The sequence below is a fragment of the Pinus tabuliformis genome, chromosome 8, assembly GCF_031772625.1.
Source record: "Pinus tabuliformis cultivar Carrire ecotype Pingquan chromosome 8, CPIR1, whole genome shotgun sequence".
In the NCBI taxonomy this organism is placed as follows: Eukaryota; Viridiplantae; Streptophyta; class Pinopsida; order Pinales; family Pinaceae; genus Pinus; species Pinus tabuliformis.
In genome coordinates this window covers 424619262-424763440 of record NC_142294.1, presented here as the reverse complement: position 1 = coordinate 424763440, position 144179 = coordinate 424619262, and the positions used below count along the sequence as shown (strand labels likewise).

The 144179-nt window shown below is 35.5% G+C and overlaps 1 pseudogene; it reads left to right on the top strand.

Moving 5' to 3' along the window:
* Positions 1–47012: 47012 nt before the first annotated feature.
* On the top strand, positions 47013–133253 carry LOC149235862 (uncharacterized; annotated as a pseudogene).
* The last annotated feature ends 10926 nt before the right edge of the window (positions 133254–144179 follow it).

Sequence of the window (144179 nt, the reverse complement as noted above, 5' to 3'; positions counted from 1 at the left end):
AGGTGCTGTCCAGAACCGTCCGTCTGAGAAGCGTTGCATTCGTGAGGCTGTTGGGTAAAAAAAATCGAGTTTTGCAGACTTAATAAATTGGTGAGTGAAGTTGCTTGTTTTTGCGGTCGAGGTTTTTTTAAACTGAAGAAAGGCTGCGTGGAGTCCCTGTCCAGAACGTTGCCTGGTGCTGTCGAAGACTGTCGAGTCCCTGTCCAGAATGTTGCCTGGTGCTGTCGAAGACTATCGAGAATTGTTTGCTGGTGTTTTTTTTTGCAAGCTTACCGTGGTCATTTTTCTTTTTCAGTCGGCCCGGTTTTCTTTGTTTTGTTGCAAAAATCGTGTAAGTGGGTCTTGTTCAAGAGAGTGCTGGTAGTGAGCACCGTTTGTGACAGCTGGTCTAATTGAAGGAGCCCGGAGGGCCAAGGAGAGCAGAGAGAGGCAGTAGAAAAGGCGTTTTGTTTGAAGTGTGATAACGCTGTTTGAAGTGGGATAAAGCTAACTGATATGTCTATTATTTTAGATTTTTTTGACAATGATCTTTTTAATGATCATTTTCTCATGAACCCATTTGGAATTAGCAGTGTTTTTGAGTCCGTTGACAAAGAGTTTCATGTTGTTGAAGATCATGTCCCTGAAGAAATCACTCATGCTGTTGAGGATCACGCTGTTGAAGAAATCACTGAGATTAAAACTTGCCCGGTTGTTAGAAGTTTTATTGGATCTACTTTCAAGATGATTGCTACTTTGGAGGATACTACCATGGATGTTCTTCGAAGGCCGCTCATGTTCAAAGATGACTGCATTTTGGTGAATCCTTCGTTGGTTCCTCATGGAAAGTGGGGAGAACATGAATTAACTTACCTCGTTCGAGATCTTGCATTGCCTCTCAATCCAAAAGAGGTTGTTGACGTTAAGTATGTAAGCAAGGAGCAAAGGAATTTCATAAGGAAACCCAAAAAGGTGAAGATGAAACTGCACCAGCAATGGAAAAGGAACAAGCATGGACCTTTTAATAAGAAGGCAAAAATGAAATGTTTTGTTGTAAGCTTAGCTGAGACTTAGACCAGCAGGCAAGTTACAGTTTACGTCGTCATGATTAAGAATATAGTTTCTTGTATATCGTGCTATAGTATATATTTGTTATGTGGTTGGAATTAAGGGGGAGTGGTAGAAAGGTATTAATTCCAACTACCCTCTGTTAATGCAGTAGTTAGATCAATCTAGAGAATACAGCAGATGTTCAAAGTACAAGTTCAAAGTACAAGTTCTAGAAGTCAGTTAGGTATGGTAGAAAATCCATTTCTCCATTAAGGGAGGATGTGAGAATAATGCAGAAATAGAATTAGTTGTGAATTGGTTGAACAGAATTAGTTATGAATTAGTTAGGAATTGGTTGCCAGAATTAGTTGTGAGTTTCCTATATAAGGGTGATGTAATTGAGCAAATTAATCAATGAAAATTGTGCAAGTTTTCTGTTTTAATTAGATGGTGTGGTGTATAGAAGTATCCGATGTTGTGTGAGTATGGATATGTATGTAGAAGGTGTAGTTTAAATAAGTTATGGAAGGTTAATTTTTTTTTAATTTAGTAAAAAAAATTAAAGAATCTAATTGAATGTGGAAGTGTTTAATTTTTTTTTTTTTTATCACAGGAATAAATTCAGTATTATCAAAAACTTCTAAAACATCCAAAATATTGAAACTGTAAAACTATTATCTAAGTTTCACTTTTGAACATGTAAATAAATAAACTTACAACATTCAATATTGTATTCAATATTGTATAGCACTGTAGGAACAATGTGCAGAAAGTTAATGACAGATATTTGTCCATAGAGTATTCAATTCTCAAGATGTACGTTTGTCCAAAATGTTGGAAAATTGCACTTTTTCCAAGATTATGTCATTAAATCAAATTAACTTAAAAGGAAGTCATGGTTGTTAGATAGTGTGGTGTATAAAAATATGGAATGTTATGTATGTGTTGATATCCACAGTAAAATTAATAATATTCTGGAAATAGATATGCATAACTAAATTAATAACATTCTGATGATGCAGTAAAAGTCAAACATATACTGTATAGCAGTGTACCAACAATGCAGATAACATTTTGTAATGCATATCAGTGTTACATAGCATTCAACACTGCATAACAGTATTAACACTGCAAATAACCTTAACAATGCAAATAACATTCTGTACTGCATAGCAGTATTACACAGCATTCATTACTGCATAACAGTATGAACGCTGCAAATAATGTTAACAATGGTAAATATATTTCTATATGTGTTATGTAAGCTTCCACTGTAGGGATACTTTCAATGACACTTTAAAATAATATAAACCACATACAATTTCCATAGATTCTTAACGTTGGCCCTGATTACAGGCAGCCTTCGGCTTTGCAATCGTCACCCAGCTTGGAGATTACTCTCATTCTGCCTTCCGAATTTTCCCACCGATGCACTGAACCTTCCATCCCTTTAATTGAATCAAAATCATAATGGAAATGGAGGAATTTGACATGACATTTTGCATGCTTCAATTGTGTATCATAAAATACTGTAGTTTAATTTAATTAGCCTCTAAATTTGTCTAGAAAATCATGTAAATTTCATTAGCCTCTAAATTTGTTTAGAAAATCATGTAAATTTCAGTAAAATTTTGATAAATTAGCTAGGGATTTTTATGAGTCCAAATTACATTTGTCAAATTTCAAAATTTTGGGTGTTCAAAATTTTTTTTGTTAGTTTGGGTGTTTAAATTTTTTTTGATGGTGCTGAGTTTATCTCTACTATCAAAAATATAATTCAAATATTGCTATTATGAGATTTATTAAAATCAAATAGGTAGCCTAACTAGACTGCAAATTTGTCCAGAAAGCCATCGAAATTTAGTTAAGATTTTGATAAAATTAGATAAGGATTTTTGTAAATCCAAGTTACAGCTGTCAAACTTCATATCAAAAACATGATTCAAGCATTGCTACTATGAGATTTATTAAAATCAAATCAGTAGTCTAACTGGACTGCCCAGAAAGTCATGGAAATTTAGGTAAGATTTTGATAAAATTAGGTAGGGATTTTTGTAAATCCAAGTTACCCCTGTCAAACTTCAAGATTTGGGGTGCTGAAAATTTTTTGAGGGTGCTGAATCCATTTCCATCATCAAAAACATGATTCAAACACTGCTACTGTAAGATTTATTAAAATCAAATCCTTAGTCTAACTAGACTGCAAATTTGACCAGAAAGTCATGGAAATGTAGGTAAGATTTTGATAAAATTCTGTAGGGATTTTTGTAAATCCAAGTGACTGCTGTCAAACTTCAAGATTTGGGGTGCCTAAATTTTTTTGATGGTGCTGAATCCATTTCCACCATCAAAAACATGATTCAAACACTGCATAAATCAATTCCATAGTAAATTTAAGTAAGATTTTGATCAAATTATTTATGGATTTTTGTAAATCCAAGTTACCAGTCAAACTTCAAAATTTAGATTTGTACAAATTTTTGATCGGGTTGAATCTATTTCTGCTATCAAAAACATAATTCAAACACTGCTATTTTGAAATTTATTAAAATCTTTTTAACAAGATTCCAACAACTTCTGACCTTCACCACCTCTATAAACAAAAACTCAAAAAATATTCTAAAATATCTAGTAATAGCAACTTTACCCAGACACCCGCTGAAAGTTGATGGACCAATTAAGATATGAAGATCAATACCATATCGAAAGTACCTAGAATGATTTTCTTGCCAAATGTAATTTACATCATTACGATTTAAATGTTTATATGAAATGGGCGCTCTACATCTGACAATCAAATGGTTTCATATTGGTTGCAGCGTCGCAGAGTTGTTTACTAATAGTTTAGCTATTTTTATGTCAAGGGCAGATTATAGAATATTAACATCAAATCAACTCAATTATTTGATTTTATAGATTTCGGAATATTTAAAAAAAATACAAACATGAACTAACTCAATTATTTGATTACCTGAACTAACTCAATTATTTAATTTTTTCAATATTTTAAAATCTGCACTTGATTTTCTCAATATGAAGTCTGTGGCTCAGCTGGTCAGTTCAGGAGATTGATTCATAGGTGAGGAGAATTGCACAAAACCCATTGTCTATAGTTTCAATTAAAATAAAAAAGAGTACTTCAACAGCTGCGACTCAGATGCAGTAAGTAAGTAGAGTGCATGTTAATGGTGATACAAGTACAGTAATTTTTAATGCAAGAGACTCCACCCTCTCAATTCACAAAAGGGATTCCCATGCAGTCCAGACTCTTAATTATTAGTAGGGACGGAATAACAGTCCCTCTGAGTACGGCGCTTCTGGAAGGAAGCTTCTCCGCTTAGAATTGAAGCGATGATGGGGAACTGGCCCCTTCTTTGAATGGATAGTCGAATTTATTCATTATTAGGATTTGGTAACAATCATACCTCACGCTAACGCTCCTCCTATTCAGTTTTATACAGTGGTTTTATCTTCTACAGTTGCAGTTCTGGGGGTTAGCTGGATATTATTTTTCCATTATGTCATTCTGCGAGTGGATAATCAGAAATATGAGAATGAATAATAGACAAAGGGATTTTGAATTTTGGAAAACAATTTGAAATATAAGGATGAATAATACATAAAGGTATTTTGAATTTTGAAAAATGTTTTTTTATTTTAAAGAAAGAAATTTTGAAGGAATAAGTAATAAAATATAATAATTTGGTTAAACTTTTATAAATCAAAAAAGTTAATACAAGTGTAATAACCTTTTTTTCTATAAATACAAAATAACGCTTTAATTATTGTTAAAACATCTAAATTAAATTAGGATATATAAATAATTAATTATAGAAAATAGTATTTCAATGAAAGTAAAATAAGAAAATAATAATAGAAAATTATTAAATTTAGTTTTAACTTTATTGTTGTATTTTAAAAATGTTAAGGTAAGGGTTTAAAATTTACTATAATTGAGTAGATTACTAACTAGGTACATCACTATTGTAAGAAATATTTTGAAATTATGATTTAATGTGGATGTAATAAAAAAATTATATTTTTATTTAAAATTTTATTGTAATTTCTTTTAACTTAACATTTTAAAAGTGTTTAATTTTTAGTTTTATTAATGTGGATTTTCTATTTTTATGTTAGTCAAAACATTATCTTTTTTATCTATTTCATTTTTTTGGAATTAAGATTTATATTTTAATTTTAAGATATCTATTTTAAAAAATTATTGTGAGTTTTTTTTATTAAGCTTTACTTTAGTTGTCCCTAGAATGAATCTATCTCAAGTACCAAATAAGATTCTTCTTATTCTAGCTAGCACCTTACACTCCCTCCTTGCACAAATTTAAATGCAAATTTACAGTCTTCTATACAATATAAAAAAAAGCTATGCCCAATAGCCAAAAATTGCTACCAAATCTCTCTGAGTATTGGAGTTTTTTTTATCAATAGACTTGTTTTTACTGCTTTTCAAGTGAAACCATCGTTGTTGCCTATAAAAACATTTATATGGTTAATGTAATATAAGCTAAATGCAAATTTAATTTCTTTTACACCAGATCTAAAAAACTATGCCCAATAGCCAACATCACAATTCTGCAACGGCTACCATACCTCTTTTATTGTTGGAATTATTTTCTTAATAACCTCATTTTTCCACCTAAAAGTGATGAAAAACGCCACTCCATATATTCATTATTCATTCATTTATCATTATTAGGATTTGGTAACAATCCTAACTCACGCTAACCCTCCTCCTATTCAGTTGTATACAGTGGTTTTATCTTGTACAATTGCAGTTCTGGGGTTGTATGTAAGCCTTTCTACAGTAACTCATATGATGAGAAATCACATCGTTATGATATTCGTATAATATTTGCTTTGGTATAATATTCGTTGTCGTTATGCTGGAGATTATTTTGCAGATTATTTCACTGTTGGAGTGGATAATCAGAAATATAAGAATGAATAATAAGTTGAGAATAATTAATATTCTTTTGATATTAATGGAGAAAATAGTTACGTTGTTGTAACTTTCTCCCTAGTTTAGGATTAGTTCCTATAGTCATGGGGTTTGGGTGCAACTTCCTATTTCCTAGTATTGTATTTATTGATGTAATCTTTGATTGATCGTAAATAGAGTGGACGAGAGTGATCTCTCAAGTTTTGTGAGTGTAGTCTCCAGGTGCAGGCCACACCTGAGAGCTACAACTCTTTCTTTTCAATTCTATTCACATTTTATCTTGGTATTGGAGCTTAGATTGAGTGAGCCTGATCTTTTGTCACCTGTGAGGCTGAAGTGCCTGTAGTAGCTAGCTTGCCTGTGTGGCTGGAATAGCCTGTGTGGCTTGAAGCGCCTTTGTGGCTGTGTGTACACGAGAGCTCTGTGCTCGGAAATTGAGCAGGTGGACTGTAGAACACCTGGCTCGGACTCGAAAGTTTTGGCGCGGATTTTGCGCTGACAGTCGCGCCAAAAGAGGAATTAGCGCGGTTATTGAGGAATAAACTGCGCCAGAGCGCCAAAAAGCCCGATTGGCGCGGGATTTTACCAGGAAAGTCGCGCCAATTAAAATACTCTAAGCGATTTTGAATTAGCGCGGATTTTTCGCTCGGGGTAGCGCCAAGGGGATCTGTGAATAGCGTGAACTTCGTTTGGCGGTCTGCAAACGGTGCAGATCGGCGGAATTATAGATCCGTCCGGGAGAGACAGATCGGGAAAGCGCCAGAGGAGATCTGCGGGAAACCTCAACTTCGTTTGGCAATCTGCAGGGAGAGCAGGATCGGCGAAGTGGCAGATCAATCCGGGAGAGGTGGATCGGATCAATTGTGATCAGATCATTGTTTCGGCTGTGTTGGAAACGCCGAAGTTGCTCATTGGAGCGAGAGTGCCAGACACTGTAGATTGGTGGCAGAGGTGACAGATCGATCTGACAAGTATTGTTTTTTTTGTTGTTGTTGTTAAGAAGATTCACAATGAGTAATATGATGGAATCTTACCTTAACGAGTCTGGTAAACTCAACGGATCTAACTTCACGAATTGGAAGTTTAAGATCCAGACCCTGCTCGAAGGTGCGAACGCTTGGACTATAGTGACAGGCGATGAGCAGAAGCCGACTGCGAGCACGCAGAAGGAAGACTGGGAAAAACGAGAAAACAAGGCCAAGGTCCTGTTAAAGATGTCTGTGAAAGACAATGTCATTGCACACATCAGAGACTGTAAAATGTCCGCAGAGATTTGGAAGAAAATCAAGAATCTGTATGAGACCCAGAATACAAACAGAGTTTTGGCTCTGAAAAGCAAGCTATTTTCAATGAGGATGGACGAAAGGGAGTCTGCTACTGCATTTGTCGCGTGAATTAAGGATGTTAAAGACAGATTGGTGGCCATTGGAGTGGCGGTGGCTGATGAAGATCTTGTTGCAATTACAATGAATGGGATGCGTGATGATTTCCAAACCTTCATCACTGGAGTCTCGGCAAGGGAGAAAACACCCACATTTGATGATCTCACTGCGATCTTGCAGCAAGAGGAAGAGCGATGACAGAATCTGAATCTGAACCCCCAAAGTGACGATCTTGCACTGGTGGCAAAACGACGACTATCTAAAGGGAAGCAGTCACAGCAGCAATCAGTCTAGAAAGGAGGAACAACACATAAACATCATTGTCATAAAGGTATGCTTGCAAATCATTCTAAAAAGAAATGTTTTTATTGTGGAAAGAAGGGTCATATACAGAGAGATTGTTATTATAAGAAGCAGGCTGATGAGGCAAGGAGGAGATGGGTAAATCCAAAACACAGAGGATATTTTGTTGAAGAAGAAGACTTCAGTCATGAATTTCAACTGTTCACAGTCGACTGTGCCCTTTCTACATCAAATGAAAATGACATCTGGTATGTCAATTCCGGAGCATCCTCTCACATGACAGGTAATAAAGAATTTTTCGACAGTCTTGAAGAAATTATAAATGGATCAAAAATATATCTAGGGGATGATAATGGATATCAGATTAAAGGTCATGGGGTGATTTCAGTTAAGTTACCAAATGGAAAAATTAGTCACCTTTCAAATGTTTTATATGTACCTGGAATAAAGAAAAACCTGATATCTGTATCCATGATGGCTGACCAAGATATGAATGTCGAATTCTTCAAGACTCACTGTGTGATAAAGGATTGCAGGAATGAAATTGTTGCAATAGGCATGCGAGTTGGAAGCCTATATAGATTGGATGCAAAAAGTATATCAAAGCAAGCCATGGTTGCAGGAGAGTCGACAGCTGAACAACTCTGGCATCAGAGGTTTGGTCATCTGAATCTGCAGGATCTCATGTTGTTACAGAAGAAAGGTATGGTCGAAGGTCTCCCCATCTTTCGTAACATTCAGTTAAACTGTGAAGGTTGTGCCTTAGGAAAGATGCACAGAGAACAGTTCCCTGTGCATGATAGGAGGAGGCAAACAGAAATCTTAGAGCTAGTGCACACTGATGTATGTGGTCCCATGCAGACAAGGTCGCTAGGGGGAGCATACTATTTTTTGTTGTTTACTGATGACTGCACTAGGTATTCATGGATTTATTTTTTAAACAAGAAAAGTCAGACTTTCCAGTGTTTTATAGATTTCAAAACCCTGGTGGAAAGACAGTTTGGAAAAAGTATTAAAATTCTCCGATCTGATCAAGGAGGAGAATACAAATCAAAGGAATTCATGAAATACTGCAAATCTCACGGGATTGTTCAGCAGTATACAGTGCCGCACACACCACAGCAAAACGGTGTTGCAGAGCGTAAAAACAGAACCCTAGTAGAGTGCGCAAGGAGCATGCTGCAAGGTAAGGGTCTATCTAATACTTTTTGGGCAGAAGCGATAAATACTGCTGTATATTTGAAAAATAGAAGTCCTACTAGGTTTCTTGGCTTCAAAACCCCTTTTGAAGCCTTGTATGGATTTAAACCAGCAGTAAATCACTTAAGAGTCTTTGGGTCAAAGGCGTTTGCACATGTACCCAAAGCTGATAGAAAGAAACTAGACCCTAAGGTAGTCAAATGCATCTTTGTTGGTTATGGCACAGAGTTTAAAGCATACAAACTCTTCAATCCTGAGTCTCGTAAGACATTTGCAAGTAGAGATGTAGTCTTTCATGAACAGGTACAGGAAGGGAAAGCTGATGTTGGAGATGATTGGCACATTCCATTGCTATTGGAGGAAAGCAGCGAGGATGAAAGGGAGCAGGAACAGGAGCAGAAAGAAGAGAATGAAGAAGAACAACAAGAAGGTGAAAGAGCAGGCCCAGTTATTGCAGAAGAAAACAAATTTGAGGTAAGTCCCCTACCAAGAAGGTCAGGTAGGAAGACTCAATTACCATTGAAGTTGAGAAACTATGCTTTGATGTCAAAAGTTTTGAACATTGTAGAACCCTCTAATTACAAAGAAGCTAGTCAATTTGAGGAATGGAGAGCTGCAATGAATGAGGAGATGGAATCAATTCTTAGAAATAATACTTGGAAATTAGTAGAGCTGCCTAAAAATAAAACACCTATAGGAAGCAAGTGGCTGTTTAAACCAAAAATGAATGCAGACGGAAGTATAGATAAGTTAAAAGCTAGGCTGGTTGCAAAAGGATACTCACAGCAGGAAGGTATAGATTCTGATGATACTTTTGCACCTGTAGCAAAGCTAAATACAATCAGAATGCTTATTTCTTTAGCTACTAAATGTAATTGGGAATTACACCAGCTTGATGTTAAATCTGCATTTTTAAATGGTGATTTAAAAGAGGAAATTTACTTAGTACAGCCAGAAGGATATGTGAAGCAGGGGCAGGAACATCTTGTTTGCAGATTGAAAAAGGCTTTATATGGTTTAAAGAAAGCACCCAGGTCTTGGTACGAAAAGGTTGATTCTTTATTTATAGAGTATGGTTTCCATAGAAGTTTAAATGACCCAAATTTGTATACCAAGTACAATGATCATGGGCAGATTATTTTGATTTATCTATATGTGGATGATATGATTCTAACAGGAAATGCAGATGACTTAATCAGAGGAATCAAAAGGCTCATGGCACAAGTTTTTGAGATGAAAAATCTCGGAAACCTTAACTATTGTCTGGGATTAGAAGTATTCAGAGATACTGGACAAACTTTTCTTACCCAAGGGAAGTATGCTAGAAATCTGTTGGAAAAGTTTGGGATGGATCGGTGTAGATCAGCAGCGACACCTTTGCAGCAAAATTTGAAATTGAACAGTGACGATGGCACTAAGGAGGTAGATGCCACAATGTACAGACAGCTGGTTGGTAGCCTTATATATCTTACAACAACCAGACCCGACTTGGCATACTTAGTTAGTGTATTAAGCCAATTCATGTCAAAACCGTGTGAAAGTCACTGGATAGCAGCAAAAAGCGTGTTGAGGTATCTTTGTGGTACTGTTCATTTTGGTATTTTATACACTGATGTATCTGATGTTACTCTAGCAGGTTTTTCAGACTCAGACTGGGCAGGTAACCTGGATGATCGGAGGTCCATCACAGGTTATGCATTTAACATAGGTTCTGGGGTAATTGCATGGAGCAGCAAGAAACAAAGTACTGTAGCTTTGTCGTCATGTGAAGCTGAATATCAAGCATTGTGTGCAGCAACATGTGAAGCAATCTGTGTTGGCATTATGATTCAGGTGTTGTCCTTGATGGCAACCCATTCAGGTGGTAGATCACTATTCTTGATGATCAGCTCTCTATTTTTAAGAAGGACGCAGGCAATCTGTTCAGAAAGTGCGTCCCCGCAGGTATACCATGCAGAACCCGCGTCCAGGAACGCAGGCCAGCCGTTCAGGGGGTGCGTCCACCCAGTGCACACATTTCAAGACAGAGAAAAGCACGAGGGGGTTTCTTGTGTGGTATCTAGCCGACGGTTTTGTGTTTCTACGGTGTCGGCTCGTGGTATTGTTCCATGTTTTGGGGAGGAGCTTGCCTATATAAAGCAAAGGAGTTCATTTGGATTAATCATCATCTTTGGTTGAATATCTTTTGGTGTGATCTAGTCCAGATCTATGAGGGCGAATCTTCTAATGGACTATGATCTCTATGGCGCATGATCAGATCTGCAGATCTGACTGTTTGGGCTAGTTCTGAAGTCTTCATATCTTTTATATCTGAAGGGACGCAGGTTCAGTGAAGTGAAAGTGCGCCGAGACGCAGTACAGTAAGGGCTCAGGTGCGTCTCTGAAGCGAAAGACGCGGCGCGATAGTATTATTGGGTGCGTCTCTGAAGCAAAAGACGCGGCGCGATAGTATTGTTGAGTGCGCCGGTACGCAGAGCAGTTTAAAGGAACAGTGCGTCGGTACGCAGAGCAGCAGAAGGTAAAACTGCGTCCAGTCGCAGGCCACAGAAAGAAAAATTGTGTCCCTGTCTTAAGATGATCTGTTGACTGTATTTTTCTGTTCATAAGGTGTTCTGGGTTAGTTTTGTGATTACTGATCTGATAACTGTAGTGGACTGTAACTGTTGTATACTTGTTGATCATTTGATTCTTCATGAAAAGAAGTAGGGGGTTGTAGCTCCCTTCCAGGAGAGACTGGAGAACGAGAGAGAGTTGTAGCTCTCTGCAGGTTGCAGCCTGCGTACTGGTAAAGGACTGCACCAGTACAAAATCATTGTAAAAGAATTTCTAAATTGAAAGAAGATAGAGACATATTGCAGCAGGTGGTTTTCTCCCACATTGGGTTTCCACCTTACATCTTGTGTTCTTTGGTGTGACTATCTATTTTCTTTGTTCATGCTCATTATTTTATGGTACTGATATGCAAGAATAATTCAAAAGATCAAATAAGGAAGATTTGTTAAATTGCTAGATAATACTGATTCACCCCCCCTCTCAGTATTATTTCCAACAATTGGTATCAGAGCAGGTCCTTCAGAAAAGCTTGATCGCTTGAAGGTAGATCGTTCATCATGAGCAACTACGAGAGAGAAGCATCAATCAGGCCACCGGTTTTTGATGGGACAAACTTCAATTATTGGAAGGTAAGAGTTACTGCATATCTTCAATCTCTTGGTACAGAAGTTTGGGACATTGTAGAAACAGGCTATGCTTTTCCTTCAGCTACTCCTACAGATCCAGCTGAGAAAAAGAAGTATGAAACAAATGCAAAAGCAGTCAGTACTCTATTAGGAAGTATATCCCAAACAGAATTCATGAAGGTAATGCACTTCAAATCAGCAAAAGAAATATGGGACAAAATGATCACGAGCTATGAAGGAGATGAACAGGTAAAACAAGCTAAACTTCAAACTCTCAGGATTCAATATGAGACTCTCAAGATGTATAATGATGAAAGTGTGGCTAATTATTTTCTTCGGGTAGATGAGATTGTTAATTGTATGAAAAATTTGGGTGAAGAAGTAAAAGAGTCTATAGTAGTTCAAAAGATTCTAAGATCATTATCCCCCAAGTTTGAATCTAAAGTATCTGCAATAGAAGAAAAAGAAAATCTCCGTGTTCTCACTATGTCTCAGCTACATGGAATTCTAACTGCTTATGAAATGAGAAAGGGAGGTCCATCAGACAGAAGGGAGGCTGCTTTTAAGGCATCAGGCAAAGAAGATCACTATGAAGCAAGCCATGTTCCAGAAGAAGAGGAAGAAGAATCAAATTTTGTCAGAAATCTTCAAAGGGGTTCTGGAAGGTTCAGAGGTAAGCTACCTTTCAAATGCTTTGCTTGTGGAAGAGTAGGTCATTATGCTGCAAAATGTCCTTATAAGGATAAAGGAAAGGAACCAGCTAGATGGAACAAGAAACAAAGTGCAAATAAGAAAAGCTACTACACCCATGAAGATAGTGATGGCTTATCAAACAGTGATGAAGATGAACAAGGTAATAAATATAGGTTGTTAATGGCATTTGAAGATGATGATTATGAGGATGCTGTAGATGTGGATAACCTTTATGATGAAATTACTAGACTCAAGAGATGTATAGAAGAAAAGAACATGATCATTGATACTCTACAATTTCAAATTGATGAAAAGGAAAAACATCTTGAAAAATTAGAAGGTGAAATTGTTGGTCTTAGAAAAGAAATTGAGAAAACAAAAGCTATTAATCTCAAGTTTGTCAAAGGATCTGAAACTTTGGATGAGATTATCAGTGTGCAGCGGTCTCCACTAAATAAGACAGGTCTGGGCTATAATGGAGAAACTTCTCAAGCATCCACTTCAAAAAGTTATCTTGATGCAGCAAGAAGAAATGAGCAAAAGCACAATGAAGATCATCAGGTAAAGCAGGGACAAACTTCAAACAGAAACTATCAGGGGCAATCCAGCTTAAGGGTGAACAAAAGCCACAACCAGCCACAGGTAAAATCTTCCCAGTTTGGTTCAAGAATAGATGAAAATAGAAATTACAATCAGTTGGCTGGTAGATTCAATAACCGCAGAAGCTTCTTCAATGGACAATGCTTTTCTTGCCATAACTTTGGTCACAAAGCAGCTCAATGTGTTGCGTATAAAACAATCATGACTAGGGAAGCTCAAAAACAAAGAAGTATGACAGGGATTACAAAAAAGACCTATAACAACTTTTCGGCTCTTGAAAATGAAGTTGAATGTTCTATTTGCAATAATTTTGGTCATGAAGACTTTGAATGCAGAAGCAGGTTTCAGGAAAGAAAGGAACAAGAGCGGAAAAAGGAACAAGCCTCAGGAACCAAAACATGGAGAATAAAGGAACCTCAAACAGAAAGATGTGGGATAGCATTTTATGCAGAAGGACAGGAAAATCTATGGTACATTGACAGTGGATGTTCGAAGCATATGACAGGTGATAAAGAAAAACTTGAGTCTTATTCTATTTTAGAAAAGGGAAAGAAAGTCTCTTTTGGAAATGATACTCCTGCAACTATAAAAGGAAAAGGTATTGCTCCTTTAAAAGAAGATGTTAAGGCTGGAAATGTTTTGTTTGTTGATGGATTGAAGCATAATCTACTAAGTGTCAGCCAGATGTGTGATCAAAGAACCGAGGTTATATTCAGATCAAATGGATGTCTTGTTCGTGATCTTGATACAGGTAAAACAGTTCTCAAAGGGAAAAGAACTCCAAATAATCTATACATATTTGAAGAAGGACAACAACAATGCTATCTAAGCAAGGATGAAGAGCACTGGTTATGGCATCGAAGGTTGGGACATCTAAGCTTCTCACAAATAAGGAAAGCATGCAAATATCAGGCAGTTCGCGATCTTCCAGATATCAAAATTCCTGACAACACCATATGCAGATCATGTCAGTTTGGAAAACAAACCAGGACTAACTTTCCAGAGAAAGAAGGATCAGCTAGCATGCCTCTTGAGCTAGTACATACAGATGTATGTGGACCATTCAGGAAAAGAACACCTAGAGGAGAGGAATACTTGATATTATTTATTGACGATTTCTCCAGGTTTGTTTGGTTAGGACTTATGAAGCACAAAGATGAAGCATTCGAAAAATTCAAATCCTTCAAAGCCTTGGTTGAAAATGAATCAGGTCACAAAATTAAGTGCCTCAGATCCGACAGAGGTGGGGAATTTACTTCAAATGAATTTTTCGATTTCTGTGATGAACATGGGATAAGGAGAGAATTCTCTACAGCTAGAACTCCTCAGCAAAATGGAGTTGTTGAAAGAATGAACAGAACAATCCAACAAATGGCTCGTGCTATGCTTGATGAATCAGGAACTCCCGCAACTTTCTGGGGTGAAGCTGCACATGCTGCGGTTATTATTCTCAACAAGACAAATGTCCGGGTGAACAGCACTCAAACTCCTCATGAGCTCTGGAGTGGTAAAACTCCTTCGGTAAAGCACTTCAAAATCTTTGGGAGCAAATGCTATATCAAGAATACTGAAGAGCAGCTTGGCAAACTTGATCCTAGAGCAGATGAAGGCATTCTTCTTGGCTATTCTCCACATAGCAAAGCATACAAATGCTACAATAAAAGACTTGGCAGAATTGTTGACAGCATTGATGTAGTGGTTGATGAGAAGGGATACATTCCTAGGCAAATACATCGTGAAGACATCGAAGAAGATGAAAGCTACCCTCAAAGACAGAATGATGAAGAAGAAGAACCTCAAGAAGAATCTCAAGAAGAACCTCATGAAGACGCAGAAGAACGAACAAGAATAGAAGAAAAGACTCCATCCAGATATGTTCAGAAGAACCATCCAGAATCTCAGATCATGGGACAGAAAGAAGCAGGTATACAAACTAGAAGAACAGTTGCAGAAGCTTCAAGCTATTTGGCATTACTCTCCTCTACTGAACCACAAAATGTGAAAGAGGCATGCAAAGATGAATGTTGGGTGAAAGCAATGGATGAAGAACTTGAGCAAATCGAAAAGAACAACACTTGGGAGCTGGTTCCTAGACCAAAGGATAAGAATGTTATCGGAACAAAATGGGTCTTCAAAAATAAATTGAATGAAAATGGAGAAGTAATTAGAAACAAAGCCAGACTTGTTTGTAAAGGGTATGCGCAGCAAGAAGGAATAGACTTTGAAGAAACTTTTGCTCCTGTTGCAAGACTTGAGGCCATCCGAATGTTCCTTGCTCTCTCAAGTTTTCAGAACTTCAAAGTATTTCAAATGGACGTGAAATCAGCCTTTCTGAATGGAGACTTGGAAGAAGAAGTGTACATTGAACAGCCAGATGGGTTCATTCTTGGAAATGATCCAAATCTTGTATGCCGATTGAAAAAGGCTCTCTATGGTCTCAAACAAGCTCCAAGGGCTTGGTACTACCGGTTGGACAAATATCTTCATCAACAAGGTTTTTCAAAAGGTTCAGCAGATAGCAATCTGTATATAAAAGTTGAAAATGACAAATTGCTAATACTTGTTGTGTATGTAGATGACATTATTTTTGGCAGCAATGAAGAAGCTATGAGTCAAAGCTTTGCCTCGGTCATGCAGAAAGAATTTGAAATGTCCTTGCTAGGAGAACTGACATACTTCCTTGGTTTGCAAATCCAACAAAAGGAAGGAGGAATCCTTTTATCTCAAACCAAGTATCTCAAGCAGATTTTGAAGAAATATGGCATGGAAGATGCAAAACCAGTATGTACACCCATGGTCACAGGATGTAGTCTCAGTGCAAATGATGAATCTGCAGCAGTACATCAACCAACCTACAGATCTATGATTGGAAGTTTACTATATTTGACAGGTACCCGACCAGACATCATGCATGCAGTTGGAATAGTTGGAAGATTTCAGGCAAATCCGAAGGAGACTCATCTTCAGGCAGTGAAGAGAATTTTCAAATATCTTCAAGGGACTCAAAATTATGGCTTATGGTATCCTAGAGATACAGATCTCACTCTTCATGCTTATACAGATGCAGATTGGGCCGGAAGCGTGGATGACAGGAAAAGCACAAGTGGTGGTGCGTTCTTTATGGGTTCCAGACTGGTATCTTGGTTCAGCAAGAAACAGAGTTCAATTGCCTTGTCTACAGCTGAAGCGGAATATGTTGCTGCTGCATCTTGTTGCACCCAACTCCTTTGGATGATGCAGACTTTGCAGGATTATCAAATCACTTGTACACCTCCAATCCCTATCTTATGTGACAACACAAGTGCAATCAGCATCTCAAAGAATCCGGTTATGCATTCAAAAACCAAGCACATACCAATCAAGTACCATTTTCTCCGGGAACAAGTACTTGAACAGAAGGTCAAGTTGGAGTATGTTCCTTCTAAGGAACAAGTTGCTGATATTTTCACCAAACCGTTGCCCAGGGACACTTTTGAATACCTCAGGCAAAAGCTGGGGGTTGTTGATGCATCATCTTGTTGAAACTCTTCTTATTGGTGGTACAGGCTCAGGGGGAGCACATAATGCATTGTTGGCATTATGAAGAAGGAGATCTTGGAAATAGCTGCAATATGTCTCTATCTCTTTCATGGTGGATTTTGGTTATTTACAGATCTGGAGGAGCATGAGCGTAGGGGGAGCATACCCTTTGCCCTTGATGTCAAAGGGGGAGAATGAAGCTGAAGATCATGAGGTTGCCATCAAGTCCAAAGGGGGAGATTGTTGGCATTATGATTCAGGTGTTGTCCTTGATGGCAACCCATTCAGGTGGTAGATCACTATTCTTGATGATCAGCTCTCTATTTTTAAGAAGGACGCAGGCAATCTGTTCAGAAAGTGCGTCCCCGCAGGTATACCATGTAGAACCCGCGTCCAGGGACGCAGGCCAGCCGTTCAGGGGGTGCGTCCACCCAGTGCACACATTTCAAGACAGAGAAAAGCACGTGGGGGTTTCTTGTGTGGTATCTAGCCGACGGTTTTGTGTTTCTATGGTGTCGGCTCGTGGTATTGTTCCATGTTTTGGGGAGGAGCTTGCCTATATAAAGCAAAGGAGTTCATTTGGATTAATCATCATCTTTGGTTGAATATCTTTTGGTGTGATCTAGTCCAGATCTATGAGGGCGAATCTTCTAATGGACTATGATCTCTATGGCGCATGATCAGATCTGCAGATCTGACTGTTTGGGCTAGTTCTGAAGTCTTCATATCTTTTATATCTGAAGGGACGCAGGTTCAGTGAAGTGAAAGTGCGCCGAGATGCAGTACAGTAAGGGCTCAGGTGCGTCTCTGAAGCGAAAGACGCGGCGCGATAGTATTATTGGGTGCGTCTCTGAAGCAAAAGACGCGGCGCGATAGTATTGTTGAGTGCGCCGGTACGCAGAGCAGTTTAAAGGAACAGTGCGTCGGTACGCAGAGCAGCAGAAGGTAAAACTGCGTCCAGTCGCAGGCCACAGAAAGAAAAATTGCGTCCCTGTCTTAAGATGATCTGTTGACTGTATTTTTCTGTTCATAAGGTGTTCTGGGTTAGTTCTGTGATTACTGATCTGATAACTGTAGTGGACTGTAACTGTTGTATACTTGTTGATCATTTGATTCTTCATGAAAAGAAGTAGGGGGTTGTAGCTCCCTTCCAGGAGAGACTGGAGAACAAGAGAGAGTTGTAGCTCTCTGCAGGTTGCAGCCTGCGTACTGGTAAAGGACTGCACCAGTACAAAATCATTGTAAAAGAATTTCTAAATTGAAAGAAGATAGAGACATATTGCAGCAGGTGGTTTTCTCCCACATTGGGTTTCCACCTTACATCTTGTGTTCTTTGGTGTGACTATCTATTTTCTTTGTTCATGCTCATTATTTTATGGTACTGATATGCAAGAATAATTCAAAAGATCAAATAAGGAAGATTTGTTAAATTGCTAGATAATACTGATTCACCCCCCCTCTCAGTATTATTTCCAACAATCTGGTTGAGGAGACTTCTTAACGATGCAGGAAAAGAACAGAAGCAACCCACTTCTATCAAAAGCGACAACCAGAGCACTATCAAATTAGCATACAATCCAGTGTTTCATAAAAACACCAAACACATAGACACCCAGTTTCACTTTGTTAGAGAAAAAATACAGTCAAAAGAAATTGCTGTCGAATATTATAAAACTTGTGACAATGTGGCTGATATTTTTACAAAGCCTCTTGCACGAGTGAAATTTGAATTGTTTAGAAAAATGCTAGGAGTCCAGGAGAACCCTTTCTCCATTAAGGGGGGGAGTTGAGAATAATTAATATTCTTTTGATATTAATGGAGAAAATAGTTACGTTGTTGTAACTTTCTCCCTAGTTTAGGATTAGTTCCTATAGTCATGGGGTTTGGGTGCAACTTCCTATTTCCTAGTATTGTATTTATTGATGTAATCTTTGATTGATCGTAAATAGAGTGGACGAGAGTGATCTCTCAAGTTTTGTGAGTGTAGTCTCCAGGTGCAGGCCACACCTGAGAGCTACAACTCTTTCTTTTCAATTCTGTTCACATTTTATCTTAATAGATACAGGTATTTTGAATTTTGCAAAATGATTTGAAATGTAAGAATGAATAATAGATAAAGGTCTTTTGAATTTTGGAAAATAATTTTTTATTTAAAATAGAAAGGAAATTTTGAATAAATAATTAATAAAATATTGAAATTTGGTTAAATTTTTATAGATAAAAAAGTTATTAAAAGTGTAATAATTTTTTTTTAATATAGAATTATAGTTTAATTATTATTAAAATATTTAAATTAAATTAAGATGTATAAATAATTAATTAGAGAAAATAGCATTTCAATTAAAGTAAATTTAGAAAATAATAATAGAATATTATTAAATTTAGTTTTAATTTTTTATTTCAATTTTGTTTTTGTATTTTAAAACTGTTACTATATAACTAAGTAGATCACTATTGTAAGAAATATTTTAAAATTATGATTTAATATGGATGTAATAAAAAAATATTTTTTTTTATCTAAAATTTTATTGTAATTTCTTTTAATTTAACATTTTAAAAGTGTCTAGTTTTTAGTTTTATTATGATTTTTATTTTAGTAATGTGGATTTTCATTTTTACGTTAGTCAAAACATTACCTTTTTATCTATTCCATTTTTTTCCAATTAGGATTCATCACTTTTTTATAATATTTTGTTTCTTCATTATTTTTATTTTTTTAATTATAATACAATTTCCCTCACTATTCTAAACGTAACATATTTTTCTATTTCCTAATATTTTCTACCAGATATAGTACCTTTTTACCACCTTTGTTCAAGCTCCCTATGATTTTGATTGGAGTTGAAAGTAATCTTAAAAAGTATTTATTTGTTTATTTTGTGATTCTACATTACTTATTACATCATAACCATGTTCTCCATGGGAAAATACTAATTTTTAAGTTTTGAGACATAGCCATTAATGGGAAATGCCTCATTTTTATGAGGAAAATATGATAAAGTGCATTGTTTTAATTTTGAAATTATAGATTATTATGGACTTTCAAATTTGTTTTAGCTTTTTCAATATTGGAGAGTGTTTGGAGTTTTGAGTGGTAATTTTTATTTATTATCAGCCTTTCAAGTTAAGTATCATAGACAAATATCACCATATCTACAAAAGAATTTAAGTTTTTATTCAATAGGTCAACCTATGTGGATAAACAATAATTAACCTAGAATTATTAAAGATTTTATATCGGCTTTCAATGAATAATAGAAGATCATTTAATTTAAAAACTAATAATGAAGTAAACTAATAAGAAAAAAAATTTAATCTAAAAAATGATTAATAATGTATTAAATTAATAAAATTAATAGTAAGGTTAATTTAATAATAAATAACAGTAAAGATAATTGATTTAAGATTAAAAATAAAGTTAAATATAATACTATAAAAATTTAATTTATCTAGATAATTTTTATTAATTAATAAAGTACATAATTAATAGAAGTAAATAATAAAGTTAATTAACAAAAAAGTGATAAGGTAAACCAGTTAATCATTAATAATATAAATAGGTAATGTATTAATAATTTCTCTAGTTATTTTTGAAAAAGTGAGCCTAACAACAAAGTATGTTATACCATAGAAATTAAGATGTAAGTGGTCCATACAGTATAGTAGTTTTTGAGAAATATTGTATTATTATACATTTATTCATTTATTTAATTTTTTCTGAATTAAGACTAATTCTATTAAGAAAAGACATATGGTACAAACAGAGCTTTCAGAGAAGCGAAGCTAAGGAGCAAGGGAGCCGGAAATGATATGAAATCAACCTCGGTCCCAAAGAGCAAGCACGGCATGAGCAAAAGAGAACAGAGAGGACAGAAAAAACGAGCTGGTCTAGGGAGTCTACCCAGCATGGGCAGAATCTTCCAATCTACATTTTTTTCCTTTCTTGTTACTGACTTTGACCCAACCAATTTGATCTGGCTGGATCGGAACTACTTGCAGACTGATCTGAGCTGAAGGAGGAGACTCCTTGTCTGAATCAGAAGGCGAAGACTCATGAGTACGTTTCTGCGAGAATAAAGGCGCAGAAGGATCCTTGGCGCAGGCTGAGGGAGAGTCCTTCGGTTGCTCCAAATTCTCCTCTTCCACTTCAATGTCCTCCTCATCAGAGCTAGAGGACTCTATGTCATCCGTAGGGGGTCTATCACAAGGTTTCCAACTCTTGGATTTGGATTTGCGAGTGATATTCTTCTTTTTGTCGAGGAACGCTGCACATGAGTTCTGGAGATGCCCCGTTTGATGGCAGTGGCGACACCTGAAGGTTGTATTCTCATAGTCCAAAGTTTGCATCCAATGGAAGTCCCCGACTTTGAGGATGATCTGATCTGGCAGCCCTTTACTAATGTCTATTTCTGCACAAATTCTGCCGTAGGTATATATTCCTTTCTCCCCCCTTGAAGTATCTGTTGCCAGGAAGCTGCCTAGGGTGTTCCCGATTCCTTGAAAGACAGCAAAATGCCATAGATGCGCAGGGAGATTTGGAAGCCTGACCCAGATAGGGAGCTTGGAGATGACCGCAGTGGAGGGGTCAAAGTCTGGGAACCAGGGGGAGAGGAAAAGTCCAGCTGAACCCCAGAACCAGGGGCCCCCCGTTAAGGCTTTCTGGTAATCTTCATTGAAGGAAAAGGCTACAATAAAGAAGCCTTTCGAGCAGAAGAAGACTTTGGAGTTGTTGGTCCAATTAGAATGGATCCACTGGTATAGATCAGCAGTGCGGGGCCATAGGCCATTAAATTTGCAAATGAGGGTTGTTTCTGCAAATGTCTGGTATTGATCATCCAGAGATGGATGATTGATTTCAATGGCAGGGGTTTCCTCCATTTTGTCCACCAAGAAAGGTTTGGGAGCCTCGGCAGATTGGGCAGATTTCTTGGCAGGCTGTGCATGTACTGCATCTTTGTAGGAGAAACCCTTGGAGGCAGAGGATTGCCCAACTGCACCTCCCCTTAGTCGAAGTGATAGGATCACTGTGGCATTTCTTTCAATATTATAAAAGGAAAGAGGCAGATTGTTATCAAGCTGCTTACCTACAAAGAGGAGCCGCAGAAGGGAGGAAGGGATCCCCAACCTCTGTTCAAGAATCTTTGAGAGATGGCGCACTGTGAGAGATGGCTGGACCCCAAGGAGCAGGGTTTTGCCTGTCAGAAGAATTATTTGAATCTGAAAACTCGCTTGCTGGAGATTAGCGCCTTCACTCATAAAAGCAGAAATAGCCGAACCCTGTTTTGAGAGAGAGGGCTCTACTTTGAGCTCCGCCCTTTCGAGATTGCCCATGGGTATATTTGGCACATTCAGCAGCTTGGAAACCAAACTGGCATCGACGCGCTTCTCCATGCCGGAGCTCCCAATAAAATCCCACTGAACGCCCCTGCCGGTCGTGTGACTGTCGGCTTCTGGCTCCATGACCGGTGACGCACGATCATTCTCCCAGTTAGTATTTCCGTCATCTATCAGAGCCACGGCAGTAGCCCCAAACCTTCGCAGAGGCGCCATTGCAATACCAGGAGCAGCCCCATGCCATAGCAGAGGCGTCGCTTCAATGCCTGGGATCAACCTCTCACGTCTAGGGTTTTGCAGAGCGAGTTCCATTTTCCCTTATACTAACCACTTCTAAGCTCCCATTTATTCATTTATTATTGATTAAGTTCTATAAAATTATAAAATAGAAATAAATTGTATAAATATATCTTAAAGTAAAATTAAAATAATATTTTTAAAAATAAAATAAATATTAAAATTTATTCAATTTTATTGTTATTTAAATTTATTATTTTTAAAATGAATTATATATTTTAAAATTTAAAATTTAATATAATTAAATTCATTGAAAATTTATTTATTTTAATTTAATAAATTAAAATTTATTTTATATTATTTATAAAAGGATTTGAAATTAATATTTATAAAAATCAATAAAAATATATCGAGGATGGAATAGAGAAAAGGATTAAAAAATATTACACTTCTAATCAACATATTTTCTATTTATATTATTTATTAATTAAATTTATTCTGTTTACTAATTAAATTTATTTTAATTTATTGTTAGATGTACTTATTTTGCAATAGGGTTTTCATAATTTTAATTTTATTATTAATAGGATTATGTTTTAGAATATTTTTACTAGCAATGAAAGGTCGACATTTATCCTAGAATAGTTATTCTCTTTCTATGTTTTAATTAAATTGATTAATTAGAAAAATTAGTATGCCATATAAACATGAGTTATAGTTTCTTGGGCATATGGCACTACTCGACAATTTTTGGGTAAATTGTCTTAACTTATGACAAAAAAAAACTCGTTTATTGTCTTAAATATTGTCTTTAAGGGTGTCTCAAAAATTAATATCTTAAAGATCATTGTCTTAAAAAATATTGTCTTAAAGATTATTGTCTCTATAAAGACAATATATAACACAAGCATTATTGTCTTTTAGGAGACAATTTCATTTTTGTCTCTCCAGAGACAACACTCAATTAGAGACAATATGTTCTTAATACTACCTATTATCTCTCTAGAGACGATAAACAAATTATTTAAATATCACTTTTGTCTCTTTAGAGGCAATATAAAAAAATTAATCCAGAAATATCACACCATTGAAATAAATCGATATAAAAAAAATTTAATTAAAAGTAAACTACAAAATTTTTGATTAATTCATGTTAGTGCACAGTGGAATTGAACCACCAATCTCCTGCTTGTAAGGAAGATGCTGTTATGAAACCAGCTCACAAAAAGATAGAAAAGAGAGATCCACGCCTTAGAATTCAGCCTCTTCGAGGGGGCAACCTCCTTTACATTACATAAATGAAAAATTCTTGGATGATTCAAATGACAAAACCTCCTTTCTATATATAGGAGTCTAAGGAGTCACAATATAATCCAGCCGACCTAACAATAATAATATAAAGCCACAAAAATAACAATAGAGGGATTCTATGGGCACAGAAATAACAATATGGGGGTAATAGGGGCACAACAATATAAATAAGGGGTATAACTACAATAGTAATGGGGTAATCACTAGTATTATAGGGACCCAACATGCCCCTCTCCTTCAAAAAAGTGTTGTCCTCAACGCTTGAGTAGTTCTGGATACTTCTGCATAAAATTCTCATCCTCCCATGTGGAATCTTCAGCGGATAAGTTCTTCCACTTGATAAGATACTCTGAAATTGATCGATTTCGTAGCTGTCGAGTTCTTGTTTCTGTGACTGCTTCCGGTTCCAATATAATTTTTCCTTCCTCGTCAAGTTCTGGCAATATTGTTTGAACTGGGAGCTTGTCGCCTATAACCTTCTTTAAACATGAAACATGGAAAACTGGGTGCAATCGAGAAGCTGCAGGAAGCTCCAATTTGTATGCCATAGTACCAATCTTTTGCAACACCTTGTACGGACCATAATACTTTGGTGATAATTTATTATCCTTCTTAGCTTGCTTGAGGGACATTTGCTTATATGGTTGTAGCCGTAGGAATACCCAATCACCTACATCAAAACTTCTTTCACTGCGATGTTGATCTGCCTGTTGTTTCATTCTATTTTGTGCCAACACGAGGTTATCCTTTAAGAGTTGGAGGACTTGTTGTTGATGTTCGATGTGATGTTCCACTGCCTGAACCTTAGAATTTTCTCTTAAATATGATGTGATGGATGGTGGTTGATACCCATAAAGTGCCATAAATGGGGTCATTTTTGTTGCTGTATGGAAGGAAGTGTTATACCACCATTCAGCCAGAGGCAACCATTTGACCCATTGTGTCTGTTTATCAGATACAAAGCAACGAAGATATCCTTCCAAACATTTGTTTACTATCTCAGTTTGCCCATCAGATTGAGGATGATAAGATGAGCTATGAGCTAACTGAGTACCAAGACAAGAAAATAATTCTGTCCAAAAATTTCCAGTGAAAATGGGATCTCTGTCACTTACAATAATCTTTGGGTTTCCATGTAGCTTTTGAATTGTTTCCATAAATGCAGTAGAAACTGTACTGGCTTTAAATGGATGTGATAATGCACAAAAGTGTGCATACTTGGTAAGTCTGTCAACTACCACCATGATGACACTCTTTCCCTCAGACTTGGGTAAACCTGTGATAAAATCCATTGAAACCTCCTCCCAACGTTGGCTTGGAATGGATAAAGGTTGTAATAGACCCGGTGTCTTAATTGTTTCAACTTTATTTTGTTGGCAAACCAAACATTCCGCCACAAACTTTTGAATATCTGATTTAAGGCCATCCCAAAAAAATTCCTTCTTAACCCTGTGGTAAGTTTTTAAAAATCCTGAGTGCCCTCCTAAGGGAGAAGTGTGCAATTCCATAAGAATCTTTTGTTTTAGCTGGGAATTCTTACAGAGGTATAAGCGATCTTTGTACCATAACGAATCATTTTTCCAGCTAAATGTATCAGACGTACTGGAATCTTGTTGTAGCTTTCGAATAAGTGCCCACACTTCTTCGTCATTCTTCCATTCCTCCCTTGCTTCGTTTATCCAATCTGGTTGGATAATAGAAATGGCACACAACAATGCTTCCACATCCTCATCCTTTCTTGAGAGTGCATCTGCCACCACATTTTGCTTCCCTTTTTTGTAGATGATTTCAAAGTCATAACCCAACATCTTTGTGACCCACTTTTGTTGCTCTTCAGAGGATAATCTTTGTTCTAAAAAGTATTTAAGGCTATCATGATCCGTTTTTACCTTGAAGTGTCTTCCCATTAGGTAGGGTCGCCATTTCTTAAGTGCATGGAGTATTGCCAACATTTCCTTCTCATAAATAGCTTTGCTTAAAAACTTTCCCTTGATTGGACGACTTTCAAAAGCAATGGGTCTTTCATCTTGCATTAGAACAACACCAATTCCATTTCCTGAAGCATCACATTCCACAATAAAGGTTTTTGTGAAGTCCGGTGTAGCTAAGACCGGTGCTTGGCACATTGCCTCTTTAAGATGTTCAAAGGCCTTTGTTGCTTCCGGAGTCCATGAAAATGCATCTTTCTTCAATAATGTTGTTAGAGGTGCTGCTATTCTCCCATAATTCTTAACAAACTTGCGATAATACCCTGTCAACCCAAGAAATCCTCGCAGATGCTTTATGGATGTGGGGATTTTCCATTCCTTAATGGCTTTAATTTTGCTAGGGTCTACCTTAACTCCTTCATGAGATACAATATGACCCAAATATTCCACCTCCTGGACTCCAAAGAAACATTTGGATCTTTTTGCATATAATTGTTTCTCCTCCAATAGTTGTAGCACCCTGTCAACATGTTCAACATGATCCTTCCAAGACTTGCTGTAGATTAGTATATCATCAAAAAATACTAACACAAATTTTCTAAGGAATGGTTTGAAAATTGAATTCATCAAACCTTGAAATGTTGAAGGTGCATTGGTAAGGCCAAAAGGCATGACCAAAAATTCATAATGACCCTCATGAGTTCTAAATGCCGTTTTCGGAATGTCTTCAATCTTCATTCTGATTTGATGATATCCTGAACGAAGATCCAACTTGGTGAAGTAAATTGATCCATGCAATTCATCCAGTAATTCATCAATGACAGGAATGGGGAACTTATCTTTAATAGTGAGCTTGTTGAGCTCCCTATAATCCGGACACATGCGCCATGATCCATCCTTCTTGTGCACCAATACTACTGGAGCAGAGAAAGAACTTTGACTCGGTTGAATTATACCAGCCTCTAGCATTTCTGCAACCATACGTTCAATTTCACTTTTTTGGACATAGGGATATCTGTACGGCCTGATGTTTGGAGGAACACTTCCTGGAATCAGATGAATAGCATGATCATGATCACGCATAGGTGGGAGACCTTTGGGAGTCTCAAATACCTTGGAATGATTGTCCAGGACTTTTTGGAGATCTGGAGAAATAGATGATTCCAATGTGGAAACATCTAGCGAACATAATTGTGCAATTACACCTCTTTGCTCCTTTTTTAGAAGCTTTGTCATACCATTAGAGCTGATTATCTTTCCTGGTTTCCCTGCAATACCCCTTAATTCAACTTCCTTTCCTTCCACAGAAAATTTGATGAAAAGTTCTTGAAAATTAAAAGCTATTGTACCCAAGGATTGTAGCCATTGGACTCCTAGTACAACATCAGCACCTCCCATTGGAATGGAAAGCATTGGGCTAGTCAATACATATTCTCCCATGGATAGCTTGATATTATGGCACTTTCCAGAGCAATTTATTGTTCCTCCATTTGCAATCATCACTTGACACTCTGGTGCTGGATATAGGAAGCAATTCAATTCTTTTGCTACCCTACAATGAATAAAATTGTGGGTGCTTCCTGAATCAATCAACACTATTACCTTTTTCTTCTTGATTTGTCCTTCTATCTTGATGGTTTGAGGAGTGGTAATTCCCGCCAATGCATTACAAGATATGGTCGGATTTATTTGTTCTTCATCTAGGCTTTGTTCCTGGAGTATATCCTCTTCTTTTGACCTTTCTTGCTCCTTTTCTTCTTCCTCTTCACAATCTATGTAGAATAATTTCTTCTCAGCACACTTATGACCTTTAGTGTATTTGCTATCACAACTGTAACAAAGCCCTTTTGCTCTTTTTTCTTCCAATTGTTGTGGTGTCAACCTTATAGGTTGTGGAAGACTAGGGGCAACAACACTTCCGTCTTTATAGTTGTGAGTGGTATGCTTCCTGGTTGCCATAATTTTGCTTTCCATTTTTCTTGCTAACCTGAATGCCTTCTCTAATGAATCAGGTTCCCAAAGGCGAACATCATGTTGGATATTATCCTTTAAAGACCCTATGAACACATCAATCCTATGCTCCTCTGGAATATCTTTTACCCTTATGTTCAATTTTTGGAACTCCTCAATGTGCTCCATTATTGAACCCTTTTGTTTGAGACTTATCAATTGGCTAAAAAAAGTGTTGCTTTTTGTATCCTCATAATGTGCTATCAATTCTTCCGTAAAAATTGCCCAAGTGATAAATTGTTTACGAGAGCAAAGCCATTGATACCATACAAACTGATTTGGTTCCAAATATAAAGTTGCCATACGTACCTTTTGTGTGTTTTGCACATTATTGAGATCGAAGAACTGCTCCATCTGTAATATCCATGTGGCGGGATCCTTGCCATCAAACTTCCTCATATCGATTTTTGGAATATGGTGTGTCTTCGATCCAACATTAGAGTCTATGGAATCATGATTAACATTTCTTTTTTTCGCATCATGAGTTTCCTTTACAACCTTTTCACCATTAGTAAGTATTTCTTGTAGAAAATTTGTCAAATCTGTCTTCAAATCTGCCATGTCTGTCTTCAAATCTGTCTTCAAATTTGCCATGTCTTTCTTCAAATCTATCTTCAAATCATCCATCTTAGCTTCCATGCCCTTTATCTTAGATTCCACGCCATTTATCTTAGCATCTGTTAGCTTTTGTGAGCGTGACATTTGTTGCACTTGTTCTTGTAATTTTGATATATCATGTAGCATTTCTTCCTCTTCTTCATGAGTCATGCTAGAGCTTTCAGGTTCCTTACTAGGTGTTTGCATTTTCTTTCCTCGGGGCATCAGTTACCGATAATAATGCTTTACTAGGCCCTTTGAATTCCTTCAAACCAAGCTTATGCAAAAATAAAAAAAAAAACTACACACCTTTTTTTACTTTGTAGAAGCCTGATATTGAATCTGATGTATCTCTGTAATTTTGAATCATCCAGTTCTGAAATTGTGACCTGTAGTAGCCTTCTGTGTCCTCTTTCCAATGCCACAAGTCTGAACCAAATTGGATTCTCCAAGAAAGAGTTATGCAAATCTCCCACAGTGACTGATTATAGACTAGTTCAGTAGAGCGAACTTGTATGAAGTGCCACGAGTCACTGTTTCAACCTTTGACTCTAAAAATATATAAAGAAACTACAGTCCGTCCTCTTTCTGTACCTTCTTACGAAATTTCAATCCGATGCTCAGAAAGAAAGTTATGACGATTTTCCCCAGGTCACCTGTTTTGAATGTAATTCAGGAGTCTGCAAAAAGACCAACTTCCTCAGATCATATCTCCGCAAATATAGTGCGAAAAGCTCTGAAATTCGGACCCAAGGTTCAGCGCGATTTCTTCTCAAATGGGTTTTTTTTGCGACTTCTGAAACGTCACAGAAAAAAAGTTATAGCGAAAATGCCACGATGACCTGTTTGGAGCAGCGAAACCCTAGAATCCAAAGCTCTGATACCAAATGTTATGAAACCAGCTCACAAAAAGATAGAAAAGAGAGATCACGCCTTAGAATTCAGCCTCTTCGAGGGGGAAACCTCCTTTACATTACATAAATGAACAATTCTTGGATGATTCAAATGACAAAACCTCCTTTCTATATATAGGAGTCTAAGGAGTCACAATATAATCCAGCCGACCTAACAATAATAATATAAAGCCACAAAAATAACAATAGAGGGATTCTATGGGCACATTAATAACAATATGGGGGTGATGGGGGCACAACAATATAAATAAGGGGTATAACTACAATAGTAATGGGGTAATCACTAGTAATATAGGGACCCAACAGATGCTCTTCCATTGAGCTAGCACACTTTAAAGAATGATTAAATATTAAATATCTAGTGGTTAAGCTCATATAGATTCCATGAAAGCATATAATGATGAATGTAGTGAATCAGTGATCATAAATGTCCATCCTACTTATGGTTTGTTGATGTCATGTAGCTATGGTACTCCTTTGGTGGGGAATATTAAGTTTGAATTGTAATATGCCACAGATTATAGAGGGAACCCTACCAATTACACAAATTCTCTCATGTATACAACTAATGAGATGGGTGAATATGTAATGAGTTTTAATGCAGAGCCTGTGGAAATTTCTAAGGATTTGATGAATGAGGATGAGAGACCTGAGCCTGCTATTCTATGGAATATTAGTTTTGATTTGGCTTCTTCTAAAGATTGTTTTGGGGTAGGTGTTTTTTTGGTTTCTCCTGCGGGTACTCATCATCTTTTCTCCTTCAGATTGGAGTTTTAATATACCAACAATGTGGCTAAGTATGAAGCCATGGTGTTGGATCTTAAGAATACTATGAAGATATGAATGAAAATATTGAAGATTGTGCATGATTCCGAGCTATATATTAATCAAGTGAAAAAACAGTGTCAAGCTAAGCATCCAAAACTGAGGTAGTACAAAAATAATGTACACGATCTATTCTATTTATGCATTAGTATAAATATCTATGTCATCAGTCATGAGTACACAATATTAGTGTGTGACTTCTCACCCACATCCCCCAAACTAGCTACATAAAAAATATGATGGTTGAGTGAAAAAATCGCATGGAATACATCATAGGTGTGTCGTGGATACATCATGTATACACAATACATCAGAAGAGGAGTATAACTTTGACTTTGGCCCTCTCCCTCAAGAGGATCATTTTTCAGTATCTACTGCAAGCCCTATCCACATCTATATCCCATGCCTCATAGGGTCATCTGTGAGGCAATGGTACTCACTCTCATAACACTAGCACTACTCACTGTCCGTGATGTCCCTGACCTCTTCATACCTTACCTACTAGCCTCCTTATATCCCCTTAGCTCAGTCTGTAGGGTCTCCTTCTCTCTCCTTATCTAGATAATCTTTGTGTCCCTAGCTACTAGCATTGTACCCAACAAAGCTATATCTATGCCATAGTGTTTCATGGCCTAAACTGGTTGTATCTCTACTACACCTATGCCGCAGTCACTAGATCTATGGCCACCTGTGTGGGTGTGTATCCATGTGATCTCAATCACCATATAAATCATTTATCTTTGTTGCATCCTATCTTACCAACTTGGCCAAAATATTTTCAACTAGGTCCTCTAATTCAACCTGTCAGAAGCAAGGTGCAACATTGAAATGCATTAACTAGACTGGTAATAACAATTGACCTTGACTCATCAACATCTGGCACACAAGTCTTTTTTTTAAACTGTTTAAAGCTTGATTCATTACTCTACTGTGGCTACTCCATAGACTAGGTAGATCATCAAAAGAGAAATATGTTGTCTATGACCTATGAGAAATTTTCCTCCCAGGTATAAGATAGTAAGACATTTAGGCAAGGAAAGCTAATATGGAATATAAAAAGTTTAGATCCCACATTTACATTTTACGTCCTTAGCTATTGTCACACCATCATTAACAATCTTCGAAGAACCATACCTGCTTTCCATAACAACATTTCTGCCCTTTGGTCCAAGGGTGATTCTGATAAGATCAACAAGCTTGTTGACACCTATGAAATGCTAGAATATATGTCATACCAAACCTACATACAAACAACACATTAACATCAAATGCATATGGACAAAGAAATATCTACCACAGTAAATTTTTATGTGAAAAGAACCTTCCTTTAGATGGACCTTTTCTCTCTGCCCTGCAATGTATTTTTGCTGACCCATCTTGGTTGAAGTACAACTCCTTTTCCATAGCTCTTTGATTGACTACCCACTCTCTGCTATTTAATCTTGTGGTTTGTCTTCTGCTTAATAAATTGAAGGATATGGGTGAAAAAGCAACAAGAGAAGACAATTTCCTGGCATTTTTGTCAAGTATTTCACCCAACTTCCTCTCCTTTCCTATGTTACCCAAGGAGACATAAGTGGAAATTGTTGTCATACTACCCATCAAGGATAATTTTAAGGGCGAATGTTCGCCCTTTGGCGAAATTAAGGGGTTTTAAATTTTTAGTGGGCGAATATTTTGTATCATAGTACATTTTTACAAATCACCTCAAATAGCCCACCTTATTTTAAGGGAGAGGGTAAAAAAGGTAAATTTAGCCCTTGAAATTAGGACTTACAACCTTCCATTCGCCCATTTTCAAGAATAGGTTTTCAAGAATAGGTTTTATTTAAGTGAATTCATTCACCCATTTTCAAGAATAAGTTTTATTTAAGTGAATCCTATGGGCCAAATACCATATTTATAAAAGAGGTATGGTAAATTAATAAAAATATAAATAAATGAGAGGTATGGTAAATAAATAAAACATTTTTTATATTTACTCCATAAGTCACCTTATATACATGTAAGGGTGTAAACAAATAAAAATATAAGTAAAGTGGAGGTATGGTAAATAAATAAAACATTTTTTTATATTTACTCCATAAGTCACCTTATATTTACGAACACTCAAAAAATGGGTAATATTTAGGTGAAACCTATGGCCAAAATACTATGGGACAAATACCATGGACTAGATTGTTATTAATACCATGTAAAAAAACCATTATTAACCCTAATATTAGAATTAATAAAAACAAAAATGGCACATGGTATTGACCCATGGTATTCACCAAAATGGCACATGGTATTGACCCATGGAATGTAGCCTATTTAAATGGGGGAATTAAACCAGCATGTAGCCTATGCTAAGATTCACTAGGACTTTACAAAGTTTTATTATTTAGTGAAAGACTCGCCAAGATCTTACAAGATTTTATAATTGAGTAAAATATTCGCCATGCCTGGTGAGAGATTCGCCAAAAAATTATATATACATATTATATTATTGATAAAATCGCCTTCCATTTTTCCTATATACCATGGAGAATCGCCCATTTATTATATTTATAAATTTAGGGGGGTTCTTAAAATTTTCCCTGCTACCCATAACATAGGCCATCTTCCGTTATTCTGAATAGAGAATTACAATATCTTCATATTAGCTATTATTTCACAAATGTGAACGCCAAAGTAAAAAAAACACTTGTAACTAACACACTAAATAGTTATTAAGGCTTCTGGAAAAATTTGTAGCGTCACAACAGTCATAGCCTAAGAGAAACCCAACCACCATCCTCATCTTAAACACTACAGGTTTCTATACTTACACTCTTATTTCACAAAAACAAACAAAAGTTGGCTAAATTAATACTATAACATAACAATATGAACACAGTTCTAATATTTACCCCAAGGTTTCCAAGTGAGCCCGATATGCACCTTCAAGCTTTCCAAGCTAAAGTGTCATCACCAAACTTGAGGTTGCATATTTTTTAATTTCAATATTTTATCTCTAGTCAATACCACCTACAACTCTATTGGCATACTCTAGAGAACAAATTCAAGGTTTGATTACATTTGCAAGCAAACCTCCTCCTTGGGGAGCATTCCATACAAAGCCTAATCAAGATGCTACTAAAGGGATGTGTCCTACCTAGCCTCTTATTGCTGGTGACATGTTTGTGATAGTAAATTTATGGCAAATCCAGTCAATGTTGTTCATTCTATGACAGTATATGATCAAGCCCAAGGGATCTGCTCTTGGTAGCATCCTCCTACTAAGAATTTTCATGATCCATTTAGACAAACTCTGCACTCACAGACTTGCTTGAGGCATCAACATCATCCAGCTGGAGGGATTCAACCAGGGCAACCTTCTTCTAGGCCATCTTTCCCAAACTCTACTGGAGGTGTTCACCAAGTCCAACCCCTTGTTCTTGGTGTAGCTATTCTTACTAGGAGCTAGATGAATTCCAACCTCATGAGTTCCTCTTACAGGCCAATTCATTTTTCTTTTATATGAGAACCAATACAATATAATAACATTCACCCTAGCTTACCCAACAGAATATAGTATAATTTGTGAATTCACACCCATAGATTTAAATATGAACGACTATTCATGAGCACCCATGCTCATGCCTTGGCCTTTGATGCAAAAAGTACACAATGGTGTGTTGGTTATTAACTTTGGAAAAAAAGCACAAGATTTTCCCACAACATCAAATCCCACAAGAATATATATGAATTGTAGGGATAATATTCCAGTGAATTTATAGGTATGAGATTGTTGAAATGATGACTGTACTAGTCAACGAACCAGCTAAGAGCTTTTAGTGTTGTAGTATGATTTAGTACTATTACTTAGAGGAATATACACTAACCATAATACCACGAATGGATGAAACACTGGGAGTGTGATGGCATTAAACAAAGAAATAAAACAATGAGTTAAAGCCCAACGTGGATGACTGTTACTAATGGAAATGGTCTGATGTTTCCACCTAAATACATCAACTAGTTAAGGGCTATTTGACTCGCAACACTTAACTAATTAGTAATTATAATGCCCATTCTAATAACGAGGATGGTTTTGCATTCACTTTTTTTTTCCAAGGAAAAAAGTGAACTTTTTTATAAGTAATAAAAAAGTTACAAGCATATGAGTTAACATTCCAAAAACAACTGTGATATTGAGACCTACATCAGTCCCAAAGAGAGAGAAACATCTTCTCTGTGTATCACCAGCCGACATATAAAACAAAAAGCATTTTTCACCTACATCCAGCGCAGGAGTTTTGCATTCACTTAACCTTAGTGATATTATGAATTGAAGATAACATTGTGATTTAGAATTGCATCAAATTAACTAACAAGAGAATGCTGGAAAGGGAATCCAATGTTGCGGGTGTTAGGATAATATATGGTTGTAGGTAATTGAATGCAAAAGTAATGTCAGATGTAGTTTTATATACCAAAATTTACAACAAATTGAAGCTATTACACAACCAAATTCATTCAGATAGCTATTAACGTAGAGACAATAGATTTTAACTACAAGAAACCAAATTGAAAAAAAAAAAATTGTTGGAAACTTTATTTTTCTTTGGAAATGCTTACAAAGAATAAGATATAGATTGAGATTTCATGTATTCTAACTCACTGACAGCAATTGCAAATACTCATGCATGGACAGGCTCAATTGTTACTTCCTCCTCCAATCTTCAAGAAGGACTTTCTTCTTAAGTTCTTTTCTTATTATTGCCCATTTTCTTCATTTCCTCTCCATCTCTGTCTTCATTTTTTTCATAAAGCAACATTCTCTATTAATGAGCTACCTTGGAAATCCAACCGTGAAGAGGATTCATTTTCTTGAGGCCTTTTGGCCTTTGAACTTCAAGTTCGTTGATATTCAATCCCCAAATCAACCGCAACAACATGCCACACAGCGGCAGATGGAAAAACAAAAATAATTTGATAGAAAGTTTTGACCCTTAATCTAGAAATCAACCTCAATAATATGGAAGCTGGAAATGGAAAACAACTTCAAAACAATTTTATTTTGACCTTTACATGAAACATATGAGACTATTATTATAGCAATTTCTAGAATTTTGTTTGGAATTAGTTTCCCTGCGCATGCTATGAAAAGTGAAACAAAAATAGGAAATGCTTTTAGATCTAAAAAACAATGGACATCTCCCGTCATTCTCTACATTGTAATACAATCACATTAGGGGATTAAACCCCAAGCAACTACTTTGATACACAAATCTATTACACACTCAGAATGGTACAAAGAAGCAATTTGTTAGTGAACGTGTTGAAGTTACAAGCCCCTCAAGGTATTGTCCATAATCATGCTTTCTAAAGTATGGACACCCATTAACCTTTCTTTTGGGTGTCTTGTATCACTCATTATATGGACTTTTAAGAAACACTTTACGATAATTAAAATTTAATAAAAAATGATGAATTCTATGAACTCAAAGTACCAAATCCACACTCTCCAAACTATGCATATCTGAAGTTAAAACTATGCAATTAGTATTTCTTATGAATGTTTCAAATGGTGATTATATGGAGTTTTAATTTCAGTTACCACCCAACTTGAATGAGAAATATCTATTCTAGGGAAAATCCAATTGATAGTTACCGATATATATGAACTTTATGAGTTGCACATGTTGACTGTAATTTTGAAGGGGAATCTCCAAGTGTATTATGGAATCTGATGATAGATTTTTAGATGCACACCAACATGGCTCACAAGGTGCATTCTAATGCTAACCTTATTGATCTTGGGGATGAAATAAAGTCATATAAAGTGAAGTTAGACACTAAAGGAAAGGGAACCAAGAGCTCTATTTGATTCTGCGGTTTCATACAATTAGAAGTAGTTTAAGTTTGATTTTCATTATGTTTTTATATGTGACTTTCCAAACTATGCATATCTGAAGGTACTTGTCACCAAAGTTTGGTTCAGGTTCATTAGATCTCAATGGCACAATATTTTTTTTCCTTGTACAAATTTTCACCCTTTTAAAGAAACAAGAAGAGAAGTAGCCAATGTACACAACCATGCTAAGAAAAAAATGCTACAATATGAAAGGCACTATAAATTTAAATTTTGAAGACTGATAATCTTTGCAATGCCCAGAAGTCCTGATTGATACAATGGCTAGAAAAGGAAATGTGTCACTATCCATTGTGGTGTTGTCTATCAATAAAATCTGTAAGAGAATGTAATCTGGGAAAAAACTAAATGCATCACAAGAGTACTATATCTTTCTACAGTTGTATATTAACTTGGAAAAGGTTTGCAATGACATTAGATATTCAGTGAATATGCACAAATGTAAAATGAATCACACAAAGAGAAGGCAAAATCCAATTGGTAGTTACCGATATATATAAACTTGATGAGATGCACATGTTGGCTACAATTCTGAAGGGGTCTCCAGGTGTATTATGGAATCCAATGATATACTTTAAGATGCACACTAACATGGATCACAAGGTGCATTCTGATGCTGACCTTAATGATATTGGGGATGAAATCAAGTCATATAAAGTGAAGTTAGACACTAAAGGAAAGGGAACCAAGAGCTCTATTTGATTCTATGCTTTTATACAATTAGAAGTAGTTTAAGTTTGATTTTCAATATGTTTTTATATGTGACTCTCCAAACTATGCATATCTGAAGGTACATGTCACCAAATTTTGGTTCTAGTTCATTAGATTTTAATAGCACAATATTTTTCTACCTTGTACAAAATTTCACCCTTTTAAAGAAACAAGAAGAGAAGTAGCCAATGTACACAACCATGCTAAGAAAAAAATGCTACACTATGAAAGGCACTATAAATTTAAATTCTGAAGACTGATAATCTTTGCAACGCCCAGAAGTCCTGATTGATACAATGGCCAGAAAAGACAATGTGTCCCTATCCATTGTGGTGGTGTCTATCAATAAAATCTGCAACACAATGTAATCTAGGCAAAAACTGAATGCATCACAAGAGTACTATATGATGGGGTGAGATTTTGGGGGTTAATCCAAAATCCCAATTCCCAATTAAATCGATCCTGAGGCCTGTGGGTTATGGCCCACAAAGCCTTATCGGAAGCGTCCTTAGGCATGAAGCCTTTAAAATCATGGACTTACATTAGAATCGGAGCCACCTTTTTATTGGTGGTTTTACACCCATCGGAAGCCACCACTCATATGTTAACTGCATAGACATGTATTGACTATAGGGTCGAACTTTAAAAGCCTGCAAGCATTACAATATATTAACACACAGGAGACCCATGTAGTCCCTCTCCAATGAACATTAACGGAACTCAAATCTTATATGCCCGTCTTTATAAATATCGGTGGGTCCAGTTTTCAGCCGTCGCAACGATAACCAATGGACTTCCCTCCGATGCGACGGACCCGACACTGCTTGCACTCTGATTTATATGTATTTTGGATCCGTCATATCGGCGGATTCGTATCGACGGTTTTGTAACACAAAGGGTCTGCGGACCCGATGCCACTTCAAGCTGGCATTCATAATATTTCGGATCCGGTTATAGGATCGTAAAGTCCTAACCTCTTGTGGACCCGATACATATTAAACTCCACCCTATTGTATTTCGGCTCCAGATTTCGGAGCTTACACTTTGGCAGACTCAATACCTCTCCTCCGATGCGATAATAGGGTCAGACCCGATATCGCATGGATTAATCTCTATAAAATTTTGGTTCCACCGCTGAGGTGATAAGGGATCTGGACCGTGGGTATTTCAAATCCAACGGTGCATGTATGTTCTCGCCATTTTGATGGGGATTGGAACTTTAAAGCCAATTCTTCTACCCACACCTGTGTTCACGCTCTGTTAACACATATTACAGTTATAATATATATTTCTGTATCACCATCGAACCTACAGTGGTCGATAGTCGAGCAGCATGCAATTACAATTGGAATTTAAACCACCAGCATGTATAGACATAAGAGAATTGAAAGAGAACAAATACACCGATACACAAGAAAGCCAAAAACACATGAAAGCACAGTTTCAACACTTAAACACATGTAGGTATTATTATATACATAACAATTAGAGACTAAGGCATTTCAGCCTTAGTGACAAGCTCGCACTCGACTACATTGTGAACACACGGTTCTCACATTCTTCCCTCTATTCTCTACCTTCCTCTTTTCTCTACCTTGAACACGCAGGTTCGACACACACATATATATAAGAAGTATTGGATTGGATCACTTCAACGATCCGATCAGATTTCCCATGCTTTCCTCTTACAAAAGCACTAAAGCTCTCGGTACATGCATGTTCATGACACATGACAGATTACATTATAAGTCTTCGAGACTTATCCATCTTTTCCCACTTTAAATATGTTTCTCTGCTTTAAGGCAGACTTTCCTCTATTTTACTCCCTTCTTTCAGCTCCGCTGGTCCATGCGCTCCTCTTTGCTCCGCTTGGATTCCTCCCTTTTCTAAGGGTGCTGGATGCTCCTGCATCAGACTCCCGAGGCACAAAAGTTTATGACCTCCTGGTCATATGCTTCTCCTTGTCCTTAGCAATTCTACCCACTGTTTCAATCCTTCAGTGGAATTGCCTTCATGGTCTTCAGTGAGCTGCAACCAAACCTCTACAGTAACAGTCTCCTCCTGCTACATGATACCTCACCAAGCCCTCCGCACTCGGTCTTTTGGCATCCTTCTGGTTCTCTCCTCTAGAACCTATTGAGCAAACCTTGCTCTAGGTTGCTGCAAATCTTCTCACCTTCCGCTGCCGCCATCTGCACAACAGTAAGACCATAAACTCTCCAGCTTTAACCAACTGTGCCTCCTGTTTCTTCTTCTTTCTCTCTAGATTCCTTCTCCTCGCAGGAAACTTTCCCTACTCTGATACCAAACTGATGGGGTGAGATTTTGGGGGTTAATCCAAAATCCCAATTCCCAATTAAATCGATCCTGAGGCCTATGGGTCATGGCCCACAAAGCCTTATTGGAAGCGTCCTTAGGCATGAAGCCTTTAAAATCATGGACTTACATTAGAATCGGAGCCACCTTTTTATCGGCGGTTTTAAACCCATCGGAAGCCACCACTCATATATTAACTGCATAGACATGTATTAACTATAGGGTCGAACTTTAAAAGCCCGCAAGTATTACAATATATTAACACACGGGAAAACCATGTAGTCCCTCTCCAATGAAAATTCACGGAACTCAAATCTTATACGCTCGCCTTTATAAATATCAGCGGGTCCGGTTTTTGGCCGTCGTAACAATAACCAATGGACATCCCTCTGACGTGACGGACCTGACGCTGCTTACACTCTGATTTATACGTATTTCAGATCCATCATATTGGCGGATTCGTATCGAGGGTTTTGTAACACAAAGGGTCTGCGGACCCGACGCCACTTCAAGCTGCCATTCATAATATTTCGGATCCAGTTATAGGATCATATAGTCCTAACCTCTTGTGGACCCGATACATATTAAACTCCACCCTATTGTATTTCGGCTCCAGATTTCGGAGCTTACACTTCGGCAGACTCAAGACCTCTCCTCCGATGCGATAATAGGGTCGGACCCGATATCGCATGGATTAATCTCTATAAAATTTCGGTTCCGCCGCTGAAGTGATAAGGGATCTGGACCGTGGGTATTTCAAATCCAACGGTGCCTGTATGTTCTCGCCATTCCGATGGGGATTGGAACTTTAAAGCCAATTCTTCTTCCCACACCTGTGTTCACGCTCTATTAACACATATTGCAATTATAATATATATTTCTGTATCACCATCGAACCTACAGTGGTCGATAGTCGAGCAGCATGCAATTACAATTGGAATTTAAACCACCAGCACGTATACATATAAGAGAATTGAAAGAGAACAAATACACCGATACACAGGAAAGCCAAAAACACATGAAAGCACAGTTTCAACACTTAAACACATGTAGGTATTATTATATACAGAACAATTAGAGACTAAGGCATTTCAGCCTTAGCGACAAGCTCCCACTCGACTACATTGTGAACACACGGTTCTCACATTCTTCCCTCTATTCTCTACTTTCCTCTTTTCTCTACCCTGAACACGCAAGTTCGACACACACATATATATAAGAAGTATTGGATCAGATCACTTCAACGATCCGATTAGATTTCCAATGCTTTCGTCTTACAAAAGCACTAAAGCTCTCGATACATGCATGTTCATGACACATGGCTGATTACATTATAAGTCTTCGAGACTTATCCATCTTTTCCCACTTTAAATCTATTTTTCTACTTTAAAGAAGACTTTCCTCTATTTTACTCCCTTCTTTTAGCTCTGCTGGTCCATGCGCTCCTCTTTGCTCCACTTGGATTCCTCCCTTTTCTAAGGGTGTTGGATGCTCCTGCATCACTATATCTTTCTATGATTGTATATTAATTTGGAATAGGTTTGTAATGACATTAGATATTCATTGAATATGCACAAATGTAAAATGAATCACACAGACAGAAGGCAAACAACATGTTCATTCATTCAGGTGCTCAATATTGGAAATAGAGGGACATGGATCGATTCAAAATGATTGAAGCATATGCTGGAAAGTAAAAGGAGTTCTGAAAATTTTATTAGTGGTTTGAAATGGAAAAACCATTGAAACACTTTTCATTTCAAGGAGCAACACATGATGGCATCAGAGTCGTGCCAAACTTTTTTCAATAGCGATTCATTGACCTCAGAATTATGTCTAAGAAGTTATACCCCCAAATGACAGGTAAAGTAAAAGCATGACATGTAAGATGACTTTTTCTTAAGGGTCAGTGCTTCTGGGGTTCCAGGAGGTAGCCTCGGCCCAAGATGGGAACCCAGTCAAGAAGGGGCTAGGGCCATGGTAATCCTCTACATGGATGCCACAACACCACGCAAATATTGACGAGCCATGGATACGACATTCTCCTGTAAATGGTTCTCAAAAGTGAACTGAAAAGCAATTGTCAATACTGATCTGAGGTTTCCAACGTTACTACCATAATCAATAGGTGTCCGATCTCTTGTTGATCCAATTTCAAGGGAAGATGCAAGGTCCAATGTAAGGTTTGGACTGGAGACATACTGTATGATGCATAACACAATTTGTAAAGTGACGCAGGCCACCATCCCAATCACTCAAAGGAGAAAGTGAACGGTCAAAGCTCATTAGTGTCCCTGCATACCTTGAAGAAAATGCAGGCCCTACCCATCCAGGCATCCAGAATTCACAAGAAAAGCAGCTTAATGCCACATAGGCCCAGATTTCAAATAATTTGTATCTCCAACTCAAACAAAAACATCTAAGTGTGATTATTTGCCAATATTTTTCCATACTGTTCCTAAATATGAGACCTTTTAATGTTTAAACCCCTAAATATCTTAGCAAAATCCAATACTTTCCAAAGATTTAAGGTGAAATACTTAAGAAAACATATTTGAGAAAGCCCTCGTTTCCATTTTTCAGAATATTTTCCCCCATAAAAACATGACATGAGCTATATTAACGTAAATATCATATCAATTAAATTTTTCAGAGGCAACACCTATTTCCAAATCTATATATCCATTAATGCACCCGTAAGAGTACGAAAGACAGTACCCTGACACTGGGTTTTGGCTGTCTCGATATGGAGACTCCCATCTCCCCGGTTTCTCGGCAACAAATAACACGATTCTTTCCCGTGACTGCTACATGACCATACAATACTTCATGGACATAGCATACATGACAGTACGTAATCTAGTCTGTCGATATTAATACTCATATAGCCCTTTGATTTGAATTCAAATTTGAATTTCGAAACACGTTATTTCCAAAGTGAAGCGAGGAGGCTAGTCTTGTGTCAGAGCGGATCATTAGCTGTCTTGAGTTAGCCTTAACGGGTTATAGAAGAATACTGAAGATGGTTAGATCCCCTTGCTGTTCAAAAGAAGGTCTTAGCCGTGGGGCTTTGTCACGCCCCTACACCTGCGGTAGTCTTCCAACCACTTATAGCGAGGTGCGGCACCACCGAACGCTTTCTTTTCACCAATACTAACCTTCGTGGACTACGACTAATTCACTTGTCCTTACTTAGTTTGTGTTTCGCAACCAAGTAAAATGAAATTATCCTTTATACTTAATGAAGCCCATAGTCATTCATTATCCATAGCAATTATAACAAGAACATCAACAATTGCAACAAGTATAAAGGGGAGGGGCAACTCCCAAGCAAGTCTGCCCGATAATATATTATAATCAGTCTTTCTTCAATAATACAATACAAGTAATGCTTGGCAAGCTCCAAGCCAATACTTAGAATAATTTACAACATAGGCAACCAGCCTTTACAAAGTGTATGTGCACGTCTTGCATGAGAGTGGGTGCTCACACGAGTCACCGAGACACTCTACCCAAAACCCGACACAATCTGCACTTATACCGAACCCCGGGCACACTTGCCCACACTTCAACTAGCATAAGACAGCTCCAAAACCGCACCTTAGATAGTGCACATGAGCTATGCACAGCTCCTATCCAAATCTGTGCAGTTTTCACTTTACCCCTTCCTCTTATGCGTAGAGAAGTGATGAGATTCGTTGTTGAAATGAACCTCAAGGCTTCCACATATATACACAACTTAGCGTGGGTTTACATGGGGTGTGCATCCCCTGGCCGACCCCCAAAGCCACCAATATGCGCCCATAAGACTTTTACACAAGTCGGCTTTCAAGTCTTAATCCATCGCATATATATCTATATATCTATATATATATATATATATATATATATATATATATATATATATATATATATATATATATATATATATATATATATATATATATATATATATATATATTATGTCCAACACTTAGTCGCATAAGTGTCTCGCCTTTTGTCGCACCAATCGTCGCATTATGTCCATAGCTCCGTCGCATTGTCATTTCATGCATGCCCGCGCGCCCGCCCGCGCCCTCGTGCATGAAGACTCGCCAACTCCCGTCGCACCCGCAACACGAAGGCTTTACATCCTCCTCCACCTGAAATCATTGTCATCCTTGACAACATACCATCCCGGTAGCCATCCACCTAGATCATCATCATCCACGATGTCGACCTTTCCATACAAGGCAAACATCCCTGCAACATATGTAAAGTCTCATCTCCATCATATCTCGACTTAGTGACCAACTACCAACAAGCTCACCATACCAAGGTATGCACCTCAACGGTATGCTCTCCATCAGATATCATCTTGATCCATGACCATCGACTCTTCTGCCACAATCTCCACTGCAACAACTCGTGTCGACCTCATCATGTGTCCCCATGTGAACCTCTGTCATGATACTCCAACAAAATGCTAACACATCTCTGCACACTTCGCGACCCCATGTCTGAACTAGTTGGGTAGCTAATCCAACCATCATGCTCAATCCATGAGAGTGAACATCCTCATGCCATCATTAGTTGTTCCTCAAACATCTGTCACATCCTTGACTCATCAAGGATCTATCCCCATAATCCATGCTCAGGTCCATGGAAACTCCATCCACCTGCAACATGTCATGATGCTTGATGCCAAGCCATCCCTACATCATCAATCATACTTGCTCTAACATGTCTTAAGGACTCACTGCCAAGAACAGCTAACAATGAGCCCCATCTTCTTCATCCATCTAAGAAGATGTAGAGGGAGGAGAGCCTGAAGGCTCTCCCTCACTAATCAACTCAATCCATCTATCAGGATCCTCAATCTCCATCCTTTGTAGATAAGTAACCTGGTCTTCCTTCTGGACATCTGGCCTCACATATGCCTCCTCATCATCATCATCATCCTCAACCAACTCTAGCCTTCTTGACAAATCCAAGATGCTATCTGAAAGTGATCTAATGACCAATGACTGCACGGTAAGCTTTGCCTCAACAGTAGACAATCGCTTACTTATGTCTCCCATTCTTTTCTCATCCTCCATTTGCATCACTCCTAGTTTACAATTAGGCCTTGTCACACCAATGGTTGGAACACCAATGGGTACATCTTCCCTTCCATCATAAATGTAGAGTTTCTTCAAATGTGGAACGATCATAGCATCAAATTGTTTCATGAATTCCATCCAAAATATAGCTTCATAGTCATCAATCCGTACTATAGTGAAGTCCACCTTCCCGGTCCATTCACCAAGTGTAGTGTCCACCCTCTCAGCTATACCAAGAATCTCAATAGGAGGAGAATTCACTGTCTTCATTTGTGCCTTTGCTGATACAAATTGCAGCCCAATCCTTCTCGTAGTATCTTCACCCATGAAGTTGTGAGAAGCCCCACTATCCACCATAGTGAGTACATCAACACCTCCAACCTTGATTTGAACATACTCCAACTTGTTCCTTTCAGGATCCCTTCTAGAGACCTCCTCCGTAGTAGTGGAAGGACCAAGTATCTGCATCATCCCTACAGAAGCACCTTCATTCTTCACATCAGATTGTGTAATAGCAGCCACTTTTGGTTTAGAAGGACAATTCTTCACCGTGTGTGGTCCAGCACATATCCAACACTTCAAGGCTTTCTTCGTCTTTGAACTATCATCTGATTTCGAACCATCTTCCTTCTTCTTATCTTTCAGTTTATCGGACTTCTTCTTCCTATCATCAGAAGTCTCATCATAATGCTCCACCAACCTGTCAACAACAGCGAAAGCTTCCTCAAGTGTCATAATCTTCTGCCTCTTCATTTCATTGCGTGCCTAAGGCGTCAACCCAATAATGAAGTTGAACACCTTGTCCCTCTCTGCCATGTCAGGAAGTTCCAGAGCTGCACTTGCAAACTCCCACTGATATTCTTGTAGGCTCCCAGTCTGCTTTATGTATTTAATCTTCATCCTTGCTTCCCATGTTTCATCCTGAGGACTAAAATGAGTCTGCAAAGCCTTCTTCATGTCATCCCACGAAGTGATGTCATCAACACTACCATTGGCAATCTGATCCAACCTCCTTCGCCACCACATCTTAGCATCCTTTGTTAAGAACTGAGCAGCTACCTTGACCTTTGTCTCATCATCAGATAGACCCAACCGTTCCAAATATTGCTCCATGTCCCATACAAAGTTACCAAGAGTCTTTGCATTCCTTGTGCCATCATAAGATTCTGGTTCTTTGACTTTCACATGAGGCACTCCTCCACCTGAGTTATGCCTCACAACCTTCTTCAACACTACTATCTCATCCTTGGCTTCATCAAGAGTTTTCTTCAAGTTCACGATCTCTGCAACACCCTGATCCCTTGCTTCCTCAACCTCCTTGACCCTTACTTCAAGTTGTGTACACATAAGATTAGTGTACTCATACTGTGTCTGGAGTTCATCATGTTGTGTTCGGAGTTCTTCGAGCTCTTCCTTTGTCTTCAAGTTGGCCTCTTGTTCTTTAGCAAACAAGTCCATCTTCTTATCCCAAGAAGTCTCCATATCCTCCATCTTTTCCAACACCTTTTCAATTAACCCAATAGTAGTATCCTTCATAACGTGACTAGACCCAGCCTGAGATTCGACTGCCATTTCTAATAGCTTCTTTCTCCTTTGCAATCTAGTTTCGACCATCCAACAGCTTAACCACGTCACCTGCAATTAGAGCCGACCCTTGCTCCACTTGTGTGAAACAGTTTCCTTCACCTGCAAGTACCTGTCACGAGCAATCCTTGCTCACCAGCTCTAGACCGAGCTCTGATACCACATGTCACGAAGTGCATGTGTGTATCAGCTTCAATGCTTCAACACCAGCTTCCTGCAAGACATCTCCAAGTCTTCAGACCTGCTCTGATACCACATGTCACGCCCCTACACCTGCGGTAGTCTTCCAACCGCTTATAGCGAGGTGCGGCACCACCGAACGCTTTCTTTTCACCAATACTAACCTTCGTGGACTACGCCTAATTCACTTGTCCTTACTTAGTTTGTGTTTTGCAACCAAGTAAAATGCAATTATCCTTTATACTTAATGAAGCCCATACTCATTCATTATCCATAGCAATTATAACAAGAACATCAACAATTGCAACAAGTATAAAGGGGAGGGGCAACTCTCGAACAAGTCTGCCTGACAATATATTATAATTAGTCTTTATTCAATAATACAATACAAGTAATGCTTGGCAAGCTCCAAGCCAATACTTAGAATAATTTACAACATAGGCAACCAGCCTTTACAAAGTGTATGTGCACGTCTTGCATGAGAGTGGGTGCTCACACGAGTCACCGAGACACTCTACCCAAAACCCGACACAATCTGCACTTATACCGAACCCCGGGCATACTTGCCCGCACTTCAACCGGCACAAGACAGCTCCAAAACCGCACCTTAGATAGTGCGCATGAGCTATGCGCAGCTCCTATCCAAATCTGTGCAGTTTTCACTTTACCCCTTCCTCTTATGCGTAGAGAAGTGATGAGATTCGTTATTGAAATGAGCCTCAAGGCTTCCACATATATACACAACTTAGCGTGGGTTTACATGGGGTGTGCAGCCCCTGGCCGACCCCCAAAGCCACCAATATGCACCCATAAGACTTTTACACAAGTCGGCTTTCAAGTCTTAATCCATCGCATATATAAATATATATATATATATATATATATAGATATATATATATTATGTCCAACACTTAGTCGCATAAGTGTCTTGCCTTTTGTCGCACCAATCATCGCATTATGTCCGCAGCTCCGTCGCATTGTCGTTTTGTGCGTGCCTGCACACCCGCCCGCGCCCTCGTGCACGAAGACTCGCCGGTGCCCGTGGCACCCGCAACTCGAAGGCCTTATAGGCTTGGTCCGCCAAGGAGGATATGATTATCTCCGAATACATTCGAATTCATGGCAGCGATGGATGGAAAAATATCCCTAAAAAAGCAGGTGAGTTTCAGTAAAATTCTAATTGCAATTTTTTTTGCAAACGAAATGCGCATTGAGAGGCTAAATGAGCAGGTAAGTTTTGTTTGGCAGCTCTTAAATGATGTGGAAAGAGTTGCAGGTTGCATTGGCTGAACTATCTTCCGCGCGACATTAAACGTGGTAACATTTCTCCCGATGAGGAGGAGCTCATTATTCGGTTGCATCGTCTTCTTGGCAATCGGTATGTAGAAAATTAGTGCACATGACACTTTCGGTTTTCTTAGCTTTTGAAATATTTTCAAAATCTCCTGTTCCTGTTCAAAATCCTGTGTTCAAAGCCACTGCCGTTAAAATAAAAACAACGGTGCGAAATTGTGGAATTGTAAGAGCAAATGGCTATAATGATGAGGGCTCCAGTAATCATATAATAGATGAAGCCTTCAAATTATGGAACGTTCAAGAAACCAGGAAATCCTCATGGCGAGACCTATTTGTCAACAATTCCATCGGAGACGAAGAATCTGAGTGTATTGGTTTGCCATTGGCTGATAATGTCGTCGAAACAGCAGCTACAGATTCTCTCTGTTCTATGTCGAGTTTAGGTTACCAGCAATCTCCTCATTACGATTATTCTGGGGAGATGCAGTTAGTTTAGCCGAGAGTTCATTGTTTTCGAACAAGCAGTCGTCTCAATACTGTAATCTGCTCCCTTCTCTGTTCGTCTGTTCAACAGATTTTACATCAGAAGACTTGTACAGAGCAATGGAAAAAGACTACAATAACGAACAAGACAAAGAATGGATTCAGGAATTCGATTATTTACAGAAATGAAGCCCGTTGCAATCACTTACGCATGGGTGGAGAGAGCTTTAGACAAAGTTGGGCTGCAACATCGTGCGGAAGGAATGAGCTGTAGGCAAACTTTCTTCTGGAACACCGTGAATATATCCCGTGACATGGAATGGAGCCAATAAAATTTTAGGGATAATAATCTGAAACTTCCCACCAAGTAGAGTGGCAATCAATGCATTCCACAACTATAGTAAATGTTGTTAAGAGAGGTGTGATGCATTTTTTTTTGAAGTAAGAGTATTATTTTCATTAACTATTACTTTGTGTTTGATAATAAAAAGAAAATTGCAGATTCTCTGTAATATTTAAAATTATTTATCTATAATATGATTGATTCAAGTTTTATTTTGTAATATTTCTATTGCAGTTTTTGTTTAACATAATGTTATATCCGTAATTGATTTATATTTGTGTGATAATTTTTAGATACAGTTGTAATATTTATGTCATGATTTTAGGATTAAAATTTTTCATATTTAAATTTCATAAAAAATCACCATATTAAAATCCTTGCAAATAGCTCATATTCATATTCATTTAAATACTATCAATTACCATTTATCATAATTTAATCAAATATTTGCATAAAAATAGATAAGATCAATATGTAAATGTAAATGTACAGAGTTTTTAGTGATTACTACCCACCAAAATTTATGCAAGTCTTAGCTAGGCAATTAATTTCTCAATTTCATATAATAACAAAATAAAATCTTATCAACCATTAATTAACTAAAACATTACTTAACTATTTTATAATAAATATTATTAATTAAGAAGTTGAATATTAATAAATATTGGTACCTGCAGGTTTTATTAGTTGAAATAAATAACTATATTCATAAACTCATCAATAATTAAATGAAGATTGATTCAAATAATATATTTTTATTTAATATATATTACAAGTAGGTGGACACTTAAAAAATTCATTTTAACAAATAATTTTACTTATAGTAAAAGGAGTTGTGATTTTAATTAATATTAATAACAAATAAGTATAAAATTATTGATAATAAATTAAAACAATTTTCAATTCAAATAAGAAATAACTTATTAAATAAATCAACTTTAATTTTAATATATATATTTTTAAGGAATATATTCAATCTATGTTTCATAGATATATTTCCTGAGAACAATATTTATTTTTACTTTGGCAAGAACAACTACCCTTTAAAATATATCTATCTAACTTTTTTGCAGAAAATGTAAAACCTTCTAGACAACCTTCACAACAAATGTATTACTAGTACAATAAGCCATTATTATTGTTGGGTAGGATTGGATTCTCCACCACCATAATGCAACTATTAACAAAATACTCAATTTACCAATCAATAAAACCTAAATTAACTAGATACTAAACCTTAACACTAACTTAAATTTAATACTTTTACTTTTAGTTTAATTTAATTATATTAAAGCTAAACAATATATAATAGCTACTATATAACACTTGTTTATTAATAATTTCTTTATTATTATTTCAATTATATTAATAAATATAGTTGATAAAACTAAATCACTATGATTTTTTTAATTGATTATTTTAATTTACATTTATATTATGTTATTTAATAATTTAAATAATAATTTTATAATTATATAAAATAAATGTGATTTAAAATTATATCTAATTTATATATATATATATAATGAAAAAATTTACTCTACCGACATCTATCAACCTAAATACTCTTAGTACCATTTCTTAATTATTGCATTAATTTGAATCGTTAGTGTTATTCTTATTATTTTTATACTTGGTCCTTACTGACGAATTCATGACGACCATGTGATTAGTCAAATATTTTGGAAACATCATATACTTAGCAAGCCTTATTTCCACCCCTATGGGATATGTATTACAGCTTAAGAGTACGAGAGACAGTACCCTGACAGTGGGTTTTGGGTGCCTCGATATGGGGACTCCCATCTCCCTGGTTTCTCGGCAACAAATAACACAATTATTTCCTGCGACTGATCCATAACCATACAATACCAACGAGAATGCACTTCATGGACATAGCATACATGATAGTACGTAATCTAGTGCGTCGACATTAATACTCATCTACCCATTTGATTTGAATTCAAATTTGAATTTTGAAGCGCACTATTTCGTTCTGGTATGGAAGGCAAGCTGAAGATGACAACTAGATAGCATACTTTGGAGACTGCATAAGGCTTGCCCATAGAACTTGAATCCGTGCCATTTCTGTTTTGGAATTTGAAATTAAATCGATGATCCTCGACTAAACATGGTTGTGAACCAACGCGTAGTGACTCATTTACTAATGATGAAACTAGAAGCCTATATTCCATAGCTAATCTCCCTTGGGCCTTACCACCATTGGAAGATGGAGAAAGATACTGACTCTCCTTGTGCGGAGCTTTCACAGGTGAAGAGGTAAAAGATAAAGTTCGCGACCACATTCTCGCATAACTTGTGCCAAGTTCGTTTCGCTCTCACAATTTTGGTGAGTATTCTCGAAACTTCACTCTAATGATGCTTCGTAGATTTATCCTTCCTTTTACAATCATTAATCCTTGCATCCTCCTCTTCTATATCAATGCACAGCTTAGACTCTATAACAAAGGTTTTTGTGTGGCTTATTGCATGCGTGCCATGCACTATATTATTAAATTGGAGAATCAGATCTTGCCGTGTGTGCTGAAGGGAGTTTTTGACTACATGACAGAGACAAGAAACACTCAAAGCTTTCCATTCAATCATCTGTTGTTAGATATGTGCCAGGAGGTTTCTCCTTTCCCATGTGACATTTTGTGCCTTGTTATAGTTGAGCATGAGCTTAATATATTGATTTATGAAATGGCAAATGAGTCGCGTCCTCTAGGGTGCATCCATACATCCCTTTCTAGAGCCCTGCTGATGCAATCTGGTGATGAAAGCCAGCAAAGGTGAATGGGAATACCATTGAATGAGTTTAACAACATCCTCGACAAGTTTGTCATATGGATCTCACATTGTCTCTCCATTGTTCAAGGATTGGGGATGTTACTGCAAATATGTAGCGACGTCCTTCAACAATAGCTTTTTATTTACAAGAGATCCCCGAATGGTGATTCAGTAACAATGACTCTATCTTTCTTTTACTCTCGAATTTTGTCTCTGTTAATGATTATAAATATGGAATTTTTTCCTTTTCTTCCCTAAGTTAAGGCCTTGGTTGTCCTCCCCAAAAACAGTTTGGTAGTTTTTTAAATGTGACAATTAACAATCTTTAGTTCAATGAAACATTTTTTGTATTTTAACAATAAATTCGATGGTCTACATTATATATCTATCAAACTTTATCATAATGAAATTTCCACTGAAATTTCAATGGTCTACGTTATATATCTATTTGACGAATCTTTTTCAATTTATTTTTATTTATATTTTGAAAATATTCTAATTAGCATTTTAACTTACATAGTCCCAAGTTCTTGAGAAGAAAATCACTCTTTTTTTAATATCAAAATTATATATTTTGGAAGGAATATTGCATATAAAATATTTCAAAAATTTAAAGTGTCAGTAAAAATGTTTTCAAAACTTTGAAAAACCAAACATTTCTAATAAACATTAGAAATTTAATGGAATTTTTATAAATAGCTTACATGTTTTAATTTAACAGTTTATTCGTGGTTTTTTTTCATGTTAATAACTTAATCATTAATGAATACCTTTTAAAAAATTATTAAAATCTTCTGTTTTAAAAGAAAATATTTCAAAAATTCAATGTGTGGTTAAAAATGTTTTCAAAATTCAAAATTTGGCTTAAAATATTTTTAAAAAATTTCATAAAAAATAAACATTTTTGATAATATATTCAACATTTAGTGCTATTTTTATGTATAATATATATTTGTTAATTTATGATGTTAGCTTTTCTTTCAATGAACATTTTTATTAGTGTTAATGAATATATAGAATTTTAAATATTTTTAAATAGTTTTAAGTTAATATAATTAAATTAGTTTTTAAATTTGTGATATATAATTTTAAAATAAAAACTAACTATTTTATAACTATTATTCTTATTTGATATCTTTAAATTATAGATATATTAAATAATTAATTTAAATTCTCTGACAAATAAGGAAAGAAAAGAAAAGATTGTTCAAAGTAGCTTTGTATGGAATTCTATTTTTCATGGTCTCAAAGGACTTGTTATTGGACAATCAAATATCATTAGTTAATTAAGTTTGAATTTTTTTTAAATAGTTTATTATTTTATTCAAAGACAAGTAGCAAATATATAATTATAAATTATTTATGACAATGTATATAGTATTTATACAATAAATTGGAGATATATTTATATAATTTAATGTATATGTACAAATATTGATGGCCCACATATTATTATAGACATTGAAAAAATGTTTATTACCATTTTGTTTAATGGAAAATAATAAAATATGAGTGAAATATATATGTGTGTGTACAAATACATAGTAGTATATAGTTTTTGTCCTTCTAATTATAATTTTACTATGATCAACAAAAATTACATATATGAGATTTAATATTTATAAAAGAGTCTCAATGACACTATAATTTTCTTTTTTTGTTTTTTAATGAATACTTCATTCTAGTTTAATAGAACATGAAAAACTACAACCATTATATTCCTTATACAAACATATAGCTAATATATTATCTTATTATCCCAAACAAAAACACTTATAGCCTTGACATAAACACTATCTAGATGCACATATATGGAACTTACATATACTAAAGTTGCACATACATGGAGGTTATGTGTATATATAGAAGTTGTACATATACCTGGAAGATATGTGCATATAGAAAATTTACGCATATACGGAAGACATGTGCATATCTTTCGTATATGTACAATTTATGTATATGTGCAATTTCCATATATGGAAGTTTTGCATATATGGTAGATGTAAGATGTGAATATACGGAAGATATGCATACATAAGAAAGTTGCACATATCTTCAACTCTCAGTCTGGATGGGTTGAATGTGTTAGTCATGCATGCATCTCAGTTGCATGTGTGTCTCTCATACTTATATACTTGTTGCATTGGATTGATGATGTATTAGGGTTGTAATATGGTTATCATGGAGAATTTGATGTTGATTTTATGAAGATTATTTGTCATGAGCATGTGACAAGTTACATATGGTTACATGTCACTTACATGTTGCATTTATGTCACTTACTTATATCGTTGTATGTTAGTTTACTTTTGAATATTTTGTTTACCTGTATCAGTCTTGTAGGTTGAATGCAAGAACTGATCAATTATGTTCAACTACATGCATTTATGCGTATTTGTAGCTAGTCACGCATTGCTTATGCATATTGTCGGCTGCATGTAGTAATGTGTACAATGGAGTAATGGTTGTTGTCATGCATGAGGTCATAGAATATTCTTGATATGGCCTTGCATTAAAATTTCACATACATGGAGGCTATGTGTATATACAGAAGTTGCACATATACCTGGAAGATATGTGCATATCTTCCATATATGCACAATTTCCATATATGCAAAATTTCCATATATGGAAGTTGCACATGTACGGTAGATGCACATACATAAAATATGTAAATATATGGAAGATATGCACATATAAGAAAGTTACGCATATACAGAAGATATGCGCATATCTTCCATATATGCACAATTTTTGTATATGGAAGTTGCACATATATGATAGATGCACATATATAAAAGACGTGCATATACAGAATATATGCACATATAAGAAATTTACGAATATACGAAATATATGTGCATATACAGAAGCTGCGCATATATGGTAGATGCACATATACAAAAGATGGACATATACGAAAAATATGCGCATATATTGCGTATATGCAGAATTTCTGTATATCCGCAATTTATGTATATGGAATTTTCGTATATACGGTAGATGCACATTTATAAAATACATGCATATATGGAAGATATGAAAATATAAGAAATTTATGTATATTGGGAATATATGCACATATATTTTGTATATGCACAATTTCTGTATATGGAATTCACACATATATAAAATTTATGTATAGACGGAAGATATGCACATATCTTTCGTATATGTACAATTTCCGTATGTGTGCAATTTATGTATATGGAATTTGCACATATACGATGAAGATACATAAACAACGTGCATATACGAAAGATATGCATATATAAGAAAGTTAGGGAAATACTGAAAATATGCGCATATCTTCCGTATATGCACAATTTTCGTATATGCGCAACTTCTGTATATAGAAATTGCACATATACGAAAATTGTGCGTAAATGGAAGATATGTCCATATCTTTCGTATATACATAACTTTTTTATATGTGCACATTTCCATATACGTACAATTTCTGTATGCGGAAGTTACACATATACTGTAGATTTACATATATAGAAGACATGCATATACGGAAGATATACACATATAAGAAAGTTATGCATATACAGAAAATATGTGCACATATGGAAGTTGTGCATATACGATTGATGCACATATACGAAAGTTATATATACTAAAGTTTCACATACATGGAGGTTATATGTATATACGGAAGTTGTAGATATACCTAGAAGATATGTGCATATAGAAATGTTTCGCATATACAGAAGATATGCCCATATCTTTCGTATATGCACAATTTATGTATATGCAAAATTTCCATATATGGAATTTGCACATGTACGATAGATGCACATATATAAAAGATGTACATATATGCAAGATATTCACATATAAGAAAGTTACACATATACGGAAGATATGTGAATATCTTCCGTATATCGGCAATTTTTGTATATGAAAGTTGCGCATATACGGTAGAAGCACATATATAAAAGACGTGCATATACAGAAGATATGGACATACAAAAAATTTATGCATATACAGAATATATGTGCGTAAATGGAAGTTGCGCATATACGGTAGATGCCCATATACAAAAGATGGACATATACGAAAAATATGTACATATATTGTGTATATCCACAATTTCCACATATGGAATTTGCATATACACGGTAGATGCACATACATAAAAGACGTTCATATACGGAAGATATGCCCATATAAGAAAGTTATGTATATACGGAAGATATGCACATATCTTCCGTATATCCACAATTTCCATATATGCATAATTTCTGTATATGGAATTTGCGCATATACGAAATTTATGTATATATGGAAGATATGCACATATCTTCCGTATATGCACAATTTTCGTATATGTGCAATTTCTGTATATGGAATTTGCGCATATACGATGCAGATACATAAACGATGTGCATATACAGAAGATATGCACATATAAGAAAGTTAGGGATATACGGAAGATATGCGCATATCTTCTGTATATGCACAATTTCCATATATGTGCAATTTTTGTATATGGAAATTGCATATATATGGAAATTGTGCATATAGGAAAGATATGTGAATATCTTCCATAGATACATAACTTTCTTATACGTGCACATTTCCGTATACGCGCAATTTCTGTATATGGAAGTTGCGCATATAGTGTAGATTCATATATAAAAGACATGCATATACGGAAGATATATACATATAAGAAAGTTACGTATATACGGAAGATATGTGCATATACAAAAGTTGCGCATATACAGAAGATGCACATATACAAAATTTGTGAACATAAATTGCAAGTTTATCTCAGATTGTAGCTACCGAGGAGTCATGGCTAGAATATCTGACCACTTCATCACCCCTGTATACACAATGATCTCTGAAGAAGATCTACCCTACATGTTGCAGGAACAATAGAGGTGTTGTTGAACATTGCATATTGGTACGCCTCACTCGAGGGAACCTTCATCAGGATGTACAACATGAAGAAAGCTCTGCATGTCTTGTAGAGGCTTGCCACATACAAGCTGGTCATGCAGGATGTTGCATACCACATCTTGATAGAGTTCTTAGCTAGATTGAATAGGAATAAGAAGGCACCATGGCCCACACTTCCTGTATGAATTGGTTGTTTTCGATAAGGATTTTGAAAGAAGTATATCCCAAAGTGGTAGAATTGAAGAAATTTAAGTTTGGCACCAAGAGTTTCAACCCGTATGAACCACATGGTCTATGCAGGGACCACTGTGCGAGAGTGTACTATCATTGGATCCAAGGGGTGTGTCATTGACTAGAGGAATACCCATGGAGATATTGCTATAACTCCTCTAGGCTCAATGAACCGGTTAGCATTGCAGTGGAGTGGCTAGCAACACTTAAGGCAATAACACCATAGGGAGAAACAACAACAGTAGCAGCAAGCAACAAACCTGTACAAGACAAAGGCAAGAGAAATATTGCCAAAAGAACATAGATGGAGTAAAGCTACAAGTTTAAGGAAGACCCACTTGTGGAAAAGGTAGATTTGTAGATAGATGTGAAGAGGTGACAATCATGGAAGGTCATGACATACAAGATTTTGAGATTCATATATTATTAGCGTTCCCTTTTTAAATACAATATTCTTGTTTTCAGGACTTTTCTAGAATGTCAGATGTTCGTGGGAAAATAGAAAATTAAATCTCTACAATTGGAGCAAAAGTTCAAGCTCCATTCTAGCAATGGGGATTAGACTTCATTGGAGAAATACATTTTTATTCAAGTGGTGAACACAAGTATATGCTAATGGCCACTAATTATTTCACTAAACAGATGGAAGTTATTCTGACTTGCAGGGTCAATGAGAAGGTTATTATCACTTTTTTAGAAGATCACATTCTCTCCTCCCACATCCACCCAAGTTACTATGCCATCTGGAGTAAACATGAGATGAGAGGCTACTATGATTAGATTCAATCTCCTAGGTGGCCTTAAGGAAGTGGAATCGATGGAATATCAGACATAGCCATTCAACACCATCAACAGAACCCTTGGGAGACAAGTCAACCACTAAGACAACCTGTTCCGGGGTCCCACTATTGTTATTGACAATTTAAGGTTCAGTCGCTCTCATGCTATGTGCAAGGGAGTGACCAGAGACCTAAAGTTACTCTCATAGGCCTGCATGCCAGTGACTGTGGATGAAACTTATGAATTATGTGCCACCAACTATGAGATTTGAGCCACTTTTTCAGGCCCAAAGCCAGGGCCACTGCCTAGAATGGAATGAAAGCTCATAATTAAATAAAGTACTGGGAAGCATTGACACAAAATTAAATAGCTGATCAAGGCCTTAACCATATCCCTACTAGGCATGACAGGAATTTCATCAAACATATCATCGACATGTAACCTACAGTTGTAAACAACAGAGTTAAGTGTAGGGATATCTTACTTATCTGAGAATCACCATGAGCCATTGTTTCTTCATGTCACTTCCTTTGCCAATTTCCCTAGCCATCAACAATGAAATGAACACCCATAGGATGTCTTTCCCAACATTCAGCTTGGAATAAGTTCCCATTCATCCGTGGTTATTGTTTTTAACATTTATTACATGGAATTTTCACCAGGGTTGTTACATTCACTTTATAGATCCATTTGGAACCAACCACTTTGTAGATCCATCCATCATAATTAGGTCGAAACAAACAAACTTTATAGTGGGGCAACAAATCCATGATGGCATAATCTGAGCTCATGAAATATCTCACTCTTTGAAATTTCGATGAAGGCTAGGGATGTTGATGAAATTGGACTTATTGAAAGCATATGATCACTTAAATTGGCAATTCCTCTTTCAGATGCTGGAAACCATTGTATTTTCTTAAGACTAGATATGATGGACTAGATCCATGGTAATAACCCCTTTCTTTTTTATTATTCTCAACAGATCTCCCTCAAGGAAATTCCACTCCATCTAAGGCTTGAGGTAAGGTGCTTCCTTATCCCCATTCTTGTTTATTATCACAATAGAAGAGTAAGAGGTAAAGTGAGAGGGTCACATAAAAGGAAAAAGATCCCTGACACTGACCTCTCGGTGATACATTAGCAATTTGTGGACAATAATATGCTCTTTGGAGAATTGAAGATTCGAGAGATTAAAGCCTTGCATGTTATTTTGGGAAAGTTTGAGCTAGCCATAAGTATTTCGTTTCCTTCCTATTGCATCATTTTCTGACTTGCTGTCACATCCATGTCTTTCTCTTGTATTTATCCAACAGAATGAACAGGGGAAAATTTTGAAAATTGGAGACAGAGCAGAGGATTAAAGGAATGTAGGAGTGATGAGGTGTGTGGAGACCAAATAGGGAGGATAGAGCTTCATATCGGATTACAAGGATTACATGAGCTCTAAAATTAGAAAAGGATTGCAGAGGAATTGAGACCAAATCGCAATCGTATCGGCGTAGGAGAGGCCGTGGCAGTCAGGGGGTTGACTTTCATTTAATATTACAAACATATTTTAACAGAGAAAAACTTCGTAAAACTCAATCTAGTGGGCTTGAAATATTATTAAAATTAACAGATAATGCTTTTGGGTATGGAAGTTGCGTATATATAAAAGATGTGTATATACAGAGGTTGCACCTATATAGAGATTGCATTTTTGTGTATATATGGAAATTGTGCATATACGGAAGATATGTGGATATATTCTATATATCTGTCACTTTATTATATGTGTATATCTTCTGTATATACATGTATTTTATGTATCTGCATCATATATGCGCAAATTCCATATACAGAAATTGCGCATATAAGGAAATTGTCCATATACGGAAGATATACACATATCTTTGGTATATCTATAATTTTCTTATATGTTCATATCTTCTATATATGCACGTCGTTTATGTATCTACATCGTATATGCACAAATTCTATATACAAAAATTATGCATCTATGGAAATTGTGCATATACGGAAGACATGCGCATCTCTTCTGTATATACATAAAGTTTGTATATGTGAAAATTTCATATACAGAAATTGTGCATAAACGCAATATATGCGCATATCTTTTGTATATGTGAATCTACCGTATATGCGCAACTTCCGTATATGCCCATATCTTCCGTATATGCGTAAATTTTTTATATGTATATATCTTCTGTGTATGCACGTCTTTTATATATGTGCATCTACCGTATATGCGCAACTTCTATATACAAAAATTCTGTATATATAATTTTTGTATATGCGTAACTTTACTATATATGCATATCTTCCATATATGTATATCTTTTATGTACGTGCATCTACCGTACATGCGCAACTTCTGTATATACGCATAACCTCTATGTATGTGAAACTTTAGTATGTATAACTTTTATATATGTGCATCTTTTGTATATGCACAACTTCCGTATATGCACATATCTTCCGTATATGCGTAACTTTCTTATATGTGTATATCTTCCGTATATGCATGTCTTTTCTATATGTGAATCTACAGTATATGAACAATTTCCATATACAAAAATTGCACATATATGGAAATGTGCACATATAAGAAATTTATGTATATACAGAAGATATGCAAATATCTTCCGTATATGCACAATTTCCATATATGTGCAATTTCCATATACAAAAATTGTGCATATACGGAAATTGTGCATATACAGAAGATATGCGCATATCTTTGGTATATCCCTAACTTACTTATATGTGCATATCTTTCATATATACACGTCGTTTATGAATTTTCATCGTATATGTACAAATTCCATATACACAAATTGCGAATATATGAAAATTGTATATATATGGAAGATATGTGCATATCTTCCGTATATGCATGTCTTTTATGTATGTGCATCTACCATATATATGCAAATTCCATATACAGAAATTGCGCATATATAGAAGATGTGTATATACAGAGGTTGCTTATATACAGAAGTTACGTATATATAGAACATGTGTATATACAGAGGTTACGCCTATATAGAGACTGCATTTTTGTGCATATATGGAAATTGTGCATATACAGAAGATATGCGCATATCTTCTATATATCTGTCACTTACTTATATGTGCATATATTCTGTATATACATGTCCTTTATATATCTGCATCATATATGTGCAAATTACGGAAGATATGCGCATATTTTTGGTATATCCGTAACTTTCTTATATGTGGATATCTTTCATATATGCAGGTCGTTTAGGTATCTGCATCGTATATGCGTAAATTCCATATACAAAAATTATGTATATATAGAAATTGTGCATATACGGAAGATATGCGCATCTCTTTCGTATATACATAAATTTCGTATATGCACAAATTCCATATATAGAAATTGCGCATATATGAAACTTGTGCATATACGCAATATATGCCCATATCTTTCGTATATGTGCATCTTTTGTATATGCGCATCTACTGTATATGCACAACTTTTGTATATGCGTATATCTTTCATATATGCGTAAATTTCTTATATGTGCATATCTACCGTGTATACACATCTTTTATATATATGCATCTACCGTATATGCACAACTTTCATATACAAAAATTGCGCATATATGGAAATCGTGCGCATACAGAAGATATGTGCATATCTTCCGTATATGCATAACTTTCTTATATATGCATATCTTCCATATATGTACATCTTTTATGTATGTGCATCTACCGTACATGTGCAACTTCCATATATGGAAATTTTTCATATACGGAAATTGTGCATATACGAAAGATATGCGCATATCTTTTGTATATGTGAAATTTTTCTATATGCACATATCTTCTAGGTATATGTGCAACTTCCATATATACACATAACCTCCATGTATGTGAAAATTTAGTATATATAACTTTTGTATATGTGCATCTTTTGTATATGCGCAACTTCCATATATGCACATATCTTCCATATATGCGTAACTTTCTTATATGTGTATATCTTCTATATATGCATATCTTTTATATATGTGAATCTACAGTATATGCGAAACTTCCAAATATAGAAATTGCACGTATACAAAAATGTGCACATATAAGAAAGTTATCTATATACAAAAGATATGTGATATGCACATATCTTCCGTATATACACAATTTCCCTATATGCGCAATTTTCATATATAGAAATTGTGGATATACAAAAATTGTGTATATATAGAAGATATGCACATATCTTTGGTATATCCTTAACTTTCTTATATGTGCATATCTTCCATATATGCACTTTGTTTATGTATCTTCATTATATATGTGCAAATTTCATATACAGAAATTGCACATATACGGAAATTGTGCATATACAGAAGATATGTGCATATCTTCTGTTTATACATAAATTTCGTATATGCACAAATTCCATATACAGAAATTTCTTATATATGGAAATTGTGCATATACAGAAGATATGTGCATATCTTCCGTATATAAATAAATTTCTTATATGTGCATATCTTTCATATATGCATATCTTTTATGTATGTGCATCTACAGTATATACGCAAATTCCATATACAGAAATTGTGCATATACGCAATATATGCGCATATTTTTCGTATATGTCCATCTTTTGTATATGTGCATCTACCATATATGCGCAACTTCCATTTATGCACATATATTCCGTATATGCGTAAATTTCTTATATGTCCATATCTTCCCTATATACACGTCTTTTATATATGTGTATCTACCATATATGCGCAACTTCCATATACAAAAATTATGCATATACGGAATATATTCGTATATCTTCCGTATATGCGTAACTTTCTTATATATGAATATCTTCCATATATGTACGTCTTTTATGTATGTGCATCTACCGTACATGTGCAACTTCCATATATGGAAATTTTGCATATATAGAAATTGTGGATATATGGAAGACATGAGCATATCTTCTGTATATGTGAAACTTTTCTATATGCACATATCTTCCAGGTATATGTGTAACTTCCGTATATAGACATAACCTCCATGTATGTGAAACTTTAGTATATAAAACTTCCATATATGTGAATCTTTTGTATATGCGCAACTTCCATATATGCACATATCTTCCGTATATGCGTAACTTTCTTATATATTTATATTTTCCATATATACATGTCTTTTATATATGTGAATCTACAGTATATACGCAGCTTCTATATACAGAAATTGCGTGTATACAAAAATGTGCACATATAAGAAAGTTATGTATATACGGAACATAATTAACAATTTTATTGTAATAATTGAATGATTTTTATTTTTACTTTATTATTTACTTTTAGAATTCAATTAAGAATGTTATTAAGATTTTTCTAATATTAGTATTTAACCTAATTTTGTGATATTAGTATTTAATCTAATTTTCTAATGGAACTAATAGATTTTTAGATTTAGAAATATATAAAAAAAATATTTGGATAATTTTAATCAATTCTAATCTACATATTATTGTATTGTAATAATAATTATTTGATAATTAATAATTTTATTGTAATAATTGATTGATTTCAATTTAATTTAATTTTTTTTTAGGATTTAATTAAGAATGTTGTTAAGATTCTTGAAATATTAGTATTTAATCTAATTTTGTGATATTATTACCTAATCTACTTTTCTGATGGAATTAATACATTTTTAGATTTAGAAATATATATAATTTTTAGTTTGGATAAATTTAATCAATCTAATTTTACATATGATTGTATTAAATTATATGTTGTGATTAATACATATTGAGGTGAGGAGAGAGAATAGGTTTAGTGATAAGTGTGAAAGGTCCACTAGAGAGAGGATATGGTAGTAGAGGGTGTGGGGGAGGTTGGATCAGGAGGTTAAGGTAGGAATCCAATTGTCACTTATTTTCCATCCTTCACCATGGTTGAGGTCGTTTAGGTGTTTGCCTATTTCTATAGCCTCTCTAAATTTTCTATGGTGATAATGATCGATTTTGGTCATTACTCTCGAGTTTTCAATAAAGACATGATGATTGGTTTTACATGAGTGTTAAGCTAGGGCTGAGGTTTTTGAGCAGTTATGTTTTATGTCAACAACATGTTCTTGAATCCTAGTTTGGATGGACTGACCAGTTTCCCTTATGTAGGTTTCTCCGCATGAACAAGGAACCATGTAAACTCCTTTGTGGCAATTGGGATCAACCAGATATTTGATCGATTTAAGGCATTTTCTAATGGTATTCATGGGTTTAAAGGTGGTTTTAATATTGTTTTTCTTTAAAATATAGGCAATTTTGTTTGTAGTGCCTAATATGTAGGGGAGGTGAACCTTACTCATTTGATCGTCTATAGGTTGTTCTTCTTTGGGATTCACAACATTCATAAAGGCTTTGATCACTTGGTTTTTATTATATCCATTCTTTTTGAATACTTTCATAAGATGGGTTTTCTATTTCTCAAAGTTATCATGATCCGAAATATATACAGCTCTGATTGCTAGAGGTTGAGAACACCAATTTTCTGAGAAGGATGGTGGTGAGAGTTGGTAGGTAGGTAATGTTTCGTGTGTGTTTTCTTACGATAGACCTAGTGAGATATGGAACCATCTTGGTTTCTATTGATTAGGATGTCAAAAAAGGGAAGGCTTCCATTTTAATCCAATTCCATGGTAAACTTGATCGAATTGGATTGACTATTCAGGTGATGCAAGAACATGTTTAATTTTTCTTTCCCATGGGGTCAGAACATGTTTAATTTTTACTTTCCTTTGGGACAGATAATGAAGGTGTCATCGACAAATCTTTTCCACAGTTTTGGTTTTAATGGGGAAGATTCAATGGCTCTGTTTTCAAAGTCCTCCATAAAGACATTGGAAATGATGGGAGATAAAGGAGATCCCCTTGGCTACACCACAGGTTTGCTCATAAATTTCATCTTTAAAGCTGAAGAAGGTTGATTTGAGATAAACCTCTATTAATTAGGCTGTGTCAGAGGTTATGATTTTATGGATTACTTTCATGGCTTCATATATGGGAATGTTGGTGTATAGAGCTTTAACATCAAAACTGACTAATAAGTCATTCGGTTCTAGGTTTAAGTGCTTGATCTCATTAATGAAGTGGGTGGAGTCTTTGATAAAGGAACTTGTGTTTCCCACCAAAGGTTTAAGTTTCTTCGCTAGGTATTTTTCCAAATGGTAAGTGGGCCCTCCTATGGTGTTTAGAATGGGTCTTATGGGGATGCCTTCTTTGTGTATCTTCGGGCCTTTGTAGATCCTGGGGGTGTATGGGTTATTTTCTATTAGATTTTTAATGTTATGTTCTCTAGTTGTTTTTATCAAATTTAGTACATTTCTAGATATATTTTTTATGGGATTCTTCTTTAATTTAATGTAGAAACCATTGCTTTTGAGGTGATCTATCATCTTCTCATTATAATCTTTTTTGTTCATGATGATTATTACACCACCCTTTTCAGCTTTTAGGACTACAACATTAGGGTTTTGGTTTAAGGTTTTGAGTGCTAGATATTATTGTTTGGAGATATTACTTTTGGGAGGGCTGGATTTTCTAAGAATGATATAACAGTCTTGTCTAATAGTTTCTTTGATGTTGTCAGGTAGTTCATTGATCCCATACTCAATGCTGCACAAAATGTCTTCTTTAGGGATGGTACGAGGTGAGATGGAAAAATTTAAACCTTTTTCAAGGAGATCCAGAATATTTTGGTCAATGCTAATGATTGAAAAATTCACCACATGTTTTCTTGTCGAGGTAGGTAGATGTGTCGTTGCGGTTGTCAATGTTGTTGTCCCACGATTATCCATTTTGTTGTTGTGTATTGTGTTTAGGTCAGCTTCAACCATCTCAATTGTTTGGATTGACTGATCACTTGTTGTCCCATGTTTATCCATTTTGCTACTATGTATCGCATTTAGGTCAGCTTCAACGATATGTGTTGTGGTTAACCCTTGCATATTTGTCAGTACAATCGTATTTCGGATCCCAGAGAACGCACTAGAATCAATTATTGTCCCATTCTCATATATTTTGCTGTGATGTATTACTTCTTCAACTGTTGTTTCAGCTTCAGTTTCATTTGCTGCATTTGTCAGTGCAATCTTATTACAGGTTCCAGAAATATCTTTAGATTCGGAGCTTGGAGAGTTCATATTGCTGGGTCTAATAGCTCATAATACTTTCCCTTTAACCTATGGATTGATTACGGCTAGCATTGGAGCATCAGTTCCAATCGTGTGATTGTTCTGATGTCCACTAACTCATGTGATGTCATCTAATGTCCTAGAGTTATAGCAAACTATAGAATTTTCTAGCCATGACTTGTTTTCCATTTGTGGCTGTTCATATTGTGTTTGAATGATTACGTTTGCACTATCTGTTACATTCAGTGTGGGTTCACTGGAGGGTAAGGGTTGGCTAGAGGAGCTAACATGAGTGGGGCTTGAAATAAGAGAGTTTAAGAAGGAGATCTGAGCAGAGTTTATCCTGGAAGACAAAGGACGGTTTTCAGAGGTTATTAGATCCATGTGTATAGGGTTACAAAACTTAATAAGTGTCTCAAATTTCAGTGTGTGCTTTAAACATTTACCTTCTTCAGTTTTAAGGGCTTTCAAAATTGAGCGTCCTTTGATTCCGGACTAGAGATTTGAATCGATATGGCTTGATGAGCTGAGGTGTAGGATGAAAGATTTTTTATTTAATTTGTCAAGCTAAGTACAAATTTTGTTAATTTTTGAGTGGATGAGGGATTGGCTAGCCTTGATAAAAATGTGATAGTTTTTCAAGCTGTTTGTGCTCCTCCAGGCTTGACCCGTGGCTTGAGAAACTGTGACCTGGGGAATCTAATACATAAGCTGTCAAAGTCACCTAGGTATTGCACCCGACCTAGGTCACACCAACCCTAAGCTAACTGGATTTTAGCATGTCTCCTCCCCCTAGCATGGGTACAACAACCTTCATGAGATTTGGTCTTAGGTGACCTTGCTAACGAAACCCACCCTCAATCGATTATATGTCACAACTCTAACATACATACATACATACATACATATATATATATCTATATATATATATATATATATATATATATATATATATATATATAGATATATATATATATATATATATATCTATATATATATATATATATATATGTATGTATATAAAGAGTAATTACCATAGTACTGAAATTTCACCATAACAAAATATTGATGAATTAAATCTATAAGGTAATGTGTCATTATTAGACCCCAAGCAACATTTACTTGACACATAACATAATCTATGCAATTATGATCTATTATTTATGTATTGATTGGCGATATTATTGGCATACATATTTCACATGGTTTTAGTTTAATCATTTAATACACTGATGTATTACACCTTGGATTTCCAACCTGAAGGGATGGCGGGAGCGGACTTCTGGTTGATTCCGGCTGATCTCTAGTTGTCCATCACTCTATTGGTATGCTCACCCCATCGACAGTCTGCTACAGCTCCACTCCATCAGATGACTGAATAGGCTTGCCTTCATTCCTTTGGTCATGGAATCCTCAGGAAACTTTGGCATTTCTTTCATTGTGTGGCAGAGCTACCCTGTTTCGGTTCTTGGCTATGGGTTTTATCTTTGGTTTCCTTTTTCTACTCCAAGAAGTTGATCATACTTCCCTTATTCAGTTGTATTTCCTCTGTGACTTCCTGTTGGGTGAACAGTGTGTCGGGACAGCTTTGGTCTTTCCTTTTTGACAAGCCTAACAAGGTAAAGAGTGGTGTCTCTGTTCTTTGGTATTTTCTCTTCTTGCAATAGACATTTGAAAGTTTCTTCTTGTATTTAACACTTAATTCTATATGCCTAGTTTTTCTAAGGGTTTCCATCAGCATCTAGTTCCCTCCGAGTTGAGACCCTACCTCACTGAGACGGACCGTCGATTTGCAACTTTTATGCCTATTCTATTCGTGTAAACTGAAGGATAGTTCTAGGTATTTCCTGATATGCAAGGTTTGAAGTCCTTAAGGGTTTTAATGGCTTAATTGTCAGTTTTGATGTTAAGTCCTTAGACTATTTACTAGCTCTGAGACCAGAGCATAGATGTCCAAAACATAATCATTTCTCGGTGTTGCTTCTTAGTTGTTGTGTTTTTGTTTTAAATTAGTTCTAGTAAAGCAAACCCCAAATGGTTTGCTAATTTTCTGAGAATTCAAGTTGTGATTTAACTCAAGACAGTTGTGGACGGCTTAATTTGTAAGTTCGGCTTTCATGTTTTAGTCAGAACTTTAGTTGTCGAACCTCTACCTCTTGTCTGTTTGATTATAATCTATTTGTGTGACTATTTTTCTCAATACTGGTCTATGATTTGGCAAGGTGCTTAATAGGCTTTTATTTGAATTATCTCATCCTTCTCTCATTAAAAGAGCATTATTCGTTTATTCAATATAAAAGGTTATGGTACATATACAAGTTTATAATATGTTTGGTTATCAGTACTCTACTTCCTCTACTACATACTTGAGATCGATCATGCCTTAGCAAGATTTGTATTTATGTGTTTTCCTCTGTTAGTGCTACATCTTGGACCTATTGGTATCGTTTCATGCATAACTGTATTATGTTTCATTTTCCTATAATAGATTCTGCGTGGTAATTTGTAATCAATCCTTTCCTTTTTTATTATCTCTGAAAATGGGTTTATTTCGGGTTTCTTATTCAAATGTAATCTTTAAGTTAGATTAGCCGCTAGATTAGTCGATCTGATTTGTTTATTTTTTCTTATAACTAAAGGGTGTATAAAGGGTTGAAACCCTACTAGGGTAATATTCCTAGCTGGAATGTTTATGTTCATATTGTATTCTTTCTAGAACTGGAAATGGTTTTGTCAAAAGGTTTTCTAATAACATCGTTACTTTTAAGGGGTTTCCTGTTTGTCTATTCCCTTTACTTAAAGAATTATACATATTGAATTTTCCAGATTCTCTTGTAGTTTTATTCCTTTGTGTTCTTTTATTAAGAGGTTACACACCCACTGCTGGGCAACTATAAACAAAATATGTCTAGGGTTTGACATCAAATTTCTCCTGTAATAACCCATCTATCACTTTTAACAGAAAGTCAGAGTTCTAATTTAGACTTAATAAAAATCAGAATTCTAATTTAGACAATATATTTCATGTATGAGAATTCTAGATAGGGTTTCTACTATAATAACCCTTCTACTACTTTCAAGCAAAAATCAGAGTTCTAGATACTTATCTTCTTCTATAGATTTCCATTGTTGTCCTCCTAGACGAGATACAACTATAAATTAACAAATTTCCTCCCAACCATAATACTTGCTTTCAAGTGAAAGTATCCCCCTGAGTTGTTGCTCACATGACAGATTCTTTCATGAAGTCTACTGTCTTATTTTCAACAGCTAACTGATCTTAACAAGACTTAGCTCCTTGACCCATTTGACATATCAGCATGAAGACATCTCCTTTTCCTTCTCCTTTCTTCATCTCAGGTACCAATATCCTCTTGATCTCTTCTTGGAGAATTAATCTTCCAGAAAGTAGTTAGGGATAGGTAACTGCCTATCCAAACTACTTTCACATGTGAGAGTTACAAGATTTGTTATCAGTCAAACATTTGTTTCATGCATAACTTAATCAAAATCTTAAATGTATAAATTTAAATAATAATAATATCCAATCTTATTTTATTGTGGTAAATAAATATTTACAATCTTATTTTATTATTAGTATTGTTATTTAATGCTATAAAACTTTTAATTTAATATTTTTATTTTAAAATAGTTTCCTTGCAATTTTCCTATTTCCATTTCATCCTTGATTATCTTATAAAACATAAGAAATAGTTTTTTTATAAAACATAAGAGATAGAGGCATAACCTTTGTTAATATATATCTATATTGCACTATATTTATTTAATTTAATTAATTTTGAGGAAAAAATTATGTTGAATATTTTATTATTAATAATATATTTGTTTATGTTTTAATTAAATTTTAATAAATTTTATACTTATAAATTATATTTTTAATATATATATATATATATCTATATATATATATTAAAATTTGATTTAATATTTAAAATAATTTTTATTTCCAAAAGCACTTTTGAACTCTAAACACAATTTAAATTAAAAAAAAAAATTGTCATAATATAATTATTTATAACTTATAATTTTGGTTGAGCTGATATTCATGAACAAATCTTATTAGCCTCCATAAAGCAATTTTCATTAGTCATTACATTACAATATACTTACGATAGATAGAGTACCCACAATATTTGTAATATTAAAACGAAGAGATTCCATAAAACATCTTGAATCATGGGTAGTGAATACATCAAATAAATTCCAAAAGTTAGACGTTTCCAACAACCATTTGTAAATACAAGATTAAGGGCGGTAAGTGTCATCAAGGACCTAGCAACAATATAATTTATGAGTAACTTCTTAACTATTCAACCAATTGATATCATCACAGAAAAGAGGATTTGATGCAAGTACAAATTTCCTTTGAAGATTATCGGCCTCTCAGTTCAAGAACATAACTAAATGATTATGTAATTTGAATAATTCAAGAGTTCCATGTAAATTCTTTGTTTTTTCTTTCAAGCATTCATTCCACGTCAGTGATCTATACAATAGTGGATGTTTTGAATCTACCAGCCCTGGTGTAGGCCTTATGATTATTGTCGAATGGGGACCCCATAGATATGCAATAGAGAGCATGTTGCTTTCACTATTTTGTACAACCTTATGAACAATACTTCTACATATTACATTACTCAGCACTTGCAATTATTAGCAGTCACCATAAATTAAATGAGCATCTAATCCATCAAACAACAAGTGAAATTGTTATCATATGATTACCTGTAGCTTGTATCCCATATTCATTGATAGTTAATTGGTAATAGCAAGCACGATAATCCATCTTCCAACCTGTAGCTCACAATCAAGACCTTCTAGTTGGCCCTTGAAAAGGAGCATGAGGAGTGTAGAGTCTATCTAAGGAGCCATTCCTATTGTTTGAAATGGTTGTAGACATGAAGGATAATATTTCATCACACCTATAAGATATAAACATTACTAGAATGTTGAAATCCGTATAAAGGAGAAACCATCCACTAGAATGTAAGGATGACTATCCACTACAAGAGCTAGTCTAATAGGATGTCATTCATGTACATGGTTCATTCAACCATTCTTCCATTGCATGTCTTCATACCTACACCTTTAACTCCTCGTGTTATCCAAAATGGATCCTGAAACTCTCTAAGTCTTCATGAACTCTCTATAATTTATGCCAAAGAATAAAAATCTTGTGAAGATCAAGCTCATCAGAGGAATACTCATGATAGTTTCTAACTGCGATCAGTGTGGATCAAGGAGGGTCGTCGATCAAGCACACAGAGCGACGGACCATGGTAATGCACATTGTCACAAATTAGCAAAGTCAGTGATGGTTTAAGTCAATGGGGGAGGAATCAGATAAGTCGCTAATCACATATCATAGGGAAAACCCTTCGAAGAAGGAGATCCATAAGCACCCGAACCCGAAAAATCATGAAATGCAGCAGAAAGTGTTTCGGTTTCATTCAAGGCAGGATTCCGCAGAAACTAGCAGGATATTGGAAGGGCTTTGAGGGGTAAGTGGTATAGACCAAGTCCCACCTGATGCCACACATCAAGTGACACTCGTTTGGTAGAAGAGAGAGAAAACTGCTCACAATGGACAGGTAAATGTCGAGCAAGTTATCTGCCCAATATGTGTGATGACCATAGCATTTGGAGGGTTCAGATCAATGGCGGAGATGTGACCCGATGGATGACAAGATTTGAAGTAGTTATAAAGTAGATTGTGCGGGATTTTGAAGTCCGATGTGGACGATGAGTTGGAAGAGGTTCATGTTTCGCGGACATTCTTGGAGTAAAAGGAAATAATGACCATTTCAAACGATCGAGTGCTTTCGATGAACCTGACATGCTCATCCATTAAAGGAATGGGTGGCCACCTTCTTATAAGGTGTTATACAGTTATTATAACTGCTGAAAGAAGGGATATGAATGGACAAAGGTAGGGAACCAGAAAGCCGAGAAGCAGAAATGAATAGTCAGGAAGTAGATTAGCTTTAAAGCCATAAACTAACAGAGTGGAGAGAGAGGCAGCTCAAGAGTAGCTCAGGAAGCAGTAAGTAGACCTGGAAGTAGAGAAACTAGAGCCGAGCTCATTGTAATAGGCAGAGCCACCAAAGGTTGGAAGCAGAGCCACAGAGACAGAGAGCTCTAATAGACTTCTAAAGAGCCACGAGGCTGTAGTGAAGTTGCAGCACAACAGGAGATCGAATGATTGAGCTATGACTGGTTTTCTGAGGTGTGTCGAAGATAGGAGAAGGAGTTCCAGAGACAAGTGAAAAATTATGAGGGAGTCAGAGCAGCCAAAAGCTCAAGAAGCTCAGAGCACTGACAGAAGGAGTGAAGTCCAGAGAAGCTTAGACCTATCTACAGAACAAGGACAGCCAGGGGTAAGATGGCATTCTAAGCCCATTGGTTTATCTGTAAACTAATGGAGTTAAGTGTAGCATTTGTAAAAGAATTGAAGCCATAATCCCAGAGAGCCTAATCGAGTTGATTAGAGCTCAAGGAGATGTAGCCCAAGATATCAGGGTGAACTCCATCTTATATTGTTGTCTTATGGGTTTTTTGAATTGCTTCTTTATTTACTGTTATTTGTGTTTTAAATCAACATAAGAAATGAACATAAGAACTCAACAGTCAAAAACAAATACAAGCATACACCTATATTTTCAAGCATTTCTTAATTCTGCATTGGTTAATCATTAAGACTTGGGAAAATGTAAAGCTTTGGAAGTGGGAGAGGTTCTTGTAAGTTAGATAAGAAGCCTAAGAGCCCCATTTTCAGATCATCGAGCATTATCAATATCTTGGGTTTTTGAGGTTTACCGATAACCACACTCTAACATTACACCTATGGGTTTTTGTGCACGATCCTCACCCGTCACATCTCAAGTGGTTTCTTGTTTACCCCAAGCATCACATCAAAGGGTTTTGGATGAAGAAAAGCCATACATTACATCCGTGATATTTTCTTTACCGTGAACCTTCGTCTAGAAAATAGATTCCATATTACCATGAACTGTGTCAACGTACACTTTGACTCATCAAGATTACACTATCATTTGACTATGGTACATGTACAATATCATTCCAACCACGTAGATACTAGATATATACTCAAATATTCTCTAGGACCAATACATAAGTCAAACATGCCACCATATAATTGCCTACGAATACAACGAATGGGTCACATCCACAACACTCAAAAATATTGTCTTCAATTGTCTATCATCATTTGTTCTCATCTACTACAATCTTCATTGCTTCGACAAGAATTCCATGTGTACAATTACCAACATATCATTGTCTACACTTATGCTTTATCGTTGAATTTTTTTTGTTTCATTTTTTTATTGACATGAATTTATTATTTATGCCCCCTTCGCTCCTAAATGAAAGAATCAGCTTCTCCTATTGCACTTATCAAGCTATCATATGAGTACGCCTACCACCCTCATATCTATTCAAGTGTATTTTTTCTTTCCTATTTTCCTATTTCTTGCAAAGCATCATCAAGCTTTTACTGTCATAGTTCAATTTCATACTTAGCATTTTGAAATATTTTACCTCCTTTTCTGATTTTTGAATTCAATATCTGTAGAGTGCTCTTGCCTTCTAGTTTAGATCTCCACAATCATTTTAGCTTATTCATGGACTAACTAAAAGCCTCCACACTTCTTTGAGGAATATTAATGGTAATTTAACATTGTCACTTCTCATGATCCTTCGAACAGATAAGTCTTTGACCATGTTACGATGTAGTTCCAATGAACTTCAAATTAAGTTGATCGACAAATTTTCTCTAAGGAGTTAAATACCTTGAGTGACAAGTTCACTTTAATGGTGAATTTTCAAAATGTAGATTACCATTATCATGACAAAATATGTGTTGTTCATCCATATACAAATGTTTTTCAAATAAGCATATTCCTTTGGAATAAATTCAAAATACACCATACTATTTATCTATTGAAAACAACCCAGAAACATATACATAACATTTAATCATGAACCAATTGTTTCTTACTCGAAGAGTGAAATTACAATCTTTCCTTTGGCTTGATAGGTTCCTTGAATCGATCACTGGTTTCAATTTCTCTCTTTATATGTATGGATGCAAATAGTTTCCCGAGCTTTTTGATGAGGCTAAAACAAAACTACCCAAAATTTTGGCTTACTCTTTGACCACCACACACAATTTTGGTAACTTCCCTTATGGTGTTGAAATCGATTCTTCGTAGATTAATCATAGCTCCTTTTGCTATGATCGATGACCAAATCTAACCCAGTGTTAGTCATAAAAAAAATATTAGAACCTCCTTAAATCCTAATGCTTTTATAGTTGACATTGTGAGCCCTACTCTTCTTCATTGTTGCAAATCAAATCGTCACAAAATTTCCATGTAGATCTTAGAGGAATCTCAAATTTCATAGAATTGTTTGAAGCATAGGAATATGATTAGGCTCTGTTCATGTAAACTGAGGACAAACTAAACATCACAACTATGAATTTCAGACTCACATCCAAGGTGAATTCTCATGCTCAAAGCTCTAATCCTAGATAGATACATTTTCAATTCTAGTGTGTGCTAAAACCCATCCTAGGAACCTTTATGAGTTTTAATTTGTAATTTACTGACCAATCATAGTGAAAAGTAAGTGAATAATGGGGATCATTATCTTTCCCAAGAAGTAATAGTTTGAAGTTATCGCAACGCGAGTGGGAGAAACATGGGGCTTGCTTAAAGTCTATTTTCAAATAATGTCTCAAAGATAACATTTTTCCCTTTAGTACATTTGAAAAACAAGAATACAACCATATCAAATATATTTACTTTAATACATATGATCTCCCCAATTTGGACAAGTGGGAGAAACATGCGGCTTACTTAAAGTCTATTTTCAAATAACGTCTCAAAGATAATATTTGTCTTTTCGGTACCTTGGAAAAACAAGAATACACCCATATCAAATATGTTTCCTTCAATACATATGATTTCCCCAATTTGCATGCCAACTTTATTAGAAACAACCTTCTCCATGCGATTTTATATTGAATTGCCTAGAATTGGACTTCAAAGCCTAAGCATTAAAATTTATAGAATAATCTCGATATTGACTGAATATTAAACTATCAATTGCACCAAAAGTTGCAAAGGAAACATCGTAAGGCATAAATTGGAGAAGCATCATTGTACATTACCATTATATTAATAGCCCAATGTCTACTATATATATAAATGTTCCACTTAAAATTTCTAAGACCATGAAATCCATATTCTAATTTTCAATCAAGAAAGCTAAAGGAAGAATGAGGTATGTATGCTTGTACTTGTATTTAATATTGTGATGTCATGACATATGGTTTCATGTAACATGGATCAGGCATGATCAAAAGGAAAAAGGATCTCCCTATGAAGGAAGCCCTAGATTTAAAGGAGGATACTTTTCGGGAAAGAAGGAATGACATGAAGGAGGAAAGTGATGGATGGTTGAACCCTACATATGAAGAAATTGATGATATTGAGGTCTTCAATCATTAGTCAACTAGGAGATCCTATAAAGTACTGATGATAGAATCCCTCGGTAAGAGGGAGCTCTAGGAGGGTCCTATGAGTTAAGGAACTTGAGTAAGTTTCTGAGTAAAAAAAAACTTGGAACTCATCCTTGGTTAAGAGGGAGAGTTAGACACGACATTCTTGTATTCAGTTTGAAAGAAAGAATGGAGGATTGTCTAATCACCTGGCATCTAACACTCCTTGAGGATGTGCTAGGGTATCCAAGACAAGAGTGGGCAAGAGGGTCGATATTCTTGAGGGTTGGGAACCCAAGATGAGAATATTCCTAGTAGGACATACTCAGAGAACACACGAGTGGGTATGACCCTAAGAGAGACAATGATGATGCGTGTCAGAAAGCCAATTACTTTGTTTTCTTGTCTGTTTTATTTTGATAGTAGTTTGAATCACAAACCAATAATAATATGATGATCAAGAACTTCACAAATTGTTATCATGAACAAGAAGAATCTCACTAATTCCTAAATGCCCTAGATTCTTCAACACACCCTTCATATTCTTGGGGTCTAGTGGCTCTTTTATAGATCTAAGGGAGCTCTAGATGGTATTTAAAGGCCTAAAAGTTGAAGCCCAGTTATGCTTCCTTAGGATCCTCACAATCTTGTTAGTTTAAGATATTTCTGCAAAGTTTTAGATATTTTACATTTTGTAACTTGGTATATTAATGATAATTGAGAAATCTGACTTAAAATGTCAATGACACCTCCTATAACTCATAAAAACAAAAGTGATATGATAGGTAGTGTTACAAATTATATCCCTAGAATCCCATTGAGATTTCACTGCATTATTTTAATTAGTATAGTTTAACTATTAGACCTTCTTATCATCTTTTACCTATCTAATCTACACAATCTAAGGGTTCAAAATACAATTCAAATAACAAAAAAACTTACAATCTCACCCAATATAAATATAAATTTGCATATATATACACCACTTTGATTTTTATTTTTTTTAATTCAAATGAATCAATTTATATAATAAATAAAAGCCAACTTCTCTGCTTTTTACTAAATTAAATTATCAATCAATCAATTAAGATATAATTTAAGCATATTGTAGTGTTACAAATTATATCCCTAGAACCCCATTGAAATTTTTTTTCTTAAATTTTGAAAAAAAAAAATTATAATTACATTGCATTATTTTAATTAGTATAGTTTAACTATTGAACATTTTTATCATTTTTTAGCTATCTAATCTACACAATCTAAGGGTTCAAAAATACAATTAAAATAACAAAAAAGACATGCAACCTCACCCAATATAAATATAAGTTTGCATATCTATATCTATATATATATATATATATACATACTGCCTTGATTTTTAATTTTCTTGATTCAAATGAATCAATTTATATAATAAATAAAAGCCAACTTCTCAGCTTTTTACTAAATTGAATTATCAATCAATAAATTAAGATATAATTTAACGATATTGTGGTGTTACAAATTATATCTCTAAAATCTCATCGAAATTTGTCTTCTTAAATTTTGGAAAAAAATAAAAACTTGTTATAATTAGAATGCACTATTTTAATTGGTATAGTTCAACTATCAAACCTTTACAAAATACTTCTAATATTAAACCAATAAAAATAATTGTTTAAAGTGTGGAACCTATTTATGTATTCAAAAATACAATTCAAATGACAAAAAACATACAATCTCACTCAATATAAATATAATTTTACACACATATATATACACCATTTTGATCTTTAATTTTCTTAATTCAAATAAATCAATTTATATAAAAAATAAAAACCACATTCTCCACTTTTTATTAAATTAAATTATTAATCAATATATTTTAAATTATTAATCAATCAATTAAATTACACACGTTTACCATCATGAAGTTTTCATGTGGTTGGTAATGTCAAAGTGAACTTGAACTTCGAGTCATATATATGTAAATACCGCCATTGACAAAAAAAAAATTGCATTGGATTTTTCTGTACATATTATTCCAGGGGCACATACTTATTCACTTAGTTATGTATGTTGTCGTGCACTATCATGTAACACCGTAAGGAGATTTTTGTCTTTTTGTTAGAACCCTTCGGTATTATATTTTTGTTTAATCTTTTCATGTTGTTAACTCCAGCTTGACCATTGATCATTGTCATTTACTACCACAAACATGTCATTACATAATCAAATAACCAAGACAACTTTTAAAAATAAGCTACACAAATTAGAGATGCAAATTAATAACAAATACCCAAAAGAACAAGAAGCAACCATTAAATACAATATAACTGTGCAATGCTATAAATGGCTTGGAACTTTTTCTGTATTTTGATTATATGTGAAAATGTTGTAAATTACCTAGCATATTCCTATATTTTGGTTATAGGTGAGCGCAAAGAATCTTTTTGATCTGATTCAAAATAACAGCTTGTTGAAGATATTAAGAATAAAAAAATAAAAAACCTATATCAATTACATCATCAACATGAGAGTGAGTTAATTTCAACTGTAGTGGTCTCATGGATTAAGAATTCATCAATGATATAACATTGATTTATTTTTTCACTTTAAAATAGATTTCATTGTTTCTAATTTCTAAACCCAAATGTTGTAAAAATTATTGATTTCGGCACTAAACAGCATCCAGAAATGGACATTCAATGCATGAAAGAAAATGCTGAAAAAGATTTAAAATGCCCACGCTGAAACCTAATCCTTGATTTAAATGGACCATGAAAAAATAACTAGCAATGAAATTCAATGAATGAAAGAAAATGCTGAAAAAGATTTAGAATGCCCACGCTGAAACCTAATCCTTGATTTAAATGGACCATGAAAAGATAACTAGCAAGTATAACCGTGAAAGTTTTAGTTTCTGCACAATAGGTTGAACTCACAACCTCGACAGTATTTTAGACCTAAACCAAGAATTAATACCTTACCAACTTCTCACATCATATTGATCAGCAGCTTCACATGAAAATTCTTAAGATACATAGGACAATTTGCAGGTTTCCTTCAATTGAAAGAGAGGACAATTGCTTAAAAAATAAAAGCAGAATTATTATATAAATAATAATAAAAAAAGGGTTCTGATATCAATCCTTTCTAGTCAAAAATATATACTCAAAATATACTCAATTTTGTAATTTATTAACTCTCAAACAGAATTTGGAAATAGATCTATGTTTTGTTTTGATTTTTTTAGAGACTTCTCTTCCCTACAAAAAAAAGTTACTGAATGCCAAATTCCAGCCTAAAATCTGCATTTCAAACAAATTCAATTGAAAAGCCTCAAATGATATGCTTTTGGTCGACGCAGTAATCCAACAATGAGGTTTCACATTTCTATCATAATTAAAAACCGATTGCTGAGACCATGAATACAGTCCTACATTATTTTCTTAATGTCTCAAAATATGCTTCAATTTTCTATCACTAAAATAATAATGTACACCACATTCCATTTTACATGGGATTTAACCAAAAAATAGGTAGCCCAAATGTAAAAATTAAGCCATCCATTGGGGTTTTCTTTCTTGCTCTCGTCTGCCCCACCCGAATGGCATGTCAAAAAGGGGTAAGGGACAGTGTAAGCCCTGTGCAACTCTGGTAGAACAGAAACCCATCAGGCCTAGCACCTGAGCAGAAGAAAGTCCGTGTTATGTGGTGAAACCTCGACCCTAAGGTGTGTTTATCAAAATAACTTCTAAAAAGGAAGAAAATAAATATTGCATCAAACTACAGTCGTGTAAGTTTTGTTCTGATATGTTAACCTGCAGACAGTTTACCGATTAAAATTTTGAGCATGAGGCTGTCCTCTCTTTTTATTCTTTTTCTTGCATAGTTTGCCCTAAATTCCTGAGACGGTGATCCTATATTTGTGATATGATTACATTTTTGATAAGTTTGACCATCATTTTCAAGAAAAGGAAATATTGAGAGAATTCATCCTTACTAGCTCGTTAAGAAACCCATTTTGGAACCTAGCCTCTGACTCTATCTTTTGAGCTATCTGAGAGTTGATGAGAATATACAAAAGGCCAAGATTACCTTCACAAACTACTTCGAAAATTACAGAGCAATTTCATTACAGAACTCAATACAGGATCTGTTTATTGGGGTTTGTAGATAAACAAGGGTTAACAAATAAGGATGCATGGTCTAAATTTTTGAGCTGGGAAACCTTATGATGCAATCCATCAATCTCTTCGTCTAAGTCCCCATGAATGGATCGACCCACAACTGCAATTGTTCGCTATGGGGATTTGATCTGCTGCTCATCCCCTCTCTGCAAAAAACAACATTCTGCTGCTTCCAACATTCTTGCACAGATAAAGAAGGTAGCCACCACTAATTGTGTCCATTCAAGCAGTAATGGCATCTCTTCTCCACATTATTTTTCATGTGGCTAGCTTTATGCAAAAAAAGGGGAAGAATTGAGAAAATGGGTTGGGTCTACTACCATCTCTTCTCCACATTCTTTTTCATGTGGCCAACTTTACACAGAAAAAAGGGGAAGCGTTTAGAAAATGGTCTGCGTCTATGGGGTTTTAGGCTCATGGTTCAAGCGGTTAGGGTTCATGAGCTTGACAGTTGAAGGAGTTGTGGTGGTGAGGTTAGGGTTCATGCTCTTCATAGTTGAAGCAGTTGTGGCAATGATGAGATCTAATGGTTAAATTTTTTTGAATCGTCTAACAATTGATCAAAGGGTGCTAAGGATGACAGAGTGGCATTTCAGAGGAGTATTTTTCATAGGGAAATGCCTTATGGCGTAAATATAGTGTTACATCTAACAAACTCAAATTCATAAAAATTATCTAACAAAAATCTCAACATAGGTTGTTTCCAATCCAACATCATACCTAAATCTAACACTTTCCTATTTCTAATATTCCTTATATTTACCATATAAATATATATTGTAGCTCAAAATCGATTTAAGAAATAATATATTATATATTTATTTATATGATTAATAATTTTAGAAAATTATAATCAATAATATATTTAAGTTCTCTATCATTTCTGTACAAGTAATATCTTAATGTAAATCGGGCTAGTGAGATTTTGTTCATGCATAAATGATTTCTATATGATTAATTTTACTAAAAATCGAGCTTGGTGAGTACAAATGATTTTTTAAAATTATATGAATCAAAAATTTGAACTTCAAATATTTTTTTTTATTTAGTATATATACATTTTTAAATTAAAATAAAGTTTTGACCTTTTAAATAAATTATTAACTAAATCTATATATATATATATATATTAATATTTTAGTTATTTTTTTAAAATAAAGTAATATTTTAATTTTAATTTTTTTAACCAACTTAAAATGTAAAAACTAAAACATTTAAATACGAAAATTTTATCTTCTAATAAATTGAAACATTCTTAACAAATAATAATCTGAAACCGTGCATTACTTATTCACATTTAACTTTTTATTAGCACTTAAATTTTTAATATAAAATAATGTTTGTGGAAAAACTATGAAACAATGATAAGTTTGAACTTTCTATTTTAGGTTTTGTTATTTACATGTAGTTTTGATGTGCAATGGGGTTTGTAAACTTTTGTAAAATAAATTAATAAATAAATAAAAGTATTTATTTCGATTAATGTTTTTTTGGGTGATAAAATAAAATTTATTTTAAATGGTTAATTTTCCAAATTCAAGAAAACTAAATCTTAATTATATAAACAAAATAAATAAAATTTTAACCACTTAACAAGATTATCTTATTTATAATTTATCTTTTAATATAAAATAAATTTTGTGAATTTCTATACATGAAATGTCTTTTTAAGATTAAAATAAAGTTCATTATGGATATTAATATGGATATTTATTTTTGAGTAATTTTAAAAAACTAACTTTTAATTATATAAACAAGAAAAATAAAATGATAAAATTTTAAACTTGAATAAAAATATATTATATATAACAAATTAATTAATATAAAAGAATATTTATGATTTTTTTTGGTTAATGAAACAATGATTTTAGGAACTACTTTTAATGTAAAATAAAATAAAATTGATGAGTTTTTATTTATGAACAATAATTTTAGGAAACTTATAATATAAAATAAAATTTGTGAGTTTTTGTTTATAAATAATAATTTTAAAATATTTATAATATAAAATATATTTTGTGAATTTCTGTTTATGAATAATAATTTTAAGCAACTAGAAGTAAAAATTGAACTTTCTTTCTCTTGAAACCAGTGTTTTTTTAACTCATATCCAACTTTTTAATGTAAATTGAATATCTAGAGATTTTAGGAAACCATTAATATATAAAATAATAGTTTTAAATTTTCCAAAAATTATATTTTTTACTTTATATGTAACTTTCTAGTATAAAATGAAGTTTTAAAGTTTTTAATAGATAAATTAATAAATAGAAAAAAATATTTATTTTTGTTTAATATTTATTTTTTTATATAATTCGGTACCACTGAATGCATGTAGAGCTGCAGGGTCTGCATCGTAGAGCTTCAATTTGTTGATGCCTTGGCTCTTGATCAACTGCACTATGTTGGAAGCCGGGGGAAGATTGTCTGCTTTGTGACCATAGTTGATACCCACAGTGCCAGCCCCTGTGAACCAAAACAAAACAAAAAATGAAATTTACTTGATTAATCATAGAAATCAAAGCTCAAAAAGAAATTTTGACGAACCAGACAAGAAAATACATTTTCTCAGCTGCAGAAGCAATGATAATCGGAGAAACTAAAACTAAAACCACTGCAGAGGCAACGATAGTCAAAGAAATTATAGCAAGAACCCTGGATGAACAAGACAAGAAAATGCATTTTATCAGCTGGAGTAGCAACGGTAATCAGAGAAATTAAAGTTAAAACCCCTGACGAACCAAACTATAAAATACATTTTCTTGTCTGGTTCTCAGTTGCAGAGGCACTATAGTCGAAGAAATTAAAGCTAAAACCCATGACAAACCAAACAATAAATGCATTTTCTTGTCTAGTTCTTAGCTGCAGAGGCAATAATAATTAAAGAAATTAAAGCTTAAACACTTGATGAACCAAATGATAAAATGAATTTTCTTGTCTGGTTCTCAGTTGTAGAGGCAATGATAATTGAAAAATTAAAGCTTAAACCCTACATGAACCAAACGATAAAATGTGTTTTCTTGTCTCGTCCTCGACTGTAGAGACAACGATAATCAAAGAAATTAAAGCTAAAGCCCTTACGAAACAAGCACTAAAATGAGTTTTCTCACTAGCAGAGGCAACAATAGCTAGAACCACCATGATCGCAATCAGCACCGAACTCATCCGGAAGCTCATGCTGAACAAAGAAACTATAACTGACCAAATATTTTTTCAGGTTCAATAAAATATGGCAGCGTGGGTTCTGAGATTCAAAATTCCAATTTGGAGTGCCATTATACAATTCAAAATTTGGTGGCAATTAATATCAGATGGTATAGGGAATGGATAGCATATGATACATGACATGCCATGATACACATACTGCTTGTTTCAGTGGTCATTAATACAAACAACGAGATGGATGATCACATCATGCATATGTCCATCACTATTAACTAGAAAGTGTTTGCCTGAAAATTAAATAGATGTCAGAGTGTCCGTGCCCTGAGGTCCGTAGGGAGTGTATTAATGGATCAAAGATTTGGAAATAGGAGTTTCCATTTTCAGAGGCCATGAGTTGTATTAATGTAAAGATTAGATCAATTAAAGTTTTCACAGTAAAGATAACCATAACAGACTGAACTTCGAATATTGAACCTAGATCGCTATAAAGAATTGCTGAATAATGTGCGATTTAGTACATTATAGATTTAAAAGTTTCGAACTCATGATCTCTAGTATAAAGTTTTAAAAATAATCATAGTTCAATGAAAAAAATATACACATTGAAAGCTTTTGGGCATGGGCATACCTGTGGTGGCAGTAAGGGCTTGAAGGGACTATACAAATATGAGGCCAATCCACAACATTCAAAGGGAAAAATCTACGAGTCATTTTCACCCCAATTTTCATCCAAGTGACTGGAATCCTTACATCAGCGTAGACGTCTCTGCTTCCAATTTATTGCCACTACTTCACCATTGTTTACGAGTTTCTTTAAGAATAACCTGAGCTATCTTGTGTATGTAGTAAAATCGGAGAAGACCGACAATGTCCCAGAAAATCAATCGAATGAAAAGTGTAAAGTGTAAATGGGGACTATCTTATTCTTGAAGGGCAACGTGGACACCGAATTCGACCTCAAGAAACTCAGATCAGTGTCGTAGCTCAAACCGGAGAGAATAACAAGGACGTTGGGATTGGCAATTTTGGATGTTCACTGGGATTGGCGGTTTTGGATGTTTTGGATTGGCGGTTTTGAATTAAAGGAAGCACATAAATCATATCTCATAATATCCTGAACCAACATATCATTGTCCCCAATAGTGACCTTGCAAAGGATTATCATGCAATAAGCATCTTGGGCAACACCCACACTATTTGTCAAAGCAAAAAGAGAAAATATAGAAAAAGGGATACCACTGCTACATATGTACAATATATAAAGTCCATATATAAAACCCCACCTCCACACTTGTCTCCTTCGCACTCAAACATGGTCAAGTCCCCCCTAAAGATGCATTAAGTTGTCAACAAAGAAGAGGCCATCCAATTCCACAACTATTCTTGCTCAAAGCTAAGGATAGGAGCATACAAAACATAAAAATGTATCACGAGGTCCTAAATCAAGAGGATGACCCAAAAACACATGCCTACTGAATCCAGACCACAAGCAATCACATGATTCTGCAAAGACAAAGAAAGAGAAAGCACTATGCCTCCACTCCCTTGAAAATTCTCAAAATTCCTAAAATGGGTTATTCCAATAGTTTCTCATTTGCTTCTGAAGCTCCAAACCAAATCCCCCTAGGCTAAAAAAACAAGTCTATGTCAACAGGTTTACAAGGAATATCATCAACAAATGTGGGGAAGCATCCCTTGGATCTCCCATGAAATTTTCCTTCAAGAAAATAATAATAATGACTATATATATGGGGTTTGTAATAGTTTCAAGTCTTGTTACCAAAGTGGCACATTCCCGTGTTGGGATTCCATTCATTTGGAGTGCATGTCCCCAATGTTATAGCATCCTCCTTCACTTTGTCATTAACATCACTAAGTGGTTTTGGTATCATGCAATGTGGGCCCTCTTTGGTTTGTGGTTGTTATCTATGTTCATATTTCAATATTTTCATCTTATTAGAAAATGCCAGAGTTCCATCATGTAATTTTATGATATCCATGAAAACCATTGCCAACCTCACATCATTAATCAAGAATCCTATTTCTCCATCCAATATAATATAGTTCAAGTCAAATTCAATTGTAGAAACCTTCCTAGGGTCCTCTTGATATTTATCCCTAAACGTAAACATATATTTCTTCTCATAACTTTTGTCACATCTTCATCTGTTATTCCTTTGAAAATAACAAGTTGGTCCACCTGAGCTTCGACCATCTTATTGGTAGATTATGGCCTGCATATTCACTCAACAATCATCTCAAAGCATTTTTACCATCTTCGTCCAGTGTCAGATGACCTGGAAAGGTTCGAGGCAAATCCTTGTCACTCTAGCTTTTATTCTCTCAAACCCTTGATCACCTCCTAGAATACCACCAGCTTTTATTCTCTCAAACCCTTGATCACCTCCTAGAATAAGTAAATTTTTATAAAATTTCTCTATTCTTTGTGTTTGAGTTCCAACAAAATCTTTCTAAGGCTCTTTTCTAAGATCCATGGAGACACCTCCACAAGCAAGGCTCTCTAATTGTTCTTTCCAAACACATGATTCTTCATATGAGCCCTGAGTAAAATTTGCAGCAAAATCACCCACTATGCTATCATTTGTGGATGCATCCTAGATTGGATCACTCTACATCATAGAACTCTTCTTATGAATCCTCTAAAGAGACAATATTGCCATATTTTAATAGCCTGGTCTCCCACAAAGAAAGACGTTTGCTTCCACTGTTGGGTTCCTTTTTAATGACTTAAGCAATTTTCCTCTTCCTAACGTGGAAACTCAGATTCTATTCTATGTCATCTAGAGATGGTCTTATTTTTGACCATGTTTTAGTTTTATGGTTTTCCATATCCTACTTCACATCATGTATTTTGGATAGCTTGTCAGGAGAACTTCTCTCCATGCTAGTAGTAGCATTAGGACTTGTATCATAAAATGATTAAACAAATGATTGCAACTTTCACTTGATAGTGAATCTGAGGTAGATATTTGGGCAGAATTCACATAAGTTTCTAGAAATAACTGTCATCTTTCTGATCTCTCCTCAGATGACCAACTCAGGAACTCTAGAACCATTCCATGCTGTAGAAAATAGCTACTGTGTAAGCAAAAAAAAGTTTTCCAGAATTAAAACCAACATCTTTTGAGGTAAAGGAAAAGGGAATCCACATGGCCTCACATCCATCAGCTCAGAAAAGATCTTGCCCTCAAACATATCACTGGACAGGTGTCAAGGGGATCTATAGGTACATATGGGGCACTAATGACTATGTTATTATCTATGAGGAAGATGGAGGTAAAAACCTTTAGTTGCATGGGTTCGTTGATGTTGACTCGGCAGATGATATGCACAATGGAAACTCTACCTGTGCTTATCTATTTATTGTTTTGAAAGAGCTTTGAGATGGAGTAAGAGCAAATGAGTGGTTTCCCAATCAAGTGTTGAGGCAAAGAACACTGCAGTTTCCAAAACAACCAAGGAAGTCATTTTATTGAAGAAATTATGTAGAGATATTGGGTTTGAATAGGGGACCATGCCTATTTGTTGTGACAAAAAATGCATCAAATGAAAAAAATGCATGACATAGGATGTGTTGCTAAGGAATGATAGTGGTATCAAGAATGAAAGATCAATAATGGTGTATTCACCATATAGTGAAGATCCCAAGGCCTTGATGGCACCAATGAATCATGAGACAACAACAAACTGGACAAAACGGTGAAACTGTGAGGTCATAGGGTTGATTTTCATGATGCATTAATATTCCGTATGAAAAAATCCTCTTATCAGTTCTCTGTGATTAATAACTTGCCTCATCAACTCAATGTCACAACAGATTATGGTAAATCACAAAACCATTTCTCCTTTTGAGAATATGAGAAACAATTTAGTACTGAGACATTTAAATGAAATTAAAATCATTGAGGTTCTCATGCATTGTGGAAAAACAAAATCACAATCATCTTCATCATACTATATGCCACTATCAAATTTATGGTTCAGATTTCAATATTTTTTCCTTATTAGAAAATGCCATATAGTTCCATCATGTAACTTTATGATATCAATGAAACCATTTCCAACCTCACATCATTAATCAAGAATCCTATTTCTCCATCCAATAAAATATAGTTCAAGTCAACTCCAATTGTAGAAACCTTGCTTGGGTCCTCTTGATATATATCCCAATAGGTAAACATATATTTATTCTTACAACTTTTATCACATAATCATTTGTTATTCCTTTGAAAATAACAAGCTGGTCCACCTGAGCTTCCACCATCTTATTGGTATATTATGGCCTGCATATTCAGTCAAAAGACATATCAAAGAATTTTGACCATCTTCTTCCAGTGCCAGATGACCTGGAAAGGTTCAAGGCAAATCCTTCTCAATATAGCTTTTCCATTTCTTAGTAACACATGTTTCAAAAATAACGTTCATGGTGGTACTGCTTAGAATACCACCAGCTTTTGTTCTCTGAAACCCTTGATCACCTCCTAGAATAAGTAACTTATCATAACATTTCTCTATCCTTTGTGTTCTATTTCCAACAAAATCTTGTCAAGGCTCTTTTCTGAAAGCCATGGGGACACCACCACAAACATGGCTCTCTAATTCTTCTTTCCAAACACATGAATCTGGATATGAGCTCTGAGCAGAATTTGCAGTAGAACCAAACACTATGCCATCATTTGTAGATGCATCCTAGATTGGATCACTCCACCTCATAGAATTTTTCCTACAAATCCTCTAAAGAGACAAGATTATCATATTTTAATAGCCTGGGCTCCCACAAAGAAATACTTTTGCTTCCACTATTGGGTTCCTTGTTAATGACTTAAGAAATTTTCCTCTTCCTAACATGGAAACTCAAATTCTATTCTATGGAATCTAGAGATGGTCTTATTTGTGACCATGTTTTAGTTTTATGGTTTTCCATATCCTACTTCACATCATCTATTTTGGATAGATTGTCAGGAGAACTTCTCTCCATGCTAGTAGTAGCATTAGGACTTGTATTGGAAAGTGATTAAACAGATTATTGCAACTTTCACTTGATTTTGAATCTGAGGTAGATATTTGGGAAGAATTCACATAAGTTTCTAGGAAGCATTGTCATATTTATGATCTCTCCTCTTATTATTCCTTGTAGATTGTTTCATATTCATGATACTGCTACAAATGTTGGTGGAACATTGCAAAACCATATATATCAGGGTCAAGTTCCAAACATAACTAATTGCATATCCTCCCACCCTCTAACCTTTATCTCAATAGTGTATTTCTCTATCCACCATTACATGATCATCCAAGAACCCTTGAGCAAGAGATAAGCTACAAAAGACTCTCTTTAACGTGACTGTTAATCCTAGAGCACTAATAAGAGGATTTTTTCATAGGGAATATTGATGCATAATGAAAATCAACCATGTGACCTCACAGTTTCACCATTTTGTCTTGTTTGTTTTTTTCTCATGATTCATTGTACCATCAAGGCCTTAGGAACTTAACTATCTGGTGAATACATCATTATTGATCTTTCATTCTTGATACCATTGTCGTCCCTTAACAACATATCCCATGTCATGGATTTTTTGTCATTTCTTGTGTCTTCTTACATATTCTAAAATTTTCCTTCACAGTAATTATGACACATGAATAATGGCTTAATGAAATCTTCTCCATCTTATCAAACCCTTTTGTTTTGTGGAGATACTTCTCCCCATATGGGTGAAATTCCTAATCCACATTTGCACTTCTATGGTAGAATGTGATGGACTTTTGACCCATCCCACTCCTTTTGTTCGAGTACCCTTTGGATGTTTTACTCAAACATGGCTTGGATTGAACTAAAGAATAATATCAATAAATAAAGGAGGGTTTTATTACAGAAGAATCATATGAATTGGAGTCACTTACAGAAGGAGGTGATGAAAACCTTCCCTTGTTGGTACCACTAGCCATAAAGAGAGAACTTAGAAATTTTGTGAGCTTTTTGCCTGGAGAGATTGACTGCTTGGGCTTCTTGGAATCCTTACCAGTTTTGGCCTTTCACTTAATCTTAGCATGATGATTTGTAGGGTTGAAAGGCTTCTTTGTAGAACGAAAAGTGTCAATCCTAACTAATGATTTTCCATGTGAACCTCGAAAGAATTATCCATGAACTGCCCATTTGCATGCTCTGTCTCTGCTACCGGCCACGTGATGATAATTTTTCTTTGTTTTAGCAATAGGAATGGAAGAAATATTTCAGTAGAGGGACTCCTATGCCAAGGTTGGAGTCAAGTTTAAGCCTTAACCTTTGACATCTAAATAAAAAATGTGGTATTTTCCCATGTATAGGTAGATATGAGGGTACCATTTTGGGAGGCTAAGTTGCTCCCAAGGAAATATAACGAAACCCTATTTTAGGTGCCTGTTCAATGTACATCGATAAAATTCCTTTTCTAATCCAAGAACCAGGGTGAAACCATGAAAGTTAAAATTCAACAATGATATTCAGCTTGTGGTAGTTGTTTTCCTAATTGAAGTAATCCAACAAATATTAATTTTGCAAAGCGTGTGTTCAAACTTTAGTCTCTCATTATTTCCATACAGTATTGTTTTGTTTCTAAAGCCAATATACATGAATTTCATATGAACAAGATGCTTACAGCTAAGAATTAATACGAAGAGAGAAAAAATAGTACTTACAAGCTCCATCCACATTCATTGTTTTGGTGAAGTAGTGGTTGCCTCACTTGTTAATCCCAACTAGTGTGCTAAGGCATAACCAACCCATGATCCTTGATACAAATTTTTCCATGGCTTCTTTCTACTCTCTACATCATACTACTTGTCAAGGGTACTCTAGAGCTCCACCGCCCAAGGAATACACATTCAGTACATGTCTGCAACCCAAAGACTTGTAAAAATCAATACCCTGAATTTTTTGGTTAAAAAACAAATGATTCCCACATGGGCACTAGGGCTATGAATTTTCTCTCCTACCCACTTCCCCCAATCCAGAGAGGGTGTTTAACATACCTAGGTAGTAGAAGAACTTGAGGCATGGTTATGTTGTAGAGTGCTTACAGGTGAATCAAAGTAGAGCTTCCTCTTTCCCTGCACCTCTCAGATGTTGCATCAGAGTGCTCAAGCATGGCTCGATGTGGAGCATTTTCATTGCAGAGTGCTCTTGCCATAGTGCCTCTCGGCTGCTACATCACAGTGCTCAGGGGTGGCTCAATGTGGAGCATTTTCATTACAAAGTGTTCAGGGGTGGCTTGATGCAAAGCTTCCTCTTGCTACAAAGCCTCAATACCCTAGACCACAGAGAGGAAAGAGAAGAGGAACCCAAAATTTCTCAGGGCCCTACACCACACAAAATAGAAGACTTGAACTTGCACAAGCACACTAAAGGCAAGAAAAGTTGGGATATGATAAAATTTTAAGAAAAAAAGGCTTTGAAAAGCATCAAACACAAGTGGCTTTGAAAAAAGGGTTTAACATAAAATAATTTTAAGAAAAAAAAAGGATTAAGACAAAAATGATATTTTTAATACAAAATTATTATTTCATCTTAAATTAATGTTTTAAATATCTCACGTTCATTGGTTAGCATCATTGCCACTATTGAAATCAAAGGTTTTAGATAGGGTTTGGGTTTTCTTGCACATGATGAAAATAGACCTATTTATGCATACAAAGTAATCAGTATGTAGTCTTCTCTAATGGATTTCAAGGTATTCTGGCATGCTTCACCATGACTACAGCTACAAAGAGAATAAGATAAGTGTTGGAATGATGTCAGACCTCATCAGGTGGTTGCATCTAGAAGCCCCAGTCAGTGGTCCTCCCTAATGGATCAAGGAGTTAATGTCATGCATTGTAGCTAGGTGGGGGTTAGGGTTTGCATTGTATCCACAGGTTAAGGTATTTTGCTATGAATTTTTTATCTTTTACTCCCTTGAAAATCTCAATAGTGTCTAACAAATATAGTTATTGAGGAGAAAATGATAAATTACTTGGAAGACCTAATAGAGAATATCTCCATTTGGACAAACCCTCCACCAAAGTAGCTTGGAATGGAAGCAGAAGCGACACCAAACTCAAAAAATTTCGCATCACTAGAAAATATCACGGAAGGGATTCCCTTTTCCCTATACTTTTTTAGAACCAATGAGTTTACCTCATCCTTGAAACATAAGGAGGTGCCATCTGATATCCTGACAACAATATCAATGGATTTGACTGAACGACTATCTCTTCCACCAAGTTTCTCAATTCAAGCCCTAAATTTCGTCAAGGCCTACTTAAACCCTAGCAGCCTAGTACAAACTTTTGAACCTATCATCATCAGCTCTACTGTTCAAAGCCTTCAGGCAAACATAGTGGTCTTCTGCCAGGAACTACAGATTTCAGGGGCATTTTTAGGGGCTCTCATGGGCAACATGGATGGTCATGCAGAAGACCTGTCGATAGTTTAGCAAGGAAAGGCTGAAATCTCTCCCAATTCCATTGTTGGCTTATTAGGGTTACCCTCTTGTTTTGATCATGGCATAGGGCACGAAGGCAGATCATTTTGTAACTATGACATCAAATTAAAACTAGAAAATCAATCCATGTGTTGATCACATCATAACATTTTACATATACCAGCAACCACATTACCTCATTCCATTGGGTAATATGTCACTTAGAGAGTGGGAAGAGAGCCAAGGGAATCTTTCCAATCATTCCAAGACATTCCATTCATGCACTAACGAACATACATTCTTTTTATTCTATATAATTCGATAATGGTGATACCAAATGAAAACTAGCAAATCAATTCATGAGTTAATCACATCATAGCATTTTGCAGATACCAGCAACCACATTACCTCAGTCCATTGGGTAATATGTCCCTTGGCTAGTCGGAAGAGATCCAAAGCATTTTTCCAATCATTCGAAGAGATTCCATCCATGCACTAATGAGCAAGGAATTGTGGCAATGACAACCATCCTAGTAATGCCAATATTCAATATAAAGAACCTGTAAGGATACATATGAACTATTGCATAGGTAAATATATATGAATCATCCTATGCAACAATTCTTAGAACCAAAGTTGAAAGTAATTAATAAATGACAATTGCATTGAACAACAAATTAGTTGGCCAAACCTTATTGAATTGGTGTGGATACTAATTAAACACGTCAATTTTCAAACTTGATCCTTAAAATATATCAAACATAGTGACTTAAGCTATGAAGGGACCCCATGTGCCATGAGTAAGGAACAACATACATCATCTCCAACATTTCCATATTAATCTCAACAATCTCATGGTTTGGGAGGCTAACCTCATCTCTAGGCTAGAAAATCTATTAAAGAAAAGGGGCAGGAAACCACTGGCTCCCTAACAAGCAACCATTTGGGTCCAACATTGATGGCTAGGAGTCAATAATTATTAACCCAAAGCTTGATGTTACTAACTAGGGCTAACTTATAGAAACCATGATGATCCACCATATAATGTTGTCCTCTGCTCATCACTGCCAAACTCTCCCTGGGCAATGTGTTTATTCTTATGCCAATACATTTGTGGTTCACTATTTTTTGTATTAAATACACACACATGAGGGATTAGCTTAACCAATAGCTGCCAATGTTATTGATTATTTGGATATGCAAGCAAGGCCCTAATTCGACTCCCCCTAGGTAAGTTGCACTAGTTTGTCAACATTTTCACTATGGATGTCATTCGTAATTGTTGCGAAGCATCCTGTGGGTTTCTTCATGAAATTTTCCTTCAAAAAGAAGGAAATAATAATATATATATGGAATCAACACTCAGGAATTTCACTTTATACCCACTCCATGATGATATACAACACTAAATGACAACCGTCCCACACACTTCTTTGTCTCACATATACATGGACAGGAACAAGGTAGTTGATGGCCTTTCAAAGAGGCATTAGGACTGGAGCAAGGTGTTTGGACCATTTCAGTTTCTCAGAAAGGGCATACAAATGATTTCATTCATGAACCTTAGCTATAAAATACTGTACAGACAAATACTCTGACTTCTACAATGATCTATTTTTGTTTTCCAAAGCCATGAATAGTCTGTTTTTTGTTGTTGATATAGCTCACAGGTTCTATGATAGTCAACAGCTTTCAGATCCTACTTTTGGAAGGTCTAATATATGTCCATTTAATTCAAGAAACAACTTTTTCTTTTTTTAATTAGCTCACTGATATGTAAGCCATGTATAAAAAGTTGTCATGAGCCAAATGTGAGACCTCTCACCCAAAGTTAGGGAGGTTACAGATTCAACTATCTTGATCCCCTAGCAGTTAAGTACCCTAATTAGGGCCATTTCTTTATCGAATTTACCGTCCATGGATCGTGGAAAAGTACTTGAATGGTTTTCCACAAGGTGTTCTCCTAAGAAAAAAATACTCATGAGGTCTCTTTTGAAAGGATGGTTGAACCTTGGTGGTTCTATAAGATGAAGCATGTGGCTAACAAGAGCAGATAGAAGTACAATGCTAGATTCATTGGCTAAAGATTCTCAGAAAGAGAGGTTACCTCCAGTATTTGATGAATAACCAACCTCATATTTGCTTTTTTCTTTGTATAAATACATTGAGCTAGTTCAAGGTAAATTCACTCAACTACTGAAAAGCATTTTCTTCATTATTTGGAGGGCACATTTCATTATCGGTTAAGATATGTTGAGGATGGAAAATTGATGTTGCATAGCTTTGTGGATTCAAAATAGCAAGGTGAGGCTAGTTCTAGGAAGAGCACTTCCAGGTTTTGTTTCAACTTGGGGTCCCAAGTATGATATCCTAGATCAGTTGGAAGCAAGCAACAATGGAATTCATGTGTTGGAGCCAATGGCTTTAAGTGTTATGACAATCAAAGTTTCTCAACTCTCTACAAATCTAATACTTCACGATCACTCCAAGCATATTGACATTTGGTAACATTTGGTACCATTTCTTGGAAGATAATTTCAAGAAGGGAGCAGTGGTTCTTGAGTATGTTCCCTTGAATTTGCAATTTTTACACATTTTGACTAAGCCCTTGTCAAAGGGGAAGATTGAGATGTTGAGGGAGAGACTAGGCTTAGTGGAGAACACCTTCTCACAAAGAGGCAGTGTTACACATTTTTACCTTGTTTGCTCAGTAGTTAATTCTCCTTCCTCATAGCATAAGAATGATAGTATGTCCATACCTGGGAGCAAAAAATACTTACCATTAGATGTGAGCAGAGCATTGATGGTTGATGGAGTTAGGCACAACACTAGTTTACTTTGGGACAAGTGTTGTTGTCTAAGTTGCATGGTATAGTGAAACAAAAATGCATACATCTGAAACAAGAACGTGTTGGAAACACCATATATATATATATATATATATATATATATATATATATATATATATATATATATATGCATTCCTGTTTCACTATACCATGCAACTTAGACAACAACACTTGTCCCAAAGTAAACTAGTGTTGTGCCCAAAGTAAACTAGTGTATTGAAAGTATTTAGAGTACAAATAAAGATTCATAAATAATTGAGCAAGTGCTAAGACCCAAGGCCCAACAAAAGCATGCTACATCAAATACCTACATATCATCAAAATCATCAATATCACACTCTAAGCATATTTCAATTACATATATGGAAGTTTATTTCAATTACTAATATTATTTAACTATATTCGTTACTACAGTTAGTAGTCTACCTTTCAGAGGAGCTCATCTCCAACCAACTTAGACTTCTTTGACTACTAGAAATATGAGGGCTTGCCACCAGGTAACCTTAACAAAAAAGATCTTCCAGAAGTATCTGATGAAATCCCTTCAATAACAACACTTGAGTTCTCATTACCAAGACTCAAAATAGCCAAACTCTCCACAACACCATCATCTCCAACAAATGAAAGGCGTAGATCAGAAGAAGGTAGAAAATTTAGGTGTAAATAACCTCTACAACAGAGTAAAACAGAAAGGAAATCCTCAGTACATGCTACTGAAGATATTAGTTATTGTACATCACAATTCAAATGCTAAAAAACAAAACTTCTATGCATTGAGCCTCTTACAAACCATAAACTAGATTGAGAGCCTAATAAATATCATCCTCTCTTTAACCATTCGAATTTTCATATAAGGCTATATTTCTTGATTATACAAGTGCTTGTTCCTGTCTTTTTCTTCTTAACATACTTTTCAGCTGCATGATAGATAGTACATATACTGGTAAGAAAAATGAATAGGATGTGAATATATTAATGCATCAGAATCAACATGGAAAACATAGACTTGGCATCTCTGAACCAAAGATTCAGTTGGCATGAAATGTTCTGAACCTCTATGGTGATCTTAGATGCCACACATGCAAACAAATAAAAATGTACAAGCAAGTGCACATATGAAAGGGCATTGAAATTTTAGCTCTAGAAATTGATTTTAGTTAGTTAACAAACATTTTTTTTCTTTTTAAATGCAATGACTTTATAACATGAAAGAAGTCCTAGAACATAAGTAAAATCATATCCTATAAATAGTTATAATACCGTGGGATTTTTCAAAGAATATACAAGTTACAAACTTACAGTATCACATAATTCCAACATATCATATATCCCATTTGTCTTGGAATGAACTCTAACAACAAAGATTACTGGAAATTTTAGTGAGGAGAAGACTGTTTAATCAAATAGTCCACTGAAATTTCTCAAAGAGACCCTGAAATATTGGTTTCCATATCTCTTCTTTGTGGAAGAAATGGACATTCTCAAGATGTTGTTACATACGATGAAATTGTTGGGAATATGAGAGTTGTTGAAAATGGGCCATTTAATCTAGAGGTGATGGGGATCCCAACATATTTTTATTTGGATTTTAATGTATCTCTATTTTCAACAAGGATCAAACATATCAGAAATGGATACTGCAATCTGGAGATGATGAATTGTGTACTCTAGATTATGGACTTAACTTTGGAATCTTTACCTTAAGAGTTTGGGATTCTCAAGTGATCCCTAGAAGGATGTGTGTACCCAATAGGAGTAAGATGTTACCCCCTGGTTTGCATGAGGGTACCATAAGAAACATGTTACTCAAAATTATCCCAGAATTTCTGGATAGAGGAGATTGATGAAATGTTTGGATTTCTATTACTATTATCGACCTCTACTAGCTCTGATGACAGATATGAAATTCTGTGGGTTTTCTCCTAAATTAGAGACAAGGCTATTGTTTGAGAGGCACTTATGGGCAGTTAGATTTCATATCGAAGAAGATAACTAAGATAATTAATCCCATAGCAAGAACAACACCTGGTATAAGTGATGATCCTAAAATGAAGTGTAACCTAGTGTGATGAGTAGACAGGTCCACTTGGGAAGTTCAGTCCTGAAGCATTGACTATTCGGTCCTCAGTTGGCTGTTACATTTGTCATTATATGCACTTCAAATTTTAGAGCTTGTAACCTATGGGGGCTATGCTTTTGTGGGCATAGCTCTTTCCTTTTTGAAGTGGGTGGTTTGAAATGATTCTTTCTATGTTCTTAAGCCTTGCACATACATGTGCATGGAAATTTTCTTAGTGCATCCTATTTGTTGGGGCTAGGAGTTATCTACCCCCACACAATCTGATATGAAAACAATAAAACAGTGTAGCATAGGGTTAATTAACCCCACACAATCGGTTATGAAAATAGTAACAAATATGCAATAGCAAGTGATTTGGTACAGCATCAAGGAAATTCGTTATGCAAACAACACGACCATAGGGGATCCAATACCACGGAAAGGAAATTCAATGTGAAAATGGAACAAGATATGCAACAGCAAGGAAACTAGTTACAAACTTATTGCTAAAATCCTTGCCTACAGCAACACGCAAAGACAACAATAATAGAGAGAGTTTATTGCCCTAAATTTTCTATAGGTTTCTGACACTAACCTGTGGCAATATATATATATATATATATATATATATATATATATATATGCTTTGTTGTATCCCTCCTTACGTTGTCTCGGCAAGACCAGGCTCCCACCCTTGTATAATCAATTCCCTAACTGCTAACTCTCTCCTTGCATTACCTGGGTTTTTCTTCCTTTTTTTTCTTCCATGCTCCTGTTTTTTCCCTGCTCCAATCCTTAATGATTCAAAACCTGAAAGGAGTAATGATAGGCACATTCTACAAAGAGTGTCCCTAAAATGAATTCAAATAATTTGGCTTACTTTTCATTTCTCTTCAAAATCTATTTACAGATTGAATCTTATACAGAGTAAGTAATATTTGTTTCTCAAACAAAATTAGAGAAAATAAATCTTCCATAAAAGAGGTTTATTGGCACAATTTTAGTGCGAAGCAGAGACAAAAAAAAAAGACCTATCTATCTGCTAGAATGATTTACCATGGCTCTATTATCATAAAAGAGAACTCTTAAAGATATATATCATTGTTAGTTTCATAGTTTTACATGTCAAGTTTTGGAAATTAAAGTTTGTAGCTCACCATAACCTTTTTCCTTCCAGAAGACCATTTGAATACAAGATCCACCGATTTCCTTATGCCACCTGCCTTTGTAATAACACCCTAAGCCAAAGAAAAAAAACATCATCTTCGTGTGTTATTTGGAAAGAAGGAAGAAAACTTGTTATTATTTGGATGATAGCAAAATGAAGTAGTATTTTGTCAAACATCCTAATTTTTCCAATCAATAATGACAACTATAATTTACATTTCACTTCCAATGCATACAATGAGAAGGTAGCACCACCAACATGCATAATGAAGGAATGGTGCTTGATAAAGGGGAAAATAAAGATTCAATTTTTAATTTTTATTTTTAGATTAAAAAATAAACAAAGGGAATACTGTCAACACCTTTTGCTCTTCTCCTACAGTCAGGTTCGGCATTCCCCCACAGTCTCTTTAACAACCCATCTATTAGGGGACCTAACAAAAGAATATGAAAATGCTAATGCCCCTTTACATAGCAACAACTTTGGCAACATATGCATTGATCGCTTTAGTAACATCTACATTGACTAATAAATTTTCTATGGCCCATTAAAGAGCACATAAAATTCACTTGTGGACAGCCTGATTGATCCTTTCAACATGTAATTGGAGGAGTGTTGAAGCAAACTGGCTCTCCAACTATACACAACTAACAAGTGCAACTAATAGTGAAGGTTCATTTCACAGAATCATCCATGGAAAAGTAAATTGAGAAAGTTGTGCAGAATGAAAGCCAAAACGAGATCGACTAGCCCATAAATTGGGAATCTTTGTTTCACAGGATTGCCTATGAACAAATAAGATTGAGAAATTCATGCAAAGGGCCATGTACTGCAAAGAAAAAGGATACCTACTGACCTATAAATTGGGAATTTGGGTTTAATAGGATCACTTATGAACAAGTAATATTGAGAAAGTCATGCAAAGGGAAATGTACCTTTGTTGCTTCTTGTTGTACCCCTCTCAACACGACTTTACAAGATCCAAAAAAACCCAATACTGCCTTCATGCATTGCAACTTTTGCCCTAGTAGGATAAACAATTACAGTCTCATCATCAATCACCACAAACATCGCAAGTGGAATGACTGCTCTCCATAATTCAATGCACACAGAACCTTTAAGCTCTCCAAAAGAAATGACCTGAAAGTCGCATCTAGGGTTATATCCCTGCGTGATACATCCACCACAACCAATTTCAGAAGACTAACCCAGAGTTGTGAATCCATTGTCCACTTGATGTTCTAAGAACCTGCCACAGATAAAAACCGAAGAGACATTGCATTTTCTAGCGTCGTCTCATCAACATTCATCCAATCAAAGGATCTGAGCTCTAAAATATTGTGACAATGCTTGACAAGTGCCCCGATAACAACCTCGTCCACGTACACCAGCCCTAACATCTAGAGCTACTTAAGCCTTGGGAAATAGAGGGCCACAACATCGTATCACATCACTCACAATTTTCTCACATAAATTTTGCCCTAGTTGTAGGCTCTCAAACTACTAGAGGCAAGCTGCTATAATGGAAAGTGATGCCCCACATTCATCTCCTGGAGTTCCTATGCCTCCAGGTTTATGACCATGTTCCCGGCACTAGCTCCATAGAAGCTTACGCTCCGAAATTTGTTAGATGCAGTGGTAGAGTCCATATGCATGATGAAGAGCCTAAAAAGCCCTACAAATGGATGTAAGGATAGCCGTATAAAAACCCTTGCAAAAGGAGGAAAGGCTAGCCCTATAAAAACCCCTGTAATAGGAGGTGAGGTTGGACCTGTCCCTATAATTCAAGAGGGAAAACAATACAAAAATGCTTTCATTGGAAGAGTCGACCAGTCAACCTCTTGCTCCTCGTTTGACCTATTTGTAACAATTACCTATCTCCAACCCTCATTGTGTTTACTTCCCTCTTCTTTTTCATAATTTTGCTGCTACTCTTTCAACGAATTGTCTTAATTTATAACTTAATCGAACGAATTGTCTTAATTTCTACCTTAAGACAATTAAAATAGTTTTAATTTTTAAATTAAAATAATTATTTAGGATTTTAAGACAAAATATCATTTTGGCCTTAAAAAAATGTTTTAAAATACCCTTATCTATAGTGATATAATCCTTGTGGTTGTTTAATCATTTAGTGTCTTTATCTCAATGAGGATTACTACTAAAAAAATTTATTCATGAGGATTACCTTAAGATGTTTGTGTGTAATTTGGGTGTAAGTCTAAAATAATCCAACAGATAATGCTACCCTTGAGTGTTCTAAAAAGGACAGAGATTGAAATATAAATTAAATTATAGAGGGTCGTGATGATTTTCTTAATTAAAATTCCTATAGTGATTAGATGGAAAAGTAGCAAATAATATGCACCCTATATGAAAGTAATGCACTCTATATGAAATTAAAATTTAAATAAGTGCATTGTAATGACAACACAATCATTGTAGCATGATAACATATGCAAAAGGACTGGATGAAATCGAAGAGCTATAAATAAATCATTTTAGAATCCATTTCATATGTGAATGAAGTGTTAGAAGGTAAACCATACAGACATTATACCATGGGCTACCCTTTCAAGCTCTTACATGCAGTAGTGGAAGTTTCATCAAGTCTGAAATGGATGAGAGTAGATGATGAGAAGCTCTTGACACCTATATACATAAATCCACCCTCTAGTATGAGGACTTATACCTCTCCTTTATAGAACAGAATAGGAGGAGAGAGAATGTAGTTGAAGAAAGAGAAGAGGATCAAATTATGGTTAAATGCCTATGTGCTAGATCATTTTGGATGTCACAATTCCTCTCTAGTGAATTTTCTCTCTTTCAAAACTAGGTTTGTTGAAGGTACACACTTTCTCAAAACACTTTGTAGCTAATGTTTTTCCTTTAATTGACAAATATGTTGAAAGGATATTTAGTCAGGCACATGTCTTCTAAAATATGTGTTATTTTAGCATGTAATACTCATGATAACGCATTAAATGTATGAGCAACAAGTCAACACAACACTATGGCACTACTTCTCCACGATATCTATTTTTTTCTTATTATGAAGTTCAAACCTACTGGAAATAGTTCAATATGGTGCCCCCTTTGTAATAACTTCTTTTTTTCCTTTAGTAACCATATATATATCTATTGATTGTTTTTTGTATGGATGAAATACAAACATTTCCTAGAGTGATCATCCTTGAGCATACCCTCTCCAAGATTGTTCACATTTCTCATGTTTGAAACACGAAAGTTTCCAATAATAATCCCTTTTAATTACAGTGCCTCTCAATATTTGCCTTTCTCATTGTAATAATTAGCATGTGTGGATGAATGTAGGTCTAATTCAAATTCACGAAGAAAAGAAACCTTGCATATATGGCTAGGTTGAATTGCATCATGAGGAGTTTCCAAGAAGAGGATCACATGCAAGGTGTGGGAATAAAGGTTTATTTTCTCTAAAATAGTATGATGCCTAGTGACTAAAATAACAAAGGATAAGGTGTGTTAAAATAGAAAAAGGCCCTCAAGCAAGGTACCCCTTCCTAGGATATATTAGAGATCTTAGGCTTAAACACATGCATGCAAACTCTCTTTAAAGCAAGTGCTTCACTATAAATAAGAAATATTCCCAAACACCACTCAACTCAAAATTAAGCAATAGAAATTTTGCAAACATTTAAAAATAGTAAAATGAAGATATTGTTCTTTTTCTAATGTGGATGTATCTCTTGCTAATGTGTTCCCACATTGTTTGTAGGCATTGATATAAAATGGTAAATCAAGGCAAATGGAAAACTATCGTGAGCCTTTTCATGCAAAACCTTAAAGACAAGAACCTATTTTCTAGTAAGTATTTAGTTTGGTCTGAAGTATATGGAATGAACATGAATATTGATTGAAATGAATATATATATATATCTATATATATATATATATATATATATATATATATAGAGAGAGAGAGAGAGAGAGAGAGAGAGAGAGAGAGAGAGAGAGAGAGTTCCTGAATTTATTAGAGGAGAAAAAATGAACTCAAAAACTTGATGTTCTTTTCACTCGCCAAAAAAAAACAAAGCACAAGGGGTAGTGCTTCCTTAGAATATGAGGTGTAAGTATTTTAGAAACGCATTGGTTAGTTGTTGGTGTTAATGGGATTTTTCGTTGGTCATGTGTATTGACATTTTAATATTTTCTATGGAGTTATGCTTTCTCATATGACCTAGAAGACAAAAGACAAGAACAAAAAATGAAATGGAGACCCTCATTTGTGAAAAAGAGGGGTTGCTAATGTCATTTCATTGTAAAGGTTTTGGTTCAAAACCATGAGATAGAAATACTAACATATAACATGCATAAACATGAATATTGAGAAGGATATCCATATCATGGTCAGCATGACACTTTAGGTGATGTTAGATATCATCAAGAACGGAACTTGGAAGTTGATGGACCCTCCATTCAAAACCAAACCAATTGGCTATGAGTGGGTCTACAAAAACAAGAAAAAATTAGATGACGCAATTAAAAAGCGCAAAGTAAGGCTCATTGAAAATTGATATGCATAGAAAGAAAGCATTGATTATGAAGAGAATTTTTCATCCACAACAAAATGAGCCACCATGTACACTCTCTTTTGCTTGGAAACACAAAATAGATGGGAATCCCATCGAATGGATGCAAGCGGTACTTTCTTAGATAGAGAATTGAAAGATAATGCCATCATGTATCAACCAAAAGGTTTTGTTATGAAGGGAAGAGAACAAAAAGTGTGAAAACTCAGTAAATCCTTATATGGCATAAAATGAGAACCATAAGCCTGGTATGAAAAGTTAATTGAACATCTTCTAAGATTGAATTTCAAACACTTTAATCTTGATGATGCAACTATGTTTGACAAGAAAGTTGTCAAAATTGTTGTGTATCTTGTAATGTATGTAGATGATTTGTTGATGATAGGGAATAATGAAATATATATTGCATCGATAAAGAAAAAGTTGAAAAGGGTTTTAAGATGATAAATTTTGGACATCTTCACTACCACTTGGGCATTGAAGTGACCCAATATCCAAATTACATATTCCAATATAACACCAGGGTATTCCAATATGTGTCAAGGAGTTCCAAGGAAAAAAAAGGAAGAACCAAGCTAAAATGCAAGGAAATGAACACATAATAGGGTTAATAAGTCAAGACTTTATCTTTTTCAAAAGGGGCATGCTAGGCACACTAATAGTAGGTTCTAATACATGCCAAGTGCCAATGTGTGTCAAGAGATAATGTATGTTAATGCACATGTGTTCCATGACATGTTAGGGACTATACGGCATGCCAACACATGCTAGGAGAGTGCTATGCTCTGCTAGGGCATGGTAAAACTATTTTATACAGTTACATATTATGCATTATTGTGTATAATTTTTGGGGCACTCAGCTTCTATCAGCTTATATCATGTGTGTCTTGTGCAACTTGTGGTTCTTACATACTCTTAGTTAATGCTCTATTTTTTATATGAACCAGATATACATGTGAAATATTGTATGTGTAAGCTATGTTGCTTCGCTTTTTTATGTCCATGGCTTGATGTGATCCTTGCCTTGGTATGTTCTTAAGTAGGACAAGTTGAGCTTGAACATGAGTTCCCTCAGATGCGTTATAGGCAATTCTTAGGTGAACAAGGAACAATCTACTTATATTAGGTGCAATTGGCCTAATTATTGCAATTGAAGCATACCAATGTCACATGAACTGCAGTAGCTAAGGACTTGATTGGGTTCCCAAGTTGTGAAAAAATGTAAGGCTAGTTGTGAGGGTGTGAGTGCCAAGGCATGCTAGGGAATGCTAACATGTGCTAGATAGTGTGAAGGCATGTCAAATATGCTAAGATGTGCCAAGTGCTAAGGCATGCCAAGATGTGCAAGGGTGTCACAATATATGTCAGGGACTGTTAAGGCAACAAAAAGGAGAAACAAGTTAAACTACAAGGAAATGAACACATAATAGGGTTAATAAGTCATTAATTTACCTTTTCCAAGAGGGTCACACTAGGCACACCAACACTAGATGCCAAGGAGTTCCAGTGTGTGTTAAAATCTTCCAAATCGTGCCAAGTCATGTTAAGACATGACATATGCTAAGGCATGCTAGGATGTGCAGGGTGTTAGGGTATGCCAATATGTGTCAAGGAGTGTTAAGGAAACATAAGGAAGAACCAAGATAAAATGCAAGGAAATGAACACATAAGAGGGTTAATAAGTCAAGACTTTATCTTTTTCAAAAGGGGCATGCTAGGCACACTAATAATAGGTTCCAATACATGCCAAGTGCCAATGTGTGCCAAGTGCTAATGTATGTTAATGCATGCCAAAGTGTTCCAGTGCATGTTAGGGACTACAAGGCATGTCAACACATGTTAGGAGAGTGCTATGCTATGCTAGGGTCTACCAACATGTCGTTGGGTGTCCTAGTCATGGCAAGATTTTCTAGGTACAAAGATGTTCCAAGACACGCGAGGTGCCAAGGAATGTTAGTTTGCACCAAAACATGTTAAGATGTTCCAAGAGTGTTGAGGAGTACTAGGTATCTCTCATTAATATAATTGACAAAGCTTGATTATGTATTAAATAATATAGTTCCTACACACAATAATGGAACTTTATCTAAAGGGAATTTGTTAGATAATAAACCTAATAGAGATGAATCATGTGTTGACTCATAGGAAAATTATATTCTCATTACTTGATGACACACTAATTACTTATTAACAAATTGATTGACTCTAAACACTATGGCCTTGGACACATAATGAAAAAGACTCCACAACAATGGTCTTAAATCATTGTTTTTTGACAAAAATTATAGTATCATGCACATTGTGTCATCAAAAACTCATTGGAATGATCAATGATGATAGACATTTTTTTGCAATAAAATCATAGGGTAAATGGATTCAAGATAATCTACCACCTTTGGTAACCAATGAGGCAACTATCCAAAGGATTGTAGCAGCCATGAATCTAGAGATAGGGATCCTTTCCCTGACAACTTTGAGTCATAAGTGGAAAGGTTACATAGAAAAATGAAAAAGTCAAACAATGATTTAGATTTTGAAAGGATTATCGATAAAGCTAATGATAAGGAGTTAAAGGACTATAAAATAAACTCATTAATATAGAAGGTTCTTCCATTCTTGAAGGTTCCTTGAGGGTTTTTTCTTCCATTCTTTAAAGCTCATCAAGGGTTTGAACAAAATTGCACCACCCATTGTTCTTCCATTCTTGAAATCTCCTTGAGAGTTTAAACAAAAATGGCACCGCCCACCTTGAAATTTTATTTGATGACATGGGAGACAAAATTTCTTTAAAAAAGGGTCATAAATTTCCATTCTATGTATTAAAAAGCTGATATGAAAAAATATAAAAGAATTTATTCTAATTCCTCTCTATGTCTTCCATGCAGATGCATATGCCCTTGATTCATGTAGATTTCATTGATATTAAGGTTAATATATTTGAATGAATGGTTTATAATAGATATGGCCAATAGCTTCATCAATGTTATTGGTCCCACCACATATATTTTTGATACATTATGGATATTGTTTTAGATATTTGACATAAATTTTGTATACATTTTTTCATTCATAAATAAATAATGTTTTCTGTGTAATACTTAAAATTAAATTTTATATTATTTCTTTATGATAAATTTAATTAAATAAAAATGGTTGACATAAATGAAATTTTAGAATGAAATTAAATAAATGTATTAAAAACCCATTTGTGCAGTAGTGATTCAATGCAATGGAATCATTTTTAAATTCTTTAGAAACCTTTTTGGAGGATGCTTTTGGAAATTTCTCCTCCTTCTAGATAGTTCAACTCTTTTTAAAGGGTGAAGAGGTGACAATCTCCTATTGTTATGAAATCAGATCAAGAAAAGATAGAAAATATAGATCAACGCCTTAGAATTCAGCCTCTTCGAGGGGGCAACCTCCTTTACATTACATAAATGAACAATTCTTGGATGATTCAAATGAAAAAACCTCCTTTCTATATATAGGAGTCTAAGGAGTCACAATATAACCCATCCGACCTAACAATAATAATATAAAGCCACAAAAATAGCAATAGAGGGATTCTATGGGGTACAATAATAACAATATGGGGATAATAGGGGCACAACAATATTAATAAGGGATATAACTACAACACTAATGGGGTAATCACTAGTTTTATAGGGACCCAACATGCCCCTCTCCTTCAAAAAAGTGTTGTCCTCAATGCTTGAGTAGTTCTGGATGCTTCTATATAAAATTCTCATCCTCCCATATGGAATCTTCAGCGGATAAGTTCTTCCACTTGATAATATACCCCGAAATTGATCGACCTCATAGCTGTCGAGTTCTTGTTTCTGTGACTGCTTCTGGTTCCAATATAATTTTTCCTTCCTCATCAAGTTCTAGCAATATTGTTTGAGCTGGGAGCTTGTCGCCTATAACGTTATTTAAACATGAAACATGGAAAACTGGGTGCAATCGAGAAGCTACAAAAGCTCCAATTTGTATGCCATAGTACCAATCTTTTGCAGCACCTTGTACGGACCATAATACTTTGGTGATAATTTGTTATCCTTCTTAGCTTGCTTGAGGGACATTTGCTTATATGGTTGTAGCCATAGGAATACCCAATCACCTACATCAAAACTTCTTTCACTGCGATGTCGATCTGCCTGTTGTTTCATTCTATTCTGTGCCAACACGAGGTTATCCTTTAAGAGTTGGAGGACTTGTTGTTGATGTTCGATGTGATGTTCCACTGCTTGAACCTTATAATTTTCTCTTAAATATGATGTGATGGATGGTGGATGATATCCATAAAGTGCCATAAATGGGGTCTTTTTTGTTGTTGTATGGAAGGAAGTGTTATAACACCATTCAGCCAGAGGCAACCATTTGAACCATTGTGTCTGTTTATCAAATACAAAGCAACGAAGATATCCTTCCAAACATTTGTTTACTATCTCAGTTTGCCCATCATATTGAGGATGATAAGATGAGCTATGAGCTAACTGAGTACCAAGACAAGAAAATAATTATGTCCAAAAATTTCCAGTGAAAATGGGATCTCTGTCACTTACAATATTCTTTGGGTTTCCATGTAGCTTTCGAATTGTTTCCATAAGTGCAGTAGAAACTATATTGGCTTTAAATGGATGTAATAATGCACAAAAGTGTGCATAATTGGTAAGTCTGTCAACTACCACCACGATGACACTCCTTCCCTCAGACTTGGGTAAACCTGTGATAAAATCCATTGAAACCTCCTCACAATGTTGTCTTGGAATGGATAAGGGTTGTAATAGACCTGGTTTCTTAATTATTTCAACTTTATTTTGTTGGCAAACAAAACATTCTGCCACAAATTTTTGAATATCCGACTTAAGGCCATCCCAAAAAAATTCCTTCCTAACCCTGTGGTAAGTTTTTAAAAATCCTCAGTGCCCTCCGAAGGGAGAAGTGTGCAAATCCATAAGAATATTTTGTTTTAGTTGGGAATTCTTATAGAGGTATAAGCAATCTTTGTATCATAAAGAATCATTTTGCCAGCTAAATGTATTAGACGTACCAGAATCTTGTTGTAACTTTTGAATAAGTGCCCAAAATTCCTCGTCATTCTTCGATTCCTCCCTTGCTTCATTTATCCAATCTGGTTGGATAATAGAAATGGCGCACACTAATGCTTCCACATCCTCATGCTTTCTTGAGAATGCATCTACCACCACGTTTTGCTTCCCTTTTTTGTAGATGATTTCAAAGTCATAACCCAACATCTTTGTGACCCACTTGTGTTGCTCTTAAGAGGATAATCTTTGTTCTAAAATGTATTTAAGGCTATCATGAACCTTTTTTACCTTGAAGTGTCTTCCCATTAGGTAGGGTTGCCATTTCTTAAGTGCATGGAGTATTGCCAACATTTCCTTGTCATAAATAGCTTTGTGTAAAAAGTTTCCCTTAATTGGACAACTTACAAAAGCAATGGGTCTTTCATCTTGCATTAAAACAGCACAAATTCCATTTCCTGGAGCATCACATTCCACAATAAAGGTTTTTGTGAAGTCTGGTGTAGCTAAGACTGGTGCTCGGCACATTTCCTCTTTAAGATGTTTGAAGGCCTTTGTTGCTTATGGAGTCTCTGAAAATGCATCTTTCTTCAATAATGGTGTTAGAGGTGCTGCTATTCTCCCATAATTTTTAACAAACTTGTGATAATACCCTGTCAACCTGAGAAATCCTCGCAGATGCTCTATGGATGTGGGGATTTTCCATTCCTTAATGGCTTTAATTTTGCTAGGGTCTACCTTAACTCCTTCATGAGATACAATATGACTCAGATATTCCACCTCTTGTACTCCAAAGAAGCATTTGGATCTTTTTGCATATAATTGTTTCTCCTCCAATAGTTGTAGCACCCTGTCAACGTGTTCAACATGATCCTTCCAAGACTTGCTGTAGATTAGTATATCATCAAAAAATACTAACACAAATTTTCTAAGGAATGGTTTGAAAATGGAATTCATCAAACCTTGAAATGTTGAAGGTGCATTGGTAAGGCCAAAAGGCATGACCAAAAAATCATAATGACCCTCATGAGTTCTAAATGATGTTTTTGGAATGTCTTCAGTCTTCATTCTGATTTGATGATATCCTGAACGAAGATCCAACTTGGTGAAGTAAATTGATCCATGCAGTTCATCTAGTAATTCATCAATGACAGGAATGGGAAACTTATATTTAATAGTGAGCTTGTTGAGCTCCCTATAATCCAGATACATGCGCCATGATCCATCCTTCTTGTGCACTAATACTACTGGAGCAGAGAAAGAACTTTGACTCGGTTGAATTATACCAGCCTCTAGCATTTCTGCAACCATACATTTAATTTCACTCTTTTGGGCATAGGGATATTTGTACTGCCTGATGTTTGGATGAACACTTCCTGGAATCAGATGAATAGAATGATTGTCCAAGACTTTTTGGAGATCTGGAGAAATAGATGATTCCAATGTGGAAACGTCTAGCGAACATAATTGTGCAATTACACCACTTTGTTCCTTTTTTAGAAGCTTTGTTATACCGCAAGAGCTGATTATCTTTCTTAGTTTCCCTACAATACCCCTTAATTCAACTTCCTTTCCTTCCACATAAAATTTCATGAAAAGTTCTTGAAAATTAAAAGCTATTGTATCCAAGGATTGTAGTCATAGGAATCCTAGTACAACATCAGCACCTCCCATTGGAATGGAAAGCATTTGGATAGTCAATACATATTCTTCCATCGATATCTTGATATGATGGCACTTTCCAGAGCAATTTATTGTTCCTCCATTTGCAACCATCACTTGACAATCTGGTGCTGGATATAAGAAGCAATTCAATTCTTTTGTTACCTTACAATGAATAATATTGTGGGTACTTCCTGAATCAATCAACACTATTATCTTTTTCTTCTTGATTTGTCCTTCTATATTAATGGTTTGAGGAGTGGTAATTCCCGCCAATGCATTACAAGATATGGTCGGATTCATTTCTTCTTTATCTAGGCTGTGTTCTTGGAGCATATCCTCTTCTTTTAACCTTTCTTGCTCCTTTTCTTCTTCCTCTTCGCAATCTATGTAGAATAATTTCTTCTCGGCAAACTTATGACCTTTAGTGTATTTGCTATCACAGCTGTAGCAAAGCCCTTTTGATCTTTTTTCTTCCAATTGTTGTGGTGTCAACCTTATAGGTTGTGGAAGACTAGGGGCAAAAACACTTCCATCTTATAGTTGTGAGTGGTATGCTTCCTGGTTGCCATAATTTTGCTTTCCATTTTTCTTGCTAACTTGAATGCCTTCTCTAATGAATCAGGTTCCCAAAGGCGAACATCATGTTGGATATTATCCTTTAAAGACCCTATGAACACATCAATCCTATGCTCCTCTGGAATATTTTTTACCCTTATGTTCAATTTTTGGAACTCCTCAATGTGCTCCATTATTGAACCCTTTTGTTTGAAACTTATCAATTGGCTAAAAAAAGTGTTGCTTTTTGTATCCTCAGAATGTGTTGTCAATTCTTCCATAAAAATTACCCAAGTGATAATTTGTTTACAAGAGAAAAGCCATTGATACCATACAAATTGATTTGGTTCCAAATATAAAGTTGCAATACATACCTTTTGTGTGTTTTTCACATTATTGAGATCGAAAAATTGCTCCATCTGTAATTCCATGTTGTGGCATCCTTGCCATCAAACTTCCTCATATCGATTTTTGGAATATGGTGGGTCTTTGATCCCACATTAGGGTCTATGAAATCGTGATTAACATTTCTTTTGTTTGCATCATGAGTTTCCTTTACTACCTTTTCACCATTAGTAAGTATTTCTTGTAGAAAATTTGTCAAATCTGTCTTCAAATCTGCCATGTCTCTCTTCAAATCTATCTTCGAATCATCTATCTTAGCTTCCACACCCTTTATCTTAGATTCCACGCCATTTATCTTAGCTTATGTTAGCTTTTGTGAGAGTGACATTTTTTGCACTTGTTCTTGTAATTTTCATATATCATGTAGCATTTCTTCCTCTTATTCATTAGTCATGCTAGAGCTTTCAGGTTTCTTACTAGGTGTTTGCATTTTCTTTCCTCATAACATCATCAGTCGATAATAATGCTCTACTATGCCCTTTGAATTCCTTCAAAATAAATTTTCAAACCAATCTTAAGCAACAATTTAAAAGAATCTACACACCTTCTTTCACTTTGTAGCAGCTTGATATTGCCTCTGATGTATCTCTGTAATTTCGAATCATCCAGTACTAAAATTGTGACTTGAAATATCCCTCTTTGTCCTCTTTCTAATGCCACCAGTCTGATCCAAATTAGATTCTCCAAGGAAGAGTTATGTGAAATCTCCCACAGTGACCTGATTATAGACTAGTTTAGTAGAGCGAACTTGTACGACGTGCCACTAGTCACTGTTTCAACCTTTGGCTCTGAAAATATATAAAAGAAACTACCATCCATCCTCTTTCTGTATCTTCTTATGAAATTTCAATATGATTCCTAGAGAGAAATTTATGATGATTTCCCCAGGTCACCTGTTTGGAATGTAATTCAGGAGTCTACAAAAAGACCAACTTCCTCAGATCATATTCCCACAAATATATCGCGAAAGGCTCTGAATTTCGGATCCAAGGTTCAGTGCAATTTCTTCTCAAATGGTTTTTTTTTAGCTTCTGAAACGTCGCATAAAAAAAGTTATAGTGAAAATTCCACGATGACCTATTAGGAGCAGCGAAACCCTAAAATCCAAAGCTCTGATACCAAATGTTATGAAACCAGCTCAAGAAAAGATAGAAAATATAGATCAACACCTTAGAATTCAGCCTCTTCGAGGGGGAAACCTCATTTACATTATATAAATGAACAATTCTTGGATGATTCAAATGACAAAACCTCATTTTTATATATAGGAGTCTAAGGAGTCACAATATAACCCGGTTGACCTAACAATAATAATATAAAGCCACAAAAATAACAATAGATGGATTCTATGGGGCACAGTAATAACAATATGGGGATAATAGGGGCACAAAAGTATTAATAAGGGATGAAACTACAATACTAATGGGGTAATCACTAGTATTATAGGGACCCAACACCTATAGTAGTGATTCAATAAAATGGAATCATCTTTAAATGTTTTGGAAACCTTTTTCAAGGACATTTTCATACATTTCCCCTATTTCTAGAAAATTTCACCCCTTTCAATGGGGGAAGAGGCAACAATCTCTTTTTTATCTTCACAAAAGGTGTTATGTCACTCCTTGTCAAAGGGACTATAGTGACACGCTTCAAAATGTCACATTTTGCCATGGTCTGAGTCCATATTTTAAGCCAGTGAAGCGGAAGGGTATCTAATATTGTTAAGGTGTAGAGTTAAAATGAACATTTGATTGTCATTCTCGTCTTCAAATATAATCTCATTGGAGAGCTCAGTGTTCTCTTTTTATCAATTTGATAAATAGTTTACATATGGAAGAGGGCATATCTTCACTAGAAATAGGGCTATAAAGGTTGGGGTGGCATGGGACAAAAATAAAAAGGACCCTTGACAAATGTATATCCTCTCAATCCCCCCGATATAAGGCCTCGATGAAAAATGGCTACATGATTCTTCAAAGGCAATTGAGGATGGATATTGTGTTCGCAAGATGAAGCTTCACGAAGAAGAGATGGGAAAGGATATTGTTGGGACTTTTAAAAATAATTTAAAGTAGGATACATAAGCTCATAAACCCCAAGGAAAAGCCCAAGATGAACATATGAGCTCTAATTGTTGTCCTGAGTCATCCAATGCTACTTATTAACAATAAGTCTATTATTGTTGTTGTTGGATAAAGAAAAAAAGGAGAAAGATGCTAATGATAAGGAAGGGAGAGTGAAGACAAGATAGAGGAGATACAAGAGATAGACCTGAAAAAGACTAAAAAGAGGAGGAATCACAAGTGGAACCCAAAGAGACTTCTAACTAGTATCTTTCTTTTACCTAGAGTACCTATGTCACATCTCCTTCTTCATCCCCTGCAATTGTTCTCAGTACTTCTTATATGTAAGCTTCCTCAATTCTTATGATATCCCAATTAACATAAATGTGCATGCCTAGTGTTGACCCTTCTTCCAGTGATGTAACTACCTTATAAGATATATTTTTGTATTCCCCTTCTACTACATTCCATCCCCTAGTATCTTGGTTTCCATGATTTCAACAAACCCTCTACCCTTTTTTCTACTACTGGTACCATGATCACCATGATAGTTTCTCAAGCCCAAGTTTCAACCTTGGGTACTGTTAAACACACATATGGCAGCAAAAGAATATTAAAGATAATCAGGAGAGTACCTTTATTATTAACAAATGATATACATTTATAGTACATGGTGTGACCGTTGGGTTCAACATCCCAAGGTCTCTTGGACTTCCTTAGTCTATTTGGCTTCCACACCAACCCTTAGAGGATTAGGTGTCCAACATTCCCCCCTTTAATCTGAAGGGTTATGTATGAGTCCAAGAAGAGAGCTATAATATAAAACGTGCAAAAATACATGGCAGCACTAGGATGAATGTGCTCTGTGAAATGTTGGTATAGAGGGTGGTGGTTTAAGGATAACCACCAACACTGGAACGCTTAGTGCAGTTCCCAGAATTCTTCCAAGTCTAGCATGAAGCTCAAGTCTTCTGCTAGAGGAAGTGCTTCTGATGTTTTGAAGAGGGAAACCTTCAAGCATGAAAGGGAGGTCTCACCCCACATAAAAGGGAGAACTTCAACCTGAAAAGGGAAGTCTCAACTTGTGATGGTTTAAGGATGACCATCAACTATATAATGCTTAATGCAATTCCTAGAACTCTTCCAAAAATGGAAAGAAGATGAAGTCTTCTGCTAGAGGAAGTGTCCCCAATTCTTTGAAGACGTGTCACAAACTAAAAGCATGCTGAGGGGCATCTCTGTCTCTGGCTACAACTCTGAATCTAGTATGGCAGGTTGTGGCTCAGGCTCACTTGATGTGGCTTTGAAGCTTGTAGATGACCATCATTTCCCCCCCTCTCAGATACAAGGTGAGAAGATGGAGAAAACTCAACTGCAAGACTATTCAATACTCTAGAACAAGTTCAAACATATGACTAAAATATCTTCTTAGCTGTTGATGCCCATTGCCAAGAAGCGATCCATCCAAGATGAATCTTCATTCTTGCAGGAGGTTTGTTTCTGAAGCATCTATTTGAAGAATGACTAGTTTTATGACAGTGCTTACATGGATGAAGATCGAAACAGTGATGTTTCAGATGGCCAACTTGGTCACAATGTTTTCATTTCACAATTTTTTGTTGTGGAAGAGCGGTGGAATCTAGAACAGCTAAAGGCGAAATGTCATGAAGAAATCCAACACTCTGAAACTGGATGGGCTTTGAGTAATTTGGAATATGAAAGGAAACCTCCTTGTCATATCCAAGACCTGTTCTTTTCTTGTTGTGGACAACTTCTTCCCAAGTTCTAGTGATGGGATTGGGATATGCAGACTGAATTTCTGCATCTGCATGTAACCTTGCTACTTTATTGGGCACTGTATCTGAATCAACTTGCTGCTTATGGGAGTTTGTTTCACTGTTCTGAATAGAAACAGGTTCATAATGATGACTCCTCTATTTTAATTCTTCTTGCTGTAGCTGAGATTCAAGCTCCAAAAATTCTATCTTGTCTTCCGTATAATGTAGATAAGTTTTAATATCACAGAGAGTGTTCTTGCTGATTTTCACTGTATCATGAACTGTGGAGTGTATTACAGTATTTAACAACTCTAATACTTCACCAATTTTATCCATTTTCTAAACAATTAGACCAACAATGCACTTGTAGAAATAATAATGGTTTTAGAAATTAATTTTCCAACATGAATTAATTTGCACTGATGTCTACGCATGTTCTCACTTCACAGTGTCTTGTGCCTCAATTTCTACGCAGCAAGCCCAATATTGTTGCCTTAATAGAATGTCCAGCCTAACAGGTTTGCAGCCCACAGGCTCTTCTTTTCTAGCAATAGCAAGACCCTAATGGAAATGAGATTAGCTTCTATATTTTATCTACCATACACCATATAACACCCATGCATAATAGCCTTCAATGCATTCAAAGCAACATACAGTAGTTCCACGCAATGGAATTTCAATTGTCCCCACTCAATTTTGAATAATGCAACACCAAGTGGATTGCCTTATGCAATGCTCAACGCTCAACATTAAAATTCTCATGCCAATGTTAAGAAACTTCAAAGATTCACATCCACTTGTCAACCTTGCTGGCCTTTAGGTGTTATATCATGTCGGACAACGTTATTATGATGGAAATGCAGTTGAAACAATGCAATGGAAAATGTTATACTATCTCTACAAACTGCGTTATACCAACAATGTTCAACTTATCAATAGCGTACATATCTAGACAACGTTAATGTATATGACCTGAAGCAGTCTTCTTTGAAGCTAGCTTCTTTGCTGGGACAACTAGTTTAGTAGCCTTCATAGACTTGATGGGTGGAGCAACGTTCAATGGATACCAAAAGTTTGAAGCAAAGACCATAGAGGTATAATGTATATCGGCGTTCTTTGTATATGAAGACCACAGAGCACCACGTACAAGGACCATGTGTTTTAATTCCCAAAGAATCCGGTCAATCAACCAATAATGGAATACATGTAAACTGTTGGGTCCCTATAATACTAGTGATTACCCCATTACTATTGTAGTTATACCCCTTATTTATATTGTTGTGCCCCTATTACCCCCATATTGTTATTTCTGTGCCCCATAGAATCCCTCTATTGTTATTTTTGTGGCTTTATATTATTATTGTTAGGTCGGCTGGATTATATTGTGACTCCTTAGACTCCTATATATAGAAAGGAGGTTTTGTCATTTGTATCATCCAAGAATTGTTCATTTATGTAATGTAAAGGAGGTTGCCCCCTCGAAGAGGCTGAATTCTAAGGCGTTGATCTTTCTTTTCTATCTTTTCTTGAGCTGGTTTCATAACATTTGGTATCAGAGCTTTGGATTCTAGGGTTTCGCTGCTCCAAACAGGTCATCGTGGAATTTTCGCTATAAATTTTCTTCTGTGACGTTTCAGAAGTCTCAAAAAAAACCCATTTGAGAAGAAATCGCGCGGAACCTTGGCTCCAAATTTCAGATCTTTTCGCGCGATATTTGCGGAGATATGATCTACGGAAGTTGGTCTTTTTGCAGACTCCTGAATTACATTCAAAATAGGTGACCTCGGGAAAATCGTCATAACTTTCTCTCTAGGGATCAGATTGAAGTTTCATAAGAAGTTACAGAAATAGGACGGACTGTAGTTTCTTGTGGGTATTTTTCAGATCCAAAGGTCGAAACAGTGACTCGCGGCTCGTCATACAAGTTAGCTCTACTGAACTAGTCTATAATCAAGTCACTGTGGGAGATTTCGCATAACTCTTCCTTGGAGAATCCAATTTGGGTCAGACTTGTGGCATTGGAAAGAGGACACAGAGAGCTACTGCAGGTCACAAGTTCAGAACCAGATGATTGGAAAGTACAGAGATACGTCAAAGGAAATATCGAGCTCCTACAAAGTGAAAAAAGTTGTGTAGATTTTTTTAAATGTTTGCTTGAGCTTGGTTTGAAAATTTATTTTGAATGAATTCAAAGGGCATAGTAGAGAATTATTATCGGTAACTGATACCCCGAGGAAAGAAAATGCAAACACCTAGTAAGGAACCTGAAAGCTCTAGCATGACTCATGAAGAAGAGGAAGAAATGCTACATGATATATCAAAATTACAAGAACAAGTGCAACAAATGTCACGCTCACAAAAGTTAACAGATGCTAAGATAAATGGCGTGGAAGCTAAGATGAATGGCATGGAAGCTAAGATGGACAATTTGAAGATAGATTTGAACACAAATTTGAAGACAGGCATGACAGATTTGAAGACAGATTTGACTAATTTTCTACAAGAAATACTAAATACTGGTGAAAAGGTAGTAAAGGAAACTCATGATGAGAACAAAAGAAATGTTAATCATGATTCCATAGACGCTAATGTTGGATCGAAGAATCACCACATTCCAAAAATCGATATGAGGAAGTTTGATGGCAAGGATCCCGCCACATGGATATTACAGATGGAGCAATTCTTCGATCTCAATAATGTGCAAAACACACAAAAGGTACGTATGGCAACTTTATATTTGGAACCAAATCAGTTTGTATGGTATCAATGGCTTTGTTCTCGTAAACAATTTATCACTTGGGCAATTTTTACGGAAGAATTGATAGCACATTATGAGGATACAAAAAGCAACACTTTTTTTAGCCAATTGATAAGTCTCAAACAAAAGGGTTCAATAATGGAGCACATTGAGGAGTTCCAAAAATTGAACATAAGGGTAAAAGATATTCCAGAGGAGCATAGGATTGATGTGTTCATAGGGTCTTTAAAGGATAATATCCAACATGATGTGCGCCTTTGGGAACCTGATTCATTAGAGAAGGCATTCAGGTTAGCAAGAAAAATGGAAAGCAAAATTATGGCAACTAGGAAGCATACCATTCACAACTATAAAGACGGAAGTGTTGTTGCCCATAGTCTTCCACAACCTACAAGGTTGACACCACAACAATTGGAAGAAAAAAGAGCAAAAGGGCTTTGTTACAGTTGTGATAGCAAATACACAAAAGGTCATAAGTGTGCTGAGAAGAAATTATTCTACATAGATTGTGAAGAGGAAGAAGAAAAGGAGCAAGAAAGGTCAAAAGAAGAGGATATATTCCAGGAACAAAGCCTAGATGAAGAACAAATAAATCCGACCATATCTTGTAATGCATTGGCGGGAATTACCACTCCTCAAACCATCAAGATAGAAGGACAAATCAAGAAGAAAAAGGTAATAGTGTTGATTGATTCAGGAAGCACCCACAATTTTATTCATTGTAGGGTAGCAAAAGAATTGAATTGCTTCCTATATCCAGCACCAGAGTGTCAAGTGATGATTGCAAATGGAGGAACAATAAATTGTTCTGGAAAGTGCCATAATATCAAGCTATCCATGGGAGAATATGTATTGACTAGCCCAATGCTTTCCATTCCAATGGGAGGTGCTGATGTTGTACTAGGAGTCCAATGGCTACAATCCTTGGGTACAATAGCTTTTAATTTTCAAGAACTTTTCATGAAATTTTCTGTGGAAGGAAAGGAAGTTGAATTAAGGGGTATTGCAGGGAAACCAGGAAAGATAATCAGCTCTAATGGCATGACAAAGCTTCTAAAAAAGGAGCAAAGAGGTGTAATTGCACAATTATGTTCGCTAGATGTTTCCACATTGGAATCATCTATTTCTCCAGATCTCCAAAAAGTCCTGGACAATCATTCCAAGGTATTTGAGACTCCCAAAGGTCTCCCACCTATGCGTGATCATGATCATGCTATTCATCTGATTCCAGGAAGTGTTCCTCCAAACATCAGGCCGTACAGATATCCATATGTCCAAAAAAGTGAAATTGAACGTATGGTTGCAGAAATGCTAGAGGCTGGTATAATTCAACCGAGTCAAAGTTCTTTCTCAGCTCCAGTAGTATTGGTGCACAAGAAGGATGGATCATGGCGCATGTGTCCAGATTATAGGGAGCTCAACAAGCTCACTATTAAAGATAAGTTCCCCATTCCTGTCATTGATGAATTACTGGATGAATTGCATGGATCAATTTACTTCACCAAGTTGGATCTTCGTTCGGGATATCATCAAATCAGAATGAAGATTGAAGACATTCCGAAAACGGCATTTAGAACTCATGAGGGTCATTATGAATTTTTGGTCATGCCTTTTGGCCTTACCAATGCACCTTCAACATTTCAAGGTTTGATGAATTCAATTTTCAAACCATTCCTTAGAAAATTTGTGTTAGTATTTTTTGATGATATACTAATCTACAACAAGTCTTGGAAGGATCATGTTGAACATGTTGACAAGGTGCTACAACTATTGGAGGAGAAACAATTATATGCAAAAAGATCCAAATGTTTCTTTGGAGTCCAGGAGGTGGAATATTTGGGTCATATTGTATCTCATGAAGGAGTTAAGGTAGACCCTAGCAAAATTAAAGCCATTAAGGAATGGAAAATCCCCACATCCATAAAGCATCTGCGAGGATTTCTTGGGTTGACAGGGTATTATCGCAAGTTTGTTAAGAATTATGGGAGAATAGCAGCACCTCTAACAACATTATTGAAGAAAGATTCATTTTCATGGACTCCGGAAGCAACAAAGGCCTTTAAACATCTTAAAGAGGCAATGTGCCAAGCACCGGTCTTAGCTACACCGGACTTCACAAAAACCTTTATTGTGGAATGTGATGCTTCAGGAAATGGAATTGGTGCTGTTCTAATGCAAGATGAAAGACCCATTGCTTTTGAAAGTCGTCCAATCAAGGGAAAGTTTTTAAGCAAAGCTATTTATGAGAAGGAAATGTTGGCAATACTCCATGCACTTAAGAAATGGCGACCCTACCTAATGGGAAGACACTTCAAGGTAAAAACGGATCATGATAGCCTTAAATACTTTTTAGAACAAAGATTATCCTCTGAAGAGCAACAAAAGTGGGTCACAAAGATGTTGGGTTATGACTTTGAAATCATCTACAAAAAAGGGAAGCAAAATGTGGTGGCAGATGCACTCTCAAGAAAGGATGAGGATATGGAAGCATTGTTGTGTGCCATTTCTATTATCCAACCAGATTGGATAAACGAAGCAAGGAGGAATGGAAGAATGACGAAGAAGTGTGGGCACTTATTCGAAAGCTACAACAAGATTCCAGTACTTCTGATACATTTAGCTGGCAAAATGATTCGTTATGGTACAAAGATCGCTTATACCTCTGTAAGAATTCCCAGCTAAAACAAAAGATTCTTATGGAATTGCACACTTCTCCCTTAGGAGGGCACTCAGGATTTTTAAAAACTTACCACAGGGTTAAGAAGGAATTTTTTTGGGATGGCCTTAAATCAGATATTCAAAAGTTTGTGGCGGAATGTTTGGTTTGCCAACAAAATAAAGTTGAAACAATTAAGACACCGGGTCTATTACAACCTTTATCCATTCCAAGCCAACGTTGGGAGGAGGTTTCAATGGATTTTATCACAGGTTTACCCAAGTCTGAGGGAAAGAGTGTCATCATGGTGGTAGTTGACAGACTTACCAAGTATGCACACTTTTGTGCATTATCACATCCATTTAAAGCCAGTACAGTTTCTACTGCATTTATGGAAACAGTTCAAAAGCTACATGGAAACCCAAAGATTATTGTAAGTGACAGAGATCCCATTTTCACTGGAAATTTTTGGACAGAATTATTTTCTTGTCTTGGTACTCAGTTAGCTCATAGCTCATCTTATCATCCTCAATCTGATGGGCAAACTGAGATAGTAAACAAATGTTTGGAAGGATATCTTCGTTGCTTTGTATCTGATAAACAGACACAATGGGTCAAATGGTTGCCTCTGGCTGAATGGTGGTATAACACTTCCTTCCATACAGCAACAAAAATGACCCCATTTATGGCACTTTATGGGTATCAACCACCATCATCACATCATATTTAAGAGAAAATTCTAAGGTTCAGGCAGTGGAACATCACATCGAACATCAACAACAAGTCCTCCAACTCTTAAAGGATAACCTCGTGTTGGCACAAAATAGAATGAAACAACAGGCAGATCAACATCGCAGTGAAAGAAGTTTTGATGTAGGTGATTGGGTATTCCTACGGCTACAACCATATAAGCAAATGTCCCTAAAGCAAGCTAAGAAGGATAATAAATTATCACCAAAGTATTATGGTCCGTACAAGGTGTTGGAAAAGATTGGTACTATGGCATACAAATTGGAGCTTCCTGCAGCTTCTCGATTGCACCCAGTTTTCCATGTTTCATGTTTAAAGAAGGTTATAGGCGACAAGCTCCCAGTTCAAACAATATTTCCAAAACTTGACGAGGAAGGAAAAATTATATTGGAACCGGAAGCAATCACAGAAACAAGAACTCGACAGCTACGAAATCGATCAATTTCAGAGTATCTTATCAAGTGGAAGAACTTATCCGATGAAGATTCCACATGGGAGGATGAGAATTTTATATAGAATTATCCAGAACTGCTCAAGCGTTGAGGACAACACTTTTTTGAAGGAGAGGGGCATGTTGGGTTGTTGGAAATAATACTGAGAGGGGGGGTGAATCAGTATTATCAGAACTATAAAACTTTTTCAATGCTCAGAAACATATACGCTACTTTCGTTAAGTGAACCAGCGTGTACACGCAACTGTGAATAAAGAAAACAGTGTATAACTAGAAATCTTATAATTCAGTCAGTTTATCTTCAGTTAAGTGCATGAGGACATTATTCACCATATTAAGAATAAACAGATGCAGTAGAACAGATCACACAGAAACCACACATATGAACACCAAGATATAAGGTGGAAACCCAATGTGGGTGAAAACCACCTGCTGCAAGTCGTCTCTATCTTTCTTTAATATGAAACTTCAGTTTACAATCTTTTTGTACTGGTGCAGCCTTATACCAGTACGTAGGCTACAACCTGCAGAAGGCTAAAACCTTCTCTCGTTCTCCAAACTTCCTTGGAAGGGAGCTCCAACCCCCTCTGCTCTTGTACTAGCTAAGATACTAGTACGTAGGTGCTGACCTACAATCTTCTTTCTTTCAGGTACCACCTTTCATACATTTTCAGACTGGATATTCCTGAAGCACAACATTACAATCTGTAGACCACAAACAGATCATTGAAGCATAAAACAACCAATACTAGCATCATCAAACTTTGAATCACTGAACCACTGAACCCTGTCAATCACCAGTTGCCAGAACACAGAGCATACTACAGAACTCTGCAACAACAGTCAGACCCAACTGTAACTCAAAAATCAAGCTCCAAAATATATACGCTACTTCAATGAGAGAAACCCGCGTATACACGCGCTTTTACCAAAGCCAACCTGCGTATAGATCTAAAAATAAATTCTATCAACTTGCAGCTGTACCAGACATCAGTTAGACCCAGAACATAACATTGCGTCAGTATGCAGATCTAGAAATACGCATAATCAACCATATCATAATAGTGCATTTCAAATCATTAGATCCCGATCTATCCTCTAGATCTAGTCTTCCATCAACCGAAGTGATCTCTCCTTAGCTTAGATCAAGCAACCCTGAACCTGCATACCAGATCTCTTTCTTCTTCAGATATTCAAGCCTTTACAAGATGATTTTCCTAATGATCTTCTCCTCCTTATATAGCCTTAGGCCTAGCTCAATACCAAGAGCCAAAACCATAGAAATCCAAAACCATCAACTTCAAAACTAGAGATCTACACGTCTGTCGAGGTACTTTGGTCCAAAGACATGGGCACAAGTACCGAGGAATAACTACCATGGACCAAAAGGAAACTTCTCGACATATACACCCTTTTCGGTTCATGCATCTGCGTGTATACGCGCCTTCGTATATAGCTCTCCTGCGTATACGCGACTTAGTATGCATATCACCAGCGTGTATACGCAACTTGGACTTGATTAACCGACGTATATTAGATTTCTCTTTATTTTGTAGTCTGAACGGAGATCTGTCATCAAAGAGAGTTGCCATCAAGGACAACACCTGTATCAAAGCGCCACACCTGTGCCAAAATGCCAACAATCTCCCCCTTTGGACTTGATGGCAACCTCAAGATCCTTAGAATCATTCTCCCCCTTTGTCATCAAGGGCAGAGGGCTATGCTCCCCCTGAGTACATGCTGATACCTCTGCCTGGCTGTGCTGAATCATGCTCCCCCTGACTGTAGGCCAGATCTGTAAAAGATGTTCTTCAACAAGAACCAAGACTTCTACACCATAAGGAACCTTCCTATCACCAAAAGACTCAATACATACATCCATACTCCCTACCAAGAGGGGACACTTCAGAAACAACCAATTATATTACATCAATCATCCCAGGCATAGTGGGGAAACCAACCTAGGCCGTTACATGACCTTGACATCATAAAAGAGATATCACAAAAGAGATACATGACATAGAGACAACAGATCTAGACCAAGACTTATGAAAGTCACCAGCAGCATCTGATAAACATCTTTTAGATCAGCAACCAGGATTTCTTTCTGAGCTCCTTCTCCTGAAACCAATAACCAAAACATCTAAATGCCAACAATGCTTTATGAGACTTTTTAAGCTGCTCCCCCTGAACCTGTGCCTGCTGCACCTCCTGAAACTGTGTCTGAAGGATTCTGACATACCCATCTCAGACCTTTTCAAACCAGAGTTTGCCCTTGCTGCTCAGAACTCCATATACGCGATTTATCCTGCACAAAACAGCGTATGGACGCGGATATACTCTCTGCAACAAGCGTACACCATACACGCGACTTTCCCAGCATAAATCCACGTGTATACGCGTATATACCTTTCGTAACTTGCGTATACCAACTTTTCTGTAGAACAGACAAGCTTCAACAACAGGATGAAGCATCAACTACTCCCAGCTTTTGTCTGAGATATTCAAAAGTTTCCCTGGGCAATGGTTTTGTGAGAATATCAGCAACTTGTTCCTTAGAAGGAACATACTCCAACTTGACCTTCTGCTCAAGCACTTGTTCCCGGAGAAAATGGTACTTGATTGGTATGTGCTTGGTCTTTGAGTGCATGACTGGATTCTTTGAAATGCTGATTGCACTAGTATTATCACATAAGATAGAAACTGGTGGAGTGCAAGTGATTTGAAAGTCCTGCAAGGTCTGCATCATCCAAAGAAGTTGTGTGCAATAAGATGCCGCAGCCACATATTCTGCTTCAGCTGTAGATAAGGCAATCGAACTCTGTTTCTTGTTGAACCAAGATACTAATCTGGAACCCATGAAGAAAGCACCACCACTTGTGCTTTTCCTATCATCCACACTTCCAGCCCAATCTGCATCTGTGTAAGCATGAAGAGTGAGATCTGTATTTCTAGGATACCATAAGCCATAGTTTTGGGTCCCTTGAAGATACTTGAAGATTCTTTTGACTGCCTGAAGATGAGTTTCCTTTGGGTTGGCTTGAAATCTTCCAACAATTCCTACTGCATGTGTAATATCTGGTCGGGTACCTGTCAAATAGAGTAAACTCCCAATCATGGATCTATAAGTGGGTTGGTGAACTGCTGCTGATTCATCATTTGCACTGAGGCTGCATCCTGTAACCATGGGTGTACATACTGGCTTTGACTCTTCCATGCCATACTTCTTCAAGATCTGCTTGAGGTATTTGGTTTGAGACAAGAAGATACCTCCTTCATTTTGTTGAATTTGCAATCCAAGAAAATATGTCAATTCTCCAAGTAGTGACATTTCGAATTCTTTCTGCATAACCGAGGCAAAGTTTTGACTCATAGTCTCTTCATTGCTGCCAAAGATAATATCATCTACATAGACAACAAGAATTACCAATTTGTTATTTTCAACTTTTATATAGAGATTGCTATCTGCTGATCCTTTTGAAAAGCCTTGTTGGTGAAGATATGTATCCAACCGATAGTACCAAGCCCTTGGGGCTTGTTTGAGTCCATAGAGAGCCTTTTTCAATCTGCATACAAGGTTTGGATCATTCCCAAGAATGAAACCATCTGGCTGCTCAATATATACTTCTTCTTCTAAGTCTCCATTCAGAAAGGCTGATTTCACATCCATTTGAAATACCTTGAAGTTTTGAAAGCTTGAGAGAGCAAGGAACATTCGGATAGCCTCAAGTCTTGCCACAGGAGCAAAGGTCTCTTCAAAATCTATTCCTTCTTGCTGTGCATACCCTTTACAAACGAGTCTGGCCTTGTTCCTAATTACTTCTCCATTTTTATTCAATTTATTCTTGAAGACCCATTTTGTTCCTATTACATTTTTATCTTTTGGTCTAGGAACTAATTCCCAAGTGTTGTTCTTTTCGATCTGCTCAAGCTCTTCATCCATTGCTTTGACCCAACATTCATCCTTGCATGCCTCTTTCACATTTTGTGGTTCAGTGGAGGAGAGTAATGCCAAATAGCTTGAAGCTTCTGCAAGTGTCCTCCTTGTTTGTACTCCTGCTTCTTTCTGCCCCACAATATGAGATTCCGGATGATTCTTTTGAACATATCTGGATGGAGTCTTCTCTTCTATTCTTGTCTACTCCTCTGGTTCTTCTTGAGGTTCTTCTTCTTCTTGAGGTTCTTCTTCTTCATCATTCCGTCTTTGAGAGTAGCCTTCATCTTCTTCAATGTCTTCATGGTGAACTTGCCTAGGAATATATCCCTTCTCATCAACCACTACATCAATGCTGTCAACAATTTTGCCAAGTCTTTTATTGTAGCACTTGTATGCTTTGCTATGTGGAGAATAACCAAGAAGAATGCCCTCATCTGCTCTTGGTTCAAGTTTGCCAAGTTGCTCATCAGTATTTTTAATATAACATTTGCTCCCAAAGATTTTGAAGTGCTTCACCGAAGGAGTCTCACCACTCCAGAGCTCATGAGGTGTTTGAGTTTTGTTTACTCGGACATTTGTTTTGTTAAGAATAATAACCGCAGCATGTGCAGCTTCACCCCAGAAGGTTGCGGGAGTACCTGATTCATCAAGCATAGCACGAGCCATTTGTTGGATTGTTCTGTTCATTCTTTCCACAACCCCATTTTGCTGAGGAGTTCTAGCTGTAGAGAATTCTCTTCTTATCCCATGTTCTTCACAGAAATCGAAAAATTCGTTTGAGGTAAATTCCCCACCTCTGTCAGATCTGAGGCACTTAATTTTGTGTCTTGATTCATTTTCAACCAAGGCTTTGAAAGATTTGAATTTTTCGAATGCTTCATCTTTGTGCTTCATGAGCCCTAACCAAACAAATCTGGAGAAATCATCAATGAATAATATCAGATATTCTTCTCCTCGAGGTGTCCTCTTCCTAAATGGACCACATACATCTGTATGGACTAGCTCGAGAGGCATGCTAGCTGATCCTTCCTTCTCTGGAAAGTTAGTTCTGGTTTGCTTTCCAAATTGACAAGATTTGCATATGGTATTGTCTGGAATTTTGATATCTGGAAGACCACGAACTGCCTGATATTTGCATGCTTTCCTTATTTGTGAAAAGCTTAGATGTCCCAACCTTCGATGCCATAACCAGTGCTCTTCATCCTTGCTTAGATAGCATTGTTGTTGTCCTTCTTCAAATATGTACAGATTATTTGGAGTTCTTTTGCCTTTGAGTACTGTTTTACCTGTATCAATATCACGAACAATACATCCATTTGATCTGAAAATAACCTCGGTTCTTTGATCACACATCTGGCTAACACTTAGAAGATTATGCTTCAATCCATCAACATACAAAACATTTCCAGCTTTGACCTTTCCTTTTAACTGAGCAATGCCTTTTCCTTTTATAGTTGCAGGAGTATCGTTTCCAAAAGAGACTTTCTTTCCTTTTTCTAGAACAGAATAAGATTCAAGTTTTTCTTTATCACCTGTCATATGCTTCGAACATCCACTGTCAATGTACCATAGATTTTCCTGTCCCTCTGCATAAAATGCTATTCCACATCTTTCTGTTTGAGGTTCCTTTATTCTCCATGTTTTGGTGCTTGAGGCTTGCTCCTTTTTCTGCTGAAACCTGCTCCTGCATTCAGATTCTTCATGACCAAAGTTATTGCAAATAGAACATTCGACTTCATTTTCAAGAACCGAAAAGTTGTTATAGGTCCTTTTTGTCATCCCTGTCATACTTCTTTGTTTTTGAGCTTCCCTAGTCATGATTGTTTTATATGCAACACATTGAGCTGCTTTGTGACCAAAATTATGGTAAGAAAAGCATTGTCCATTGAAGAAGCTTCTGCGGTTATTGAATCTACCTGCCAACTGATTGTAATTTCTATTTCCATCTATTCTTGAACCAAACTGAGAAGATTTTACATGTGGCTGGTTGTAGCTTTTATTCACCCTTAAGATGGATTGCCCCTGATAGTTTCTGTTTGTATTTTGTCCCTGCTTTACCTGATTATCTTCATTGTTCTTCTGCTCATTTCTTCTTGCCGCATCAAGATAACTTTTTGAGGTGGATGCTTGAGAGGTTTCTCCATTGTAACCCAAACCTGTCTTGTTTAGAGGAGACCGCTGCACATTGATAATCTCATCCAAAGTTTCAGATCCTTTGACAAACTTAAGATTAATAGCTTTTGTTTTCTCAATTTCTTTTCTGAGACCAACAATTTCACCTTCTAGTTTTTCAAGATGTTTTTCTTTTTCATCAATTTGAAATTGTAGAGTATCAATGTTCACATTCTTTTCTTCTATACATCTCTTGAGTCTAGTAATTTCATCATAGAGGTTATTCACATCTACAGCATCCTCATAATCATCATCTTCAAATGCCATTAACAACTTATATTTATTACCTTTCTCATCTTCATCACTGTTTGATAAACCATCACTATCTTCATGGGTGTAGTAGCTTTTCTTATTTGCACTTTGTTTCTTGTTCCATCTAGCAGGTTCCTTTCCTTTATCCTTATAAGGACATTTTGCAGCATAATGACCTACTCTTCCACAAGCAAAGCATTTGAAAGGTAGCTTACCTCTGAACCTTCCAGAACCCCTTTGAAGATTTCTGACAAAATTTGATTCTTCTTCCTCTTCTTCTGGAACATGGCTTGCTTCATAGTAATCTTCTTTGCCTGATGCCTTAAAAGCAGCTTCCCTTCTGTCTGATGGACCTCCCTTTCTCATTTCATAAGCAGTTAGAATTCCATGTAGCTGAGACATAGTGAGAACACGGAGATTTTCCTTTTCTTCTATTGCAGATACTTTAGATTCAAACTTGGGGGATAATGATCTTAGAATCTTTTGAACTACTATAGCCTCTTTTATTTCTTCACCCAAATTTTTCATACAATTAACAATCTCATCTACCCGAAGAAAATAATTAGCAACACTTTCATCATTATACATCTTGAGAGTCTCATATTGAATCCTGAGAGTTTGAAGTTTAGCTTGTTTTACCTGTTCATCTCCTTCATAGCTCGTGACCATTTTGTCCCATATCTCTTTTGCTGATTTGAAGTGCATTACCTTCATGAATTCTGTTTGGGATATACTTCCTAATAGAGTACTGACTGCTTTTGCATTTGTTTCATACTTCTTTTTCTCAGCTAGATCTGTAGGAGTAGCTGAAGGAAAAGCATAGCCTGTTTCTACAATGTCCCAAACTTCTGTACCAAGAGATTGAAGATATGCAGTAACTCTTACCTTCCAATAATTGAATTTTGTCCCATCAAAAATCGGTGGCCTGATTGATGTTTCTCTCTCGTAGTTGCTCATGATGAATGATCTACCTTCAAGCAATCAAGCTTCTCTGAAGGACCTGGCTCTGATACCAAGAGCCAAAACAATAGAAATCCAAAACCATCAACTTCAAAACTAGAGATCTACACGTCTGTCGAGGTACTTTGGTCCAAAGACATGGGCACAAGTACCGAGGACTAACTACCATGGACCAAAAGGAAACTTCCCGACATATACGCCCTTTTCTGTTCATGCATCTGCGTGTATACGCGCCTTCGTATATAGCTCTCCTGCGTATACGCGACTTAGTATGCATATCACCAGCGTGTATACGCAACTTGGACTTGATTAACCGGCGTATATTAGATTTCTCTTTATTCTGTAGTCTGAACGGAGATCTGTCATCAAAGAGAGTTGCCATCAAGGACAACACCTGTATCAAAGCGCCACACCTGTGCCAAAATGCCAACATGGGTCCCTATAATACTAGTGATTACCCCATTACTATTGTAGTTATACCCCTTATTTATATTGTTGTGCCCCTATTACCCCCATATTGTTATTTCTGTGCCCCATAGAATCCCTCTATTGTTATTTTTGTGGCTTTATATTATTATTGTTAGGTCGGCTGGATTATATTGTGACTCCTTAGACTCCTATATATAGAAAGGAGGTTTTGTCATTTGTATCATCCAAGAATTGTTCATCTATGTAATGTAAAGGAGGTTGCCCCCTCGAAGAGGCTGAATTCTAAGGCGTTGATCTTTCTTTTCTATCTTTTCTTGAGCTGGTTTCATAACATAAACTCACCTTTTCACAATTCTGCGGCTTTCACACAATTCCCGAGGTTTAACTTTATTGGGTTCATTCTCCACGATAGATTTCAACCCCATGATTTGACAGTTGATATCCTTTCCATGATTAATCAAACTTGCATGACCATCCTTCGCCGTAGATCTGCACTGAAAGGATCCAATAGTCTTTGGCAATTTTGGAAGGAAAACTTGCATGATGATTACTCATCGAAATGGGTGGTTTTTCTCTCTCCTCTAGTGGCTACATGTCGAACGATGAGTGGAATCAAGCAGACTCACGAGATTATTACTTACCACTTTTTATGCCCTCAAAATACCGTTTCCTATGCGAAGACCACCTTTTTTGTTGGTTATCTCCCGCGCACCTTTTCCAAGCGATGACCGTTAGATTTTTCGATCTATTGATCAAACGGCTATTGCTCCCCTTCATCTTTTGACTCAAAATTGTCGGGTTTTCCTCTGTTCCGCTATAAATTTAACACTTCCAGCAGTTTATATTGGAGTCTTGGTATGGAGGAGCTCTGATACCAGAGTGTGAACCGAAGTGGTGGGGATCGAAGTGTGAACAAGGTAATACCATAGAGGAGCGAGCAATGATATAATCAGGCCTGACAGACAACACCACAAGTCAAGTCTGACACACAACACCAAATCATAGTTTAGACAAGTGGTTTGGAGAGCCACGAATGGCGGTTCACTTCAATGGAGCTGACAATCCATAGGCTAAGGATGACTGTCATTGGTTCACACAAATGCCCTTCTTGCACAACACCTCCAGGTAGCAACTTCATGTTCGAGTTGGGGCTATGGTCAATGTATCAACACAAATATTCAATAATATGTGTAGAGAATAAAATTCTCAGTCGAATTTGAATGGACTGACCTTGAAACGCACAACAATGATGTACTAGAGTTTCTGCTTATAATGCATGGCTAGCGATTCACGTCTGCCATTGGAATTGGAATTGGAATGAATTGAAATAGAATAGAACAGTGAACTAGACAAGTATTCAAGACTTTGAAGATGCCTTTTCCAGTGTAGGTATGCTTTCGTATTCAAAAGGAATGCTTGCCATTACCAGAGGAAAAATTCAAGGCTGCCTTAGAGGTAATAGATAGATAGGCTTAGATGGTAGAGCCCTAAATTTGACAAGACCCCAAGTCAATTTCAAACCAAACTCAGATTGGAGAAACTATGAACCAGCTATGAACCAGATAATATACTACTCACAGTAATCTCAACGGATATATAAATACAACTAAAATTTACTGCAGGAGTAACGCTATAACTTAGCATATAAACCTTGAACTTCAATTAATGCACAGAGAAAGAATTTATATACCAGGAATATAAATGTTCAAGGAGTTACTCTATATAAAACTAATTTGGGACCTGTGCTCTAACCAGTGCAGATAGATTCTGGAAAGTGTGTTAAGGCGGTTCACAAAATTCAGGGTATGGTACATAGTTTTTAACTCTTGATGATCTCATTTGACAACAGAGATTTTACAGAGATGGTAGTATAGAACAGAGGTATAGGACTCATATTTATAGAAAGGCCACAGAACAACAAGCTCACATAAACAAGTGGCTCATACTTGAGCAAGGCAGGAGATCACCCGCTCTGATACCATGTTAAACACACACATGGCAGCAACAGAATGTTAAAGATAAATAGGAGACTACCTCTATTATTAAAAAATGATATACATCTACATGGTGTGACCGCTGGGTTCCACATCCTAAAGTCTCTTGGACTTCCTTAGTCTATTTGGCTTCCACACCAACCCTTAGAAGATTATTTGTCCAACATGTACAATGCAATAATTTAAGCCTTGAGATTATTTTGCTAATTTTGTTGCAATAAAAGCATAGGGTAAATGGACTCAAGATAATCTACCACCTTTGGTAACCAATTAGGCAACTAGCCAAAGGATTCTAGCAACCATCAATCTAGAGATAGGGATCCTTTCCCTGGCAGCTTTGGATCATAAGTGGACAGGTTACATAGAAAAATGAAAAATTCAAACAATGATTTATATTTTGAAAGGATTATTGATAAAGCTAATGATAAAGAGTTAAAAGACCATAAAATAAACTCATTAATATAGAAGGAGGGATGGTAATATAGCACTCGAGGTGTTGGGCTCCATAACTGCTCCTCTAGTTCATAAACACTTAAGCTCAACAACTACCTCTCTCACAACTACCTTTGTCCATCAAGGTGTTTCTCATTGGTCCCTAACTTGGACACTATCAAGCTCTCCTCCAACAAACCATAAGTGCCCAATCTTGTCCACACTTGGTCCACTCTCACACTGCCCTCCAATAGACCACAAGTGACCAAGTCCATGATGTAGTATCTACACCTAGCTAGGGCATCCCCACACCTAGGATACCCTTACATACGGCTGCAACAAACTTCACCAATCCTCCCTTTGCTTCTGCAATAGAGGAGATATTGCATAAATTTGGGCACCAATCATGTCCTCACCTAGGACATCTATCCAACTTTCATCAAGGAAACATTTGCAACTCTCCTTGCTACTGTCCTCTTGCCTCTCATTTGATGTGATTGTTGTCACCTTGGTTGCTTGGTAGGCTTCCCAACAGTCCATGTGGGCTCCTCCAAATAGCTCCTAGGGTCTCCTACAACTTCCCATCAAACTGATCCAAGCACTCGTCAAAGTATTTGACCCAACATCCCTCCAAAAAGACTATTGTAATAATGTTTTCACCTTGTTGTTCATGACACCTAGTTAGGGCACTTTCTACAACCCTAAATCCTCCCAACAATGACAAAACAGGCCCTTAAATGGTTATGACACACCTTAAGAGGCCTCCTCCTCACCCACATTTCTTATTTAGGGCATATGTCAACCCTTGAAAACCCTTAAACAAGCCTAGTTGTGTGCTATGGCCTGTGGCCTAATACAACAATCCTCCAACAATGAGACAATCCTCAAAATGGTGCCCAAACACACTCCAAACAACAATGTTATTGCCCACAAGGAACTCAGCCTAGCAGCCAACCTCCTCAACCCTTATCATAGCAAACTCAGACCCCTGTTCCAACCCAAAAACAATCCTTGACCTCCCTGTGGTGTGCCTCTCTTACTGTGGCTAGGTATTGACCTCTTTCACATTGTCTAGGCCTCTTCTTGCATCCCAATTTCAGAGCTCCTTTTCCTTGAGAGGATGTTGCACAATGGATGATATAAAACACATCAAATCACCCTCTATTTATATCCAAATGAGGGGCTCCATGAATTAGTGAGGAGACACATCTATTGGACAAATTTTACTTCAAGCCTACATGACTTGAAAACCAATAGTTACTTGTCAACTTCAAAAATTCATTTCTCCTCAATGACAACTCGGAATCAGATGATTCTCATTGCGTTAGAATCATCTTGATGAGCACTATCATCCTTATCCATCACATGTTGAAAACTCATCATGGTTTTGGCCCAAACATCAAAGGGTGGAAAACTCCATACTTGGGTCCCAAGCCCCTGAGCCTACTTGTGGTGCTTTGACCTGCAACACTCGAACACTAGGGCTTGGAGTACCTCTCAAGCTACACAAAAATCAACATTGTATATTTCCCAATGAAATTTCTATTGATTATGGTTTTAGATGTCGTCTCCCCTCGAATGTTTGTAGTTTATGTAAGATGCACTGACCAAAGCTCATATATAGATGTTAGGTGGCTTGGATGAGTCTTAAATCCCACTGGTACCAACGCTAACCACAACTCCATTGTCAAAGATAAAATCATTTGCTTGGAGTTGAATTTGGGTTTTCAAGCTAAAGAATTTAGAGTTGAAGTTGGGTTGTCAAGCTAAAGCAAAGGAGAGGTTGTGCACCCTGCTAAGAAGTCTAGAGCTACAACTAAATATGAAGGTAGCTGCTAATTTTTCTCAGGAGAAGAATAAGAAGACTAACAATTTTCTTGTTCCTTATACACCACACCAACATGCACATATCCATCTAGCCCTCTTCAGTGTTTCCATGGTTATATGTAGCATTTAATGTTTATAAACTAATGTTAGCATTAGTTTCAAATATTGGAAATATGAATCAAATAAATGCATGGAACAAAGATATTTTATGAATAATATCAATGATATTGTTCGTATTCCTTGGGAAGAGTCCAAACGATACCATCAAATATCTTATTGGTCCTCAAAGTTAAATTGACAAATTTATTGGTTGAGAACACACCGAGAACAATGGTCATTTTATGAACATGGCAAAGTTCATAAAAACTCTGGATTAATATGCACAAGTACTAATGTTAACTAATACAATCGATCACTATAGTCCCACATCATAGACGACAAGGACTAATAAGAAAAATACCCTCATCTTCATGTCTCATAGATTAAAGTCTAAACTCTAAAGAGAGACTGAACTAACAAACTCTCAATGAATTTCTTTCTCTGTTGAAATATTTTGAGTTTTGTAATTACTTCTATATATGGTTGATACTATTTCTTGCCTAGAGGTAGTGTGTTTTGAGTGCACACTAAAGATGTTGTTTAAAAAAAAAATCTCTAGTGTTCCTAAGGGTTTTCGAGGAATCCCTAGCGAGACATGTTGCATGCGGAAACTCTTTAACACTTTCTCTATCCCACTTGCATAATTTGTTTCTATGTTTCAACATGCTTTGTTTGTTTGATGTTGTGGAAAATCTAATAGATCATTTTCAATATACTCTTCAACATAAGTGTGGATGGAACCTCAACTATGAGTGACAATTATGAGTCATGAAGATAGGGTCAATTTTGGGACTCTCCTTCGAAGGATCTAGCTCTGGCCATATGTCATTTACTGGGATTCACTCATCAGCTTTGAACACTATTATTCTCCCATCATGGGGTTTAAGAACATAACCTTTGAATGTAGTCGGTCAAGTTTCTTTTATTACTTATCACATCAATAGCTTGGAAAGTGGATTGTTTGGGCTCTTCATAGTGAGTCTAGCAGGGAAAATAGTTTTTCAATGCTCTGCATGGTGAGTCCACTCCAAGGGTTCCTCCAGTGTGGACACGGTAAGGACATGGGTATTTTTCAAATCTCCAATAAATCGAGAGACTCCAAAAACTCCATCCTTTTGCAAATCTTGGCTGAACAAATGTGGGACCAATAATGCCTATTGCTATAAACCCTCCTTACCCATCAATAACATGCCTAAAAACAACTAAAAATATGGTTTTTTTATGTATTATTGTGCATCGATTCATATTTACTTTCATGGTAGGTCTTCAACATTCATTGTGGAAACAGATACATATTGTGATGGATCAACTACTTAAGAGTTGATATCAAGTGAGGTAGTTTTAGTCCAAATGAATAAAATCTTATCATTCATTTGCATACCATTTTTAGAAAAAGGTTGGTTTAAGTTTCATCGATTTAATAGTTCTTGGTGGTGCATTAAAGGATTAACATTAAGATATATTTTAATGGATTAGATATGTGCATGTGGGCATACATAGCATTCCATCCACCTAGAAGAATAGATAATGATATTTAAAATTACTATAAATCTTGGATAAAGAAAGAGCTTGTTAAGGGTGAGAAGATCTCAAAGAATATTGAGGCTTCCAAAGTACAGATTAAATTTCCATAGTTATTGTTCGAAGAATCTACATCTCTCAGCAATGAGAGTAAGCTGTTAAAAATTCAAGAGTTTTAACCATCTTTAGAAAAAAAAAATTTAAGAACCGTAATTTGAAATATATATTACAATGTCACAATGATCTATAGGTTTGAGGACTCCTAGTTTCAAATACATTGCATGGCTACAATTGGAACCCAATTGAAGGCTCCTTTTGTTATAATCCAAATTCAAAAAAAAAAATGGACTTACACTACGTCATCCATGAATGAAAGTGACTACATGAGATCCCCAAATATGGCACTGTTAATTTATTCTCATCATGAAACATTGGATCATGTTGATCATGCTAACATAGCTAGATTGTTGGAATTTGGTTCCAACTATAATGGGGTTGTTTTAGGATATTTCAAGTGCTTATACAATAGTGAACATTATAACCATGGCACTCAAAATAGTTGCAGCTATTTGCCTCCACTTTATGATGCCAGTGAAGAATCTGCAACCATTGATTTAAAAGATAGTGACAACAATTCATTAAGATATCTAGAGAAAAACCAAAAAAATGAGATCAATATAGCCCAAGAAACATGAACATAATGTGAACAAAGTAATTTAAGATGCAAGAAGCGGAAACATTGATATAACCAATAAATTGAAGATAATAAGCCAAACACTAGGAACAAAGCAATTGTCAACATATAAATATCCGCACCACCTCATTGTCCACTCTAGGACAGGTCTTTCTTGAAGATATAGAAACTTCATTTACATCAAAATATGCCTGCCAAATCATGAATACATTTAGATAGACTTACAAATTTTAATCAAATGATCTAGAATATAAAACATCAGTATGAAAACAATGATCAAATGGGAAAAGGGTTAGATTTTAAATGTGTGTAAGAACCAACTCTTGAGTTCAAAAACCTAGATTGTAGTTATACCCTCATCCAAGGTATTCATGCATAGTTCACTAAAGGTGTATCAAGAGGCTATTAGTCTCTTGGCTATAGAATTAGATTGTTTTATTTGTAACTTAGAGAAATGGAAAAGCTATGGAGACAAGCCACATTCTTCTTCTTTCACTGGTCCATGAAAAATGAATAAAGCAAATAGTATCAACCCCTTGGAAAAGGAAAGTTGAGAAAAACAAATATCATGAACAAACAAAGAATATAATGAGTTGAAGGGATAAAAAACATACCACCCATAACAAACCTTTCCATCCAAAGATTATTCTATGTTGGGCCACAACAAAACATTTTTATGGAAAATTCAAGTAGCCTACTACTACAAAGGAAATTCAAACCCAAAATTGTTGTTCCACTTCTAATTTACCTAAATTACCTCATATTTAAAGCTATCAACATATCTTAAACCAAAAAAAAAGAGAAAAGATAACCTTTGGAGAAATAGGATCATCAAACGAAATTGAACCATACATATTAATGAACCTTATTTTATATATTAATTCTAGGATGAACCTATGTTTCTATTGGAAAGAGGGAAAATTTCATACACACTAACAAATCCTTATACATTACCTGCATTCGAATGAGTTAACAAAAATTAATGGCACCAGGAGAGTGATGATATTATGTTTTTGGTAGAGATATTTTACCTCTTCCTCCAACACCAATATTCTTCTTGTTTGTTGCAATAAAAATGGAAATCCCCAGTGGAGATCATTGTCGTCACAATTGCTCCAATTCTACTAGTGTCTTGGGCATAAAATTGAACTCTTTCCCACTAGAGCTATTAGATTCCATTTCATTGAGCTACAGTGATAGGTGAGAGTTGTGCATAGCTCACCAAAGGTGTATCAAGAAACTATTATTCTATTGGCTATAGAATTAGACTCTTTTTATTTGTAACTTAGCGAAATGGAAAAGTTGTGGATACAAGCTCCATTCTTCTTCTTTCACTGGGACATGTTAAATAAATGAAGAGAATAGTATCAAAGGGAACGGAGGTTGAGAAAAACAAATAGCATGAACAAACAAAGAATCCAATGAGTTGAGTCGAGAGGGGTATCCCTTTGTAAAAAAGCATCCATAGGCTTGTTAGAGTTAGTATGAATCTTTACTAGAAGTTGAGTATTATTCACATCACCAACCACATCCAATGGAAAGGTACCAACCACTACAATACAAATGATGTCTCCAAATAAGGTGTAGTCAATACCAATAATATCATGTTTTGAATCTATTCTCAAACTTAAATGCCTCGAAATCTAATGCAAAGAGGTCATCATCAACTACAATCATACCAACTAAATCACACATGTTATTCACTTATTTATTGGAAGCTTCACCATCATCAACAAGGTCTATTGTTGGATTCATCAATTCACAACTCACTTTGCAGTCACCATCCACATGTGTCTCGCCACTGAAGTCCCACTGCACAACTAACCTTCCACTAGATCCTCCAATATTTGGAACTAGTTTAACTGAAAACAACTTGAGATAACTGACTTTGGTTGCTACAAATTAGCAATTCCACATCCTTAACTAAACTCTATCTCCTCCAACTCTAATTTACTGAGTAAACTGAGTGACACAATCCATGTCACACAAGTTAACTTCATCCAAGTTGTTTATTGATGTGGAAATTCAAATTTTATCAATTTAATCAAGGAAAAATCAAATTGAGAATTTCTTTCTCCATTTTTCAACACTCCCTCTCAGCAAGAAAGGGATTATCAACCACCCCTATCCTGCACCTGTGGAACTCAAATTTCCCTCTTGACAAATATTCTTTTAAAATGGCAGCATCTTGTTCCTCTATCGGAATGTAGTGTAGCGACATTATCCGTCATTGCACACAGTGTTAGGACCCTATAATACTAGTGATTCCCCCATTACTATTATCATTGTATCCCTTATTGTTATTATTGTGCCCCTATTGTCCCCATATTGTTATTAGTATGCCCCATAGAAACCCACTATTGTTATTTTTGTGCCCTTATGTTATTACTGTTATGTCTGCTTGATTATATTGTGAACCCTTAGACTCCTATATATAGAAGGGAGGCTTAGTCATTTGTATCATCCAAGAAGTTTTCATTTGTGTAATGCAAAGGAGGTTTCCACCTCAAATAGGTTGAATTATAAGTCGTTGATTTATCTTTTCTATTTTTTTTGTGAGCTAGTTTCGTAACATTTAGTATGAGAGCTTTGGATTCTAGGGTTTCGCTACTCCAAACTGGTCATCGTGGAATTTTTGCTATAACTTTGTTTCTGCGACATTTCAAAAGCTACAAAAAACACCCATTTGATGCAAAATCGTTCTGCACTTCGGGTCCAAATTTTAGAGCTTGTATCGCTATATTAGCGGAGATATGATTTGAGGAAGTTAGGGTTTTTGTAGACTCTCGAATTACATTCCAAACAGGTGACCTGGGGGAAATCGTCATAGATTTTGTTTAGAGAATTAGATTGAAATTCTATAAGATGTTTTAGAAATAGGATGCCCTGTAGTTTTCGGTGTATCAGTTTCAGGTAATAAGGTCGAATCATTGACACGTGGTACATTGTACAAGTCTGCTCTACCGAATTAGTTTATAATTAGGTCACTGTGGGAGATTTTGCATAACTTTTCCTTGGAGAATCCAATATTTATTAGAATTATGGGGTTAGAAGGATGACTCAAAGGGCTGCCGTAGGATCAGATTTCAAATATTTGAGATCTGCAGTTACAAAGATACAATAGATTCAATATCGAGCTCTTATAAAGTGAAAAAAAGGTGTGTATTTTTTTTAATATTTTGCATAAGATTGGTTTCAAAAATTAGTTTGAAGGAATTCAAATGGAATAGTGAAGAATTATTAGCATTAATTAATGCCTTAAAGAAAGAAAATAGAAACACCTAGTAAGCAACATTAAAGCTCTAGCATAACTCATGAAGAAGATGAAGAAATGCAACATGATATATCAAAATTACAAGACCAAGTATAACAAATTTCACTCTCAGTAAAGGTAAATGAAGCCAAGATGAATGGCGTGGAAGCTGACATGAATGGCATGCAAGTTAATATGGATGGCATGGAAGCTATGATGAATGGCATGGATGCTAAGATGAATGACATGGAAGATAAGATGGAAGAATTGAACATAAATTTGAATAAGTTGCTACAAGAAATGGTCACTAATGCTAAAAGGGTAGTGAAGGAAACTCATGATGAGAATAAAAGAAATGTTAATCATGATTTCATATACTCTAATGTTGGATTAAAGACCCACCATGTTCCAAAAATTGATATGATGAAGTTTGATGGCAAGGATTCCAAAACATGGATACTACAGAGGGAGCAATTTTTCGATCTCCATAATGTGAAAAACACACAAAAGGTACGTATTGCAACTTTATATTTGGAACCAAATAAGTTTGTATGGTATCGATGGTATTTCTCTCATAAACAAATTGTCACTTGGGCAATTTTTGCAATTTTTACTGAAGAAATGATAACACATTATGAGGATACAAAAAGCAAGACCTTTTTTAGCTAATTGATAAATCTCAAGCACAAGGGTTCAATGAGGGAGCACATTGAGGATTTCCAAAAATTGAACATAAGGGTAAGATATTCCAGAGTAGCATAGGATTGATGTGTTCATAGGGACTTTAAAGGATAATATTCACCATGAGGTTCACCTTTCGGAACCTGATTCATTGGAGAAGGCATTCAGGTTAGCAAGGAAAAGGGAAATCAAAATTATGGAAACCAGGAAGCCTACCACTCACAACTATAAAGATGGAAGTGTTGTTTCCCCTAGCCTTCCACAACATACAAGGTTGACACCACAACAATTCAAAGAAAAAAGAGCAAAAGGGATTTGTTATAGTTATGATAGTAAATACACTGAAGGTCATAATTGTACTGAGAAGAAATTATTCTACATAGATTGTGGAGAGGAGGAAGAAAATGAACAAGAAATGTCAAAAGAAGAGGATATACTCCAGGAACAAACCCTAGATAAAGAAGAAATGAATCCGACCATATCTTGTAATGCATTGGCTAGAATTACCACTCCTCAAACTATCAAGATAGAAGGACATATCAAGAAGAAAAAGGTAATAGTGTTGATTGATTCGGGAAGTACCCATAATTTTAATCATTGTAAGATAGCAAACGAATTGAATTTCTTCCTATATCCAGCACCAAAGTGTCAAGTGATGGTTGCAAGTGGAGGAACCATAAATTTCTCTAGAAAAATATCAGTCTATACAAGGAGAATATGTATTGAATATGCCAATCCTTTCCATTCCAAGGGGTGGTGCTGATTTTGTACTAGGAGTCCAATGTTTATAATCCTTGGGTACAATAGCTTCTAATTTTCAAGAACCTTTCATGAAATTTTGTGCAGAAGGAAAGGAAGTTGAATTAAGGGGTATTGCAGGGAAACCGGCAAAGATAATCAGCTCTAACGATATGACAAAGCTTCTAAAGAAGGAACAACGAGGTGTAATTACACAATTATGTTTGCTAGAGGTTACCACATCAAAATCATATATTTCTCCAGATCTCCAAAAAGTCTTGGACAATCATTCAAAGGTATTTGAGACTCCCAAAGGTATCCCACATATTCGGGATCATGATCATGCTATTCATTTGATTCCAGGAAATGTTCCTCCAAACATCAGGCCGTACATATATCCCTATGCCCAAAAGAGTGAAATTGAACATATGGTTACAAAAATGCTAAAGGCCGGTATAGTTCAACCTAGTCAAAGTTCTTTCTCTGCTCCAGTGATATTGGTGCACAAGAAGGATGGATCACGGTGCATGTGTCCAGGTTATAAGGAGCTCAACAATCTCACTATTAAAGATAGATTTCCCATTGCCGTAATTGATGAATTATTAGATGAATTTCATGGATCAATTTACTTCACCAAGTTGGATCTTCATTCAGGATATCAAAAAATTAGAATGAAGACTGAAGAAATTCTTAAAACAACATTTAGAACTCATGAGGGTCATTATGAATTTTTGGTCATGCCTTTTGGCCTTACCAATGCACCTTAAATGACAATACTAGATATCTATATGCATGGATCAATCATGAAATACAAGATTCTCAGAGAGTTTGATGCAACTCTGAGTGTGACAGTAGATCAAAATTGGATCCATCATCTGACCAAACAGTCCAACAAGTATCTTACTCCTCCATATTGCCTCACATGTTGCTTGACTTGTAGCCATGTATTCTACTTCTTCCGAGCTTAGCACCACATATCTTTTCTTCATGTTGTACCAAGAAACAACTGCAAACCCAACACTGAAAATTCCACCTGATGTACTCTTTTGGTCTGATGGACTTTGTGCCCAATCTGCATCTATGAAGCCACACAACTTCACTCCCTCTGTCTATCTATACCATAGTCCAAACTGGGTAGTGCCTCTGAGGTACCATAAAACATGCTTAACTGCCTTCCAAAATAATTTGGTTGGCCTAACTATAACTTGGCTTAGCTGGTTTACTGCATAGCACATATATGGTCATGTGTTCACAAGATACATGAGTGAGCCCACTAGTTGTTGATAAATGGTAGCATCCACTTCTTCACTTGAAGTGACATCCTCCTTCCTCCAGTTGTTTGCTAGAGGTGTCTCCATGGGTTTACATCTATCCATGCATAATCTCTGTAGTATCTCATTTGCATACTTTCCTTGAGAGACAAACAATTCCCTGTAGTCTTCCCATACTTCCAACTAGAGGAAGTACTGCATGAGACCCACGTCCTACATTTCAAATAACCTTGCAAGGTCCTCCTTGCAATATCTGATCATCTTTTCATCATTATTTAGAATCAAATCAACAACATATAAGACAATAATAAGAAATTTACCTTCTACTAAGACGTGGTTGAGGTTTGCATCCACTTCAATTTTGGTGAAGCCCAAACCGACGAGATAACTATCAATCCTGGTGTACCAAGCAGAGGGTGCTTGTTTGAAACCATACAACACTCGCTTGAGTTTGCACACATGAGATTCTTATTCAAATGTCTCAAAATCTTCTGGTTGCTCGATGTACACCTTGTCCTCAACAACCTTATTGAGAAATGTTGTTGTTACATCCATCTGGTGGATCTTCCACCTCATTTGCATAGCTAGAGCAAGAATTGATATAGTAGATGAGTACCTTGCTACAGGAGCAAAGGTATCATCATAGTCAATTCTTAAATTGATATGTTTTTGTCTTAATTGTTAATTGTCTTAAATGAGTTTCGTCTGAAGTGGTCATTGTTTTAAATATAAAGTTTTGTCTTAAAATATTTGTCTCAAACTATTTTTGTCTTAAATATAAAGTTTTGTCTTAAAATATTTTTGTCTCAAACTATTTTTGTCTTAAATATAAAGTTTTCTCTTTAAATATTTTTGTCTCAAAATATTTCAGTCTTAAAATTTATATTTAAGACAATTTAATTGATATTAAATTTTAATATAAAATAACTAAAGTAAAAAATGACTTTTTGAGACAAAAGATTTATTTTGTCTTGAAGGTGCCATTGGTGTAGTAGTGTGGTTTTGGTAAATCGTAATATTGATCAATGATCTTAGAACAAAGCCTATTTACAAGTACGGGTGATTATTTATTGTAAACTAAAGGTGAATTATTGTGGTTAAGAATCTTATTAGATGTTTTTTTAAATGTATATGTGTTTAGCTCATATATTATTCTTTTAATAATAATAATAAAGTTATATTTAGTTAATATTTATGGTTTTTTTAATCCTTTCAATATGAGAAGTATCATGATACAAGTATTTTGATGCTTATGATCAACATTGACATAAAGATTGGGTATTGTTGCATTGCTAAGCCTTTAGTTTTTTCACTTTCATTTTTTTCCCAATGTCTACTGTAGTTTTGCAATAGTATATTTATTTTGTTGTTACTCTTGTGATCTACTGTATTTTTGCAATGGTATATTTATTTTGTTGTTACTCTTGTGATCAAAGGTGTTGTTGGTTGACTACACCTTCAATTTTTCCACTTTCATTTTTTTCCGAACATCGACAGTATTTTTGCAATAGTATAGCTATTTTTCTGTTGCTCGTGTATTGATTGACTGTTGGTTTTGATGCAGGATCGAAATGTTGTTGCATTGATAGATTGCTAGTTTTGACACAAGGCCGCAATGCATTTGGTGGGATGTTAAGACATATGAAATCTCTTGAGAAGGTCGTCCATAGAGTTTTAATAGATCCAGAAAAGATGATGTTGTTAAGCACATGGATAGGCTTACTCGTCGGACCAATGCAGTGAAGGAAGTTATGTCCGATCCAGCCAACATTTTGGAATTTGTATCTGCAACAAAAACCATATACGCATCACTTGCTGCTTGGAATTATCAAAAGCCACAAAGGTCTAATAAAATACGGGGGAGATAGCTAGATTATATTTAGATGATTTGTTTTTGCAATATGATCTTTCTTTTTTTAAGTTGTCGGGCTCAGCTTGAACGTTGTTAAGCTCATTGCTTTTTTGAGGTCCTGGTGTTTGATTTGAGTTTTCATTCCAATCTGTTTTGAGCCATTAAACAAAATTAAAATTTTAATTTATTTGAAATAGTGTAATTGATAATGTCCGTGAAAATAAAGTCTTATTGAATTAGAAGTCTTACTAAATTAGAAGTCTTGGATTCAAACCCAAACCCAAATCTTATGCTATCTAGAGAAGTCCCTTTTCAGTGAAAACTTGAAACTGAACCATTTTTATAAGAAAAATTTAAGTTTAAATATCCAATTATGCGTAGTTTTGCCATTAGAAGTCGTTTACAGTGAATTAAACAAAAATACATTAAAAAAAAATAATTTTGAAAACAAATATGCTACCAATAAAACTGTGAATTTGAGGATAGTCTTCATAATGGTCAATTCCGTCTATGGTAAAAAAGAACTAAGCTGGAAATGGTTTCATGTATGTTAAAAGAGAATTATCATAGAAACGATTGTAACTTACGTGTTGCTCATACCCTTTCAGCACTATTAAATTCGATATTAACTTATCTCTTCGAGTAAATAAAGAAGCATAACCTACACCTGCTTTATAATATTGGAACTTGCGGTCATGAGCTTGGATTAGTATATATCTCTATTACACTTCGGTAAGAGCACATAAGCACAAAATATATATATATATATATATTTTTGAGAAAATAAAAACTAAATTTTCAATTTATATTACATTTATATCAAGTGTCATAAAAGTTTTAATTATATTTTTAATAATTTAGAATAATTTAATGTTTTTATTATTTTATATAGATTTTTATTTATTTAATTTTTGTCATGATAAATATTTATGAAACACCAAAAAAATTATATATTTATAATTATTAATAACTAGTTTAGATTTATCTTAATTTTATATGTACTAATAATAAAAACTAAATTTAAAATTAATGATTATAATTATCAATGAAATAAAACATTTGGATTTGGTGAAATTACATAAAAATTAAAATTAAAATATAATATAAAATTAATAATTATAATTATAATTAATAATTAAATAATCTCATATCTATTTTAATTCTAGATCTACCAAACACAGATAGCTGGGATCAAATCTCTCAAAATGAAAACCTCTTTTCGAATGAAGAGAGATTTGGTCCCTCTCCCTCTTTGATCTTGATTTAAGCTTGATTTATGTTGGTTTAGAAATAAAGTCCTATAGTTATTAGAGTGCCATGACACTGTGAAGTGATTCAAATTTATGGAGATGGAAATTGATGCAAAGATTCATTATAAGGAAAATCATAGAAATCAACCATTTCAAGAAGTAGAATGAAATTAACATGTTTAAGAAGTCTATCTATTAATTATAAGAAAAATATTCAAAATAAATGAGATAAATGGAAAATCAATTATAGGAAAACCATTCGAAATAAATAAAATTAATTAAAAAAAACATTTTAATATAAGAAAAAAGAGTTTACAAGAAAAAAGATTTTAAAATCAATTACGAAATTGCTAAATCATTTATAATTTTAGAAAAAAATAGAAGAGAAAACATGCAGAAAAACATTTTAAAATCAATTATAAAAACTGCGAAATGATTTGATTATAGTAAAGAAATAAATTGAAATAAGAAAAATGATATGGCAAAATAGTTCAAATAAATTTAAAAGAAAAATGACATTGAAAAAAATTACAAGGAAGAAATAAACTTAAAACAAAATAATATTGAAAGTTATCTAATAAAGAAATAGAAACAAGCTTAATAAAAAAATGATATGGAAAAAGAGTTCCAATAAATTTGAAAGAAAAATGATATTGAAAAATTAATTACAAGGAAGAAATAAACTTAAAAGAAAAATAACATTGAAAATTATTTAATAAAGAAATATAAACAAACTTTTAACTTTTTCATATAGAAATTAAGTTTAATCGCAAAAAAATATATTTAATAAATAGAAATACATTGTTTATTTTTTATTTTTTAAACAAATTAGGTTTAATTACAAAATTGAATATAATCAACTAAATTAATTTCATAATTATATAATTATTAAATTTATTTATATAAATTTTATTAGTGTTTAAATATTTTCCATAATTTAAACATAGTCAGTGAAATGGGTTAATTAAATAATCATTCGAAAAAACACATTTTGATAATTAATTACTCTAAAAAACAACTTAAAATAAAAAGCAATGAGGTAATAATGTTGTGTAACATTTTATTCGTATATTTCTATAATCGAATGAAAAGAATCAATTAAGTTGAAATTAAATTTTAATATGAAAATCAATGATCATCCACATATATATAAATTGTGAATCAAACATTAATATAAAAATAACTATAATCCATCTTTATACATAAAATAATAATAATAATAAATTAACTAAATTTGAATTAAATGAGCTAAATTTTAAGAATTGTTTTTTGTCAATTAGTCAAATGTCATTACTTTCTCAAAAGAGTATTACAGATAGAATGCCTATTTGGCATTGCTCTCACAACTTCACTCTTACTAGATTTGTTACCTAGGAGAGAAATATGGAAATTTAAAATGTACTAATAGTAGCTAGAAGGTTTACTCATTCAAAAAGAAATAACTACATAGAACACTAACAAAACCAAAATGCAATTTGCAAAAAGAATCTACAGAGGAGTGGGTAGTGCAACCACTGCACCCGGGACCATAAGGTGGCCCAGATCTTGATGAACATGGAAATCAATATGAGCCAAGTGTGACTTAATTTCGTCCAACCTTTCACTGTTGCGATGATCGCTTCAACAAATAGAGGCAATACGATTAAGGGTTTCTTGTTGGCTGAACTAGATGTCATTGACGTAAGAAACCAAGTTGTTGTGATCCTCGTACCATTCCTCTCGCAACACATCTAATCTATCAGCCAGAACCCACAACTAATCAGATCTTGTGGCCATTAAGGGTAGTGGAACCACTCTTCCGAGATAATGTAGGGTTGTGACCTCTGCCTCCTCTTCAACATTGCTTCTAGATTCATGTTGCCTCTCCCCTAATACTACACAT